This window comes from Salvelinus namaycush, chromosome 33, assembly GCF_016432855.1.
Source record: "Salvelinus namaycush isolate Seneca chromosome 33, SaNama_1.0, whole genome shotgun sequence".
Classification (NCBI taxonomy): domain Eukaryota; kingdom Metazoa; phylum Chordata; class Actinopteri; order Salmoniformes; family Salmonidae; genus Salvelinus; species Salvelinus namaycush.
This window is the reverse complement of record NC_052339.1, coordinates 34,537,719-34,677,426: the sequence shown is the minus strand read 5'-3', so window position 1 is coordinate 34,677,426 and position 139,708 is coordinate 34,537,719. Positions and strand designations below refer to the sequence as shown.

Below are 139,708 nucleotides of genomic sequence, written 5' to 3'. Positions count from 1 at the left end.
GGGTTTTTTTGTTATGGCTTTAGGGCTTGAGTCAATTAGAGGCCGCTTTTGCTAACGTCCGCGTTTGTTTTGACGGGGTCAGGGGTGGAACTGCATTAGCGCTGTCAAATCCACAAGTGGCTCCCGGCTTTATACCTAAAGCGGACATTGCCATTGGCTGCGCGGAGTCGCATTAACAGAAATCCCACGCAGCCTTGTCTATAAATTCAACCACTGGAATATGAGATGTAATCTACACCTCCATTAGGATGATAGAAATCCTCATTATTTAGTTGAATGATTTTTCAATTTGAGCGTAATTATTTCTATATAGCCATCACTTTCTCCTTCTCAACTTCTAACACCAGTGGAAATGGGTGTGGCTTCATGACAATGATCAAGAGCAGCTGCTCACCGATTGGACAGCTCCAACACAGTTCCACCCCTGACACGGCTAAAACATCAGCTATGCGGGTGTCGGCTCTCGCCGGTTAACACTTGATCTGATTGAGTCTAGGCCTTCGTTTGAGTTATTTTTGTTGGTTACCTGCAGTCGTAGACGTGTAGTTTAAAAAAAAAAAAGTGAACTAATACTGATCGTCTTTGACAAGAGTCTTTTTATTTTGGTATCATGAATAAACATCGTAACGATTTTATTCCTTCATAATGAGAAAATTATATCCTAATTTTATTAAATGTACAATATGATTTATTTTTTTAAAGACGGATTATATATTTTGACAACAAAGGGTCTAGTCTATTGAGCATTTTAACTGTTTTAAAAAATCTGCTTCTGTTATTTTATCATACAACAGGAAAGATAAGCATAATCAGAATAGATGGGGCAGGAAGATTAACCGTAGGATTTGAGGAAGGAAGCCACACTGCAGCAAGCCTTATATGACTGAAGGATGAAAAGTCTTATAAATTATGTCTTTTTTTTATCCAAAAGATTAACTATTATTATTATTAGACAATTGTGTATGGGATTTACTTTGATTCTTCTTCTCTGCTTTCAATGTTAAAACCACTTAGCTGTATCGAGGAAGTAAAGCAGTTGGCTGAGTTTAGTCCAATAAAACCCTGTTGTTATTGTGATAGGGGACTAAAGTCCTCTTGCATGTCAGTGAGACTGATGAGAGTGAATGTCCTGAATTGATTCTCAGCACTAGAATTTATTCTATTGATTCTCAGAACTGGAATTGATTCTAGAATTGACTCTGTTGATTCTTATAACTAGAATTGATTCTATTGATTCTCAGAACTAGAATTGATTCTAGAATTGATTCTGTTGATTCTTATAACTAGAATTGATTCTATTGATTCTCAGAACTAGAATTGATTCTGTTGATTCTTATAACTAGAATTGATTCTATTGATTCTCAGAAATAGAATTGATTCTAGAATTGATTCTAGAATTGATTCTGTTGATTCTTATAACTAGAATTGATTCTATTGATTCTCAGAACTGGAATTGATTCTAGAATTGATTCTATTTATTCTAAGAAGAAAGTTGGTTTAGAATTGATTCAGGTTGAATTCAGGGGATAATATGGGTACCTATGGTTATGTGGTTAGGAGTGATGCCTTTAAAAAAGTCATGAACAGTCCTACTGTTTGTTTACCTCAGAAGAAGATGAGGAAGGAAGGGGGGGCCTCGTTAGGAGACGAAGGACGTGTCTTAATTGTGTACAGAGTGACCTGACTGTTGCAATCAAAAGGAGGTGATTTATAAAACGTGCCACTACACTGTAACTGTTAGTCTCTGTTGCAGGAACAGCATTATTTTATTTTAATATAATACAATAAAAAACAAACAAACAAATGGAGTATGTAATATAAATAACATTTGCTGTTATCCATTTCAAAAATGATTTATTTATTTGTTCATCAGACATGTTTTTGTTTTGAATATATTGGTCTTTGTGAAAAAGGGACTGAAAAGTGGCAAGATTGTGTTGTTTTTAGGCAATTTCATTTTTAGGATCCTACTAGTTTGCATGGTCTATTGATGAAACACGTGATACAAGAGCCAGTATGAAGTGCAGTACTCCAAGCCGCTTCTGACATTGACTGGTCTGTGGATTCTGATTGGTCCTACAGTGTTCATGTCAAGTACAATCCACCACAATAGAAGACATTTAAAGCAAAGAAAAGATTAAACATTTTCTAACCGTAAAACAAGGCAACTTTACATTGTGTTGAATCTGTCTCATTCATGTATGAACCACACCAATGTACTGCAGTTTGCTATATACCCACCTGACAATAACAGCCCTTCTCATTGGAGATCCATTTTCTCCCTTTCCTCTGTTTCCACAGAGCAGGGTGAGAGTGGTAATCTACCAGGAGTTAAAACAGGCAGTACTTGGGATATTATTTTTAATGCAACATTGCATATTGGAAAGCTTTATATATAGAATATATACTATTTGTAAAGATTTCTACAGAGTATAATTCAGAAACTGGTATAAATTGGTATTTTTCTAACAATTTGCACACCTGTATTTTTGACAATGGATATAACATGTTTGTAATGGGTAATGTAATGCACATACGGTAACATTTGACAAAAAAATCATTATTTTGAATGGGTTGTAGGAGTTGATGTATTATTTGGAGGATGACGTGAGATGCAGTTTATACTTGTTTTGACTGTTTTTACCAAATAATGAGGAACTGTGTGAGACTTCTCAAAGTATGGTGTCACCCCGCGGATTTGAGCAGTCTTTTTCAGATGTATTTCTGTGTATAACAATAAAGAAGTTATGCCTTGTACACTGTCCCGTCTCTATTTGATTGTGTCTTTGTTGCTTCAGTACTCCTGTACACTGGAATGTGTCTTGGATTAGACATAGGGGGCATTAGAATGTGTCTTGGATTAGACATCGGAGGCATTAGAACGTGTCTTGGATTAGACATCGGAGGCATTAGAACGTGTCTTGGATTAGACATAGGCGCCATTAGAATGTGTCTTGGATTAGACATCGGGGGCATTAGAATATGTCTTGGATTAGACATCGGAGGCATTAGAACGTGTCTTGGATTAGACATAGGGGCCATTAGAATATGTCTTGGATTAGACATAGGGGGCATTAGAATGTGTCTTGGATTAGACATAGGGGGCATTAGAATGTGTCTTGGATTAGACATAGGGGGCATTAGAATGTGTCTTGGATTAGACATAGGGGGCATTAGAATGTGTCTTGGATTAGACATCGGAGGCATTAGAACGTGTCTTGGATTAGACATAGGGGCCATTAGAATGTGTCTTGGATTAGACATAGGGGGCATTAGAATGTGTCTTGGATTAGACATGGGGGCATTAGAATGTCTAGGGGGAATAGGGGGCATTAGAATGTGTCTTGGATTAGACATAGGGGGCATTAGAATGTGTCTTGGATTAGACATAGGGGGCATTAGAACGTGTCTTGGATTAGACATAGGGGGCATTAGAATGTGTCTTGGATTAGACATAGGGGGCATTAGAATGTGTTTTGGATTAGACATAGGGGGCATTAGAACGTGTCTTGGATTAGACATAGGGGGCATTAGAATGGGTCTTGGATTAGACATAGGGGGCATTAGAACGTGTCTTGGATTAGACATAGGGGGCATTAGAATGTGTCTTGGATTAGACATAGGGGGCATTAGAATGTGTCTTGGATTAGACATAGGGGGCATTAGAACGTGTCTTGGATTAGACATAGGGGGCATTAGAACGTGTCTAGGGGGAATAGGGGGCATTAGAATGTGTCTTGGATTAGACATAGGGGGCATTAGAACGTGTCTTGGATTAGACATAGGGGCCATTAGAATGTGTCTTGGATTAGACATAGGGGGCATTAGAATGTGTCTTGGATTAGACATGGGGGCATTAGAATGTCTAGGGGGAATAGGGGGCATTAGAATGTGTCTTGGATTAGACATAGGGGGCATTAGAATGTGTCTTGGATTAGACATAGGGGGCATTAGAACGTGTCTTGGATTAGACATAGGGGGCATTAGAATGTGTCTTGGATTAGACATAGGGGGCATTAGAATGTGTTTTGGATTAGACATAGGGGGCATTAGAACGTGTCTTGGATTAGACATAGGGGGCATTAGAATGGGTCTTGGATTAGACATAGGGGGCATTAGAACGTGTCTTGGATTAGACATAGGGGGCATTAGAATGTGTCTTGGATTAGACATAGGGGGCATTAGAATGTGTCTTGGATTAGACATAGGGGGCATTAGAACGTGTCTTGGATTAGACATAGGGGGCATTAGAATGTGTCTTGGATTAGACATAGGGGGCATTAGAACGTGTCTTGGATTAGACATAGGGGGCATTAGAACGTGTCTTGGATTAGACATAGGGGGCATTAGAACGTGTCTTGGATTAGACATAGGGGACATTAGAACGTGTCTTGGATTAGACATAGGGGCCATTAGAATGTGTCTTGGATTAGACATAGGGGGCATTAGAATGTGTCTTGGATTAGACATAGGGGGCATTAGAACGTGTCTTGGATTAGACATAGGGGGCATTAGAACGTGTCTTAGATTAGACATAGGGGGCATTAGAATGTCTAGGGGGAATAGGGGGCATTAGAATGTCTAGGGGGCATAGGGGGCATTAGAATTGCCTTTAAATTGTTTAATTTGGGTCAAACGTTTCGGGTAGCCTTCTACAAGCTTCCCACAATAAGTTGGGTGAATTTTGTCCCATTCCTCCTGACAGAGCTGGTGTAACTGAGTCAGGTTTGTAGGCCTCCTTGCTCGCACACGCTTTTTCAGTTCTTCCCACAATTTTCTAAGGATTGAGGTCAGGGCTTTGTGATGGCCTCTCCAATACCTTGATTTTGTTGTCCTTAAGCTGTTTTGCCACACCTTTGGAAGTATGCTTGGGGTCATTGTCCATTTGGAAGACCCATTTGCGACCAAGCTTTAACTGCCTGACTGATGTCTTGAGATGTTGCTTCAATATATCCACATAATTTTCCTCCCTCATGATGCCATCTATTTTGTGAAGTGCACCAGTCCCTCCTGCAGCAAAGCACCCCCACAACATGATGCTGCCACCCCCGTGCTTCACGGTTAGGATGGTGATCTTCGGCTTGCAAGCCTCCCCCTTTTACCTCCAAATATAACAATGGTCATTATGGCCAAACAGTTCTATTTTTGTTTCATCAGACCAGAGGACATTTCTCCAAAAAGTACGATCTTTGTTCCCATGTGCAGTTGCAAAACGTAGGCTGGCTTTCTTATGATCACTTAGCCTTTTGGAGCAGTGGCTTCTTCCTTGCTGAGCGGCCTTTTAGGTTATGTCAATATAGGACTTGTTTTACTGTGATATACGGTATATACATATACACTACTGTTCAAAAGTGGGGGTCACTTAGAAATGTCCTTGTTTTTGAAAGAAAATCACATTGTTTGTCCATTAAAATAACATCACATTGATCAGAAATACAGTGTAGACATTTTTAATGTTGTAAATGACTATTGTAGCTGGAAACGGCAGATCTTTCATGGAATATCTACATAGGTGTACAGAGGCCCATTATCAGCAACCATCATGTGTTCCAATGGCACGTTGTGTTAGCTAATCCAAGTTTATCATTTTAAAAGACTAATTGATCATTAGAAAACCCTTTTGCAATTATGTTAGCACAGCTGAAAACATTTGTTCTGTTTAAAGAAGCAATAAAACTTGCCTTCTTTAGACTAGTTGAATGTCTGGAGCATCAGCATTTGTGCGTTCGATTACAGGCTCAAAATGGCCAGAAACAAATAACTTTCTTCTGAAACTCGTCAGTCTATTCTTGTTCTGAGAAATGAAGGCTATTCCATGCGAGAAATTGCCAAGAAACTGAAGATCTCGTACAACGCTGTGTACTACTCTCTTCACAGAACAGTGCAAACTGGCTCTAACCAGAATAGAAAGAGGAGTGGGAGAAACTCCCCATCCTCCCTCCCCCTCTCCCCATCCCCCCTCCCCATCTCCCCATCCTCCCTCCCCATCTCCCCATCCTCCCTCCACATCCTCTTCTCCCCATCCTCCCTCCCCATCTCTCCATCCTCCCTCCCCATCCTCCCTCCTCATCCTCCTCTCAACATCCTCCCTCCTCATCCTCCCTCACCATCTCTCCATCCTCCCTCCCCATCTCCCCATCCTCCCTCCCCATCTCCATATCCTCCCTCCCCATCTCCATATCCTCCCTCCCCATCTCCATATCCTCCTTCCCCATCTCCATATCCTCCGTCCCCATCTCTCCATCCTCCCTCCCCATCTCCCCATCCTCCCTCCCCATCCTCCCCATCCTCCCTCCCCATCCTCCCTCCCCACCTCCCTATCCTCCCTCCCCATCTCCATATCCTCCCTCCCCATCTCCATATCCCCCCTCCCCATCTCCATATCCTCCCTCCCCATCCTCCCTCCCCATCTCCATATCCCCCCTCCCCATCCTCCCTCCCCATCCTCCCTCCCCATCTCCCCATCCTCCCTCCCCATCTCTCCATCCTCCCTCCCCATCTCCATATCCTCCCTCCCCATCTCCATATCCTCCCTCCCCATCTCCATATCCTCCCTCCCCATCTCTCCATAAAGAATATAGCTTATAAATGCCTCGGGAGCAGAGTTCAACTGTCGTAAGAATCTGAGAATAGTTGCATTTCTCCAGCCCCATACCTCAACTGTTTATCAAATCAGTGGCGGGGTGGCCTGTGTTATTGTTTGAAATGCAGATTGTCCCTTTAAGGAGTTATTGACATGTTGACTCACCCCTACTGTATTCCACCCCCTCCTGAGACGGTCCGCAGTCCGGAGCCTCCAGCGACGGTCGGCAGTCCGGAGCATCAAGCGACGGTCGGCAGTCCGGAGCCTCCTGCGACGGTTCCCAGTCCGGAGCCTTCTGCGACAATCTACCGTCCGGAGTCCCCGGCAACGATCCACGGTCCGGAGTCCCCGGCGATGATCCACGGTCCGGTTCCCCAGGCAAAGATCTACGGTCCGGTTCCCCCGGCGACAATCTACGGTCCGGTTCCTCCGGCGACGATCCACGGTCCGGAGCCTCCGGCGACGATCCACGGTCCGGTTCCACGGAGGCGGAACGATCAGCGAGTGGAGCGGGGTCTACGCCCCGAACCGGAGCCGGGACCAAGGCTAGATGCCCACCCGGACCCTCCCTCATAGAGTCAGTTTTTGAGGCCGGAGTCCGCACCTTTGGGTGGGGGGTACTGTCACGCCCTGACCTTAGAGAGCCTTTTTATTTCTCTATTTGGTTAGGTCAGGGTGTGATTTGGGTGGGCAATCTAGTTTTCCTATTTCTTTGTTTGGCCGGGTATGGTTCCCAATCAGAGGCAGCTATCTATCGTTGTCTCTGATTGGGGATCATACTTAGGCAGCCTTTTTTCCCACCTTAGTTTGTTGGATCTTGATTTCGTTAGTTGCTGTATAGCCTGCAGAACTTTACTTTCGTTTTGTATTTTGTTGGTTTTTGGTGTTCATTTTTAAATAAAGTAAGATGTTCGCCTACCACGCTGCACCTTGGTCTCATTCCAACAACGGACGTAACATTGGGTGTGTTTTGGCTGAGGTGTCAGGTGTGTGTGTGTGTGTGTGTGTGTGTGTGTGTGTGTGTGTGTGTGTGTGTGTGTGTGTGTGTGTGTGTGTGTGTGTGTGTGTGTGTGTGTGTGTGTGTGTGTGTGTGTGTGTGTGTGTGTGTGTGTGTAAAGGGAGCTCTGCTACAGGGGCCCACTATGACAGGACCGTCCTAAAATAGAGCGGAGCAGTAGCAGCTGCAGTGGGGGTGTTATCTGAGGACGTTCAAAGTAGCCACCAACACACACACACACACACACACACACACACACACACACACACACACACACACACACACACACACACACACACACACACACACACACACACACACACACACACACACACACACCACCTTCCAATCTCACTCTTCTAATGGTCTAATAGGGCCCCTGGAAGGTCTGATTGTGTGTGTGTGTAGTGGGCAGTAATATTTAACATGTGTATAATATACAGTATATATGATATTAAAAATATCTCACATGTGACTCGTAATGAGACTAAGCAATTAGCCAATTAAAATGTTGATCTGACTCCATAAAGATAATTTAAACATACAGGAAAGCATGAGGCAATGAGTTGGTGTTGACAAGCAAGAATTAGTCTGAGAATTGTCTATATCAAAGGCAGATATTTAATTAACATTGTCGAACGAGTGGATTCACATACAAAAGGCATAAAGCTTAAGTAACAAAGCATTAACAAACCATTACAGAGCATACTTCTAGGCATATAGATCCTGAGGTTAACTTACAGGACAAAGCATGAACATAGAGATGCTTATAAGGCCAGAGACCTTAGAAGTCTAGGAAATGAGAATTGATCATACAACCTTCCTCCGTGCTGGATAAGAGAGAGAGAACAAAGACATTTATTTCCATTTAGAACATCTGAAGGTGTAACCTTTCAACCCAAAACCAACCACCATTGACCAATTAAACAATTTCAAGTTTACAATAACCTAAAAACTCCCAGGCCCAATCTCCACAGAGTGTCACAGCATCTAAAGGCTTGTTTGACGATGGGATGCCACCAGTGTAAACAAGTCAGAATTCCTGAGAGTACAAGAAAACCCCTTTGAGAGCAATTCAGAGTTCACCCTGTACAGATACAAGTTACCACAGAGATCATACATCCATATAGATAGCATCAGAGTTATCCTCAGTGAACAAGTTACCACAGATATCATACATCCATATAGATAGCATCAGAGTTATCCTCAGTGAACAAGTTACCACAGAGATCATACATCCATATAGATAGCATCAGAGTTATCCTCAGAGAACATTAACAACAGAGATCATACATATAGATAGCATCAGAGTTATCCTCAGAGAACATTAACAACAGAGATCATACATATAGATAGCATCAGAGTTATCCTCAGAGAACATTAACAACAGAGATCATCCATATAGATAGCATCAGAGCTATCCTCAGAGAACATTAACAACAGAGATCATACATATAGATAGCATCAGAGTTATCCTCAGAGAACATTAACAACAGAGATCATACATATAGATAGCATCAGAGTTATCCTCAGAGAACATTAACAACAGAGATCATCCATATAGATAGCATCAGAGTTATCCTCAGAGAACATTAACAACAGAGATCATACATATAGATAGCATCAGAGTTATCCCTAGTGAACAGTAACACATAGATACCAGACATGTATTCTACAGCATTATTCTGTCACAATAGTCAGTCCTCTGGATACTGTAGCAGAGATACATGTTGGCCCCTCAGAGGGGGAAGGGCTGACTAGTCCTTGAGAATTGTCCTTTGTTACTGGACTATTTGCTATGCAGCTCCTGGTGACAGAGAACACATGAATTAGGATAGAGCCCTCGTGTGTGTGTGTGTATTTGCGTACGTGCTTGCTTGCGTGCGTGCGTGCTTGTTTGCGTGTGTTCCGTGTGTCCCGTGTGTCCCGTGTATGCCGTGTGTCCCGTGTGTCCCGTGTGTGCCATGAGTGTGTGCATGCTTCTACGTGTGTCTGTGCATGTGTGCGTAGATGTGTAAACATTCTATTTCTGGCCTTCATCACACGGCAGTAGATAGAGACAGAGACCATTCTGTAACAGCAGATAGAGACAGAGACCATTCTGTAACAGCAGATAGAGACAGACAGAGACCATTCTGTAACAGCAGACAGAGACAGACAGAGAGCATTCTGTAACAGCAGATAGAGACAGACAGAGACCATTCTGTAACAGCAGACAGAGACAGACAGAGAGCATTCTGTAACAGCAGATAGAGACAGACAGAGACCATTCTGTAACAGTAGACAAAGACAGAGACCATTCTGTAACAGTAGATAGAGACAGACAGAGACCATTCTGTAACAGTAGATAGAGACAGACAGAGACCATTCTGTAACAGTAGATAGAGACAGAGACCATTCTGTAACAGTAGACAGAGACAGAGACAGAGACCATTCTGTAACAGCAGACAGAGACAGACAGAGAGCATTCTGTAACAGCAGATAGAGACAGACAGAGACCATTCTGTAACAGCAGATAGAGACAGAGACCATTCTGTAACAGTAGACAAAGACAGAGACCATTCTGTAACAGCAGACAGAGACCATTCTGTAACAGTAGATAGAGACAGACAGAGACCATTCTGTAACAGTAGATAGAGACAGAGACCATTCTGTAACAGTAGACAGAGACAGAGACCATTCTGTAACAGTAGATAGAGACAGACAGAGACCATTCTGTAACAGTAGATAGAGACAGACAGAGACCATTCTGTAACAGTAGATAGAGACAGACAGAGACCATTCTGTAACAGTAGATAGAGACAGACAGAGACCATTCTGTAACAGTAGATAGAGACAGACAGAGACCATTCTGTAACAGTAGATAGAGACAGACAGAGACCATTCTGTAACAGTAGACAGAGACAGACAGAGACCATTCTGTAACAGTAGACAGAGACAGGCAGAGACCATTCTGTAACAGTAGATAGAGACAGATAGAGACCATTCTGTAACAGTAGATAGAGACAGGCAGAGACCATTCTGTAACAGTAGATAGAGACAGAGACCATTCTGTAACAGCAGATAGAGACCGACAGAAACAGGCAGAGACCATTCTGTAACAGCAGATAGAGACAGACAGAAACAGGCAGAGACCATTCTGTAACAGTAGATAGAGACAGATAGAGACCATTCTGTAACAGTAGACAGAGACAGAGACCATTCTGTAACAGCAGATAGAGACAGGCAGAGACCATTCTGTAACAGCAGATAGAGACAGAGACCATTCTGTAACAGTAGACAGAGACAGGCAGAGACCATTCTGTAACAGCAGATAGAGACAGACAGAGACCATTCTGTAACAGCAGATAGAGACAGACAGAGACCAATGTGTAACAGCAGATAGAGACAGACAGAGACCATTCTGTAACAGCAGATAGAGACAGGCAGATACCATTCTGTAACAGCAGATAGAGACCGACAGAGACCATTCTGTAACAGTAGATAGAGACAGAGACCATTCTGTAACAGTAGATAGAGACAGACAGAGACCATTCTGTAACAGCAGATAGAGACAGACAGAGACCATTCTGTAACAGTAGATAGAGACAGAGACCATTCTGTAACAGTAGAGACAGAGACCATTCTATAACAGTAGAGACAGAGACCATTCTGTAACAGCAGATAGAGACAGACAGAGACCATTCTGTAACAGCAGATAGAGACAGGCAGAGACCATTCTGTAACAGCAGATAGAGACAGAGACCATTCTGTAACAGTAGATAGAGACAGACAGAGACCATTCTGTAACAGCAGATAGAGACAGACAGAGACCATTCTGTAACAGCAGATATAGACAGACAGAGACCATTCTGTAACAGTAGATCGAGACAGACAGAGACCATTCTGTAACAGTAGATAGAGAGACCATTCTGTAACAGTAGATAGAGACAGAGACCATTCTGTAACAGCAGATAGAGACAGACAGAGACCATTCTGTAACAGTAGATAGAGACAGAGACCATTCTGTAACAGCAGATAGAGACAGGCAGAGACCATTCTGTAACAGCAGATAGACAGGCAGAGACCATTCTGTAACAGCAGATAGAGACAGGCAGAGACCATTCTGTAACAGCAGATAGAGACAGACAGAAACAGGCAGAGACCATTCTGTAACAGTAGATAGAGACAGACAGAGACCATTCTGTAACAGCAGATAGAGACAGACAGAGACCAATCTGTAACAGCAGACAGAGACAGACAGAGACCATTCTGTAACAGCAGATAGAGACAGACAGAGACCATTCTGTAACAGCAAATAGAGACCGAGACCATTCTGTAACAGCAGATAGAGACAGACAGAGACCATTCTGTAACAGCAGATAGAGACAGACAGAGACCATTCTGTAACAGCAGATAGAGACAGACAGAGACCATTCTGTAACAGCAGATAGAGACAGACAGAGACCATTCTGTAACAGCAGATAGAGACAGAGACCATTCTGTAACAGTAGAGACAGAGACCATTCTGTAACAGCAGATAGAGACAGACAGAGACCATTCTGTAACAGTAGATAGAGACAGACAGAGACCATTCTGTAACAGTAGATAGAGACAGACAGAGACCATTCTGTAACAGCAGATAGAGACAGACAGAGACCATTCTGTAACAGTAGAGACAGAGACCATTCTGTAACAGCAGATAGAGACAGACAGAAACAGGCAGAGACCAGGGTTTAACAGTCAGTGACAGCTTAGATAAAGCTACTATGCCGAGGAATGACAAGGTGTCTGAGGATGAAGTATGAACACTTGCCTCCTTACTTAGGTTGGCCCACTGAACGTCCCTAGGTTGGCCCACTGAACGTCCCTAGGTTGGCCCACTGAACGTCCCTAGGTTGGCCCACTGAACGTCCCTAGGTTGGCCCACTGAACGTCCCTAGGTTGGCCCACTGAACGTCCCTAGGTTGGCCCACTGAACGTCCCTAGGTTGGCCCACTGAACGTCCCTAGGTTGGCCCACTGAACGTCCCTAGGTTGGCCCACTGAACGTCCCTAGGTTGGCCCACTGAACGTCCCTCCAGACAACGTTTGTCTCAAATGCACCCTGTTCCCTATAAAGTGCACTACTATAAGTGCACTACTATAAAGTGCACTACTATAAGTGCACTACTATAAAGTGCACTACTATAAAGTGCACTACTATAAAGTGCACTACTATAAAGTGCACTACTATAAAGTGCACTACTATAAGTGCACTACTATAAGTGCACTACTATAAAGTGCACTACTATAAGTGCACTACTATAAAGTGCACTACTATAAGTGCACTACTATAAAGTGCACTACTATAAGTGCACTACTATAAAGTGCACTACTCCTTGGTCAAAAGTAGTGCACTATATATATTTAATTTGATTTATTTAACCTTTATTTAACTAGGCAAGTCAGTTAAGAAAACATTCTTATTTATAATGACGGCCTACTAAAAGGCAAAAGGCCTCCTGCGGGGGCTGGGGGCTGGGATTAAAAATAACCTGAAAACCTGAAAATATGATAAATTCATGACAACATTGAAACATATGTCAATGCAGGTGTTCGTAGCCTACACTTAAATATGATAAATTCATGACAACATTGAAACATATGTCAATGCAGGTGTTCGTAGCCTACACTTAACAAAGTGTTAATGATGTCCATGTAGACATTCCCTGTAACACCCAGAACATCTTTCCCTTTAAACAGACAATCGCTCAGTTATACCATGACTACAATAGGCTCACTGATACACAACACAGATGATAAATCAGCACACAGACAGAGATGACTTAACATGGACATGAAAAACTAATGTTTTCTTCATTTCAAAAACCCTTTGAATCGGCAATGTGTTCCCTCGGTAGGTGTGGATCGAACAGCCCAGGTTTCAGAAACACCCTCTCTCTCTCTCTCTCTCTCTCTCTCTCTCTCTCTCTCTCTCTCTCTCTCTCTCTCTCTCTCTCGCTCTCTCGCTCTCTCACTCTCACTTTCGTTCTCTCTCTCTCTCTCGTTCTCTCTCTCTCTCTCTCTCTCGCTCTCGTTCTCTCTCTCTCTCTCTCTCTCTCTCTCGTTCTCTCTCTCTCTCTCTCTCTCTCTCTCTCTCTCTCTCTCTCTCTCTCTCTCTCGCTCTCGCTCTCCTTTCTCCTCTCTCTCTCTCTCTCTCTCTTCTCTCTCTCTCTCTCTCTCTCATTCTCTCTCTCTCTCTCTCTCTCTCTCTCATGCTCAGTGCTCTCAGAGTCCACATCACGGCTCAGGTGACTTGCCCTCCATTCGCCATCGTCAAATTTCAGCCATCATCACCTTTCTTGTATAAAACAAGTGCTGTCAGGGAAATTCAGCGTCTGAACAGGATACTACTGGCTGTAGGGGGCACCTCCCTCACAGCTTTTGGAATAAATATCGTTGAATAGCACACACATGCCTCTATTACCGAGAGTAGAGTGTCTCTCTGTCTGATTCTTCTGAATACAAAGGCTTGTGTGGTCCCAGGCCATGCTAGTGTTAGGACTACAATGTGTTCAGAGTATAATGTGTTAGTATATTGTGTTAGTAGTATAATGTGTTAGTATAATAATGTGTTAGTAGTATATTGTGATAGTAGTATATTGTGTTAGTAGTATAATGTGTTAGTATATTGTGTTAGTAGTATAATGTGTTAGTATATTGTGTTAGTATAATAATGTGTTAGTAGTATAATGTGTTAGTATATTGTGTTAGTAGTATAATGTGTTAGTATAATGTGTTAGTATAATAATGTGTTAGTAGTATAATGTGTTAGTATATTGTGTTAGTAGTATAATGTGTTAGTATAATAATGTGTTAGTAGTATATTGTGTTAGTAGTATAATGTGTTAGTAGTATATTGTGTTAGTAGTATATTGTGTTAGTAGTATATTGTGTTAGTAGTATAATGTGTTAGTAGTATATTGTGTTAGTAGTATAATGTGTTAGTAGTATATTGTGTTAGTAGTATATTGTGTTAGTAGTATATTGTGTTAGTAGTATATTGTGTTAGTATAATAATGTGTTAGTAGTATAATGTGTTAGTATATTGTGTTAGTAGTATAATGTGTTAGTATAATAATGTGTTAGTAGTATATTGTGTTAGTAGTATAATGTGTTAGTAGTATATTGTGTTAGTAGTATATTGTGTTAGTAGTATATTGTGTTAGTATAATAATGTGTTAGTAGTATAATGTGTTAGTAGTATAATGTGTTTGTAGTATATTGTGTTAGTATAATAATGTGTTAGTAGTATATTGTGTTAGTAGTATATTGTGTTAGTAGTATATTGTGTTAGTAGTATAATGTGTTCGTAGTATATTGTGTTAGTAGTATAATGTGTTTCTAGTATATTGTGTTAGTAGTATAATGTGTTAGTAGTATATTGTGTTAGTAGTATATTGTGTTAGTAGTATAATGTGTTAGTAGTATATTGTGTTAGTAGTATAATGTGTTCGTAGTATATTGTGTTAGTAGTATATTGTGTTAGTAGTATAATGTGTTAGTAGTATATTGTGTTAGTAGTATATTGTGTTAGTAGTATAATGTGTTAGTAGTATATTGTGTTAGTAGTATATTGTGTTAGTAGTATATTGTGTTAGTAGTATAATGTGTTAGTATATTGTGTTAGTATAATAATGTGTTCGTAGTATATTGTGTTAGTAGTATATTGTGTTAGTAGTATAATGTGTTAGTAGTATAATGTGTTAGTAGTATAATGTGTTAGTATAATGTGTTCGTAGTATAATGTGTTAGTAGTATATTGTGTTAGTAGTATATTGTGTTAGTAGTATATTGTGTTAGTAGTATATTGTGTTAGTAGTATATTGTGTTAGTAGTATATTGTGTTAGTATAATAATGTGTTAGTAGTATATTGTGTTAGTAGTATAATGTGTTAGTAGTATAATGTGTTAGTAGTATATTGTGTTAGTAGTATATTGTGTTAGTAGTATATTGTGTTAGTAGTATATTGTGTTAGTAGTATATTGTGTTAGTAGTATATTGTGTTAGTAGTATATTGTGTTAGTAGTATAATGTGTTAGTAGTATAATGTGTTAGTAGTATATTGTGTTAGTAGTATAATGTGTTAGTAGTATATTGTGTTAGTAGTATAATGTGATAGTAGTATAATGTGTTTGTAGTATATTGTGATAGTAGTATATTGTGATAGTAGTATATTGTGTTAGTAGTATATTGTGTTAGTAGTATATTGTGTTAGTAGTATATTGTGTTAGTAGTATATTGTGTTAGTAGTATATTGTGTTAGTAGTATAATGTGTTAGTAGTATATTGTGTTAGTAGTATATTGTGATAGTAGTATAATGTGTTTGTAGTATATTGTGATAGTAGTATATTGTGATAGTAGTATATTGTGTTAGTAGTATAATGTGTTAGTATATTGTGTTAGTATAATAATGTGTTCGTAGTATATTGTGTTAGTAGTATATTGTGTTAGTATAATAATGTGTTAGTAGTATATTGTGTTAGTAGTATAATGTGTTAGTAGTATAATGTGTTAGTAGTATAATGTGTTAGTATAATGTGTTCGTAGTATAATGTGTTAGTAGTATATTGTGTTAGTAGTATATTGTGTTAGTAGTATATTGTGTTAGTAGTATAATGTGATAGTAGTATATTGTGTTAGTAGTATATTGTGTTAGTAGTATAATGTGTTTGTAGTATATTGTGTTAGTATAATAATGTGTTTGTAGTATATTGTGTTAGTAGTATAATGTGTTTGTAGTATATTGTGTTAGTAGTATATTGTGTTAGTAGTATATTGTGTTAGTAGTATATTGTGTTAGTAGTATATTGTGATAGTAGTATATTGTGTTAGTAGTATAATGTGTTAGTAGTATATTGTGTTAGTAGTATATTGTGTTAGTAGTATATTGTGTTAGTATAATAATGTGTTTGTAGTATATTGTGTTAGTAGTATAATGTGATAGTAGTATATTGTGTTAGTAGTATATTGTGTTAGTATAATAATGTGTTTGTAGTATATTGTGTTAGTAGTATATTGTGTTAGTAGTATAATGTGATAGTAGTATATTGTGTTAGTAGTATATTGTGTTAGTAGTATATTGTGTTAGTAGTATATTGTGATAGTAGTATATTGTGTTAGTAGTATAATGTGTTAGTAGTATATTGTGTTAGTAGTATAATGTGATAGTAGTATATTGTGTTAGTAGTATATTGTGTTAGTAGTATATTGTGTTAGTATAATAATGTGTTTGTAGTATATTGTGTTAGTATAATGTGTTGGGAGTATAAGAGAGGTAGTTAGGAAACCAGGCCAAATGCCCCTTAGTGACACCAATACTCCTTAGCCGTCCCACAAGAATGGAATGATCTACCGTATCAAGAGCTTTGTCCAAGTCAATAAAAATAGCAGCACAACATTGCTTAGAATCAAGGGCAATGGTGACATCATAGAGGACCTTTAAGGTTGCAGTGACACGTCCATAACCTGAGCGGAAACCAGATTGCTGTAACGGCTTTCTTCCTGGGATGAAGGAGAGGACCAAAATGCAGCGCAGTTAGTGTTCAACATGTTTAATTACACAATAAACGATGAACATTAACAAATAACAAAATAACAAACGTGAAAGCCGAGACAGTCCTATCTGGTGCAGAACACAAACACAGAGACAGGAAACAACCACCCACAATCCCCAACACAAAACAAGCCACCTATATATGATTCTCAATCAGGGACAACGATTGACAGCTGTCTCTGATTGAGAACCATATTAGGCTGAACACAGAAACAGACGAACTAGACACACAACATAGAATACCCACCCCAACTCACGCCCTGACCAACTAAACACATACAAAACAACAGAAAACAGGTCAGGAACGGTGCGAAGGTGCGAACTCCGGGCGCACCCCTAAAACTCAAGGGGAGGGTCTGGGTGGGCATCTGTCCGCGGTGGCGGCTCCGGCGGTGGACGAGGACACCACTCCACCACTGTCTTTGTCCCCCTCCTTAGCGACCTTTGAGTGGCGACCCTCGCCCCCGACCATGGTCCAGGAACCTTCACCAAGGCCCCTCCTAAATAGGGGAGACAACTCAGGACCGAGAGGTAGCTCAGGACAGAGAGATAGCTCAGGACAGAGAGGTAGCTCAGGACAGAGAGGTAGCTCAGGACAGAGAGGTAGCTCAGGACAGAGGGACAACTCTGGACTAATGGCAGCTCCGGACTGAGTGGCAGCTCCGGACTGGGTGGCAGCTCATGACTGGAGGGCAGCTCATGACTGGAGGGCAGCTCATGACTGGAGGGCAGCTCATGACTGGAGGGCAGCTCATGACTGAAGGGCAGCTCATGACTGAAGGGCAACTCATGACTGAAGGGCAACTCATGACTGGAGGGCAGCTCATGACTGGAGGGCAGCTCATGACTGGAGGGCAGCTCATGACTGTAGGGCAGCTCATGACTGTAGGGCAGCTCATGACTGTAGGGCAGCTCTGGCAGCTCATGACTGGCTGGCGGCTCTAGCAGCTCCTGACTGGCTGGCGGCTCTGGCAGCTCCTGACTGGCTGGCGGCTCTGGCAGCTCCTGACTGGCTGGCGGCTCTGGCAGCTCCTGACTGGGTGGCGGCTCTGGCAGCTCCTGACTGGCTGGCGGCTCTGGCAGCTCCTGACTGGCTGGCGGCTCTGGCAGCTCCTGACTGGCTGGCGGCTCTGGCGGCTCCTGACTGGCTGGCGGCTCTGGCGGCTCCTGACTGGCTGGCGGCTCTGGCGGCTCCTGACTGACGGACGGCTCTAGCGGCTCCTGACTGACGGACGGCTCTAGCGGCTCCTGACTGACGGACGGCTCTAATGGCTCGGGACAGACGGGTGGCTCAGATGGCGCTGGGCAGACAGATGGCTCAGATGGCGCTAGGCAGACAGATGGCTCAGACGGCGCTGGGCAGACGGATGGCTCAGACGGCGCTGGGGAGACGGATGGCTCAGACGGCGCTGGGCAGACGGATGGCTCAGACGGCGCTGGGCAGACGGATGGCTCAGACGGCGCTGGGCAGACGGATGGCTCAGATGGTGCTGGGCAGGCAGGCAGCTCAGACGGCGCTGGGCAGGCAGGCAGTGCAGGCAGCTCAGACGGCGCTGGGCAGGCAGGCAGCTCAGACGGCGCTGGACAGACGAGCAGTGCAGGCGGCGTTGAGCAGACGAGCAGTGCAGGCAGTTCAGACGGCGCTGGGCAGGCAGGCAGCTCAGACGGCGCTGGACAGACGAGCAGTGCAGGCGGCGTTGAGCAGACGAGCAGTGCAGGCGGCGTTGAGCAGACGAGCAGTTTAGGCAGTTCAGATGGCGCTGGGCAGGCAGGCAGCTCAGACGGCGCTGGACAGACGAGCAGTGCAGGCGGCGTTGAGCAGACGAGCAGTGCAGGCGGCGTTGAGCAGACGAGCAGTGCAGGCAGTTCAGACGGCGCTGGGCAGGCAGGCAGCTCAGACGGCGCTGGACAGATGAGCAGTGCAGGCGGCGTTGGGCAGACGGCCGACTCTGACCTGCTGAGGCGCACAGTAGGCCTGGTGCGTGGTGCCGGAACTGGTGGTACCGGACTGGAGACACGCACCTCAAGGCTAGTGCGGGGAGCAGGAACAGGGCACACTGGACTCTCGATGCGCACTATAGGCCTGGTGCGTGGTACCGGCACTGGAGGTACCGGGCTGAGGGCACGCACCTCAGGGCGAATGCGGGGAGAAGGAACAGTGCGTACAGGGCTCTGGAGACGCACAGGAGGCTTGGTGCGTGGTGCCGGAACTGGTGGTACCGGGCTGGAGACACGCACCACAGGGAGAGTGCGTGGAGGAGGAACAGGGCTCTGGAGACGCACTGGAAGCCTGGTGCGTGGTGTTGGCACTGGTGGTACTGGGCTGGGGCGGGAAGGTAGCGCCGGATATACCGGACCGTGCAGGCTTACTGGCTCCCTTGAGCACTGAGCCTGCCCAACCTTACCTGGTTGCATGCTCCCCGTAGCCCGTCCAGTGCGGGGAGGTGGAATAACCCGCACTGGGCTGTGTTGGCGAACCGGGGACACCATGCGTAAGGCTGGTGCCATGTACACCGGCCCGAGGAGACGTACTGGAGGCCAGATATGTAGAGCCGGCTTCATGGCACTTGGCTCAATGCTCACTCTAGCCCGCCCAGTGCGGGGAGGTGGAATAACCCGCACCGGGCTATGCACCCGTACAGGAGACACCGTGCGCTCTTCCGCATAACACGGTGTCTGCCCGTACTCCTGCTCTCCACGGTAAGCATGGGAAGTGGGCGCAGGTCTCCTACCTGCCTTCGCCACACTACCCTTTAGCCCCCCCCCCCCCCCCCAAGAAATTTTTGGGTGAGCCTCTCGGGCTTCCAGCCGCTCTGCCTTGCTAGCGCCTCATAATGCCGCCTCTCCGCTTTAGATGCCTCCAGCTCCGCTTTGGGGCGGCGACACTCCTCTGGCTCTGCCCAGGGTCCTTCTCCGTCCAGAATCTCCTCCCATGTCCATTCCTCCTTGTACCACTGCTGCTGTCGTTGCTGCCCGTTGCCACGCTGCTTGGTCCTTTGTTGGTGGGTGGTTCTGTAACGGCTTTCTTCCTGGGATGAAGGAGAGGACCAAAATGCAGCGCAGTTAGTGTTCAACATGTTTAATTACACAATAAACGATGAACATTAACAAATAACAAAATAACAAACGTGAAAGCCGAGACAGTCCTATCTGGTGCAGAACACAAACACAGAGATAGGAAACAACCACCCACAATCCCCAACACAAAACAAGCCACCTATATATGATTCTCAATCAGGGACAACGATTGACAGCTGTCTCTGATTGAGAACCATATTAGGCTGAACACAGAAACAGACGAACTAGACACACAACATAGAATACCCACCCCAACTCACGCCCTGACCAACTAAACACATACAAAACAACAGAAAACAGGTCAGGAACGTGACAATTGCATACCAGAGAGAATACTATAGACATCAAGAAAGCCAGTCAGTTGATTATTGACAAGTTTTTTGAGAAACAGGGCAAAATAGAAATAAGCCTATAACAGTTAGGATCAGCTTGATCTCTCCCTTTAAATAAATACGAACCGAGGTTGCCTTCCAAGCAATGGGAACCTCCCCAGAGAGGAGAGACAGGTTTAAAAGGTCAGAGATAGGCTTGGTAATAATAGGAGCAGCAACCTTAAAGAAGAAAGAGTCTAAACCATTTGACTCATGGTTTTTGGGGTCAAGATTAAGGAGCTCCTTTAGCACCTCAGACTCAGTGACTGCCTGCAGGGAGAAACTTTGTAGCGGGGCAGGGGGAAAATAGGGAGAAGCATCGGGGCTAGTCGCATTAGAAGGGGTGGGAGATGAGGAAATGGTGGACGGGCAAGGAGGTATGGCTGAGTCAAATAGGAATCCTGACTTAATGAAGTGGTGATTAAAGAGCTCAGCCATGTGCTTCTTGTCAGTAACAACCACATCATCAACATTAAGGGACATGGGCAGCTGTGAGGAGGAGGGTTTATTCTCCAGGTCTTTAATTTGGTTTCTGTAATGACTGCCTCGCCTGGTTCACCAACTACTTCTCTGATAGAGTTCAGCGTGCCAAATTGGAGGGCCTGTTGTCCGGGCCTCTGGCAGTCTCTATGGGGGTGCCACAGGGTTCAATTCTTGGGCCGACTCTCTTCTCTGTATACATCAATGATGTCACTCTTGCTGCTGGTGAGTCTCTGATCCACCTCTACGCAGACGACACCATTCTGTATACTTCTGGCCCTTCTTTGGACACTGTGTTAACAACCCTCCAGATGAGCTTCAATGCCATTCAACTTTCCTTCCGTGGCCTCTAACTGCTCTTAAATACAAGTAAAACTAAATGCATGCTCTTCAACCAATCGCTGCCTGCACCTGCCCGCACGTCCAGCATCCCTACTCTGGACGGTTCTGACTTAGAATATGTGGACATCTACAAATACCTAGGTGTCTGGTTAGACTGTAAACTCTCCTTCCAGACTCACATCAAACATCTCCAATCCAAAGTTAAATCTAGAATTGGCTTCCTATTTCGCAACAAAGCATCCTTCACTCATGCTGCCAAACATACCCTCGTCAAACTGACCATCCTACCAATCCTCGACTTCGGTGATGTCATTTACAAAATTGCCTCCAATACCCTACTCAATAAATTGGATGCAGTCTATCACAGTGCCACCCGTTTTGTCACCAAAGCCCCATATACTACCCACCACTGCGACCTGTACGCTCTCGTTGGCTGGCCCTCGCTTCATACTCGTCGCCAAACCCACTGGCTCCAGGTCATCTACAAGACCCTGCTAAGTAAAGTCCCCCATTATCTCAGCTCACTGGTCACCATAGCAGCACCCACCTGTAGCACGCGCTCCAGCAGGTATATCTCACTGGTCACCCCCAAAGCCAATTCCTCCTTTGGCCGCCTCTCCTTCCAGTTCTCTGCTGCCAATGACTGGAACGAACTTTAAAAATCTCTGAAACTGGAAACACCTATCTCTCTCACTAGCTTTAAGCACTAGCTGTCAAAGCAGCTCACAGATCACTGCATCTGTACATAGCCCATCTATAATTTAGCCCAAACAACTACCTCTTCCCCTACTGTATATATATATTTATTTATTTTGCTCCTTTGCACCCCATTATTTCTATTTCTACTTTACATATTCTTCCACTGCAAATCTACCATTCCAGTGTTTTACTTGCTATATAGATTTATTTTTCTACTGTATTATTGACTGTATGTTTGTTTTACTCCATGTGTAACTCTGTGTTGTTGTATGTGTCGAACTGCTTTGCTTTATCTTGGCCAGGTCGCAATTGTAATTGAGAACTTGTTCTCAACTTGCCTACCTGGTTAAATAAAGGTGAAATTTAAAAAAAATTACGTTTTCCAGAACTTATTGGGGTTAGACCCACAGAGAGAGAACTGCTCCTAAAGTAACTAATGTTGGCCTTCCGGATAGCCTGAGAGCATTTATTTCTAATTTGCCTGAATGAGAGCCAGTCAGCCTGAGTATGCGTATGCCAAACCTTTCGCCAAATGGAATTCTTGAGGTGGAGTAACTCTGCCAGATCACGGTCGAACCAGGGGCTGAACCTGTTTTTAATTCTCATTTTCTTTATGGGAGTGTGTTTGTTAACAATACCACTGAAAATATATAAAAGAACAAGGTCCAAGCGTCTTCGACAGATTCTATACCATTTTACAGAGGCCAGTTCATGAAGGAAGGCTTGCTCATTAAAGTGTTTTATCAAGCGTCTATGACAAAATCAGGATAGGTCAGACTTTGTGGAGACAACCGAGCACTGAAGGTGTTCCTTGGTAAAGATTGCCACTCCACCACCTTCGGAAGATGTGTCTTGCCGAAAAAGATTACAACCAGAAAGGTTAACATCAATGTTCAAAACTCGCTTTATTAACCACGTCTCAGTAATGACCAACATATCTGGATTGGAGCTTTGAACCCACACTTTCAATTGATCCCTTTTAGGTAATAGGCTTCTAGTGTTAACGTGCAGAAAACCCAGGCTTTTACAAGAGCAGAAGTCAGTGAAACAGATATCAGAGCACAAGTCAGAAATGGCCATAGCAACAGTAGATGGGCCAGGGTGCATGCACATTTCCTGATAACATCAGCAGTAATACAATCAGGGCACGGCAGAGGACAGGGAGAGCTCTGCAGTGCTGATTTATGACATCAATGTGCATCAGATGGCAACTAGATCATATTGTACAGCAATTTCATCAGGTTACATGAATACAAAAGCCAACGAGAGGTGGTTAGAATAGGATGGGAGGCCAAGAGTCTGTGTAACCAATAGAGAGTCAGAGTCCCGAGTGTGGGAACAAACATAGTCTGTCCCACGGTTGGGTAAACAAGCAAGTTCATAGTTGATAAAGCATGCAGGAGTCATGAGGCAAATAGCATAAAGCACAAGAAAAAAATATAACGACTTCGGGCTAGCCATTGTAAGTTCAAAGAGTCAGTCGTCCCAACAACATAAGTTGAGAGAGGAACTCTATCAGTCCAGTAGGCTATAAAAGTCTGAGATAAAATAAATAAATTGTGGGCCTATACTAGCTAATTAAAGCCTTTCTGAGTAAGCTCACATAATAAGCTTCACAAGTTAATTAGCCTACCTATAATTCAGATCAGTCCAAAGTCTTCAGTGCGTGTGTAAGTGCGTGTGTGCTGGAGGGGATCGAAAGCTCGGGAGAGAGAGTGGAGTGTGGCAGGGGTACCTGTACCAGACAGTTTGCTGGGATGCTAGCGATCTCCCTCAGCCATCACACATATTGACATTTCAAAATGCTTAATACACACATTCATTCCCCTTCTCTCTCTCTCTCTCTCTCAATTTCAATTCAATTTAAGAGGCTTTATTGGCATGGGAAACATATGTTAACATTGCCAAAGCAAGTGAAGTAGATAAACAAAAGTGAAATAAACAATAAAATATTAACAAACATTACACTCACAAACGTTCCAAAAGAATAAAGGCATTTCAAATGTCATATTATGTATATATACAGTGTTGTAATGCTGTGCAAATAGTTAAAGTACACAATGGAAAATAAATAAACATAAATATGGGTTGTACTTACAATGGTGTTTGTTCTTCACTAGTTACCTTTTTCTTGTGGCAACAGGTCACAAATCTTGCTGCTGTGATGTCACACTGTGGTATTTCACCCAGTAGATTTGGGAGTTTATCAAAATTGGATTTGTTTTAGAATTCTTTGTGGATCTGTGCAATCTGAGGGAAATACGTGTCTCTAATATTGTCATACATTTGGCAGGAGGTTAGAAAGAGCAGCTCAGTTTCCACCTCATTTTGTGGGCAGGGTCCACATAGCCTGTCTTCTCTTGAGAGCCAGGTCTGCCTACGGCGGTCTTTCTCAATAGCAAGGCTATGCTCACTGAGTCTGTACATAGTCAAAGCTTTCCTTAAGTTTGGGTCAGTCACAGTGGTTAGGTATTCTGCCACTGTGTACTCTCTGTTTAGGGACAAATAGCATTCTAGTTTGCTCAGTTTTTTGTTAATTCTTTACAATGTGTCAAGTAATTGTCTTTATGTTTTCTCCTGATTTGGTTGGGTCTAATCGTGTTGTAAAATTTGGTGTTTGTCCCATTTTGTGAATTCTTGGTTGGTGAGCGGACCCCAGACCTCACAACCATAAAGGGCAATGGGTTCTGTAACTAAGTATTTTTAGCCAGATCCTAATTGGTATGCCGAATTGTATGTTCCTTTTGATGGTGTAGAAGGCCCTTCTTGCCTTGTCTCTCAGCTCGCTCACAGCTTTGTGGAAGTTACCTGTGCTGATGTTTAGGCCGAGGTATGTATTGTTTTTTCTCTTTCTCTCTCTCTCTCTCCTCTCTTTCTCGTCCCTCTTCCCTTTCCCCCTCTCTCTATATCCCCTTCTCTTTTTCCCTCTCTCTCATTTGCTCTCCTCTCTGTCTCTGTCTTCCCCTCTATCTCTGTCTCCCTCTCTCTACTTCTCTCCTCTTTCTCTCTCTCAGGGCTAGATTGATAGGGGCTTTGGTTAGGTACGGGGCTGTGGGATCGTGTGTCTGTCCACCAGCAGCTGCTCTCCCCTGTCATGACCTAGGCTGACAGGCCTGGACAGCAGTACTAGTGCTACATTAGCGTGTTAGCGTAGCCAGACCAAGGCTACGTCCCACGTGACACCCTATTCCTTTTACAGTGCACTACTTTTGACCAGGGTCCATAGGGCTTAGTGCCCTATGTAGGGAATAGGGTGTCATTTGGAATGGACACCTAGCCCTCTCGGAGTAGAGCAGCAGCCTAAGGCGCCCCCTGGATAGACGGCAGGATTATCAATCCTACTACTGCACTGCAGCACAGTTTAATTAAATTGTGACATATAGGGGGTACTGAAATGAAACAAACTTGGATAAACCATATTGATGGTCCAATGAAGGACATTTCTTCTAATCATATGGAGACAACTGTTACAGGGAATAACTAGTATACCGGTGTATTACAGTGTTGAAATATTACTTTTGTCCACAAAGAGGCAGTGTTGTCCCATTCTTCATTGCAAAACCATGCAACAGATACTGACTGTATTTTGAAATGAAGTTGAAAAGTGAGACCCTACTTTGTATTGTAATGAAACAGGCAGGGAGCAGGTCTCGAACCCTCGACCTTCTAGTCCGAAGTCCAGCGCGCTATCGACAGTGCCCCAAAACCATGCTCGAGCGGCAAAGTCGATATCCACGCTTATAAACCCAGGGTCGTTACAGTATGTACATCTCTATTAAATATATTTCATAAATTCACCACCAGATTAGGTTTATATCAGCCCTCGACAAAAGTCAGACAGGAACTAATGTAAGCGGAACGTCATTACGTACTGTGTGGTATCCTGCGGAAGGGATTACAAACGGTGCACTGCTGTTTGCCAGAACTGTTTCCTGTGTCAACATATCTTGCTAGCCGGAGCGAAAAGTACCCACATTCAACTATTGTATGGTAATGACAATAAGTATCATTTTATGACACTCTCTCAGTAATATTGTGTATGTCACTATATTGTAAGGTGTATTGGTAATCTGATTATGTAGTGGACTGGATTTTTTTTTTGGTACGTTGATTGTTCGTCAAACTGTAAGGCAACGACTGGTTAGCTAGCTAGCTAACAAGCTATTTTAGTGGACAGCTAGCTAGCTAATAGCTTCCGATAGCTTGGTGCTTCAGCTGTTATTTGTACGGTTAGAGACTTGATGATGGGCGCGTTTCTGATTTCAGGGTTTCAAGTACATGTTAAAGATGTATTATAATGTTTAACGCTGTTCCCAATAACTAGTTAGCTAGCTAGTCACCTGACATTAGACATTTAGAATTGTGGCCGAAGTGATTTGAATAAATGTCGTTTTGTTTCAGGGACAAGAGTTTCGGATTTCAAGACAAAATGGGTGAGTGAATGTTAAGCTGACTTTAAAAATGTCACCAACATAATGGCAAATAATAGGCATAAATTACCAATGAATTGAAACGCAGTTTAACAGTCTCACTTTTTCCTCTTCCCATCATCAGATGGTGAAGAGAAGGCCTATGGTGGCTGTGAAGGCCCAGATGCCATGTATGTGAAGCTGATCTCCTCTGATGGCCATGAGTTTATAGTGAAGAGGGAACACGCCTTGACTTCAGGGACCATCAAAGCCATGTTGAGTGGACCAGGTAAGTAGTGTTTGATATAGCAAAGAATCTACTGGTGTCCAGACGTAGAGCTGCTCCCTGGAGGCAGTGGTTCAATCCCCTGGTCTTCCACTCAATTTCTCTCCTGTAACCCTTTCATCCATCTCATATTCTGTTTGGTTGAGAGGGCCAGGAAAGCAGACATTCAAACTGTTGAGGCAGGGCGGGACAACATGTTTGATTTACATAAAGAATACAAAAGGGTAATGCGATTGAAAAAGCCCATGATTGAATCAGCTTGCTAGTCCAATGAATCACATACTGTATATCCGTTGAACTAGCTGTATATCCGTTGAACTAGCTGTATATCCGTTGAACTAGCTGTACACACATGTTCACTCATGCTCATAATAGGATCCTTTTCCCAACTTGCTCTCAATGCTTGTAGGCAGGAAGTGCCAACGGTTAATCATTTTGAATAAACAGAAATGTTACTTCTGAACCACATCTCAGATCTATAAATCCTCATTCTGTGTATCAAACTAACAACGTTTCTTTCTTTTCTTCCCCCAGGTCAGTTTGCAGAGAATGAAACCAACGAAGTGAACTTCAGAGAGATCCCCTCCCATGTCCTGTCCAAGGTGTGCATGTACTTCACCTACAAGGTCCGCTACACCAACAGTTCCACAGAAATACCAGAGTTCCCCATCGCCCCTGAGATTGCCCTGGAACTACTCATGGCTGCAAACTTCTTGGATTGTTAACTCAAAGAAATGTAGCTACTGAAACTCTTTTTTTTAAATATTTGTTTTGACTATTTAACTTGTTTGCCATGTTGCTTCAGATATAAAACAAAACCGTGAATGATGAGTACTTTGTCAGTATGCTTTTAAGCTTTTGTTTATTTATATATATTTTTTTGCTACAGGCTTTATGTCCACCTTTTTTATTGGTTAGTAACGACTTTCATTTGAATATAATAAACAGATATGGCTGCACCAGTTGCTCCAGAATGCTAGCCCCTGGTAAACAATCGTTCCTTACCTCCCCACCACAATAAAGGATGTTTGAGTATTTTGGTGCTTAATGGGTCCCTTGTGTGATAAGCATTTACAGGTTTATATTCAATTAGAACAGAATAGCTGTTGGAAGAGTTCATCACATCCATTTATCTGTGGGCCTGGTACAACAGTCTTGCCTAATATAACGGTGTTGAATGACAGTTTTGGTCCATTGGGCCAACAACCTTTGTAATTTTTCACCACAGGGAGTTGGGAGTTATCTACTGATGAGATATTCATTAGGTCATACCTGTGAACCTAACTGAATGAACCTACATCAACAGTAAAGTATCATGTCCAATCTCTATTCACAAAGCCTCAGAGTAGAAGTGCTGAGCTGGGAGACTCCAGAGTGGCGTAGGGGTCTAAGGCTGTGTCACAGCAAGCTGCGACCGGGAGACCAATGAGGTGGCGCGCAATTCACCCAGCGTCGTCCGGGTTAGAGGAGGGTTTGGCTGGCCGGGATGTCCTTGTCCCATCGCGCTCAGCGACTCCTTGTGGCGGACCGGGCGCAATGCACGCTGACTTCAGTTGCCAGTAGTACTGTGTTTCCTCAGACACGTCGGTGCGGCTGGCTTTCGGGTTAAGCGTGCAGTGTGTCAGGAAGCAGTGCGGCTTGGCAGGGTCATGTTTCTGAGGACGCATGGCTCTCGACATACGGCTCTCCCGAGTCCGTACGGGCGTTGCAGCGATGGGACAAGACTGTGACTACCAATTGGATACCACGAAATTGAGGAAAAAAGGGTGGTATCTAGAATCAGTTTTGCATTTTAGTTCAAAATGAATGTCTGATAAAACCTGATCATGGAGTCACTCCCCCTTTGCACGCTCCCTCCTTTTTGTTTTAAAACGTGTGGATTTGTTTAGAAAGAAGATGATTGTGGACTACAGGAAAAAGAGGACTGAGCACGCCCCCATTCTCATTGATGGGGCTGTAGTGGAGCAGGTTGAGAGCTTCAAGTTCCTTGGTGTCCACATCACCAACTAACTAACATGGTCCAAGCACACCAAGACAGTCGTGAAGAGAGCATGACAAAACCTATTCCCCCTCAGGAGAAGATTTGGCATCGGTCCTCAGATCCTCAAAAGGTTTTACAGCTGCACCATCGAGAGCATCATGACTGGTTGCATCACTGCCTGGTATGGCAACTGCTCGGCCCCCAACCGCAAAGCACTACAGAAGCTAGTGCGTACGGCCCAGTACATCACCGGGGCCAAGCTTCCTGCCATTCAGGACCTCTATACCAGGCAGTGTCAGAGGAAGGCCCTAAAAAGTGGTACCAGAGCACCAAGTCTAGGTCCAAGAGGCTCCTAAATAGCTTCTACCCCCAAGCCATAAGACTCCCTCTATGCATAGTCACTTTAATAACTCTACCTACATTTACATTTAAGTCATTTAGCAGACGCTCTTATCCAGAGCGACTTACAAATTGTACATATTACATAAATTACCTCGACATCGGTTGCCCCGCACATTAACTGTAACAGTAGCCCCTGTATATAGCCTCCACATTGACTCTGTACCGGTACCCCCTGTATATAGCCTCCACATTGACTCTGTACCGGTACCCCCTGTATATAGTCTCCGCATTGACTCTGTACAGGTACCCCCCTGTATATAGCCTCCACATTGACTCTGTACCGTAACATTCACACCCCTTGTATTCACACCCCTCGACTTCAAATAGAGTGGGGACTTACACTATACAACGCCTTCAGGAAGTATTCACACCCCTCGACTTCAAATAGAGTGGGGACTTACACTATACAACGCCTTCAGGGAGTATTCACACCCCTCCACTTCAAATAGAGTGGGGACTTACACTATACAACGCCTTCAGGGAGTATTCACAACCCTCGACTTCAAATGGAGTGGGGACTTACACTATACAACGCCTTCAAGGAGTATTCACACCCCTCGACTTCAAATAGAGTGGGGACTTACACTATACAACGCCTTCAAGGAGTATTCACACCCCTGGACTTCAAATAGAGTGGGGACTTACACTATACAACGCCTTCAGGGAGTATTCACACCCCTGGACTTCAAATAGAGTGGGGACTTACACTATACAACGCCTTCAAGGAGTATTCACACCCCTCGACTTCAAATAGAGTGGGGACTTACACTATACAACGCCTTCAGGGAGTATTCACACCCCTGGACTTCAAATAGAGTGGGGACTTACACTATACAACGCCTTCAGGGAGTATTCACACCCCTGGACTTCAAATAGAGTGGGGACTTACACTATACAACGCCTTCAGGGAGTATTCACACCCCTGGACTTCAAATAGAGTGGGGACTTACACTATACAACGCCTTCAGGAAGTACTCACACCCCTCGACTTCAAATAGAGTGGGGACTTACACTATACAACGCCTTCAGGGAGTATTCACACCCCTCGACTTCAAATAGAGTGGGGACTTACACTATACAACGCCTTCAGGAAGTATTCACACCCCTGGACTTCAAATAGAGTGGGGACTTACACTATACAACGCCTTCAGGAAGTATTCACACCCCTCGACTTCAAATGGAGTGGGGACTTACACTATACAATGCCTTCAGGAAGTATTCACACCCCTCCACTTCAAATAGAGTGGGGACTTACACTATACAATGCCTTCAGGAAGTATTCACACCCCTCCACTTCAAATAGAGTGGGGACTTACACTATACAACGCCTTCAGGGAGTAGTCCCCCCCCTGACTTCAAATAGAGTGGGGCCTTACACTATACAACGCCTTCAGGGAGTATTCACACACCTGGACTTCAAATAGAGTGGGGACTTACACTATACAACGCCTTCGGGAAGTATTCACACCCCTCGACTTCAAATAGAGTGGGGACTTACACTATACAACGCCTTCAGGGAGTATTCACACCCCTGGACTTCAAATAGAGTGGGGACTTACACTATACAACGCCTTCAGGAAGTATTCACACCCCTGGACTTCAAATAGAGTGGGGACTTACACTATACAACGCCTTCAGGAAGTATTCACACCCCTGGACTTCAAATAGAGTGGGGACTTACACTATACAACGCCTTCAGGAAGTATTCACACCCCTCGACTTCAAATGGAGTGGGGACTTACACTATACAACGCCTTCAGGAAGTATTCACACCCCTCGACTTCAAATAGAGTGGGGACTTACACTATACAACGCCTTCAGGGAGTATTCACACCCCTCGACTTCAAATAGAGTGGGGACTTACACTATACAACGCCTTCAGGGAGTATTCACACCCCTGGACTTCAAATGGAGTGGGGACTTACACTATACAACGCCTTCAGGAAGTATTCAGACCCCTCGACTTCAAATAGAGTGGGGACTTACACTATACAACGCCTTCAGGGAGTATTCAGACCCCTCGACTTCAAATAGAGTGGGGACTTACACTATACAATGCCTTCAGGAAGTATTCACACCCCTCCACTTCAAATAGAGTGGGGACTTACACTATACAACGCCTTCAGGGAGTATTCCCCCCCCTGACTTCAAATAGAGTGGGGCCTTACACTATACAACGCCTTCAGGGAGTATTCACACCCCTGGACTTCAAATAGAGTGGGGACTTACACTATACAACGCCTTCAGGGAGTATTCACACCCCTCGACTTCAAATAGAGTGGGGACTTACACTATACAACGCCTTCAGGGAGTATTCACACCCCTCGACTTCAAATAGAGTGGGGACTTACACTATACAACGCCTTCAGGGAGTATTCACACCCCTCGACTTCAAATAGAGTGGGGACTTACACTATACAACGCCTTCAGGGAGTATTCACACCCCTGGACTTCAAATGGAGTGGGGACTTACACTATACAACGCCTTCTGGAAGTATTCACACCCCTCGACTTCAAATAGAGTGGGGACTTACACTATACAACGCCTTCAGGAAGTATTCACACCCCTCGACTTCAAATGGAGTGGGGACTTACACTATACAACGCCTTCAGGAAGAATTCAGACCCCTCGACTTCAAATAGAGTGGGGACTTACACTATACAACGCCTTCAGGAAGTATTCAGACCCCTCAAATTCAAATAGAGTGGGGACTTACACTATACAACGCCTTCAGGGAGTATTCAGACCCCTCGACTTCAAATAGAGTGGGGACTTACACTATACAATGCCTTCAGGAAGTATTCACACCCCTCCACTTCAAATAGAGTGGGGACTTACACTATACAACGCCTTCAGGGAGTAGTCCCCCCCCTGACTTCAAATAGAGTGGGGCCTTACACTATACAACGCCTTCAGGGAGTATTCACACCCCTGGACTTCAAATAGAGTGGGGACTTACACTATACAACGCCTTCAGGGAGTATTCACACCCCTCGACTTCAAATAGAGTGGGGACTTACACTATACAACGCCTTCAGGGAGTATTCACACCCCTCGACTTCAAATAGAGTGGGGACTTACACTATACAACGCCTTCAGGAAGTATTCACACCCCTCGACTTCAAATAGAGTGGGGACTTACACTATACAACGCCTTCAGGAAGTATTCACACCCCTCGACTTCAAATGGAGTGGGGACTTACACTATACAACGCCTTCAGGAAGAATTCAGACCCCTCGACTTCAAATAGAGTGGGGACTTACACTATACAACGCCTTCAGGGAGTATTCACACCCCTGGACTTCAAATAGAGTGGAGACTTACACTATACAACGCCTTCAGGGAGTATTCACACCCCTCGACTTCAAATAGAGTGGGGACTTACACTATACAACGCCTTCAAGGAGTATTCACACCCCTGGACTTCAAATAGAGTGGGGACTTACACTATACAACGCCTTCAAGGAGTATTCACACCCCTCGACTTCAAATAGAGTGGGGACTTACACTATACAACGCCTTCAGGGAGTATTCACACCCCTGGACTTCAAATAGAGTGGGGACTTACACTATACAACGCCTTCAGGGAGTATTCACACCCCTCGACTTCAAATGGAGTGGGGACTTACACTATACAACGCCTTCAAGGAGTATTCACACCCCTCGACTTCAAATAGAGTGGGGACTTACACTATACAACGCCTTCAAGGAGTATTCACACCCCTCGACTTCAAATAGAGTGGGGACTTACACTATACAACGCCTTCAGGGAGTATTCACACCCCTCGACTTCAAATAGAGTGGGGACTTACACTATACAACGCCTTCAAGGAGTATTCACACCCCTCGACTTCAAATAGAGTGGGGACTTACACTATACAACGCCTTCAAGGAGTATTCACACCCCTCGACTTCAAATAGAGTAGGGGACTTACACTATACAACGCCTTCAGGGAGTATTCACACCCCTCGACTTCAAATAGAGTGGGGACTTACACTATACAACGCCTTCAGGGAGTATTCACACCCCTCGACTTCAAATAGAGTGGGGACTTACACTATACAACGCCTTCAGGGAGTATTCAGACCCCTCGACTTCAAATAGAGTGGGGACTTACACTATACAATGCCTTCAGGAAGTATTCACACCCCTCCACTTCAAATAGAGTGGGGACTTACACTATACAACGCCTTCAGGGAGTATTCACACCCCTCGACTTCAAATAGAGTGGGGACTTACACTATACAACGCCTTCAGGGAGTATTCACACCCCTGGACTTCAAATAGAGTGGGGACTTACACTATACAACGCCTTCAGGGAGTATTCACACCCCTGGACTTCAAATGGAGTGGGGACTTACACTATACAACGCCTTCAGGGAGTATTCACACCCCTCGACTTCAAATAGAGTGGGGACTTACACTATACAACGCCTTCAGGAAGTATTCACACCCCTCGACTTCAAATGGAGTGGGGACTTACACTATACAACGCCTTCAGGAAGAATTCAGACCCCTCGACTTCAAATAGAGTGGGGACTTACACTATACAACGCCTTCAGGGAGTATTCACACCCCTCGACTTCAAATAGAGTGGGGACTTACACTATACAACGCCTTCAGGGAGTATTCACACCCCTCGACTTCAAATAGAGTGGGGACTTACACTATACAACGCCTTCAGGGAGTATTCAGACCCCTCGACTTCAAATAGAGTGGGGACTTACACTATACAACGCCTTCAGGGAGTATTCACACCCCTCGACTTCAAATAGAGTGGGGACTTACACTATACAACGCCTTCAGGAAGAATTCAGACCCCTCGACTTCAAATAGAGTAGGGCCTTACACTATACAACGCCTTCAGGGAGTATTCACACCCCTGGACTTCAAATAGAGTGGGGACTTACACTATACAATGCCTTCAGGGAGTATTCACACCCCTCGACTTCAAATAGAGTGGGGACTTACACTATACAACGCCTTCAGGGAGTATTCACAACCCTCGACTTCAAATAGAGTGGGGACTTACACTATACAACGCCTTCAGGAAGTATTCACACCCCTCGACTTCAAATGGAGTGGGGACTTACACTATACAACGCCTTCAGGAAGAATTCAGACCCCTCGACTTCAAATAGAGTGGGGACTTACACTATACAACGCCTTCAGGGAGTATTCACACCCCTCGACTTCAAATAGAGTGGGGACTTACACTATACAACGCCTTCAGGAAGTATTCACACCCCTCGACTTCAAATGGAGTGGGGACTTACACTATACAACGCCTTCAGGAAGAATTCAGACCCCTCGACTTCAAATAGAGTGGGGACTTACACTATACAACGCCTTCAGGGAGTATTCACAACCCTCGACTTCAAATAGAGTGGGGACTTACACTATACAACGCCTTCAGGGAGTATTCAGACCCCTCGACTTCAAATAGAGTGGGGACTTACACTATACAATGCCTTCAGGAAGTATTCACACCCCTCCACTTCAAATAGAGTGGGGACTTACACTATACAACGCCTTCAGGGAGTATTCCCCCCCCTGACTTCAAATAGAGTAGGGCCTTACACTATACAACGCCTTCAGGGAGTATTCACACCCCTGGACTTCAAATAGAGTGGGGACTTACACTATACAACGCCTTCAGGGAGTATTCACACCCCTCGACTTCAAATAGAGTGGGGACTTACACTATACAACGCCTTCAGGGAGTATTCACACCCCTCGACTTCAAATAGAGTGGGGACTTACACTATACAACGCCTTCAGGGAGTATTCACACCCCTCGACTTCAAATAGAATGGGGACTTACACTATACAACGCCTTCAGGAAGTATTCACACCCCTCGACTTCAAATGGAGTGGGGACTTACACTATACAACGCCTTCAGGAAGAATTCAGACCCCTCGACTTCAAATAGAGTGGGGACTTACACTATACAACGCCTTCAGGGAGTATTCACACCCCTCGACTTCAAATAGAGTGGGGACTTACACTATACAACGCCTTCAGGAAGTATTCACACCCCTCGACTTCAAATGGAGTGGGGACTTACACTATACAACGCCTTCAGGAAGAATTCAGACCCCTCGACTTCAAATAGAGTGGGGACTTACACTATACAACGCCTTCAGGGAGTATTCACACCCCTGGACTTCAAATAGAGTGGAGACTTACACTATACAACGCCTTCAGGGAGTATTCACACCCCTCGACTTCAAATAGAGTGGGGACTTACACTATACAACGCCTTCAGGAAGAATTCAGACCCCTCGACTTCAAATAGAGTGGGGACTTACACTATACAACGCCTTCAGGGAGTATTCACACCCCTCGACTTCAAATAGAGTGGGGACTTACACTATACAACGCCTTCAAGGAGTATTCACACCCCTCGACTTCAAATAGAGTGGGGACTTACACTATACAACGCCTTCAAGGAGTATTCACACCCCTGGACTTCAAATAGAGTGGGGACTTACACTATACAACGCCTTCAGGGAGTATTCACACCCCTGGACTTCAAATAGAGTGGGGACTTACACTATACAACGCCTTCAAGGAGTATTCACACCCCTCGACTTCAAATAGAGTGGGGACTTACACTATACAACGCCTTCAGGGAGTATTCACACCCCTGGACTTCAAATAGAGTGGGGACTTACACTATACAACGCCTTCAGGGAGTATTCACACCCCTCGACTTCAAATGGAGTGGGGACTTACACTATACAACGCCTTCAAGGAGTATTCACACCCCTCGACTTCAAATAGAGTGGGGACTTACACTATACAACGCCTTCAAGGAGTATTCACACCCCTCGACTTCAAATAGAGTGGGGACTTACACTATACAACGCCTTCAGGGAGTATTCACACCCCTCGACTTCAAATAGAGTGGGGACTTACACTATACAACGCCTTCAGGGAGTATTCAGACCCCTCGACTTCAAATAGAGTGGGGACTTACACTATACAATGCCTTCAGGAAGTATTCACACCCCTCCACTTCAAATAGAGTGGGGACTTACACTATACAACGCCTTCAGGGAGTATTCCCCCCCCTGACTTCAAATAGAGTAGGGCCTTACACTATACAACGCCTTCAGGGAGTATTCACACCCCTGGACTTCAAATAGAGTGGGGACTTACACTATACAACGCCTTCAGGGAGTAGTCCCCCCCCTGACTTCAAATAGAGTGGGGCCTTACACTATACAACGCCTTCAGGGAGTATTCACACACCTGGACTTCAAATAGAGTGGGGACTTACACTATACAACGCCTTCGGGAAGTATTCACACCCCTCGACTTCAAATAGAGTGGGGACTTACACTATACAACGCCTTCAGGGAGTATTCACACCCCTGGACTTCAAATAGAGTGGGGACTTACACTATACAACGCCTTCAGGAAGTATTCACACCCCTGGACTTCAAATAGAGTGGGGACTTACACTATACAACGCCTTCAGGAAGTATTCACACCCCTGGACTTCAAATAGAGTGGGGACTTACACTATACAACGCCTTCAGGAAGTATTCACACCCCTCGACTTCAAATGGAGTGGGGACTTACACTATACAACGCCTTCAGGAAGTATTCACACCCCTCGACTTCAAATAGAGTGGGGACTTACACTATACAACGCCTTCAGGGAGTATTCACACCCCTCGACTTCAAATAGAGTGGGGACTTACACTATACAACGCCTTCAGGGAGTATTCACACCCCTGGACTTCAAATGGAGTGGGGACTTACACTATACAACGCCTTCAGGAAGTATTCAGACCCCTCGACTTCAAATAGAGTGGGGACTTACACTATACAACGCCTTCAGGGAGTATTCAGACCCCTCGACTTCAAATAGAGTGGGGACTTACACTATACAATGCCTTCAGGAAGTATTCACACCCCTCCACTTCAAATAGAGTGGGGACTTACACTATACAACGCCTTCAGGGAGTATTCCCCCCCCTGACTTCAAATAGAGTGGGGCCTTACACTATACAACGCCTTCAGGGAGTATTCACACCCCTGGACTTCAAATAGAGTGGGGACTTACACTATACAACGCCTTCAGGGAGTATTCACACCCCTCGACTTCAAATAGAGTGGGGACTTACACTATACAACGCCTTCAGGGAGTATTCACACCCCTCGACTTCAAATAGAGTGGGGACTTACACTATACAACGCCTTCAGGGAGTATTCACACCCCTCGACTTCAAATAGAGTGGGGACTTACACTATACAACGCCTTCAGGGAGTATTCACACCCCTGGACTTCAAATGGAGTGGGGACTTACACTATACAACGCCTTCTGGAAGTATTCACACCCCTCGACTTCAAATAGAGTGGGGACTTACACTATACAACGCCTTCAGGAAGTATTCACACCCCTCGACTTCAAATGGAGTGGGGACTTACACTATACAACGCCTTCAGGAAGAATTCAGACCCCTCGACTTCAAATAGAGTGGGGACTTACACTATACAACGCCTTCAGGAAGTATTCAGACCCCTCGAATTCAAATAGAGTGGGGACTTACACTATACAACGCCTTCAGGGAGTATTCAGACCCCTCGACTTCAAATAGAGTGGGGACTTACACTATACAATGCCTTCAGGAAGTATTCACACCCCTCCACTTCAAATAGAGTGGGGACTTACACTATACAACGCCTTCAGGGAGTAGTCCCCCCCCTGACTTCAAATAGAGTGGGGCCTTACACTATACAACGCCTTCAGGGAGTATTCACACCCCTGGACTTCAAATAGAGTGGGGACTTACACTATACAACGCCTTCAGGGAGTATTCACACCCCTCGACTTCAAATAGAGTGGGGACTTACACTATACAACGCCTTCAGGGAGTATTCACACCCCTCGACTTCAAATAGAGTGGGGACTTACACTATACAACGCCTTCAGGAAGTATTCACACCCCTCGACTTCAAATAGAGTGGGGACTTACACTATACAACGCCTTCAGGAAGTATTCACACCCCTCGACTTCAAATGGAGTGGGGACTTACACTATACAACGCCTTCAGGAAGAATTCAGACCCCTCGACTTCAAATAGAGTGGGGACTTACACTATACAACGCCTTCAGGGAGTATTCACACCCCTGGACTTCAAATAGAGTGGAGACTTACACTATACAACGCCTTCAGGGAGTATTCACACCCCTCGACTTCAAATAGAGTGGGGACTTACACTATACAACGCCTTCAAGGAGTATTCACACCCCTGGACTTCAAATAGAGTGGGGACTTACACTATACAACGCCTTCAAGGAGTATTCACACCCCTCGACTTCAAATAGAGTGGGGACTTACACTATACAACGCCTTCAGGGAGTATTCACACCCCTGGACTTCAAATAGAGTGGGGACTTACACTATACAACGCCTTCAGGGAGTATTCACACCCCTCGACTTCAAATGGAGTGGGGACTTACACTATACAACGCCTTCAAGGAGTATTCACACCCCTCGACTTCAAATAGAGTGGGGACTTACACTATACAACGCCTTCAAGGAGTATTCACACCCCTCGACTTCAAATAGAGTGGGGACTTACACTATACAACGCCTTCAGGGAGTATTCACACCCCTCGACTTCAAATAGAGTGGGGACTTACACTATACAACGCCTTCAAGGAGTATTCACACCCCTCGACTTCAAATAGAGTGGGGACTTACACTATACAACGCCTTCAAGGAGTATTCACACCCCTCGACTTCAAATAGAGTAGGGGACTTACACTATACAACGCCTTCAGGGAGTATTCACACCCCTCGACTTCAAATAGAGTGGGGACTTACACTATACAACGCCTTCAGGGAGTATTCACACCCCTCGACTTCAAATAGAGTGGGGACTTACACTATACAACGCCTTCAGGGAGTATTCAGACCCCTCGACTTCAAATAGAGTGGGGACTTACACTATACAATGCCTTCAGGAAGTATTCACACCCCTCCACTTCAAATAGAGTGGGGACATACACTATACAACGCCTTCAGGGAGTATTCACACCCCTCGACTTCAAATAGAGTGGGGACTTACACTATACAACGCCTTCAGGGAGTATTCACACCCCTGGACTTCAAATAGAGTGGGGACTTACACTATACAACGCCTTCAGGGAGTATTCACACCCCTGGACTTCAAATGGAGTGGGGACTTACACTATACAACGCCTTCAGGGAGTATTCACACCCCTCGACTTCAAATAGAGTGGGGACTTACACTATACAACGCCTTCAGGAAGTATTCACACCCCTCGACTTCAAATGGAGTGGGGACTTACACTATACAACGCCTTCAGGAAGAATTCAGACCCCTCGACTTCAAATAGAGTGGGGACTTACACTATACAACGCCTTCAGGGAGTATTCACACCCCTCGACTTCAAATAGAGTGGGGACTTACACTATACAACGCCTTCAGGGAGTATTCACACCCCTCGACTTCAAATAGAGTGGGGACTTACACTATACAACGCCTTCAGGGAGTATTCAGACCCCTCGACTTCAAATAGAGTGGGGACTTACACTATACAACGCCTTCAGGGAGTATTCACACCCCTCGACTTCAAATAGAGTGGGGACTTACACTATACAACGCCTTCAGGAAGAATTCAGACCCCTCGACTTCAAATAGAGTAGGGCCTTACACTATACAACGCCTTCAGGGAGTATTCACACCCCTGGACTTCAAATAGAGTGGGGACTTACACTATACAATGCCTTCAGGGAGTATTCACACCCCTCGACTTCAAATAGAGTGGGGACTTACACTATACAACGCCTTCAGGGAGTATTCACAACCCTCGACTTCAAATAGAGTGGGGACTTACACTATACAACGCCTTCAGGAAGTATTCACACCCCTCGACTTCAAATGGAGTGGGGACTTACACTATACAACGCCTTCAGGAAGAATTCAGACCCCTCGACTTCAAATAGAGTGGGGACTTACACTATACAACGCCTTCAGGGAGTATTCACACCCCTCGACTTCAAATAGAGTGGGGACTTACACTATACAACGCCTTCAGGAAGTATTCACACCCCTCGACTTCAAATGGAGTGGGGACTTACACTATACAACGCCTTCAGGAAGAATTCAGACCCCTCGACTTCAAATAGAGTGGGGACTTACACTATACAACGCCTTCAGGGAGTATTCACACCCTCGACTTCAAATAGAGTGGGGACTTACACTATACAACGCCTTCAGGGAGTATTCAGACCCCTCGACTTCAAATAGAGTGGGGACTTACACTATACAATGCCTTCAGGAAGTATTCACACCCCTCCGACTTCAAATAGAGTGGGGACTTACACTATACAACGCCTTCAGGGAGTATTCCCACCCCTGACTTCAAATAGAGTAGGGGCCTTACACTATACAACGCCTTCAGGAGTATTCACACCCCTGGACTTCAAATAGAGTGGGGACTTACACTATACAACGCCTTCAAGGGAGTATTCACACCCCTCGACTTCAAATAGAGTGGGGACTTACACTATACAACGCCTTCAGGGAGTATTCACACCCCTCGACTTCAAATAGAGTGGGGACTTACACTATACAACGCCTTCAGGAGTATTCACACCCCTCGACTTCAAATGGAGTGGGGACTTACACTATACAACGCCTTCAAGGAGTATTCACACCCCTCGACTTCAAATAGAGTGGGGACTTACACTATACAACGCCTTCAAGGAGTATTCACACCCCTCGACTTCAAATAGAGTGGGGACTTACACTATACAACGCCTTCAGGGAGTATTCACACCCCTCGACTTCAAATAGAGTGGGGACTTACACTATACAACGCCTTCAAGGAGTATTCACACCCCTCGACTTCAAATAGAGTGGGGACTTACACTATACAACGCCTTCAAGGAGTATTCACACCCCTCGACTTCAAATAGAGTAGGGGACTTACACTATACAACGCCTTCAGGGAGTATTCACACCCCTCGACTTCAAATAGAGTGGGGACTTACACTATACAACGCCTTCAGGGAGTATTCACACCCCTCGACTTCAAATAGAGTGGGGACTTACACTATACAACGCCTTCAGGGAGTATTCAGACCCCTCGACTTCAAATAGAGTGGGGACTTACACTATACAATGCCTTCAGGAAGTATTCACACCCCTCCACTTCAAATAGAGTGGGGACTTACACTATACAACGCCTTCAGGGAGTATTCACACCCCTCGACTTCAAATAGAGTGGGGACTTACACTATACAACGCCTTCAGGGAGTATTCACACCCCTGGACTTCAAATAGAGTGGGGACTTACACTATACAACGCCTTCAGGGAGTATTCACACCCCTGGACTTCAAATGGAGTGGGGACTTACACTATACAACGCCTTCAGGGAGTATTCACACCCCTCGACTTCAAATAGAGTGGGGACTTACACTATACAACGCCTTCAGGAAGTATTCACACCCCTCGACTTCAAATGGAGTGGGGACTTACACTATACAACGCCTTCAGGAAGAATTCAGACCCCTCGACTTCAAATAGAGTGGGGACTTACACTATACAACGCCTTCAGGGAGTATTCACACCCCTCGACTTCAAATAGAGTGGGGACTTACACTATACAACGCCTTCAGGGAGTATTCACACCCCTCGACTTCAAATAGAGTGGGGACTTACACTATACAACGCCTTCAGGGAGTATTCAGACCCCTCGACTTCAAATAGAGTGGGGACTTACACTATACAACGCCTTCAGGGAGTATTCACACCCCTCGACTTCAAATAGAGTGGGGACTTACACTATACAACGCCTTCAGGAAGAATTCAGACCCCTCGACTTCAAATAGAGTAGGGCCTTACACTATACAACGCCTTCAGGGAGTATTCACACCCCTGGACTTCAAATAGAGTGGGGACTTACACTATACAATGCCTTCAGGGAGTATTCACACCCCTCGACTTCAAATAGAGTGGGGACTTACACTATACAACGCCTTCAGGGAGTATTCACAACCCTCGACTTCAAATAGAGTGGGGACTTACACTATACAACGCCTTCAGGAAGTATTCACACCCCTCGACTTCAAATGGAGTGGGGACTTACACTATACAACGCCTTCAGGAAGAATTCAGACCCCTCGACTTCAAATAGAGTGGGGACTTACACTATACAACGCCTTCAGGGAGTATTCACACCCCTCGACTTCAAATAGAGTGGGGACTTACACTATACAACGCCTTCAGGAAGTATTCACACCCCTCGACTTCAAATGGAGTGGGGACTTACACTATACAACGCCTTCAGGAAGAATTCAGACCCCTCGACTTCAAATAGAGTGGGGACTTACACTATACAACGCCTTCAGGGAGTATTCACAACCCTCGACTTCAAATAGAGTGGGGACTTACACTATACAACGCCTTCAGGGAGTATTCAGACCCCTCGACTTCAAATAGAGTGGGGACTTACACTATACAATGCCTTCAGGAAGTATTCACACCCCTCCACTTCAAATAGAGTGGGGACTTACACTATACAACGCCTTCAGGGAGTATTCCCCCCCCTGACTTCAAATAGAGTAGGGCCTTACACTATACAACGCCTTCAGGGAGTATTCACACCCCTGGACTTCAAATAGAGTGGGGACTTACACTATACAACGCCTTCAGGGAGTATTCACACCCCTCGACTTCAAATAGAGTGGGGACTTACACTATACAACGCCTTCAGGGAGTATTCACACCCCTCGACTTCAAATAGAGTGGGGACTTACACTATACAACGCCTTCAGGAAGTATTCACACCCCTCGACTTCAAATGGAGTGGGGACTTACACTATACAACGCCTTCAGGAAGAATTCAGACCCCTCGACTTCAAATAGAGTGGGGACTTACACTATACAACGCCTTCAGGGAGTATTCACACCCCTCGACTTCAAATAGAGTGGGGACTTACACTATACAACGCCTTCAGGGAGTATTCACACCCCTCGACTTCAAATAGAGTGGGGACTTACACTATACAACGCCTTCAGGGAGTATTCAGACCCCTCGACTTCAAATAGAGTGGGGACTTACACTATACAACGCCTTCAGGGAGTATTCACACCCCTCGACTTCAAATAGAGTGGGGACTTACACTATACAACGCCTTCAGGAAGAATTCAGACCCCTCGACTTCAAATAGAGTAGGGCCTTACACTATACAACGCCTTCAGGGAGTATTCACACCCCTGGACTTCAAATAGAGTGGGGACTTACACTATACAATGCCTTCAGGGAGTATTCACACCCCTCGACTTCAAATAGAGTGGGGACTTACACTATACAACGCCTTCAGGGAGTATTCACAACCCTCGACTTCAAATAGAGTGGGGACTTACACTATACAACGCCTTCAGGAAGTATTCACACCCCTCGACTTCAAATGGAGTGGGGACTTACACTATACAACGCCTTCAGGAAGAATTCAGACCCCTCGACTTCAAATAGAGTGGGGACTTACACTATACAACGCCTTCAGGGAGTATTCACACCCCTCGACTTCAAATAGAGTGGGGACTTACACTATACAACGCCTTCAGGAAGTATTCACACCCCTCGACTTCAAATGGAGTGGGGACTTACACTATACAACGCCTTCAGGAAGAATTCAGACCCCTCGACTTCAAATAGAGTGGGGACTTACACTATACAACGCCTTCAGGGAGTATTCACAACCCTCGACTTCAAATAGAGTGGGGACTTACACTATACAACGCCTTCAGGGAGTATTCAGACCCCTCGACTTCAAATAGAGTGGGGACTTACACTATACAATGCCTTCAGGAAGTATTCACACCCCTCCACTTCAAATAGAGTGGGGACTTACACTATACAACGCCTTCAGGGAGTATTCCCCCCCCTGACTTCAAATAGAGTAGGGCCTTACACTATACAACGCCTTCAGGGAGTATTCACACCCCTGGACTTCAAATAGAGTGGGGACTTACACTATACAACGCCTTCAGGGAGTATTCACACCCCTCGACTTCAAATAGAGTGGGGACTTACACTATACAACGCCTTCAGGGAGTATTCACACCCCTCGACTTCAAATAGAGTGGGGACTTACACTATACAACGCCTTCAGGGAGTATTCACACCCCTCGACTTCAAATAGAATGGGGACTTACACTATACAACGCCTTCAGGAAGTATTCACACCCCTCGACTTCAAATGGAGTGGGGACTTACACTATACAACGCCTTCAGGAAGAATTCAGACCCCTCGACTTCAAATAGAGTGGGGACTTACACTATACAACGCCTTCAGGGAGTATTCACACCCCTCGACTTCAAATAGAGTGGGGACTTACACTATACAACGCCTTCAGGAAGTATTCACACCCCTCGACTTCAAATGGAGTGGGGACTTACACTATACAACGCCTTCAGGAAGAATTCAGACCCCTCGACTTCAAATAGAGTGGGGACTTACACTATACAACGCCTTCAGGGAGTATTCACACCCCTGGACTTCAAATAGAGTGGAGACTTACACTATACAACGCCTTCAGGGAGTATTCACACCCCTCGACTTCAAATAGAGTGGGGACTTACACTATACAACGCCTTCAGGAAGAATTCAGACCCCTCGACTTCAAATAGAGTGGGGACTTACACTATACAACGCCTTCAGGGAGTATTCACACCCCTCGACTTCAAATAGAGTGGGGACTTACACTATACAACGCCTTCAAGGAGTATTCACACCCCTCGACTTCAAATAGAGTGGGGACTTACACTATACAACGCCTTCAAGGAGTATTCACACCCCTGGACTTCAAATAGAGTGGGGACTTACACTATACAACGCCTTCAGGGAGTATTCACACCCCTGGACTTCAAATAGAGTGGGGACTTACACTATACAACGCCTTCAAGGAGTATTCACACCCCTCGACTTCAAATAGAGTGGGGACTTACACTATACAACGCCTTCAGGGAGTATTCACACCCCTGGACTTCAAATAGAGTGGGGACTTACACTATACAACGCCTTCAGGGAGTATTCACACCCCTCGACTTCAAATGGAGTGGGGACTTACACTATACAACGCCTTCAAGGAGTATTCACACCCCTCGACTTCAAATAGAGTGGGGACTTACACTATACAACGCCTTCAAGGAGTATTCACACCCCTCGACTTCAAATAGAGTGGGGACTTACACTATACAACGCCTTCAGGGAGTATTCACACCCCTCGACTTCAAATAGAGTGGGGACTTACACTATACAACGCCTTCAGGGAGTATTCAGACCCCTCGACTTCAAATAGAGTGGGGACTTACACTATACAATGCCTTCAGGAAGTATTCACACCCCTCCACTTCAAATAGAGTGGGGACTTACACTATACAACGCCTTCAGGGAGTATTCCCCCCCCTGACTTCAAATAGAGTAGGGCCTTACACTATACAACGCCTTCAGGGAGTATTCACACCCCTGGACTTCAAATAGAGTGGGGACTTACACTATACAACGCCTTCAGGGAGTATTCACACCCCTCGACTTCAAATGGAGTGGGGACTTACACTATACAACGCCTTCAAGGAGTATTCACACCCCTCGACTTCAAATAGAGTGGGGACTTACACTATACAACGCCTTCAAGGAGTATTCACACCCCTCGACTTCAAATAGAGTGGGGACTTACACTATACAACGCCTTCAGGGAGTATTCACACCCCTCGACTTCAAATAGAGTGGGGACTTACACTATACAACGCCTTCAGGGAGTATTCAGACCCCTCGACTTCAAATAGAGTGGGGACTTACACTATACAATGCCTTCAGGAAGTATTCACACCCCTCCACTTCAAATAGAGTGGGGACTTACACTATACAACGCCTTCAGGGAGTATTCCCCCCCCTGACTTCAAATAGAGTAGGGCCTTACACTATACAACGCCTTCAGGGAGTATTCACACCCCTGGACTTCAAATAGAGTGGGGACTTACACTATACAACGCCTTCAGGGAGTATTCACACCCCTCGACTTCAAATAGAGTGGGGACTTACACTATACAACGCCTTCAGGGAGTATTCACACCCCTCGACTTCAAATAGTGGGGACTTACACTATACAACGCCTTCAGGGAGTATTCACACCCCTGGACTTCAAATAGAGTGGGGACTTACACTATACAACGCCTTCAGGGAGTATTCACACCCCTGGACTTCAAATAGAGTGGGGACTTACACTATACAACGCCTTCAGGGAGTATTCAGACCCCTCGACTTCAAATAGAGTGGGGACTTACACTATATAACGCCTTCAGGGAGTATTCCCCCCCCTGACTTCAAATAGAGTAGGGCCTTACACTATACAACGCCTTCAGGGAGTATTCACACCCCTGGACTTCAAATAGAGTGGGGACTTACACTATACAACGCCTTCAGGGAGTATTCACACCCCTCGACTTCAAATAGAGTGGGGACTTACACTATACAACGCCTTCAGGGAGTATTCACACCCCTGGACTTCAAATAGAGTGGGGACTTACACTATACAACGCCTTCAGGGAGTATTCACACCCCTGGACTTCAAATAGAGTGGGGACTTACACTATACAACGCCTTCAGGGAGTATTCACACCCCTGGACTTCAAATAGAGTGGGGACTTACACTATACAACGCCTTCAGGAAGTACTCACACCCCTCGACTTCAAATAGAGTGGGGACTTACACTATACAACGCCTTCAGGGAGTATTCACACCCCTCGACTTCAAATAGAGTGGGGACTTACACTATACAACGCCTTCAGGAAGTATTCACACCCCTGGACTTCAAATAGAGTGGGGACTTACACTATACAACGCCTTCAGGAAGTATTCACACCCCTCGACTTCAAATGGAGTGGGGACTTACACTATACAACGCCTTCGGGAAGTATTCACACCCCTCGACTTCAAATAGAGTGGGGACTTACACTATACAACGCCTTCAGGGAGTATTCACACCCCTCGACTTCAAATAGAGTGGGGACTTACACTATACAACGCCTTCAGGGAGTATTCACACCCCTGGACTTCAAATGGAGTGGGGACTTACACTATACAACGCCTTCAGGAAGTATTCAGACCCCTCGACTTCAAATAGAGTGGGGACTTACACTATACAACGCCTTCAGGGAGTATTCAGACCCCTCGACTTCAAATAGAGTGGGGACTTACACTATACAATGCCTTCAGGAAGTATTCACACCCCTCCACTTCAAATAGAGTGGGGACTTACACTATACAACGCCTTCAGGGAGTATTCCCCCCCCTGACTTCAAATAGAGTGGGGCCTTACACTATACAACGCCTTCAGGGAGTATTCACACCCCTGGACTTCAAATAGAGTGGGGACTTACACTATACAACGCCTTCAGGGAGTATTCACACCCCTCGACTTCAAATAGAGTGGGGACTTACACTATACAACGCCTTCAGGGAGTATTCACACCCCTCGACTTCAAATAGAGTGGGGACTTACACTATACAACGCCTTCAGGGAGTATTCACACCCCTGGACTTCAAATAGAGTGGGGACTTACACTATACAACGCCTTCAGGGAGTATTCACACCCCTGGACTTCAAATAGAGTGGGGACTTACACTATACAACGCCTTCAGGGAGTATTCACACCCCTGGACTTCAAATAGAGTGGAGACTTACACTATACAACGCCTTCAGGGAGTATTCACACCCCTCGACTTCAAATAGAGTGGGGACTTACACTATACAACGCCTTCAGGAAGAATTCAGACCCCTCGACTTCAAATAGAGTGGGGACTTACACTATACAACGCCTTCAGGAAGTATTCAGACCCCTCGACTTCAAATAGAGTGGGGACTTACACTATACAACGCCTTCAGGAAGTATTCACACCCCTCCACTTCAAATAGAGTGGGGACTTACACTATACAACGCCTTCAGGGAGTATTCCCCCCCCTGACTTCAAATAGAGTGGGGCCTTACACTATACAACGCCTTCAGGGAGTATTCACACCCCTCGACTTCAAATAGAGTGGGGACTTACACTATACAACGCCTTCAGGAAGTATTCACACCCCTCGACTTCAAATGGAGTGGGGACTTACACTATACAACGCCTTCAGGAAGAATTCAGACCCCTCGACTTCAAATAGAGTGGGGACTTACACTATACAACGCCTTCAGGGAGTATTCACACCCCTCGACTTCAAATAGAGTGGAGACTTACACTATACAACGCCTTCAGGGAGTATTCACACCCCTCGACTTCAAATAGAGTGGGGACTTACACTATACAACGCCTTCAGGAAGAATTCAGACCCCTCGACATCAAATTGAGTGGGGACTTACACTATACAACGCCTTCAGGGAGTATTCACACCCCTCGACTTCAAATAGAGTGGGGACTTACACTATACAACGCCTTCAGGAAGAATTCAGACCCCTCGACTTCAAATAGAGTGGGGACTTACACTATACAACGCCTTCAAGGAGTATTCACACCCCTCGACTTCAAATAGAGTGGGGACTTACACTATACAACGCCTTCAGGGAGTATTCACACCCCTGGACTTCAAATAGAGTGGGGACTTACACTATACAACGCCTTCAGGGAGTATTCACACCCCTCGACTTCAAATGGAGTGGGGACTTACACTATACAACGCCTTCAAGGAGTATTCACACCCCTCGACTTCAAATAGAGTGGGGACTTACACTATACAATGCCTTCAGGAAGTATTCACACCCCTCCACTTCAAATAGAGTGGGGACTTACACTATACAACGCCTTCAGGGAGTATTCCCCCCCCCTGACTTCAAATAGAGTAGGGCCTTACACTATACAACGCCTTCAGGGAGTATTCACACCCCTGGACTTCAAATAGAGTGGGGACTTACACTATACAACGCCTTCAGGGAGTATTCACACCCCTCGACTTCAAATAGAGTGGGGACTTACACTATACAACGCCTTCAGGGAGTATTCACACCCCTCGACTTCAAATAGAGTGGGGACTTACACTATACAACGCCTTCAGGGAGTATTCACACCCCTGGACTTCAAATAGAGTGGGGACTTACACTATACAACGCCTTCAGGGAGTATTCACACCCCTGGACTTCAAATAGAGTGGGGACTTACACTATACAACGCCTTCAGGAAGTACTCACACCCCTCGACTTCAAATAGAGTGGGGACTTACACTATACAACGCCTTCAGGGAGTATTCACACCCTGAAGGTGTATTAAAAATAGAAAAACAGAAATGCCTTATTTACATAAGTATTCAGACCCTTTTCTATGAGACTCAGAATTGAGCTCAGGTAAATCATTGATTATCCTTGAGATATTTCTACAACTTGATTGGAATCCACCTGTGATAAATTATATTGATTGGACATGATTTGGAAAGGCACACACCTGTCAATATAAGGTCCAACAGTTGACAGACAAGTCATAATGAGCATCATGAAATCATGTCATAATGAGCATCATGAAATCAAGTCGTAATGAGCATCATGAAATCAAGTCGTAATGAGCATCACGAAATCAAGTCGTAATGAGCATCATGAAATCAAGTCGTCATGAGCGTCATGAAATCAACTAAATTGTAATCCTCCTTTGGCTGTCTGCATGTCAAACAAACCCCTAATGCAGGGTTTCCCAACCCTCTCCTCTGTGACCAATAGACCAATATGTGTAAACATGTTCTGGTGGTCCCTGAGGACAGTACTGGAGTAATGTACAATGGACCATTATCTGTAACCAATTGCTAAATAGGGGGAAGTATCCTTGAGAAAATACGTAACCCTCCTGAAGTTGAGGTATTTACGAAGCTCCTTCAGTCACCTTGTGTTGAGGACGATGTCTGTGAGAGCCCTTTGTGATTCATTCCTTGGTGTGGTTGTCCCCCAGGCAGTCATGTTCACAATGTCCCAGTTGTCCATGTGTGTTCATTCCCCACATGGTGAGTAACACCCTTCCACAGGTCCTGACACATACAATCGCAATGCATGCATTCCCCACTTTCCCTATTGCAGAAATTATTTCAGCAACTCAGGGACGAGTGCTAGCTTCACAGCTAAGCATAATACAAGAGTAATAAATAAGACAAGATAAATATGACTGACAATAAATAAATTAACTCCTCGTACAACACCACCACAAGTGGTTGACAACCTCCTTAGTCCACAGCATGACGTCCGCCTTTAATCTGTGGTTGACAACCTCCTTAGTCCACAGCATGACGTCCGCCTTTAATCTGTGGTTGACAACCTCCTTAGTCCACAGCATGACGTCCGCCTTTAATCTGTGGATGACAACCTCCTTAGTCCACAGCATGACGTCCGCCTTTAATCTGTGGTTGACAACCTCCTTAGTCCACAGCATGACGTCCGCCTTTAATCTGTGGATGACAACCTCCTTAGTCCACAGCATGACGTCCGCCTTTAATCTGTGGTTGACAACCTCCTTTGTCCACAGCATGACGTCCGCCTTTAATCTGTGGTTGACAACCTCCTTTGTCCACAGCATGACGTCCGCCTTTAATCTGTGGTTGACAACCTCCTTAGTCCACAGCATGACGTCCGCCTTTAATCTGTGGTTGACAACCTCCTTAGTCCACAGGATGAACCTGGATGTTAAAAAAATACTATTACCAAATTACAGTTTTTTTAAAACAAATAGATTTGTGTAAGCATGCGTACTTTAGTAGATGCCAATCAATGTCTAAATAACATAAGAAGTTCAAAGATACAAGTCTGTGACATCCTTCATTGCATGTAGAGAAATACAACAAACCCATGATAGGATTGGATTAACTCACACATTCAATGATGCTTGCTGTGCCTCTCAAACTGATTTGGACTTCAAAGGGTGGAAGGACATGGCAATCTTTACATGTTCCCCCCGGTTGTGGAACGGGCACTGATCCACAGGCAGCACAAGAAAGCTTGTCAGATGTATTAAAATGTCTTCATAAGTGACAGATGCATGCTTGCCAATGATGTCAGCCTCGCAAATCACTTGAAGTGGGTCTGACGTGTCTGTGGATGGAGGTGCGTCTGTGGATGGAGGCGTGTCTGTGGATGGAGGCGTTGTTGGAGGCATTGTTACCATGCACCTGCAATAAGATAGCAGAAGCAGTGTGTGAGTTATCTCATTGTTACCATGCACCTGCAATAAGATAGCAGAAGCAGTGTGTGAGTTATCTCATTGTTACCAGGCACCTGCAGTAAGATAGCAGAAGCAGTGTGTGAGTTATCTCATTGTTACCAGGCACCTGCAGTAAGATAGCAGAAGCAGTGTGTGAGTTATCTCATTGTTACCAGGCACCTGCAGTAAGATAGCAGAAGCAGTGTGTGAGTTATCTCATTGTTACCAGGCACCTGCAGTAAGATAGCAGAAGCAGTGTGTGAGTTATCTCATTGTTACCAGGCACCTGCAGTAAGATAGCAGAAGCAGTGTGTGAGTTATCTCATTGTTACCAGGCACCTGCAGTAAGATAGCAGAAGCAGTGTGTGAGTTATCTCATTGTTACCAGGCACCTGCAGTAAGATAGCAGAAGCAGTGTGTGAGTTATCTCATTGTTACCAGGCACCTGCAGTAAGATAGCAGAAGCAGTGTGTGAGTTATCTCATTGTTACCATGCACCTGCAGTAAGATAGCAGAAGCAGTGTGTGAGTTATTTCATTGTTACCAGGCACCTGCAGTAAGATAGCAGAAGCAGTGTGTGAGTTATCTCATTGTTACCAGGCACCTGCAGTAAGATAGCAGAAGCAGTGTGTGAGTTATCTCATTGTTACCAGGCACCTGCAGTAAGATAGCAGAAGCAGTGTGTGAGTTATCTCATTGTTACCAGGCACCTGCAGTAAGATAGCAGAAGCAGTGTGTGAGTTATCTCATTGTTACCAGGCACCTGCAGTAAGATAGCAGAAGCAGTGTGTGGGTTATCTCATTGTTACCAGGCACCTGCAGTAAGATAGCAGAAGCAGTGTGTGAGTTATCTCATTGTTACCAGGCACCTGCAGTAAGATAGCAGAAGCAGTGTGTGAGTTATCTCATTGTTACCAGGCACCTGCAGTAAGATAGCAGAAGCAGTGTGTGAGTTATCTCATTGTTACCAGGCACCTGCAGTAAGATAGCAGAAGCAGTGTGTGGGTTATCTCATTACCATGCACCTGCAGTAAGATAGCTCACATGTGCAGGTGCCTTTTTGAATTTATGAGGCAATGGCCAAAATAATATCACGACGACAATGAAAATGTCAAACGGATCCTGATAATTCCTTTTATGTGAGAGGAAGAATATGCTATTCGTCGTTGTAGTGATCGGGGAGTGTTTTATCCCTGCACTAATTTCACTGAAGCCTCTCAGGCATCTAGCCAGCTCTCCTGGCTCCCTCCCAGCAGTGGAGAGGCTGTGTCTATGACCTAAAAAGGTTATTTGGGAGTCAGATTACCAGGCGCTCTGCAATAACCCTGCTGACATGGATCCATTTTGCTCACGGGGACATGAATAGGAGGAATCGTATCTAAACACACGGGTTCATCTAGAAAATAAATCTGTTCAAAATGAAACAATATAATACCTGGTATGTGTGAATGTCAAAAAAAAAAAAATTTCTGATTATCTACAGGAAAATCTGTGGAATTTGAGAAACAGTTTGAAAGGGCCCTTTATCTTGATGCAACTACTAGAGGTCATTGAGCTTTTTTTCAGTACAGTTTCTAGTCCACCAAGTGACATCTCAATTGAATTCACATTTCCGATTAAATGCGCTGCTCAAGGATTCAATACAAGAGTCTTTGGTTCGCTTTTCTGTTGCCCTGCACAGTACATACTGGGAAGGGAAATAATTGTCTCACTACATTTTCACAACGCTTACCGCAATCAGCGCACTTTTGTTTTGTTTTTGTTCCGTCAACACAACGCTTCCCCCATCCCATGTGATACCCTGACGTAGCGTTTCGTTCTGCGTTGCCCTGATGCAGGGGGTTTCCATCATGGCGTCGATGCAGGTAGGAATTCTACAGACAGTGATCACCTTCTATTGTGTTTATCTTTTCTTCTGTTATTTCAACACATTTTTTAAATCAGTATGTGTATATAACTAACATAAGTCTGTTTAAGATGCGAGTTGTCGTTTTAACCGTTATTTTATACTTACCTCGGGTTTCAACGCCTGCATCTAGTTATCATGAACAGCTAGGAAGAACAGAGTTGCTAACGACGTTAGCAAGCTAACGTTAGCTAGTTAGATACTATTCCCCGTTGGACTCTGTTTCACGTTTTAAATAGTTAGCTAGCAAACTTAACTGACAAACATAGCAACCGGTAGTTATGGGTGCAGTGACATGGCGACGAGTAACATAAGCAGCTAGCTAGCATACTAACGTTAGCTAGCTAAAGTTGTTCGCGGTGTCAGGTGGCTTGTCTGAATGTCTGAATTCATGAATTGTCTGAATTCATGAAGTGGATTAGCTAGCTCTGTGTTCTGAGTATCCAGGCAACTGGTTGTCCAAATATTAGCTAGCTGTTATGATAGTAAACACTTCTAAGCTAATAGCTGTGCAACGTTAGTTATATTACTGCTAGTGTAGACACAGAGTTAATGCGAGTATCAAACGCAAGGTTAAGGCGTCGGTATACATACACTATATATTCAAAAGTATATGGACACGTTTTCAAATGAGTGGATTCGGCTATTTCAGCCACAAACGTTGCTGACAAGTATGAAATCGAGCACACCGCCATGCAATCTCCATAGACAAACATTGTCAGTAGAATGGGTCTTACTGAAGCGCTCAGTGACTTTCAATGTGGCACCGTCATAGGATGCCACCTTTCCAACAAGTCAGTTTATCAAATTTCTGCACTGCTAGAGCTGCACCCAGTGTTGTTATTATTGTGAAGTGGAAACATTAACGAGCAACAATGGCGCAGCCACGAAGTGGTAGGCCACACAAGCTCACAGAACGGAACCGCCGAGTGCTGAAGCCCGTAGCACGTAAAAATCGTCTGTCCTCGGTTGCAACACTCACTACCAAGTTCCAAACTGCCTCTGGAAGCAACGTCAGCACAAGAACTGTTCGTTGAGAGCTTCAAGATATGGGTTTCCGTGGCCGAGCAGTGCACACATGCGCAATGCTAAGCCTTGGCTTTGGTGGTGTAAAACTCACCTTTATTGGAGCAGTGGAAACACGTTCTCTGAATCATGCTTCTGGCAGTCCGTCGAACAAATCTGGGTTTGGCGGACGCCAGGAGAACGCTACTGCCCGACTACATAGTGCCAACTGTAAAGTTTGGAGGAGGGGGAATAATGGTCTGGGGCTTTTTTTCATGGTATGGGCTAGGCCCCTTAGTTCCAGTGAAGGGAAATCTTATCGCTACAGCATACAATGACATTCTAGACGATTCTGTGCTTCCAACTTTAAATCAAATGTATTTATAAAGTCCTTTTTACATCAGCCGATGTCACAAAGTGCTGAACAGAAACCCAGCCTAAAACCCCCAAACAGCAAGCAATGCAGATGTAGGAGCACGGTGGCTAGGAAAAACTCCCTAGAAAAGCCAGAACCTAGTGTCATGACGTGGCCCTTTCTGGGTTTAGATCGTGGCTTCTCCCTCTCATTCTCTCCTACACCCAGGTTCTGTTATCTCAGGTTGTAAATTCCTGGCAGAGACTGTTTCCCCCTGGCCATGCAGAAAGAGAGAATATGGAGAGAGAACAAGGGATTTCACTTGGCCGAACTCCTAAATCCCCAAAATGGCCGAACTCCTAAATCCCCAAAATGGCCGAACTCCTAAATCCCCAAAATGGGAGAATGAAACTATATGTCCACTTGTGGGAATGGTCCGTGGACACGTAGGGGATCGCTATGATGAGTGTGTTTCATTTGGTGACCTCATGGAAGACAGGAAACACACACAACTATCTCTGAATGTGTACATTTCTCAATTATGGAGTTTGCATCTAATTCTTTTAGAAAATGAATGAGTAAAGATTAAAGTATTTGTGAAATGTAATGTGATTTTAACCTTTTAGAGTGAGAGAATTGTATTCCCTGTAAAAGTTAAACTAGTCAGCGGCCACTCCCCCGTGAGCACAGACATGATCAGGCGTCATGGAACCGCCCTTTTCTATTGTTACGAATAAAACCCCCCCCCTGAGGAAATCCTCTTCAGACTTAGCAAACCCCCCCCAGTGGTTGCAATGGTTGAGTACCAAGACTAAAAAACCAAACCACGTGGCGCATTGGCTACACGGCTGGAAATGGTTAAGCTCTGAGACTATCGATACCTACAGAATAAGAGCAAATCTTAGATACTAATTACTAGTCTGCAGCTAGAAATATAAACCTGGGATGCGAATACCGACAACTGGCGAAACATCTACTCTAAGAACAATGGACACCTGACGTATGCAATACAACAGACACTGTCAGGAGCCGCCGATAGAGCCACCACCATGAGTAGCCAGAGACTCTCTGATGAACTGAGTCTCCAGCAGACGGACCAACGATTCCAACAGAAGACCACAACGAAAAAATGGGCGTAAATATATTGATTGCAATTATTCCCGAGTGAGCGAGCGTTTATGTTCAAAGGATTAGCATTTCAATGAATATAATTATCCACTGTGTGTAGTGATCCATTTTGTTTTTCCCGCTCATTAATCGGTCCACACCCACTTTTCTTTCTATACCAAGCCGACATATCGGGAGACTAATTGATCAGATATTAAAGTATCTGAAGAGTTATATTCGGAAAATTATATCTTTGTAACCTGAACATTTTCTGTGGTGCCCCGACTTCCTAGTTAATTAAATGTACATGATTAGTTTAATCACGTAATAATAATTACAGAGAATTGATTTGATAAAATAACAGTCTTCACCTTTAATGATACTGAAGATATGACTGATGAAACCTAGAGAGGAACCAGGCTCTGAGGGGTGACCAGTCCTCTACTGGCTGTACTGGGTAGAGAGGAACCAGGCTCTGAGGGGTGACCAGTCCTCTACTGGCTGTACTGGGTAGACCAGAGGAACCAGGCTCTGAGGGGTGGCCAGTCCTCTACTGGCTGTACTGGGTAGACCAGAGGAACCAGGCTCTGAGGGGTGACCAGTCCTCTACTGGCTGTACTGGGTAGAGAGGAACCAGGCTCTGAGGGGTGACCAGTCCTCTACTGGCTGTACTGGGTAGAGAGGAACCAGGCTCTGAGTGGTGACCAGTCCTCTACTGGCTGTACTGGGTAGAGAGGAACAAGGCTCTGAGGGGTGAACAGTCCTCTACTGACTGTACTGGGTAGAGAGGAACCAGGCTCTGAGGGGTGACGGTCTAACGGTCTTCACCTTTTCCTCGGTCACCAGCCAGCCTTAGCCCGGACAACACCTGCCAGTCTGCACAGCGCGATATCAATCCCAGAGCATATCGGACTTCTTCTCTCTACCACATCACCGGATGCCTGCCGCTCTGGATCATTACACCGGATCATCGCAGCTAGCTAGCTGCAAACGAGTGGCTACTGTTAGCTAAAGCCTCTGTCCCGAAGCAAGCACCAGCTAGCCTTGAGCTAGCCTCGAGCTAGGCCCATATAACCAGCTAATTCTAGGGCTACAATACCTCCTTTGCCAATTGGCCTGGACCCTTTATTGTCGACACAGAGTCCCGCCGATCCATCACGACTGGTCTGCCGACGTGATCGCCCGATGTGGTCTCAACAGGCTATTCTGTTACAATGTCGCCAAAGAACCATCTACTAGCCCCGGCCTGCTAGCTTTTCTGAACGCTGTCCCCTGCTCGCCTAGCGCAGTAGTGACTACCGAACGGCACCCTGACTCACCTATTGCTGCTCTTCTGACCCTATGATCACTCTGCTACACAGCTGATGCCCCCTGTACTGTTTCAATAACACGGTACTTCATTTTGTTTACCTGTCGGCCCCAGCCTCGTACTCAGGTCCTGTCATTTACCCGTTGTTGTCTTAGCTCTCCTGATCAACACCTGTGATTGCTTTATGCCTCTCTCTAATGTCAATATGCCTTGTCTACTGCTGTCTTGGCTAGTTCTTAATGTTTTATTTCACTGTAGAGCCCTCAGTCCCGCTCAAAATGCCTTCGATAGATAGCTCTTTCGTCCCACTCCACACACATGCAGAGACCTCACCTGGCTTAACTGGTGCCTCCAGAGACAAAACCTCTCATCACTCAACGCCTAGGTTTACCTCCACTGTACTCACATCCTACCATACCCTTGTCTGTACATTATAAATCTATTCTACCACGCCCAGAAATCTGCTCCTTTCATTCTCTGTCCCCAACGCACTAGACGACCAGTTCTTATAGCCTTTAGCCGTACCCTTATCCTGCTCCTCCTCTGTTTCTCTGATGTAGAGGTTAACCCAGGCCCTGTAGCCCCTAATTCCACTCCTATTACCCAGGTGCTCTCATTTGTTGACTTTGGTAACTGTAAAAGCCTTGGTTTCATATATGTTAACATCAGAAGCTTCCTCCCTAAGTTTGTTTTATTCACACCTTTAGCACACTCTGCCAACCCTGATATCCTAGCCTTGTCTGAATCCTGGCTTAGGAAGGCCACCAAAATTTTGGAAATTGTCCACCAAGATAGAACTGCAAAAGCGGGTTGAGTTGCAATCTACTGCAGAGATATCCTGCAGAGTTCTGTCATACTATCCAGGTCTGTACCCAAACAGTTCGAGCATCTATTTTTAAAAATCCACCTTTCCAGAAATAAGTCTCTCACTGTTGCCGCTTGTTATAGACCCCCCTCAGCTCCCAGCTGTGCCCTGGACACCATATGTGAATTAATTGCCCCCATTTATCTTCAAAGTTTGTACTGTTAGGGGACCTAAACTGGGATATGCTTAACATCCCGGCCATCCTACAATCTAAGTTAGATGCCCTCAATCTCACATAAATTATCAAGGAACCTACCAGGTACAACCCTTAATCCATAAACACGGGCACCTTCATATCATGCTGATCAACCTCCCCTCTAAATACACCTCTGCTGTCTTCAACCAGGATCTCAATGATCACTGCCTGTGTCCGCAATGGATCCGCGGTCAAACGACCACCCCTCATCACTGTCAAACGCACCCTAAAACACTTCAGCGAGCAGGCCTTTACTAATCAACCTGGCCCGGGTATCCTGGAAGGATTTTGACCTCATTCCGTCAGTAGAGGATGCCTGGTTATTCTTTTAAAAGTGCTTTCCTCACCATCTTAACTTTCGAGAAATGTAGAACTAAGGAAAAACAAACGCCAACAAAACAGAAACAGGAACGCCACAAAATGTCGTCATATGAACTGGGAAGCTACAGGCTTTTATTTAGCACCCACTCTCCAAGCTAGAGGATATTACGACACATCCAGCTGGCTTGATTTGTATCTAGTCTATGAGCACTGACAGGTCTTTGGAGATTTGTTACATCAGTTTAGCTACACGTTTCATGTTTACAGTTTAATTTTTTAATGATCTGAAATTGGACCTCCCAATATTATAATCTGGCTACAGTTTAAACATGTTCTTTCTTCTCTTACAGAAAAGGCTACAAAAGGAACTAATGGCTTTGCAAAATGATCCGCCCCCTGGAATGACGCTCAATGAGAAAAGTGTACAGAACACAATCACACAGTGAGTGTACATCAGCTTGCTGACTCTTATGTGTCCTAGTGTGGATATGCATGTCTTGCTTTTTTGCACAGATCTGTAACATTTCCCACTGGCTCATTTCATTGTGAAGAAGATGAACACACACCAAGTACCTGCTCAGTACTCAGGGGCGTCGGTATGGATCCATCATGTATAGAAGATAACACAGTACACAAATCCCAGGTACAGGTGGTTAGATACATTTTAAAAAGCTATTTAACAAGGGAGGACAGTTAAGCACAAATTCTTATTTACATTGACGGCCTACCAAAAGGCAAAAGGCCTCCTGCGGGGACGGGGGCTGGGATTAAAAATACAATTAAAAATAGGTCAAAACAGACATCACGACAAGAGAGACAACACAACACTACATAAAGAGAGACCTAAGACGACAACACAGCATGGTAGCAACACAACATGGTAGCAGCGCAAAACATGGTACAAACATTATTGGGCACAGACAACAGCACAAAGGGCAAGAAGGTAGAGACAACAATTGTTATTTTTTATTTAACTAGGCAAGTCAGTTAAATAAAGGATGCACTGTGGCTGCCTTCCAAGCAATGGGAACCTCCCCAGAGAGGAGAGACAGGTTATAAAGGTCAGAGATAGGCTTAGTGATGATAGGGGCAGCAACCTTAAAGAAGAAAGGGTCTAAACCATCTGACCTAGATGGTTTTTTGGGGTCAAGTTTAAGGAGCTCCTTTAGCACCTCGGACTCAGTGACCGCCTGCAGGGAGAAACTTTGTAGCAGGGCAGGGGGAAAATAGGGAGAAGCATCGGGGATAGTCGCATTAGAAGGGGTGGGAGATGAGGAAATGGTGGACGGGCAAGGAGGCATGGCTGAGTCAAATAGGAATCCTGACTTAATGAAGTGGTGATTAAAGAGCTCAGCCATGTGCTTCTAGTCAGTAACAACCACATCATCATTAAGGGACATGGGCAGCTGTGAGGAGGAGGGTTTATTCTCCAGGTCTTTAACCGTTTTCCAGAACTTCTCGGGGTTAGACCCACAGAGAGAGAGATCTGCTCCTTAAAGTAACTAACTAACTTTAGCCTTCCGGATAGCCTGACTGCACGAGCCAGTCAGCCTGAGTATGCGTATGCCGAGCCTTTTGCCAAATGCAATTCTTGAGGTGGAGTAACTCTGCCAGATCACGGTCGAACCAGGGGCTGAACCTGTTTTTAATTCTCATTTTCTTTATGGGGGCGTGTTTGTTAACAATACCACTGAAAATATAAAAAAAACAAGGTCCAAGCGTCTTCGACAGAGGGGATCAAGCTGATTCTATACCAATTTACAGAGGCCAGGTCATGAAGGAAGGCTTGCTCATTAAAGTTGTTTTTTAATAGTGACAAAGTCTAACGTCTTCTTCAGATACACCCAGAGATAAGGAAGCTGACTGCCTCTCTAGCCACGGCCATGCTGCTGGGCTGTGGATCAAACAAGGTCATCCCAGACCCACTGACTGGTACACTAGCTATTGTCGCATTCACATGCTAGTCGGAACTAGGAAACTCGGACATGTCAGACTTGCTTACTGGTTGTAGTTATACACGTACCGCGTTCAACCAGTTAGCAAGTTGGACATTTCCTAGTTCCGACTAGCACATGAACACGACATAAAGCACATAAAGGGTAGATTAACAGTGTAGTGTCAGGGTTGTGTAACGGTGTAGTGTGACGGTGTAGTGTCAGGGTAGATTAACAGTGTAGTGTGAGGGTAGTGTGTCAGGGTAGATTAACAGTGTAGTGTGAGGGTAGTGTGTCAGGGTAGATTAACAGTGTAGTGTCAGGGTAGTGTAACGGTGTAGTGTAACAGTGTAGTGAGGGTAGTGTAACAGTGTAGTGAGGGTAGTGTAACAGTGTAGTGAGGGTAGTGTAACAGGGTAGGGTAACAGTGTGTCATGGTAGGGTAGTGTGTCAGGGTAGGATAATGGTGTGGGTAGTGTAACAGTGTAGTGAGGGTAGTGTGTCAGGGTAGATTAACAGTGTAGTGTGAGGGTAGTGTGTCAGGGTAGATTAACAGTGTAGTGTGAGGGTAGTGTGTCAGGGTAGATTAACAGTGTAGTGTCAGGGTAGTGTAACGGTGTAGTGTAACAGTGTAGTGAGGGTAGTGTAACAGTGTAGTGAGGGTAGTGTAACAGTGTAGTGAGGGTAGTGTAACAGGGTAGGGTAACAGTGTGTCATGGTAGGGTAGTGTGTCAGGGTAGGATAATGGTGTGGGTAGTGTAACAGTGTAGTGAGGGTAGTATAGTGAGGGTAGTGTAACAGTGTAGTGAGGGTAGTGTAACAGTGTAGTGAGGGTAGTGTAACAGTGTAGTGAGGGTAGTGTAACAGGGTAGGGTAACAGTGTGTCATGGTAGGGTAGTGTGTCAGGGTAGGATAATGGTGTGGGTAGTGTAACAGTGTAGTGAGGGTAGTATAGTGAGGGTAGTGTAACAGTGTAGTGAGGGTAGTGTAACAGTGTAGTGAGGGTAGTGTAACAGTGTGATGTGAGGGTAGTGTAACAGGGTAGGGTAAGTGTGTCATGGTAGGGTAGCACATGAACACGACATAAAGCACATAAAGGGTAGATTAACAGTGTAGTGTCAGGGTAGTGTAACGGTGTAGTGTCAGGGTAGTGTAACGGTGTAGTGTGAGGGTAGTGTAACAGTGTAGTGAGGGTAGTGTAACAGTGTAGTGAGGGTAGTGTAACAGTGTAGTGAGGGTAGTGTAACAGTGTAGTGAGGGTAGTGTAACAGGGTAGGGTAGTGTGTCAGGGTAGGATAATGGTGTGGGTAGTGTAACAGTGTAGTGAGGGTAGTGTAACAGTATAGTGAGGGTAGTGTAACGGTGTAGTGTGAGGGTAGTGTAACAGTGTAGTGAGGGTAGTGTAACAGTGTAGTGAGGGTAGTGTAACAGTGTAGTGTGGGTAGTGTGACAGTGTGATGTGAGGGTAGTGTAACAGTGTAGTGAGGGTAGTGTAACAGGATAGGGTAACAGTGTGTCATGGTAGGGTAGTGTGTCAGGGTAGGATAATGGTGTGGGTAGTGTAACAGTGTAGTGAGGGTAGTGTAACAGGGTAGTGTGGGTAGTGTAACAGTGTAGTGTGGGTAGTGTGACAGTGTGATGTGAGGGTAGTGTAACAGTGTAGTGAGGGTAGTGTAACAGGATAGGGTAACAGTGTGTCATGGTAGGGTAGTTTGTCAGGGTAGGATAACAGTGTGGTGAGGGTAGTGTAACAGTGTAGTGTGGGTAGTGTAACAGTGTAGTGTGGGTAGTGTAACAGTATAGTGAGGGTAGTGTAACAGTGTAGTGAGGGTAGTGTAACAGTGTAGTGAGGGTAGTGTAACAGGATAGGGTAACAGTGTGTCATGGTAGGGTAGTGTAGTGAGGGTAGTGTAACAGTGTAGTGAGGGTAGTGTAACAGTGTAACAGGGTAGTGTAACAGTGTAGTGAGGGCAGTGTGTCAGGGTAGATTAACAGTGTAGTGAGGGTAGTGTAACAGTGTGATGTGAGGGTAGTGTAACAGTGTGATGTGAGGGTAGTGTAACCGTGTGAGGGTAGTGTGTCAGGGTAGATTAACAGTGTGAGGGTAGTGTGTCAGGGTAGATTAACAGTGTGGTGTCAGGGTAGATTAACAGTGTAGTGAGGGTAGTGTAACAGTATAGTGAGGGTAGTGTAACAGTGTAGTGAGGGTAGTGTGACAGTGTAACAGGGTAGTGTAACAGTGTAGTGAGGGTAGTGTAACAGGGTAGGGTAAGTGTGTCATGGTAGGGTAGTTTGTCAGGGTAGGATAACAGTGTAGTGAGGGTAGTGTAACAGTATAGTGAGGGTAGTGTAACAGTGTAGTGAGGGTAGTGTGACAGTGTAACAGGGTAGTGTAACAGTGTAGTGAGGGTAGTGTAACAGGGTAGGGTAAGTGTGTCATGGTAGGGTAGTTTGTCAGGGTAGGATAACAGTGTGGTGTGGGTAGTGTAACAGTGTAGTGTGACGGTGTGGTGTCAGGGTAGATTAACAGTGTGGTGTCAGGGTAGATTAACAGTGTGGTGTCAGGGTAGTGTGTCAGGGTAGTGTAGAGAGGGTAGTGTAACAGTGTAGTGAGGGTAGTGTAACAGTGTAGTGAGGGTAGTGTGACAGTGTAGTGAGGGTAGTGTGACAGTGTAGTGAGGGTAGTGTGACAGTGTAGTGAGGGTAGTGTGACAGGGTAGTGTAACATTGTAGTGAGGGTAGTGTGACAGGGTAGTGTAACATTGTAGTGAGGGTAGTGTACCAGTGTAGTGAGGGTAGTGTGTCAGGGTAGATTAACAGTGTGGTGTGAGTGTAGATTAACAGTTTGGTGCGAGGGTAGTGTAACGCTGTAGTGACGGTGTAATGCAGACATGCGGTGACGGTGTAAGGCGGACATGCGGTGACGGTGTAATGCAGACATGCGGTGACGGTGTAAGGCAGACATGCGGTGACGGTGTAAGGCGGACATGCGGTGACGGTGTAAGGCGGACATGCGGTGACGGTGTAAGGCGGACATGCGGTGACGGTGTAAGGCGGACATGCGGTGACGGTGTAAGGCGGACATGCGGTGACGGTGTAAGGCGGACATGCGGTGACGGTGTAAGGCGGACATGCGGTGACGGTGTAAGGCGGACATGCGGTGACGGTGTAAGGCGGACATGCGGTGACGGTGTAAGGCGGACATGCGGTGACGGTGTAAGGCGGACATGCGGTGACGGTGTAAGGCGGACATGCGGTGACGGTGTAAGGCGGACATGCGGTGACGGTGTAAGGCGGACATGCGGTGACGGTGTAAGGCGGACATGCGGTGACGGTGTAAGGCGGACATGCGGTGACGGTGTAAGGCGGACATGCGGTGACGGTGTAAGGCGGACATGCGGTGACGGTGTAAGGCGGACATGCGGTGACGGTGTAAGGCGGACATGCGGTGACGGTGTAAGGCGGACATGCGGTGACGGTGTAAGGCGGACATGCGGTGACGGTGTAAGGCGGACATGCGGTGACGGTGTAAGGCGGACTTGCGGTGACGGTGTAAGGCGGACTTGCGGTGACGGTGTAAGGCGGACGTGCGGTGACGGTGTAAGGCGGACGTGCGGTGACGGTGTAAGGCGGACGTGCGGTGACGGTGTAAGGCGGACGTGCGGTGACGGTGTAAGGCGGACGTGCGGTGACGGTGTAAGGCGGACGTGCGGTGACGGTGTAAGGCGGACGTGCGGTGACGGTGTAAGGCGGACGTGCGGTGACGGTGTAATGCGGACGTGCGGTGTCGGTGTAATGCGGACGTGCGGTGTCGGTGTAAGGCGGACGTGCGGTGTCGGTGTAAGGCGGACGTGCGGTGACGGTGTAAGGCGGACGTGCGGTGACGGTGTAAGGCGGACGTGCGGTGACGGTGTAAGGCGGACGTGCGGTGACGGTGTAAGGCGGACGTGCGGTGACGGTGTAAGGCGGACGTGCGGTGACGGTGTAAGGCGGACGTGCGGTGACGGTGTAAGGCGGACGTGCGGTGACGGTGTAAGGCGGACGCGCGGTGACGGTGTAAGGCGGACGCGCGGTGACGGTGTAAGGCGGACGCGCGGTGACGGTGTAAGGCGGACGCGCGGTGACGGTGTAAGGCGGACGCGCGGTGACGGTGTAAGGCGGACGCGCGGTGACGGTGTAAGGCGGACGCGCGGTGACGGTGTAAGGCGGACGCGCGGTGACGGTGTAAGGCGGACGCGCGGTGACGGTGTAAGGCGGACGCGCGGTGACGGTGTAAGGCGGACGCGCGGTGACGGTGTAAGGCGGACGCGCGGTGACGGTGTAAGGCGGACGCGCGGTGACGGTGTAAGGCGGACGCGCGGTGACGGTGTAAGGCGGACGCGCGGTGACGGTGTAAGGCGGACGCGCGGTGACGGTGTAAGGCGGACGCGCGGTGACGGTGTAAGGCGGACGCGCGGTGACGGTGTAAGGCGGACGCGCGGTGACGGTGTAAGGCGGACGCGCGGTGACGGTGTAAGGCGGACGCGCGGTGACGGTGTAAGGCGGACGCGCGGTGACGGTGTAAGGCGGACGCGCGGTGACGGTGTAAGGCGACGCGCGGTGACGGTGTAAGGCGGACGCGCGGTGACGGTGTAAGGCGGACGCGCGGTGACGGTGTAAGGCGGACGCGCGGTGACGGTGTAAGGCGGACGTGCGGTGACGGTGTAAGGCAGACATGCGGTGACGGTGTAAGGCGGACGTGACGGTGTAAGGCAGACATGCGGTGACGGTGTAAGGGAGACGTGACGGTGTAAGGCGGACATGCGGTGACGGTGTAAGGCGGACGTGACGGTGTAAGGCGGACATGCGGTGACGGTGTAAGGCGGACATGCGGTGACGGTGTAAGGCAGACGTGACGGTGTAAGGCAGACATGCGGTGACGGTGTAAGGCAGACATGCGGTGACGGTGTAAGGCGGACATGCGGTGACGGTGTAAGGCAGACATGCGGTGACGGTGTAAGGGAGACGTGACGGTGTAAGGCAGACATGCGGTGACGGTGTAAGGCGGACGTGACGGTGTAAGGCAGACATGCGGTGACGGTGTAAGGGAGACGTGACGGTGTAAGGCAGACATGCGGTGACGGTGTAAGGCGGACGTGACGGTGTAAGGCGGACATGCGTGACGGTGTAAGGCGGACATGCGTGACGGTGTAAGGCGGACATGCGGTGACGGTGTAAGGCAGACGTGACGGTGTAAGGCAGACATGCGGTGACGGTGTAAGGCAGACATGCGGTGACGGTGTAAGGCAGACGTGACGGTGTAAGGCAGACATGCGGTGACGGTGTTTCCTCGTGCAGTCTGGTGATTTAGCCGTACAAGGGCTTGAATAGGCATTATCCCTCTACTCTTGATTGTGGCCGTCGTCCCGATTTCATTCAAGTGTGAGAAATATTGTAGCCTAACCAAATGTGGTGTTATGTTATTGTGTTTATAAAGCGATGGTGTGTACTGAGGAAATTAGGTTGACGATATCCAGGTTAGGACAACCTAATAATTCCATGGGGAAGCTTTAGGAAAATATAACAGATTCATTGGATTAGCGCCGTTGCTAACTTGCATCACTCGTCATGTAGTTTAGACTTATTTTCTAGTTTAAGCAGAGTTTTGGGATATTAGAATTCTCTTTTCTGAAACTAGCGAGGAATGAGGATGTGAACTGAACAGTTGTGGGTTCGATTCCCATGGGGGACTAGTAAGAAAATGTATGACTCATTACTGTAGTGCCTCTGGATAAGAGAGTCTGTTAAATGACTCACTGCTGTAGTGGCTCTGGATAAGAAAGTCTGCTAAATGATTCACTACTGTAGTATCTCCGAATCAGAGAGTCTGTTAAATGACTCCCTACTGTAGAGTGTCTGGATAAGAGAGTCTGCTAAATGACTCACTACTGTAGTGGCTCTGGATAAGAGAGTCTGCTAAATGACTCACTACTGTAGTGGCTCTGGATAAGAGTCTGCTAAATGACTCACTACTGTAGTGGCTCTGGATAAGAGAGTCTGCTAAATGACTCACTACTGTAGTGGCTCTGGATAAGAGAGTCTGCTAAATGACTCACTACTGTAGTGGCTCTGGATAAGAGAGTCTGCTAAATGACTCACTACTGTAGTGGCTCTGGATAAGAGAGTCTGCTAAATGACTCACTACTGTAGTGGCTCTGGATAAGATAGTCTGCTAAATGACTCACTACTGTAGTGTCTCTGGATCAGAGAGTCTATTAAATGACTCACTACTATAGTGGCTCTGGATAAGAGTCTGCTTAATGACACATGCAGAAGTGGATAGACTGAATGCTGCTGAGCAGAATGAGCTCAGTAGTAGTTTCAGCTGTTCTTCCTTGCATAAGGAAACACGCTCTCCTCTCCTCTCCTACATACCTGAATTTATCCAATAGAAACTCTTTATTTTCATTGCAAAACGTTTTGCTACGATGTGCATTGCAACAATGAATACACCCCAGATCTCTGTCTGTCAGGAATGGCATGAGTCACTGGAATGAGAACCTTCCAGAACATGTTGAGTTGGATCTTATCCTTGATGTTAGGGCGGTACGGCCCGGGGTGTGGCTTTGCTAGTAGAGCTTCAGCTTGACAATACTCTGCGTGCCTGGCGGAATGTTTTTCTCTGTTGTGTAATGGTTACTATGACGATTTAATTTTGATTTATTCACAGACTTGACTGAAAGACACAAGCAGCATACTGTTTGGTTTTGTTCCATATGATGTCATTTTTGGGGGGGGGGGGGGGGGGGGGGTTGTGTAACAGCCGTTCTTGTCTGATACGGAGATTATAACATTTTGAGTGTTTCTCAATAAACAACAGCATCAAAACCAAATCAATGCATTTCCATGTGACAGAGTGAAATATCAGGCCCATGTCCAGTCATACTCGGCATCTCAGCGTGCGTGTTAGCGTTTAGTATCTGTTGTTGATGGAAGAGCAGTCATTTCGTAACTATTTTGCTCCTTAATAACAACCAATACAATGATAAGCAGTTCTTGTGTTAACAATATTTTAAGTCGTCATTTTCTGCTTATTCATTTTTTATCTTTATTACTCTGCCATTGTTAGAAACCTTAATATCACAAAGAGAACTGGAGTTATAACCAGTTTTATGATTTTCCCTACTAGGGCCTGCTCTGCTCAGTCTCCTGACACTAGGGCCTGATCAGTCTCCTGACACTAGGGCCTGCTCTGCTCAGTCTCCCGACACTAGGGCCTGATCAGTCTCCTGACACTAGGGCCTGCTCTGCTCAGTCTCCCGACACTAGGGCCTGCTCTGATCAGTCTCCTGACACTAGGGCCTGCTCTGATCAGTCTCCTGACACTAGGGCCTGCTCTGATCAGTCTCCTGACACTAGGGCCTGCTCTGATCAGTCTCCTGACACTAGGGCCTGCTCTGATCAGTCTCCTGACACTAGGGCCTGCTCTGATCAGTCTCCTGACACTAGGGCCTGCTCTGATCAGTCTCCCGACACTAGGGCCTGCTCTGCTCAGTCTGCCGACACTAGGGCCTGCTCTGCTCAGTCTGCCGACACTAGGGCCTGCTCTGCTCAGTCTGCCGACACTAGGGCCTGCTCTGCTCAGTCTGCCGACACTAGGGCCTGCTCTGCTCAGTCTCCCGACACTAGGGCCTGCTCTGCTCAGTCTCCCGACACTAGGGCCTGCTCTGCTCAGTCTGCCGACACTAGGGCCTGCTCTGCTCAGTCTGCCGACACTAGGGCCTGCTCTGCTCAGTCTGCCGACACTAGGGCCTGCTCTGCTCAGTCTGCCGACACTAGGGCCTGCTCTGCTCAGTCTGCCGACACTAGGGCCTGCTCTGCTCAGTCTGCCGACACTAGGGCCTGCTCTGCTCAGTCTCCCGACAGTGGAATATGCGGTGCCCAGTCGATAATTGCCTCAAAACTGAACCTAAACTATTTCTAAACTAATTTCACACATTTAACAACAGATTAAGTAATGTATACTATATATACAAAGTTATGTGGACACCCCTTCAGCATGTTGCGTGTAATAATTCTGTCCTTGGTTGCAACACTCACTACCGAGTTCCAAACTGCCTCTGGAAGCAACGTCAGCACAATAATTGTTCGTCGGGAGCTTCATGATATGGGTTTCCATGGCTGAGCAGCTGCACACAAGCCTAATATCACCATGCGCAATGCCAAGTGTCGGCTGGAGTGGTGGAAAGCTTGCCACCATTGGACCACCATTGGACTCTTGGAAACGCGTTTTAGGTTATTGTCCTGCTGAAAGGTGAATTAATCTCTGTGTCTGGTGGAAAGCAGACAACCAGGTTTCACTCTACGATTTTGCCTGTGGTCCATTTATTTTTTATCCTGAAAAACTCCCCAGTCCTTAGCGAATACAAGCATACCCATAACATGATGCAGACGCCACTATGCTGAGAAAGTGGTACTCAGTAATGTGTTGTGTTGGATTTGCACTTTGTATTCAGGTGAATTGCTTTGCCACATTTTTTGCAGAATTATTACTTTAGTGCTTTGTTGTAAACAGGATGCATGTTTTGGAATATTTTCATTCTGTGCAAGCTTCTTACTTTTCACTCTGTTAATTATGTTAGTATTGTGGAGTAACTACAGAGTTGTTGATCCATCCTCAGTTTTCTCCTGTCACAGCCATTAAACTCGGTAACTGTTTTAAAGTCACCATTGGCCATGGTCATGGTGAAATCCCTGAGCCAGTTTCCTTCCTCATCCTCCAACTGAGTTATGAAGGACGCCTGTATCTTTGTAGTGACTAACTTCACCGTGCTCAAAGGGATATTCAATGTCTGCTTTTTTTTATTTTAGTTTTACCCATCTACCAATTGGTTCCCTTTTTTACGAGGCATTGAAAAACCTCCCTGGTCTTTGGTTGAATCGGTGTTTTGAAATTCACTACTCGACTGAGGGACCTTACAGATAATTGCATGTGTGGGGTACAGAGATTTATTTTGATTATTTATTTAACCTTTATTTAACCAGGCAAGTCAGTTAAGAACAAATTCTTATTTACAATGACGGCCTAGGAACTGCATTCATTGAACGACAGATGTTTACCTTGTCAGCTCAGGGATTCGATCTAGCAACCTTTTGGTTACTGGCCCAACGCTCTAACCACTAGGCTACCTGCCACCGCTACACTCTAACCACTAGGCTACCTGCCACCGCTACACTCTAACCACTAGGCTACCTGCCGCCCCTAATGAGGTAGTCATTTAAAAATATATATGTTATTAAACACTTATTGCACACAGAGTTCATGCAACTTATTATGTGACTTGTTAAGCACATTTTTACCCCTGAGCTTCTTTAGGCCATAACAAAGAGGTTGAGTACTTATTGATTCAAGACATTTCAGCCTTTCATTTTTTATTAATTATTACAAATTTTGAAAAACAGATGTTCGGTTCATTTTTCATCCCAACTCTATGATGAACCAAGTCGTCTTTTAAGTTATGCCCTTTGAAAATGTATTGATTCAGAGTTCACACTGAAAATAGTGTTTTACACCCATCCAGACTTGACACTGACATACACACAGGAGTTGGGGGAGGGGAAGCAGCTAGACAATGTCCACTCACTGTTTGCTGCCTAGTGCCTGCCCTGGTCCCACAAATCATCTGGTTTGACTGGGGAGGACCGCTAAGGACTGTGGGAGTTCAAAACCCCTGTTTCTGTCTGAGTGTGTGTCTCTCTCTCCTGTGGGAGAGGCAACAAACGGTGAGGAGGGGACAGACGTGACCTGATCCTCAGAGGTCATCTGAACGATCTGCTGTACTGGACAGACGTGACCTGATGCTCAGAGGTCATCTGAACGATCTGCTGTACTGGACAGACGTGGCCTGATCCTCAGAGGTCATCTGAACGATCTGCTGTACTGGACAGACGTGACCTGATCCTCAGAGGTCATCTGAACGATCTGCTGTACTGGACAGACGTGACCTGATCCTCAGAGGTCATCTGAACGATCTGCTGTACTGGACAGACGTGGCCTGATCCTCAGAGGTCATCTGAACGATCTGCTGTACTGGACTGGTCGGGTGTCTAACTCCTACTGGGTCTTCTATAAGGACGCATCATGACAGGGCTTTATCGTTGGGACTTCTATAAGGACGCATCATGACAGGGCTTTATCGTTGGGTCTTCTATAAGGACGCATCATGACAGGGCTTTATCGTTGGGTCTTCTATAAGGACGCATCATGACAGGGCTTTATCGTTGGGTCTTCTATAAGGACGCATCATGACAGGGCTTTATCGTTGGGTCTTCTATAAGGACGCATCATGACAGGGCTTTATCGTTGGGTCTTCTATAAGGACGCATCATGACAGGGCTTTATCGTTGGGTCTTCTATAAGGACGCATCATGACAGGGCTTTATCGTTGGGTCTTCTATAAGGACGCATCATGACAGGGCTTTATCGTTGGGTCTTCTATAAGGACGCATCATGACAGGGCTTTATCGTTGGGTCTTCTATAAGGACGCATCATGACAGGGCTTTATCGTTGGGTCTTCTATAAGGACGCATCATGACAGGGCTTTATCGTTGGGTCTTCTATAAGGACGCATCATGACAGGGCTTTATCGTTGGGTCTTCTATAAGGACGCATCATGACAGGGCTTTATCGTTGGGTCTTCTATAAGGACGCATCATGACAGGGCTTTATCGTTGGGTCTTCTATAAGGACGCATCATGACAGGGCTTTATCGTTGGGTCTTCTATAAGGACGCATCATGACAGGGCTTTATCGTTGGGTCTTCTATAAGGACGCATCATGACAGGGCTTTATCGTTGGGTCTTCTATAAGGACGCATCATGACAGGGCTTTATCGTTGGGTCTTCTATAAGGACGCATCATGACAGGGCTTTATCGTTGGGTCTTCTATAAGGACGCATCATGACAGGGCTTTATCGTTGGGTCTTTCTGTCAGAATGAGAAATAAGTGAATGCATTATCCTCAGGCATGTTGATAAGGCCAGGGACCAATCCTCTCCATCTCTGATTGACCTACGACCCAGACCATACATGAACACACACACACTTGTTTGTTTATATTGGAGAATCAAATATACAGTAATATATAATCATTTAATATGGTATTTGTTGTGTCTTGTCTTCCAGATGGATTGTAGATATGGAAGGAGCCACGGGCACGCTCTATGAAGGAGAGAAATTTCAGTTGCTTTTCAAATTCAGTGGTCGGTATCCTTTCGATTCACCTCAGGTAAGTAGCTAGCATAGCGCCTCTTCATTGAGTACTGTAGCTACTAGCTCGCTAGCTAGCTTAGCACCTCCTCGTTGTTGAGTACTGTTGCTACTAGCTAGCCTTGCGCCACCTCGTTGATGAGTACTGTAGCTACTAGCTAGCCTAGCGCTACCTCATTGATGAGTCCTGGTGCTACGAGCTAGTCTCGCGCCTCCTCATTTAGTACTATAGCTACTAGCTAGCCTAGCGCCTCCTCATTGAGTCCTGGTGCTACGAGCTAGCCTAGCGCCTCCTCATTGAGTCCTGGTGCTACGAGCTAGCCTAGCGCCTCCTCATTGATGAGTCCCGGTGCTACGAGCTAGCCTAGCGCCTCCTCATTGATGAGTCCTGGTGCTACGAGCTAGTCTAGCGCCTCCTCATTGACTACTATAGCTACTAGCTAGCCTAGCGCCTCCTCATTGAGTCCTGGTGCTACGAGCTAGCCTAGCGCCTCCTCATTGACTACTATAGCTACTAGCTAGCCTAGCGGCTCCTCATTGATGAATAGTACTGTATAGCTTAGTAACTATTGAATCAGCAAGCTAGGACACTGTCAAGATCCATCCATGCTCTGTGAGTACGCTGAGTGGGCATGTTGCTTAGTAACAGGTCATTTATCAAACTAAACGAAGAGGGTGGATATCATTCTGTAAGGTAGAGAGGGTTCCAGTCTACTGGTCTGATGAAGAGGGTGGATATCATTCTGTAAGTAGAGGGTTCCAGTCTACTGGTCTGATGAAGAGGGTGGATATCATTCTGTAAGGTAGAGAGGGTTCCAGTCTACTGGTCTGATGAAGAGGGTGGATATCATTCTGTAAGGTAGAGAGGGTTCCAGTCTACTGGTCTGATGAAGAGGGTGGATATCATTCTGTAAGGTAGAGAGGGTTCCAGTCTACTGGTCTGATGAAGAGGGTGGATATCATTCTATAAGGTAGAGGGTTCCAGTCTACTGGTCTGATGAAGAGGGTGGATATCATTCTGTAAGTAGAGGGTTCCAGTCTACTGGTCTGATGAAGAGGGTGGATATCATTCTGTAAGGTAGAGAGGGTTCCAGTCTACTGGTCTGATGAAGAGGGTGGATATCATTCTGTACGGTAGAGAGGGTTCCAGTCTACTGGTCTGATGAAGAGGGTGGATATCATTCTGTAAGTTAGAGAGGGTTCCAGTCTACTGGTCTGATGAAGAGGGTGGATATCATTCTGTAAGGTAGAGAGGGTTCCAGTCTACTGGTCTGATGAAGAGGGTAGATATCATTCTATAAGGTAGAGGGTTCCAGTCTACTGGTCTGATGAAGAGGGTGGATATCATTCTGTAAGGTAGAGAGGGTTCCAGTCTACTGGTCTGATGAAGAGGGTGGATATCATTCTGTACGGTAGAGAGGGTTCCAGTCTACTGGTCTGATGAAGAGGGCGGATATCATTCTGTTAAGTAGAGGGTTCCAGTCTACTGGTCTGATGAAGAGGGCGGATATCATTCTGTTAAGTAGAGGGTTCCAGTCTACTGGTCTGATGAAGAGGGTGGATATTATTCTGTAAGTAGAGGGTTCCAGTCTACTGGTCTGATGAAGAGGGCGGATATCATTCTGTTAAGTAGAGGGTTCCAGTCTACTGGTCTGATGAAGAGGGTGGATATTATTCTGTAAGTAGAGGGTTCCAGTCTACTGGTCTGATGAAGAGGGTGGATATCATTCTGTAAGGTAGAGAGGGTTCCAGTCTACTGGTCTGATGAAGAGGGTGGATATCATTCTGTAAGGTAGAGAGGGTTCCAGTCTACTGGTCTGATGAAGAGGGTGGATATCATTCTGTAAGGTAGAGAGGGTTCCAGTCTACTGGTCTGATGAAGAGGGTGGATATCATTCTGTAAGGTAGAGAGGGTTCCAGTCTACTGGTCTGATGAAGAGGGTGGATATCATTCTGTAAGGTAGAGAGGGTTCCAGTCTACTGGTCTGATGAAGAGGGTGGATATCATTCTGTAAGGTAGAGAGGGTTCCAGTCTACTGGTCTGATGAAGAGGGTGGATATCATTCTGTAAGGTAGAGAGGGTTCCAGTCTACTGGTCTGATGAAGAGGGTGGATATCATTCTGTAAGGTAGAGAGGGTTCCAGTCTACTGGTCTGATGAAGAGGGTGGATATCATTCTGTAAGGTAGAGAGGGTTCCAGTCTACTGGTCTGATGAAGAGGGTGGATATCATTCTGTAAGGTAGAGAGGGTTCCAGTCTACTGGTCTGATGAAGAGGGTGGATATCATTCTGTACGGTAGAGAGGGTTCCAGTCTACTGGTCTGATGAAGAGGGTGGATATCATTCTATAAGGTAGAGGGTTCCAGTCTACTGGTCTGATGAAGAGGGTGGATATCATTCTGTAAGGTAGAGAGGGTTCCAGTCTACTGGTCTGATGAAGAGGGTGGATATCATTCTGTAAGGTAGAGAGGGTTCCAGTCTACTGGTCTGATGAAGAGGGTGGATATCATTCTATAAGGTAGAGGGTTCCAGTCTACTGGTCTGATGAAGAGGGTGGATATCATTCCTTGGATCTATTGGGGCGGTATGCAAACTGAACTGGGTATAGAGTGTCAGGTAAGGTAGAGGTGATATGATCCTTGACTAGTCTCTCAAAGCACTTCATGATGACAGAAGTGAGTGCTACGGGGCGACAGTCATTTAGTTCAGTTACCTTTGCTTTCTTGGGAACAGGAACAATGGTGGACATCTTGAAGCAAGTGGGGACAGCAGACCGGGATCGGTGACACTGTGTTATCCTCAAAGCCGGCAAAGGAGGGGTTTTAGCTTGTCACTTTTGTAGTCCGTGATTGTCTGTAGACCCTGCCACAAACGTCTCATCTCTGAGCCGTTGAATTGCGACTGTCTGATTTGCCTTACGGAGGGAATAACTACACTGTTTGTATTCTGTCATATTCTCAGTCACCGTGCCATGGTTAAATGTGGTGGTTCGAGCTTTCAGTTTTCTGCGAATGCTGCCGTCTATCCACGGGTTTCTGGTTTGGGTTGGTTTTACTAGTCACAGTGGGAACAACATCTCCTCTACACTTCCTGATGAACTCTGTCACCGTATCATTGTATTCGGCGATGTTATTCTCAGAGGCTACCCGGATTAAACACCACATTCTGATGAGATTGGATGAATCAATACCATACTATTCAACCTCTCCCGCCCTGCTTAATGCTGATGCCATGATCCCATCTGTACCTGGATGCCAACACAGTATGGCCGACACATTGGCTTTGTGGCTCCTAATGCCATCATGGATTGCCTAGGACACAGTGGAGACGGACAGCTCTCCCTCTCTCTCTCTTTTCTCTTTTATCTAGCAGAGTATGGGAGCTGGAGTGGAGCTGGAGCAGAGTGAGGAGTGGAGCTTGCCCTATTTAACTGGAGCATGGAGCGAGATTCCCAAAGGCTGGAGCGTCGGCCCTTTGGCCCGCTGTAATTTCGCTCCAGTAACGCTCTCTTCACCAGCTCAGGTCATGCCCGGCCCAGCATGCATTTGTAGTGTGCTGCTAATAGCCTCTTGATTTAGATACTGTCATGGCGTTTGTTTAATATTTTCATAAAGAAACTGATAAATCACACAGGTGACTTACAAAGATAAGGACCAAGAGCAGGAGAGGGAGTGTGGTGATGTAGTGTCTACTACTAAAGAAGAGAGGGAGTGTGGTGATGTAGTGTCCACAACTAAAGAAGAGAGGGAGTGTGGTGATGTAGTGTCCACTACTAAAGAAGAGAGGGAGTGCGGTGATGTAGTGTCCACAACTAAAGAAGAGAGGGAGTGTGGTGATGTAGTGTCCACTACTAAAGAAGAGAGGGAGTGTGGTGATGTAGTGTCCACTACTAAAGAAAAGGGAGTACGGTGATGTAGTGTCCACTACTAAAGAAGAGAGGGAGTGTGGTGATGTAGTGTCCACTACTAAAGAAGAGAGTGTGGTGATGTAGTGTCCACTACTAAAGAAGAGAGTGTGGTGATGTAGTGTCCACTACTAAAGAAGAGAGTGTGGTGATGTAGTGTCCACTACTAAAGAAGAGAGTGTGGTGATGTAGTGTCCACTACTAAAGAGGAGAGGGAGTACGGTGATGTAGTGTCCACTACTAAAGAAGAGAGGGAGTGTGGTGATGTAGTGTCCACTACTAAAGAAGAGAGGGAGTGTGGTGATGTAGTGTCCACTACTAAAGAAGAGAGGGAGTGTGGTGATGTAGTGTCCACTACTAAAGAAGAGAGGGAGTGTGGTGATGTAGTGTCCACTACTAAAGAAGAGAGGGAGTGTGGTGAAGTAGTGTCCACAACTAAAGAAGAGAGGGAGTGTGGTGATGTAGTGTCCACTACTAAAGAAGAGAGGGAGTGTGGTGATGTAGTGTCCACTACTAAAGAAGAGAGGGAGTGTAATGTCCACTACTAAAGAAGAGAGGGAGTGTGGTGATGTAGTGTCCACTACTAAAGAAGAGAGGGAGTGTAATGTCCACTACTAAAGAAGAGAGGGAGTGTGGTGATGTAGTGTCCACTACTAAAGAAGAGAGGGAGTGTGGTGAAGTAGTGTCCACAACTAAAGAAGAGAGGGAGTGTGGTGATGTAGTGTCCACTACTAAAGAAGAGAGGGAGTGTGGTGATGTAGTGTCCACTACTAAAGAAAAGGGAGTACGGTGATGTAGTGTCCACTACTAAAGAAGAGAGGGAGTGTGGTGATGTAGTGTCCACTACTAAAGAAGAGAGTGTGGTGATGTAGTGTCCACTACTAAAGAAGAGAGTGTGGTGATGTAGTGTCCACTACTAAAGAAGAGAGTGTGGTGATGTAGTGTCCACTACTAAAGAAGAGAGTGTGGTGATGTAGTGTCCACTACTAAAGAGGAGAGGGAGTACGGTGATGTAGTGTCCACTACTAAAGAAGAGAGGGAGTGTGGTGATGTAGTGTCCACTACTAAAGAAGAGAGGGAGTGTGGTGATGTAGTGTCCACTACTAAAGAAGAGAGGGAGTGTGGTGATGTAGTGTCCACTACTAAAGAAGAGAGGGAGTGTGGTGATGTAGTGTCCACTACTAAAGAAGAGAGGGAGTGTGGTGAAGTAGTGTCCACAACTAAAGAAGAGAGGGAGTGTGGTGATGTAGTGTCCACTACTAAAGAAGAGAGGGAGTGTGGTGATGTAGTGTCCACTACTAAAGAAGAGAGGGAGTGTAATGTCCACTACTAAAGAAGAGAGGGAGTGTGGTGATGTAGTGTCCACTACTAAAGAAGAGAGGGAGTGTAATGTCCACTACTAAAGAAGAGAGGGAGTGTGGTGATGTAGTGTCCACTACTAAAGAAGAGAGGGAGTGTGGTGAAGTAGTGTCCACAACTAAAGAAGAGAGGGAGTGTGGTGATGTAGTGTCCACAACTAAAGAAGAGAGGGAGTGTGTCCACAACTAAAGAAGAGAGGGAGTACGGTGATGTAGTGTCCACTACTAAAGGAGAGGGAGTGTGGTGATGTAGTGTCCACTACTAAAGAAGAGAGGGAGTGTGGTGATGTAGTGTCCACTACTAAAGAAGAGAGGGAGTGTGGTGAAGTAGTGTCCACAACTAAAGAAGAGAGGGAGTGTGGTGATGTAGTGTCCACTACTAAAGAAGAGAGGGAGTGTGGTGATGTAGTGTCCACTACTAAAGAAGAGAGGGAGTGTAATGTCCACTACTAAAGAAGAGAGGGAGTGTGGTGATGTAGTGTCCACTACTAAAGAAGAGAGGGAGTGTAATGTCCACTACTAAAGAAGAGAGGGAGTGTGGTGATGTAGTGTCCACTACTAAAGAAGAGAGGGAGTGTGGTGAAGTAGTGTCCACAACTAAAGAAGAGAGGGAGTGTGGTGATGTAGTGTCCACAACTAAAGAAGAGAGGGAGTGTGTCCACAACTAAAGAAGAGAGGGAGTACGGTGATGTAGTGTCCACTACTAAAGAAGAGAGGGAGTGTGGTGATGTAGTGTCCACTACTAAAGAAGAGAGGGAGTGTGGTGATGTAGTGTCCACTACTAAAGAAGAGAGGGAGTGTGGTGATGTAGTGTCCACAACTAAAGAAGAGAGGGAGTGTGGTGATGTAGTGTCCACTACTAAAGAAGAGAGGGAGTGTGGTGATGTAGTGTCCACTACTAAAGAAGAGAGGGAGTGTGGTGATGTAGTGTCCACTACTAAAGAAGAGAGGGAGTGTGGTGATGTAGTGTCCACCACTAAAGAAGAGAGGGAGTGTGGTGATGTAGTGTCCACTACTAAAGAAGAGAGGGAGTGTGGTGATGTAGTGTCCACTACTAAAGAAGAGAGGGAGTGTGGTGAAGTAGTGTCCACAACTAAAGAAGAGAGGGAGTGTGGTGAAGTAGTGTCCACAACTAAAGAAGAGAGGGAGTGTGGTGATGTAGTGTCCACTACTAAAGAAGAGAGGGAGTGTGGTGATGTAGTGTCCACTACTAAAGAAGAGAGGGAGTGTGGTGATGTAGTGTCCACTACTAAAGAAGAGAGGGAGTGTGGTGATGTAGTGTCCACTACTAAAGAAGAGAGGGAGTGTGGTGATGTAGTGTCCACTACTAAAGAAGAGAGGGAGTGTGGTGATGTAGTGTCCACTACTAAAGAAGAGAGGGAGTGTGGTGATGTAGTGTCCACTACTAAAGAAGAGAGGGAGTGTGGTGATGTAGTGTCCACCACTAAAGAAGAGAGGGAGTGTGGTGATGTAGTGTCCACCACTAAAGAAGAGAGGGAGTGTGGTGATGTAGTGTCCACTACTAAAGAAGAGAGGGAGTGTGGTGATGTAGTGTCCACTACTAAAGAAGAGAGGGAGTGTGGTGATGTAGTGTCCACCACTAAAGAAGAGAGGGAGTGTGGTGATGTAGTGTCCACTACTAAAGAAGAGAGGGAGTGTGGTGATGTAGTGTCCACTACTAAAGAAGAGAGGGAGTGTGGTGAAGTAGTGTCCACAACTAAAGAAGAGAGGGAGTGTGGTGAAGTAGTGTCCACAACTAAAGAAGAGAGGGAGTGTGGTGATGTAGTGTCCACTACTAAAGAAGAGAGGGAGTGTGGTGATGTAGTGTCCACTACTAAAGAAGAGAGGGAGTGTGGTGATGTAGTGTCCACTACTAAAGAAGAGAGGGAGTGTGGTGATGTAGTGTCCACTACTAAAGAAGAGAGGGAGTGTGGTGAAGTAGTGTCCACAACTAAAGAAGAGAGGGAGTGTGGTGAAGTAGTGTCCACTACTAAAGAAGAGAGGGAGTGTGGTGATGTAGTGTCCACTACTAAAGAAGAGAGGGAGTACGGTGATGTAGTGTCCACTACTAAAGAAGAGAGGGAGTGTGGTGATGTAGTGTCCACTACTAAAGAAGAGAGGGAGTGTGGTGATGTAGTGTCCACTACTAAAGAAGAGAGGGAGTGTGGTGATGTAGTGTCCACCACTAAAGAAGAGAGGGAGTGTGGTGATGTAGTGTCCACTACTAAAGAAGAGAGGGAGTGTGGTGATGTAGTGTCCACTACTAAAGAAGAGAGGGAGTGTGGTGATGTAGTGTCCACTACTAAAGAAGAGAGGGAGTGTGGTGATGTAGTGTCCACTACTAAAGAAGAGAGGGAGTACGGTGATGTAGTGTCCACTACTAAAGAAGAGAGGGAGTGTGGTGATGTAGTGTCCACTACTAAAGAAGAGAGGGAGTGTGGTGATGTAGTGTCCACTACTAAAGAAGAGAGGGAGTGTGGTGATGTAGTGTCCACCACTAAAGAAGAGAGGGAGTGTGGTGATGTAGTGTCCACTACTAAAGAAGAGAGGGAGTGTGGTGATGTAGTGTCCACTACTAAAGAAGAGAGGGAGTGTGGTGATGTAGTGTCCACTACTAAAGAAGAGAGGGAGTGTCCTAGGGGTGATGTAGTGTCCACTACTAAAGAAGAGAGGGAGTGTGGTGATGTAGTGTCCACTACTAAAGAAGAGAGGGAGTGTGGTGATGTAGTGTCCACTACTAAAGAAGAGAGGGAGTGTGGTGATGTAGTGTCCACTACTAAAGAAGAGAGGGAGTGTGGTGATGTAGTGTCCACAACTAAAGAAGAGAGGGAGTGTGTCCACAACTAAAGAAGAGAGGGAGTGTGGTGATGTAGTGTCCACTACTAAAGAAGAGAGGGAGTGTGTCCACAACTAAAGAAGAGAGGGAGTGTGGTGATGTAGTGTCCACAACTAAAGAAGAGAGGGAGTGTGGTGATGTAGTGTCCACTACTAAAGAAGAGAGGGAGTGTGGTGAAGTAGTGTCCACAACTAAAGAAGAGAGGGAGTGTGGTGAAGTAGTGTCCACTACTAAAGAAGAGAGGGAGTGTGGTGATGTAGTGTCCACTACTAAAGAAGAGAGGGAGTACGGTGATGTAGTGTCCACTACTAAAGAAGAGAGGGAGTGTGGTGATGTAGTGTCCACTACTAAAGAAGAGAGGGAGTGTGGTGATGTAGTGTCCACTACTAAAGAAGAGAGGGAGTGTGGTGATGTAGTGTCCACTACTAAAGAAGAGAGGGAGTGTGGTGATGTAGTGTCCACTACTAAAGAAGAGAGGGAGTGTGGTGATGTAGTGTCCACTACTAAAGAAGAGAGGGAGTGTGGTGATGTAGTGTCCACAACTAAAGAAGAGAGGGAGTGTGTCCACAACTAAAGAAGAGAGGGAGTGTGGTGATGTAGTGTCCACTACTAAAGAAGAGAGGGAGTGTGTCCACAACTAAAGAAGAGAGGGAGTGTGGTGATGTAGTGTCCACAACTAAAGAAGAGAGGGAGTGTGGTGATGTAGTGTCCACTACTAAAGAAGAGAGGGAGTGTGGTGAAGTAGTGTCCACAACTAAAGAAGAGAGGGAGTGTGGTGAAGTAGTGTCCACTACTAAAGAAGAGAGGGAGTGTGGTGATGTAGTGTCCACTACTAAAGAAGAGAGGGAGTACGGTGATGTAGTGTCCACTACTAAAGAAGAGAGGGAGTGTGGTGATGTAGTGTCCACTACTAAAGAAGAGAGGGAGTGTGGTGATGTAGTGTCCACTACTAAAGAAGAGAGGGAGTGTGGTGATGTAGTGTCCACCACTAAAGAAGAGAGGGAGTGTGGTGATGTAGTGTCCACTACTAAAGAAGAGAGGGAGTGTGGTGATGTAGTGTCCACTACTAAAGAAGAGAGGGAGTGTGGTGATGTAGTGTCCACTACTAAAGAAGAGAGGGAGTGTGGTGATGTAGTGTCCACTACTAAAGAAGAGAGGGAGTGTGGTGATGTAGTGTCCACTACTAAAGAAGAGAGGGAGTGTGGTGATGTAGTGTCCACTACTAAAGAAGAGAGGGAGTGTGGTGATGTAGTGTCCACAACTAAAGAAGAGAGGGAGTGTGGTGATGTAGTGTCCACAACTAAAGAAGAGAGGGAGTGTAGTGTCCACAACTAAAGAAGAGAGGGAGTGTGGTGATGTAGTGTCCACTACTAAAGAAGAGAGGGAGTGTGTCCACAACTAAAGAAGAGAGGGAGTGTGGTGATGTAGTGTCCACAACTAAAGAAGAGAGGGAGTGTGGTGATGTAGTGTCCACTACTAAAGAAGAGAGGGAGTGTGGTGATGTAGTGTCCACAACTAAAGAAGAGAGGGAGTGTGGTGATGTAGTGTCCACTACTAAAGAAGAGAGGGAGTGTGGTGATGTAGTGTCCACTACTAAAGAAGAGAGGGAGTGTGGTGATGTAGTGTCCACTACTAAAGAAGAGAGGGAGTGTGGTGATGTAGTGTCCACTACTAAAGAAGAGAGGGAGTGCGGTGATGTAGTGTCCACAACTAAAGAAGAGAGGGAGTGTGGTGATGTAGTGTCCACTACTAAAGAAGAGAGGGAGTGTGGTGATGTAGTGTCCACTACTAAAGAAGAGAGGGAGTGTGGTGATGTAGTGTCCACTACTAAAGAAGAGAGGGAGTGTGGTGATGTAGTGTCCACCACTAAAGAAGAGAGGGAGTGTGGTGATGTAGTGTCCACCACTAAAGAAGAGAGGGAGTGTGGTGATGTAGTGTCCACTACTAAAGAAGAGAGGGAGTGTGGTGATGTAGTGTCCACTACTAAAGAAGAGAGGGAGTGTGGTGATGTAGTGTCCACCACTAAAGAAGAGAGGGAGTGTGGTGATGTAGTGTCCACAACTAAAGAAGAGAGGGAGTGCGGTGATGTAGTGTCCACTACTAAAGAAGAGAGGGAGTGTGGTGATGTAGTGTCCACTACTAAAGAAGAGAGGGAGTGTGGTGATGTAGTGTCCACTACTAAAGAAAAGGGAGTGTGGTGATGTAGTGTCCACTACTAAAGAATCTGAAAAGTTACGTATTTATTTTTATTTAACCTTTATTTAACTAGGCAAGTCAGTTAAGAACGAATTCTTATTTACAATGACGGCCTTGGAACAGTGGGTGAACTGCCTTAGAACGACAGATTTTTACCTTGTCAGCTCGGGGATTCAATCTAGCTACCTTTCGGTTACTGGCCCAACGCTCTAACCACTAGGCTTCCTGCTGCTACGTATACCGAAAGCATGGTATACTTACTACGTGGACATGCTAAAAGAAAGGAACGAGGTGGGTAGATAACTGTGCCATTGTAGCAAAATATTTATAAACTAAAAATCAGATCTCTTAAAGGTTTCGTTCATTTTTGTTCCTTTTATCTATACAACGGGCCATTAATTGATTTTTGTCCCAATAAGCCTGGCATATTCCCACGTTCAAGAAGCTTTCATTTTGTTCGGGTTATTTGCTTGGCAAGAGTGGCCAAAAGGGTGTTTCTCATGCCCAGTGGCTCTGCCAGTGTGGAGAGGATGTTCTCTGCTGTGTCATCGCATGACCCGGAAGTCACACAGGGTGGACACGCGTTTCTGAAAAATAAATGCTAAAAATGAATTCAAAGGCACTAATACGTCAATTTGTTTAATTTGTAGTTAATTCTAAGTAAGTCACCGCCTATATGCGCAATTTATAGACTATACTGATTTAATATAGCGAGATGTTATTTTTAAAGGTTTAGCGCTTTATGTTCCTACCAGCCTAGTGTGTCACTTGCAAATGCTTCACAATGTATTTCTTTTGTAGGCTATAGCCTTGAAATAATTCAAAAGTATAGCCTAAATCATTCATTTTCATTCCTTTTTAGACTCCCTGTCTGGCTCCTATTTAGTGTTTATATGCTGTTTAATATGACATGTAGCCTATTTGAAATAATGAGCGCTTCTTAGTCACCTTTTTTCATGTTTATTCAAATACTTTTCAATCAAATCCATATGGTTTGGTTTCAATACTTCAAAACCAAACGTATGTCCAGGTAGTCACAAAAATAGATGGGTGTTGGGTAATTGGCGGTTTTAGGTGGGTGTTGGGTAATTGGCGGTTTTAGGTGGGTGTTGGGTACAAATGGCGGTTTTAGGTGGGTGTTGGGTACAAATGGCGGTTTTAGGTGGGTGTTGGGTAAATGGCGGTTTTAGGTGGGTGTTGGGTAATTGGCGGTTTTAGGTGGGTGTTGGGTAATTGGCGGTTTTAGGTGGGTGTTGGGTAAATGGCGGTTTTAGGTGGGTGTTGGGTACAAATGGCGGTTTTAGGTGGGTGTTGGGTAAATGGCGGTTTTACCTGGGTGTTGGGTACAAATGGCGGTTTTAGGTGGGTGTTAGGTACAAATGGCGGTTTTAGGTGGGTGTTGGGTAAATGGCGGTTTTAGGTGGGTGTTGGGTACAAATGGCGGTTTTAGGTGGGTGTTGGGTACAAATGGCGGTTTTAGGTGGGTGTTGGGTACAAATGGCGGTTTTAGGTGGGTGTTGGGTAAATGGCGGTTTTAGGTGGGTGTTGGGTACAAATGGCGGTTTTAGGTGGGTGTTGGGTACAAATGGCGGTTTTAGGTGGGTGTTGGGTACAAATGGCGGTTTTAGGTGGGTGTTGGGTAATTGGTGATTATAATGAATGGAGTGAATGTGGAGCAGCAGTAATTTTTTGTGGGGGGGTTGGAAAGGACATGGAGCTCTCAACTCACACTATCTAGAGCTCCCTCTTCTCTCTCTAGCTGTCTCTCCCGATCTGTCTCTCTCTCTCTAGCTGTCTCTCTCTCTCTCTCTCTAGCTGTCTCTCTGTCTCTCTCTCTCTAGCGGTCTCTCTCTCTCTCTAGCGGTCTCTCTCTCTCTCTCTAGCTGTCTCTCCCGATCTCTCTCTCTAGCTGTCTTTCTCTCTCTCTAGCTGTCTCTCTGTCTCTCTGTCTCTCTCTCTCTCTCTCTCTCTAGCGGTCTCTCTCTCTCTAGCGGTCTGTCTCTCTCTCTCTCTAGCTGTCTCTCTCTCTCTAGCTGTCTGTCTCTCTCTCTCTCTAGCTGTCTCTCTCTCTCTAGCTGTCTCTCTCTCTCTAGCTGTCTCTCCCGATCTGTCTCTCTCTCTCTAGCTGTCTCTCTCTATCTGTCTCTCTCTCTATCTGTCTCTGTCTCTCTTTACGCTAGCGTATTAAAGCCCATGGGCCAGGTTTGAGGGGATTAGTTTATGGTGACAATCTTGTCAGCAGCAGCCCTGCCTATAAATAGGAGGTTGGTTGGTGGTACAGAGAGAATATTAGATAAACAGTCAGGCGGCTCCTACCAGCACGTACCCCATCACCGCAGATAACTACCAGCACAGCAACACAACACAGACCTGATAGGAACGCTTGTCATGATAGGTGTCTGTGGCCACAGGAATGACAGGAACCCGCTGGCACCCGGGGGCTACCCAACTGCTTCTAACTAGAAGTTCAGTAGAACTATAAGAAATCGAAGATGTGTCAAATAAACGATGTCCAGCTCAGAGCTCCAGCTTTGCATTTGGTTGGCTAACTTGCTCGCTAAGTGGCTAGATGTCAAGATCAAGCTTGATGGTGACAGCTGAGATATTCTAGTCTGAGTAACCAGTCTCTTAAACTAACATTCTCCTTGTCATTGGCAAAGAGACTGGCCTTTCTGCCATCTTCAAATATGAACATTCTATCATATTATTGAGCTCGAGGCTCCGTCTAGACCGCCGGCTCCGTCTAGACCGCCTCCACTCGCCTGCTCCGTCTAGACCGCCTCCACTCGCCTGCTCCGTCTAGACCGCCTCCACTCGCCTGCTCCGTCTAGACCGCCTCCACTCGCCTGCTCCGTCTAGACCGCCTCCACTCGCCTGCTCCGTCTAGACCGCCTCCACTCGCCGGCTCCGTCTAGACCGCCTCCACTCGCCGGCTCCGTCTAGACCGCCTCCACTCGCCGGCTCCGTCTAGACCGCCTCCACTCGCCGGCTCCGTCTAGACCGCCTCCACTCGCCGGCTCCGTCTAGACCGCCTCCACTCGCCGGCTCCGTCTAGACCGCCTCCACTCGCCGGCTCCGTCTAGACCGCCTCCACTCGCCGGCTCCGTCTAGACCGCCTCCACTCGCCGGCTCCGTCTAGACCGCCTCCACTCGCCGGCTCCGTCTAGACCGCCTCCACTCGCCGGCTCCGTCTAGACCGCCTCCACTCGCCGGCTCCGTCTAGACCGCCTCCACTCGCCGGCTCCGTCTAGACCGCCTCCACTCGCCGGCTCCGTCTAGACCGCCTCCACTCGCCGGCTCCGTCTAGACCGCCTCCACTCGCCGGCTCCGTCTAGACCGCCTCCACTCGCCGGCTCCGTCTAGACCGCCTCCACTCGCCGGCTCCGTCTAGACTGCCTCAGTAATTACTGTTGTCACATTCTGTTGCATATAATTCAACAACTGTATCAATAGCCGGATCCACTCAGATTACAAATCAACAGTTTGGCTCTAGATTACACCTCTATACATATTCTACGTTGTTTAGATTACACATAATATCACTATAATCCATGTTCATTTTCGGGAAGTTGCTTTCATTTCATTTGTAAACATTTCAACTGTATTAAATTATAACTTTTTTCAATTCTACAATAAAATGAACACCCATCAAAATACTTATGTTTCTTGTGACGTGTCGAGGCGGTGCGTTAAATCCCAGACAAAACTTTAGTCTTCTTATCGATGCTAAGTAAAGAAAACGTATTCCATAGAGACCATTTCAGACATTACCTGGGTGTGTTTGACGGGTCATTACAAACATTTCCGTGGTTGTAACCTTTTAATGGGAAAAAAATCGACAGGCACAAGCAAGAGTGTGAAAGAATCGCATGAGTAAAAACAATCCACCCAGCGAGATTTAAGTGACGTGATTTGTTACCCCTCAAACACAGGAAACAGAACGACAGACCCTCGGGGGCAGAGAATGTGCGTTGCTATAAAAACTTTCAACAAATGTCAATGCAGATATTAGGTGCTGACTGTCTGGTTAAATGTGTGGCTGGGTGGTTAAATGTGTGGCTGGGTGGTTGGCTGTGTGGTTGGCTGTGTGGCTGGGTGGTTAAATGTGTGGCTGGGTGGTTGGCTGTGTGGTTGGCTGGGTGGTTAAATGTGTGGCTGGGTGGTTGGCTGGGTGGTTAAATGTGTGGCTGGGTGGTTGGCTGGGTGGTTAAATGTGTGGCTGGGTGGTTGGCTGGGTGGTTAAATGTGTGGCTGGGTGGTTAAATGTGTGGCTGGGTGGTTGGCTGCGTGGTTGGCTGTGTGGCTGGGTGGTTAAATGTGTGGCTGGGTGGTTAAATGTGTGGCTGGGTGGTTGGCTGTGTGGTTGGCTGTGTGGCTGGGTGGTTAAATGTGTGGCTGGGTGGTTGGCTGTGTGGTTGGCTGGGTGGTTAAATGTGTGGCTGGGTGGTTGGCTGGGTGGTTAAATGTGTGGCTGGGTGGTTGGCTGGGTGGTTAAATGTGTGGCTGGGTGGTTGGCTGGGTGGTTAAATGTGTGGCTGGGTGGTTAAATGTGTGGCTGGGTGGTTGGCTGCGTGGTTGGCTGTGTGGCTGGGTGGTTAAATGTGTGGCTGGGTGGTTGGCTGTGTGGTTGGCTGGGTGGTTAAATGTGTGGCTGGCTGGGTGGTTAAATGTGTGGCTGGCTGGGTGGTTAAATGTGTGGTTGGCTGGGTGGTTAAATGTGTGGCTGGCTGGGTGGTTAAATGTGTGGCTGGCTGGGTGGTTAAATGTGTGGCTGGCTGGGTGGTTAAATGTGTGGCTGGCTGGGTGGTTAAATGTGTGGCTGGCTGGGTGGTTAAATGTGTGGCTGGCTGGGTGGTTAAATGTGTGGCTGGCTGGGTGGTTAAATGTGTGGCTGGCTGGGTGGTTAAATGTGTGGCTGGCTGGGTGGTTAAATGTGTGGCTGGCTGGGTGGTTAAATGTGTGGCTGGCTGGGTGGTTAAATGTGTGGCTGGCTGGGTGGTTAAATGTGTGGCTGGCTGGGTGGTTAAATGTGTGGCTGGCTGGGTGGTTAAATGTGTGGCTGGCTGGGTGGTTAAATGTGTGGTTGGCTGGGTGGTTAAATGTGTGGTTGGCTGGGTGGTTAAATGTGTGGCTGGCTGGGTGGTTAAATGTGTGGCTAAATGTGTGGCTGGGTGGCTAAATGTGTGGCTGGGTGGCTAAATGTGTGGCTGGGTGGCTAAATGTGTGGCTGGGTGGTTAAATGTGTGGCTGGGTGGTTAAATGTGTGGTTGGCTGTGTGGCTGGGTGGTTGGCTGTGTGGTTGGCTGTGTGGCTGGGTGGTTAAATGTGTGGCTGGGTGGTTGGCTGGGTGGTTAAATGTGTGGCTGGGTGGTTGGCTGTGTGGCTGGGTGGTTAAATGTGTGGTTGGCTGGGTGGTTGGCTGTGTGGCTGGGTGGTTAAATGTGTGGCTGGTTGGCTGGTTAAATGTGTGGTTGTCTGGGTGGTTAAATGTGTGGCTGGCTGGGTGGTTAAATGTGTGGCTGGGTGGTTAAATGTGTAGTTGGCTGGGTGGTTAAATGTGTGGCTGGGTGGTTAAATGTGTGGCTGGCTGGGTGGTTAAATGTGTGGCTGGGTGGTTGGCTGTGTGGCTAAATGTGTGGCTGGGTGGTTAAATGTGTGGCTGGGTGGTTAAATGTGTGGCTGGGTGGTTAAATGTGTGGCTGGGTGGTTAAATGTGTGGTTAAATGTGTGGCTGGGTGGTTAAATGTGTGGCTGGGTGGTTAAATGTGTGGCTGGGTGGTTAAATGTGTGGCTGGGTGGTTAAATGTGTGGCTGGGTGGTTAAATGTGTGGCTGGGTGGTTAAATGTGTGGCTGGGTGGTTGGCTGTGTGTCTGGGTGGTTAAATGTGTGGCTGGGTGGTTAAATGTGTGGCTGGGTGGTTGGCTGTGTGGCTGGGTGGTTAAATGTGTGGCTGGGTGGTTAAATGTGTGGCTGGGTGTGTGTGTGTGTTGAGATATTACAGTTTTGATTGTCCCGTTGGTAGTTTAATGTTCAGCTGTAGGTCATCGATTTTATTCTCCAAAGATTGCACGTTTGCTAGCAGAATGGAAGGAAGTGGGGGGTTTATTCAATCGCCTACAAATTCTCAGAAGGCAGCCCGCCCTCTGACCCCTTCTTCTCTGCCTCCTCTTCACGGGGATCTGGGCCTGTTCCCGAGAAAGCAGTATATCTTTCACGTCGGGCTCGTCAGACTCGTTTTTGGAATTTTCAATTCTCACTGTCTTACCTTTTTATTTTTATGATTGTTAGTTCTCAATGCGTTTTTCCATCCCAAAAAATGAATAATAAGAAATCCAAGAATTTCAATGTCAGAAAAATCTTGTACTTAATGCACCCTATGTACATACAGCATCACTGTAGAGCCCTCCTCTCTCTGGTGGCTGCTGAGTTTAGAGAGAGAGCTGTGACATCACGTGCTCCTCCTCCTCCCCTCTCTTCTTCCTGCTCCTTCTCCTCCCTTCTATGTACTCCTCCTCTTTCTCCCCCTTTCCTGGCACCCCTCTCCTAATCTGCCACCTCATATGTAAAACGCAGGAAAATTGTATTTTAACCGAATCGGAGTCCAAATTTAAAGGGCAATTCCACCACTTTCCAACCTAATTTTCCATTATCTCTAGAACAATACCAGTGTCTACATATGTGACAATTGCACATTTCTACATTTTATATAAAGTTCTACCCGATGACATCATCAAAAGAAAAAAGGTGACGTGGGGAACAACAAAATCCCCTCCCTCGGGCTAGAAAGTCGTTCAAGGTTTGGAAAATTGCTTCTTCTTTTTTTAAATATAGATATATTTTAATCTTACTCTGTGATGTCACAGAGAATTTATTTTTTAGGACCTAATCTTTTTAACCACAGATCAAGAAACGCACTGTTTTCACATTTTTAGACACTGGCATGGTGGCTGGAGAAAATGAGCATGCGGGTGAAAAGTGACGGAGATGCCCTTTAACAGGCCGTAAGCCAGATACAGTGCATTCGGAAAGCATTTAGACCCCTTGACTTTTTCCACATTTTGTTACATTACAGCCTTCGTCTAAAAATGGATTACATTGTGTGTAGATTGATGAGGGGAAAATAACAATGGCCCATAATGACAAAGCAAAAACAGGTTTTTAGAAATTTTTGCAAATGTGTAACAGTTTTTTTTTTACTATCACATTTGCATAAGTATTCAGACCCTTTACTCGGTATTTTGTTGAAGAAACTTTGGCCGCGAATACAACCTTGAGTCTTCTTGGGTATGACACTACAAGCTTGACACACCTGTATTTGGGGAGTTTCTCCCATTCGTCTCTGCAGATCCTCTCAAGCTCTGTCAGGTTTGATGGGGAGTGTCGTTACACAGCTATTTTCAGGTCTCTCCAGAGATGTTCGATCGGGTTCATGTCTGGCTGGGCCACTCAAGGACATTCAGAGACTTGTCCTGAAGCCACTCCTGCGTTGTCTTGTCTGTGTGCTTAGGGTTGTTGTCCTATTGGAAGGTGAACCTTCACCCCAGTCTGAGGTCCTGAGAGCTCTGGAGCTGGTTTTCATCAAGGATCTCTCTGTACTTTGCTCTGTTCAATGGCAAAGATTTGCATTATGGGGTATTGTGTGTAGGTTGATGAGGATTTTTATTTATTTAATCCATTTTAGAATAAGGTTTTAACGTAACAAAATGTGGAAAATGCACTGTATATAGTAGATGGAACTCAAACGAGGAAAATTGATTCGATTTAAGTAATTATTGAGAAATGTGTCTGATCACGTTGTTGGTTTTCCATTTCAGGTAATGTTCATGGGAGAGAATATACCTGTCCATCCTCACGTTTATAGCAACGGTCACATCTGTCTTTCAATACTAACAGAAGACTGGTCGCCAGCCCTCTCAGTGCAGTCAGTCTGTCTCAGCATTATCAGCATGCTGTCCAGCTGCAAAGAAAAGGTAAGGGGGTGACGACGGACACTTGGGGAACGCCAAAAAGTATAAAATGATAAAAGCCTGGCATAATGTTACTGTTACAGGGGTTAGTTCATTATACACTGAACAAAAATATAAACACAACATGTAAAAAGTGTTGGTCCCATTTTTTTCATGACCTGAAAAAATATCTGAGAAATATTCCATACGCACAAAAAAGCTTATTTCTCAATGTTTTTAGCAATTGAGTTTACATCCCTGTTAGTGAGCATTTCTCCTTTGCCAAGATAATCCATCCACCTGACAGGTGTGGCATATCAAGAAGCTGATTTAACAACATGATCATTACACAGGTGCACCTTGTGCTGGGGACAATAAAAGGCCACTCTAAAAAGTTTTGTTACAACACAATGTTACAGATGCTTCAAGTTTTGAGGGAGCGTGTAATTGGCATGCTTACTGCAGGAATGTCCACCAGAGCTGTTGCCATAGAATTGAATGTTAATTTCTCTACCATAAGCCGCCTCCAACATCGTTTTAGAGATTTTGGCAGTACGTCCAACCGGCCTCACCACCGCAAACCTGACGTAAACGCCATGCCTCATGGTGGCGGTGGGGTTATGGTATCGGCAAGCATAAGCTACGGACAACGAACACAATTGCATTTTATCGATGGCAATTTGAATGCACAGAGGTACGTGAGGAGATCCTGAGGTCCATTGTCGTGCCATTCATCTGCCGCCATCACCTCATGTTTCAGCATGATAATGCACAGCCCCATGTCGCAAGGATCTGTACACTATTTCTGGAAGCTGAAAATGTCCCAGTTCTAACATGACCTGCATACCCACCAGACATGTCACCCATTGAGCATGTTTAGATGCTCTGGATCGACGTGTACGACAGTGTGTTCCAGTTCCCGGCAATATCCAGCGACTTCACACAGCGATTGGTTGAGGAGTGGAACAACATTCCACAGGCCACAATCAACATCCTGATCAACTCTATGTGAAGGAGATGTGTCGCGCTGCATGAGGCAAATGGTGGTCACACCAGATACTGACTGGTTTTCTGATCCACACCCCTACCTTTTTGTTTTAAGGTATCTGTGACCAACGGATGCATATCTGTATTCCCAGTCATGTGAAATCCAGAGATGAGGACCTCATGAATTTATTTCAGTTGACTGATTTCCTTATGAACTGTAACTCAGTAAAATCTTTGTAATTGTTGCATGTTGCGTTTTATATTTTTGTTCAGTAGACATCATTTTAAACACGCCCCATTAATACAGAAGGGCTGTCACTGTCACGCCATGGAGGACCCAGTGTCTGCTGGTTTTAGACTTCTCCTTTCAATCTGTGCCTTATTAAGACCTTAAGAACCAGGCGAGGGGAGGTCCTAACTACTCAATGACCTTTAGAACCAGGCGAGGGGAGGTCCTAACTACTCAATGACCTTTAGAACCAGGCGAGGGGAGGTCCTACCTACTCAGTGACCTTTAGAACCAGGCGAGGGGAGGTCGTAACTACTCAATGACCTTTAGAACCAGGCGAGGGGAGGTCCTACCTACTCAGTGACCTTTAGAACCAGGCGAGGGGAGGTCCTAACTACTCAATGACCTTTAGAACCAGGCGAGGGGAGGTCCTAACTACTCAATGACCTTTAGAACCAGGCGAGGGGAGGTCCTACCTACTCAGTGACCTTTAGAACCAGGCGAGGGGAGGTCCTAACTACTCAATGACCTTTAGAACCAGGCGAGGGGAGGTCCTAACTACTCAATGACCTTTAGAACCAGGCGAGGGGAGGTCCTAACTACTCAATGACCTTTAGAACCAGGCGAGGGGAGGTCCTAACTACTCAATGACCTTTAGAACCAGGCGAGGGGAGGTCCTAACTACTCAAGGACCTTTAGTTCATCAATCATGTTCAAGGGATGAGAAAAAAACCTGCAGACACACGGCCCTCTGGAATGAGTTTGACACGTGAGGTAGAAGAGGAATAAGAATAAATCTCTGCACTTTTGAACCTCAATCTAAATGACTGTCTAGAGGCAACTTCACCCTACTCTGAATGAGGTTGCCTCTACACTATTGAACCTCAATCTAGAGGCAACTTCACCCTACTCTGAATGAGGTTGCCTCTACACTATTGAACCTCAATAGTGAGGCAACTTCACCCTACTCTGAATGAGGTTGCCTCTACACTATTGAACCTCAATCTAGAGGCAACTTCACCCTACTCTGAATGAGGTTGCCTCTACACTATTGAACCTCAATCTAGAGGCAACTTCACCCTACTCTGAATGAGGTTGCCTCTACACTATTGAACCTCAATCTAGAGGCAACTTCACCCTACTCTGAATGAGGTTGCCTCTACATGTGTATACCAGCACTTCTCTGATGATGACGGTTGTATCTCTCTGCAGAGACGGCCCCCCGATAACTCCTTTTACGTAAAAACATGTAACAAAAACCCAAAGAAGACAAAATGGTGGTATCACGGTGAGTAGTTACGTCCTCTGTGGCCAGGTATAAGATAACAATGTTAATACGTAAAGGGTTAAACCGTTCCATCCTCACACAGATGTTATGTTTACCTACTAGAATGGTTATCCGCTCTAGTTAATGGGAATGTACAGAAATCCAACACTTGACTACAGATTATATTAGGAAGAATCAATATTTAAGCACGTTAAAATATTTAATAGTGAAATTGTATATATGTGTGTGTATGCGCTCACTTACGTGCTTGTGTTTTCTTTCCCAGATGATACATGCTAATTAACTTTCTAATAGTCCTACTGTCCCACATAAAGCACTTTTGAATCATACAGTCACTGAACTCTGACCTTTTGACTGGAACAATGGACACCGTGATGCGCTGGAGACTCTTTTTTTTTTAAACTGCATTTCCCAGAGGGCAGTTGGGTGCATGTTTTAGCCGGTTGTAATATACAAAATGAGAAAATAAAGTTATATGTCCCAACAATGGATTGTTTTGGCCAAAAGGTCGTTATGCAGCCAGCAAAATAAATGGTTTTGAAGTGAGATTATTATATTATTATTGTTTTAAGATGATTCTTGTTTCCTTTTGTGTTTGTTTGAGTACATTTAAAAGGTTGTCATCATGTGTGATAATAATAATAATAACAGCAACGGTGGATGCATACTTGGGCATACAAAGAGACTTCAATAGGTTATACCAGGAAGAGGATCTGAGCATCTTATACCAGGAAGAGGATCTGAGCACCTTATACCAGGAAGAGGATCTGAGCATCTTATACCAGGAAGAGGATCTGAGCATCTTATACCAGGAAGAGGATCAGAACATCTTATACCAGGAAGAGGATCTGAGCATCTTATACCAGGAAGAGGATCTGAGCATCTTATACCAGGAAGAGGATCTGAGCACCTTATACCAGGAAGAGGATCTGAGCATCTTATACCAGGAAGAGGATCTGAGCATCTTATACCAGGAAGAGGATCTGAGCATCTTATACCAGGAAGAGGATCTGAGCATCTTATACCAGGAAGAGGATCTGAGCACCTTATACCAGGAAGAGGATCTGAGCATCTTATACCAGGAAGAGGATCTGAGCATCTTATACCAGGAAGAGGATCTGAGCATCTTATACCAGGAAGAGGATCTGAACATCTTATACCAGGAAGAGGATCTGAGCATCTTATACCAGGAAGAGGATCTGAGCATCTTATACCAGGAAGAGGATCTGAGCATCTTATACCAGGAAGAGGATCTGAGCATCTTATACCAGGAAGAGGATCTGAGCATCTTATACCAGGAAGAGGATCTGAGCATCTTATACCAGGAAGAGGATCTGAGCATCTTATACCAGGAAGAGGATCTGAGCACCTTATACCAGGAAGAGGATCTGAGCACCTTATACCAGGAAGAGGATCTGAGCACCTTATACCAGGAAGAGGATCTGAGCACCTTATACCAGGAAGAGGATCTGAGCATCTTATACCAGGAAGAGGATCTGAGCATCTTATACCAGGAAGAGGATCTGAGCATCTTATACCAGGAAGAGGATCTGAGCACCTTATACCAGGAAGAGGATCTGAGCATCTTGTACCAGGAAGAGGATCTGAGCACCTTAAAAACAAAAATATTTTTGTTTTTACTGAAATTCAATGCACTGTGAAAAAAACTAAAAATCTAGGTACAACTAACTCAATGTCGGTTATTCCAGACATGCAGTTAACTTCTACTGTAAAACCACAAACATCACCACTTCCTGTTTTCAGGCGATAATCGGGTTTTAAATGGCTTTACTTTTAACCCTTTAATCAAGAGCAGTACTTCCCCTCTGCCTTCCATCTTCCAAGGACTTGATTTCAGAAGTTGTGAATTTGTCTGGTCTATGTGTTGGCTACAATGTTGGTACTGACCAGGTTGAGACAAGAACGACGGTTAGAACTCTTTAATTCGCTGAGACTGTTACGTACCTCTCTAGAATAATACGGGCTCAACTCATATAATGGTGTTTGCTAGTCCATTCGGCAAAGCCCAGCGGTGTGTGAAAACATCCCCTCCGTGTAAAGCCCAGAGGTGTCTATCTGTTGTTGTGATCCATTTGTATGAGACGTTGGTTTGGTTTGTTTTTGATGAGATGAATGCTTTAATCTCCTAAAAACATCATCTGATTTGATGATGTTTGTCTTTGTTGTTTTTTTGTACTGTTTTTCAGCTAGCTGAAAGGGGGAGTTAAAGGGGGAGTTGTGTATTTAATGAACATCTCTATGTCGATCTCCTGAGTGGTAGTAACAGGGAAAGGAATCGGTTCAGAACTGTTGTTAGTGACTCGGCTAGACTTGATTCCCTGGTCAGAGATTGGCTAAGGTACTTTTTTTTTTTTCAATACGAGCTCACCTTGGAAAAAGACATCCTGTCAGATATTTAGCATTTAACTATATTTTCACCAAAAAAAAGAGACTTTTATGTTGTGAAATTACAGCGTATGAAACTATTCTATATAAATCTTTAATTTTTTTTTCGAAATTACGGAAGTTAGAAATGAGTGTGTTCATATTTCTTTTTACTAATTAGAGTGATTTTAATATGAGTGTTTTATTACTTTGAGTTTCTCTGCAATGTTTCTTGTCAATAGGATGTGTACAGCTACTTAGTTGTCATCAACACACAACTACTGTTGGTCTTACGAGGTTGGTCTGCTTGCTGAGTTTGTATGGACTTTTTGTGCCATTTTAAATATCAAGCGAAAATAATGAAGTCTAAAACAGATGTCTTAGTTTTGCAAACAAAAATTATATTGCAAAAAAAAAAAAATATTGAGAGAAAAAAACATGTATTGCAAGGAAATCAATTTGAAGTGTGTGAACAAATTAATTCAGAATTATTCTTTTTTTGTGAAACATTTTCCATTATAACTATTGTGATTAAATGCCTACTGCATTATATTTTGTTTGTGCAAGTTTTGGCACCTTCATTCCAGCAACATAGCATCCTGCATCCCACTGCTGGTTTGCCTCTGAAGCTAAGCAGGGTCGGTCCTGGTTAGTCCCTGGATGGGAGACCGGCTGGAAGTGGTGATGGAGGGTTAGTAGGCAAAGAGGGAGGCGTTTGAACACAATCAAGTTATCATTGAAAGTGTTTCACTGAAAACTATATATTTTTTAATTCATTTGTTCACGCATTTCAAAATTATTTCCTTGCTATATATAGATATATTGCACTCAATACTTGTGGGTTTATTTTGCTTTCCATTTTGTTCTCCGACTTAAGAAGTTTTGCTTGATATTAATGGCACAAAATTAACTCTGTCAATTTAAACGTGTTATTTCTGTATCTACACCTTTACTATGGGATTGAATCAGCAGCCCTCAACTGTGACTAAGAGGCTGTCGGGTTTACGTTCCAAATGGCATCTTATTCCCTATATAGAGCACCACTTTTGACCAGAGGCCCTATGTACGGTGGTCAAAAGCAGGGCACCGTAAAGAGAACATTAGGGATCCATTTTGGGACGCGCCCAGCCGATGTGTTGCGGCAGCTCTCACTCCATTCCTATAGTTGTGTCCTGTCGCCGTCCATTCAGAAATAATTATTCCCGTCATTGGGTTGATTTTTTGTATTGTATCTGGTTGTCTTTTTTTTTTTTTTTGGCTCCACAGAGAAGTTTATTTCTGTCACAATATGAAACCGCTTGACTCAGTGAATGTGTTTGTTATAGATATGACCGTGGCACACTGGTGTCTAGGAACCGTATTTATGACTATATATAAAGGAGTCTTATCTATTTAAAACAAAATGCTTTTGTATGACACTGTAGAAGGGTTATCTGGTGTTGACAAAACCCTATCTTCTTACATAGTGCACTACTTTAGACCAGAGTATGGACCCTGGTCAAAAGTAGTGCACTACTTAGGGAATAGGGTTCCATTTGGGAAAGTATGTCACAGTATGACATTTAGTGCAGGGACAAAAAGCCTTCATTCACAGACCAGCAGACATGTTAAAACCAGGAGTGGATCTGTCAACAGGATTTGGATCTCTCTCTTTTTGATTTCTACTTTTATTTTCCTGATTTTTATTTAGTTCTATATTTTTTCCTTTTTAATGTGGTTTGGATTCTTGGCCTGCAGATTGTTGTGATTGATCACCATGGGGATGGTAATATCATTATATTTGTAATATATTTTGAGATGTACAAGCTCCATGTCAGAGATGCCTGTTCATTTTAATAATCAATAATAAAAAGCAGCGGTTCACTTTTAATTCATCCTTGTCTCTCTCTCTCTCACGTTGATGATCTGATTCCTTTAGGGAATAAGGTGAGACAAACTTTTGTTATTATGGCACAGAATGCTGTGGTAGCCATGCTGGCCACATTTTGTGAGCTACTATCATAGACTTTTACAGTTTATACAATGCCTTCAGCAAGTATTCACACCCTTTTACTTTCCCCACATAGTGGGATTAAAATGGGTTATATTGTCATTTTTTTTTGTCAACAATCTACACAAAATACTCTGTCAAAGTGGAAGAAAAATTAAAACATTTGTAAATAAATACAAATAATATATTGATTAGATTAGTATTCAGCCCCCTGAGTCAATACATGTTAGAATCACCTTTGGCAGCGATTACAGCTGTGGGTCTTTCTGGATAAGTCTCTAAGAGCTTTCCACACCTGGATTGTACAATATTTGCTAATTACTCTTTTAAAAATTCTTCAAGCTCTCAAGTTGGTTGTTGATCATTGCTAGACAGCCCATTTTTCAAGTCTTGACATAGATTTTCAAGCCGATTTAAGTCAAAACTTTTACTAGGCCACTTGGTAAGCAACTCCAGTGTAGATTTGGCCTTGTGATTTAGGTTATTGTCCTGCTGAAAGGTGAATTTATCCCAGTGTCTGGTGGAAAGCAGACTGAACCAGGTTTACCTCTAGGATTTTGCCTGTGTGTAACAGTGCTCTTCTTGCATTGTGTACAGTCATGGACACGAACTCCAACGTCACCAGTCAAGGACACGAACTCCAACGTCACCAGTCAAGGACACGAACTCCAACGTCACCAGTCATGGAGATTTACTCGGATAAAAACGGCACCAAATTGCACGTCATACAACGCACGGCGCACCATCCAACTCTGGCACTCGCGCACACTGGTTTGGTCCCTGGGACGATTCTAACTGACACATCCTCCCTGCATAAAACAAGCCACGCAAACCAGCCAATAAGATGCCCTGTTGAGTAGGTGAAGGCAAGACCAAACTAAAACCAAAAACCCATTGGCTTAACAAAGTGGCAAGGGGAATATTCCTCTTGCCACTTTATTGTTAAGGCATTGGGTTTTTAGTTTGGTCTTGCCTTCACCTACTCAACATGGCATTTTATTGGCTGGTTTACGTGGCTTGTATAACCCTGTTACACTCCCCCCTACTGAATTCCACTTGCAAACAAAAGAAAATGACAAATACAAAACTGCACCGTACAAACATACAGGTACTCAACATATGTACAGAATAATCCAGAGCAAAAAAACGATATATTTAGTCTAACTAATAGAGAAAACTAAAAGGTAACTAAAAGGTAAATCTGTGAATGTCAAGGATGCAGAGCCTTGTTTAAAACAGTCACTAAATATTCCAGTCATTAGACTATTCTCCTTGAGAATTAGAGTGAAAAGCGGTTGATCAATCCCCTTAGCCCTCATAGGTAAACATGCCTGTTACATCTTAAATACACTCAGTGACTTTAAAACATCCCAGTAATAAAATAAACTACCATAAGAGAGTTGATCATATCCATCACATTACCATCCTGCATCCTCTAATCACGGTCACAATGATGTCAAAACAAAACAAATAAAAGATGTCAATACCATTGATCCTCTATTCACATATTAACCTTCAACTTTCTGCTGGTTCATCATCTCAATCAGTCTAGACACTGGTTTAAATAGTCTTCCTGTCCTTGACCTAATACGACCCAAAAATACCTTCAACTGCATAAGGAGTGACAGTGTTGTGTACTGTTGCAATAGTGGGTCTGTCAACACAGTCAGTGCGTAACCGATCAGGTAAGGAATGGTCCGAGTTTTGTAGGTCAGTACGGATATTGTAAGCAGACTGGTCAATTAGCTCACTCACTACACTGTTACGGTCTCGGTCAGATTCTTGAAGACTCTCTGATCGAGGCAGACCTTCCAGCTGCAGTATATCTTCCACAGAATCCAAAGGTGGAATATCCTGAACATCCAAGGATCGCACATCACCCTCCAGGCTTGTGTCACCTGTTCCTTCAGAAGGCAACTCCGACACCCACAATTTTGTTCTGTACTCTGCATCATCATCCACTGCAGTGTCCATGGCAGCTGAGACCACAAGGCCGTCACTCATGCCCTCAGACTCTGTTAATCCAGACGTGTCTGTTCCCTCATCAATGACAGCATGGGGAAGAGGAAGAAAGTTGACTGGCGTTATCAGGTTGCGAAGGTACCGTCTTCTCCCGTCCAGTGGAGCTGTTCTGAATCTTAAAAGTGTGACTGTCAGCATTCAATCCAGTGACAAGGTAGACAGTATCCTCCCAACAGTCAGCGAGCTTCCGCTTTCCCCGCTCCCCCTTGTTAGCCAGCAACACTCGATCCCCAATCTCCACTGGTGCTCCTCTGACTCTTCAGTCATACAGGTCAGCATGCCTCTTCAACTGCTTCGCTGCAGATGCCTGTGCTGCATTCATGGCTTCTTTCAGATCTCTCCTCAAAGACTGAACAAACTGGTCATAGTCGACAACTTCTGGGTTCTCTATGACAGAGCCAAAGACTACGTCAACAGGCAGTCTTGGCGTCCTCCACAAAACATTAGCAGGAAAGGGGTAAACGCCTGTGGTCTCGTGAATTGTACGCAAACGTGAGGGGACTTCAGCGCCTGAGGCCATCTGTGCTTTGCGCTTGTCGGCAGGGCCCGGATCATGTTTCCCAAAGTCCTATTCATTCTTTCGCAGGACCCGTTCCCCATTGGATGGTATGGCGTGGTGTGAGTCTTCTGAACCCCTGCAACACTCAACAGTTCGGCTATGAGAGCGCTCTCAAAGTTTGCTCCCTGATATGAGTGTCCCGTAGACACAGAAATAGTTGTTCCACAACTGATGAGCTACTGACTTAGCAGACTGGTTCGGACACAAGAAGGCATGAGCCAATTTGGTAAAGTGGTCAGTAACAACGAGCACATCCAGGGACTTGTTTGTAGAATCTTCTGCAGACCAAAAGTCTATGCACACTCGTTCAAGAGACTCGGTTGTTATTATGCTCTCAAGAGGAGCTCTTGCTTCCGGATCAGGAGTCTTGCTCACGACGCATCTCCTGCAGTACTTCACATATTCCTTTACCTCTCTCTCCAGGCCATGCCAGAAGAACCTCTGTCTTGTCAGGTAGACTGTTCTCTGTTGGCCCTGGTGGCCAGCTTCATCATTGGACACCCTTCAACACCATTGCTTTCATGGAGGCTGGAACCACATACAGATACGTTTTCCTCTTTTGTAACCACATTCTTTGAAACACGATACGGTACACCCATCTTCATGGTCAACTTGTCCCAACTTCTGAGAAGACACAACCTCCAACACTCTCGTGGACACGCTCTCTCCGGGATGGTCTTTTCCCCCTCCACAAAGAAGATCACTCTGCTGATCACGTTGTCATCACGCTGCTAACTCATCAGTAGGTCGTGTGGCAGAACATCGACATCGGTCTGCTCTGATGGCATAACAGCCTGTGGAAGCTGTGGCAACAGCAGTTCATGTGAGCCCACTTCACCCACCCAGCACCTGTATGAATGCAGAACAGCTGCAACTTCCATGTCTTGATAAAGCACCAGATGGGGGGTCAACAGTAGCCTGACAGCTAATGACCACTTCGTTGGAGTCAGAGGCTTTGTCAAAGGAGTGGCTGGACCAGCAAAACACATCTTGCACTCTGTCTGTGCGCACAGCGTTATCTTCAGCTAGTAAGGTCTCGTACGGGACCCTTGTCAGGCGATGGAGGGCTCTCTACTCAAAACATCTGCAACAAAAACATTTGGCCCCGGGGAAGTACTTGATGTCAAACTCGTACGGTGTCAGCTTGGCGACCCATCTCTGTTCACAAGCATCGAGATTTGCTTTGGTCAGGATGTATGTCAAGGGATTATTATCTGTCCATACCGTGGCCCCGTAAACAGTGGTGGACCTTGTCACATCCCATTTCATTGCAAAGAACTCGAGCCTGTGCACAGGATACCTCGACTGCCCATAACTGAGGGACTTGCTCGCGAAGGCTGTAGGTCTCGCTGTAGCACCCCGTTCCTGTACCTGGGACAGCACAGCACCTAAACCGTTACTGAACGCGTCCACCGAGAGTAGAAAAGGTTTGTCGAAATTGGGGTGGGCCAACAAAACCTGGTCCAGTAAGGCTTGCTTTAGCTGGAATAAGGCCTGTCTGCATTCTGCTGTCCAGTCGGCAGCCGTCAACTTCCTGACAGGTGAGCGTCGCTTCTTTTTCCAGCGTGGAGCCTTGTGTCCAGTAGTCAATCCAAAGGCTTTACGATGGTCGAGCAACCTTCAATGAACTGTTGGTAATCCACCACCATCCCAAGGAATGATCTCAATTTCTTCTGAGATGGAACGTCAGTGCCATCTTCCATCAGATCAGCTTCTGTTACTCCTGTAATGGCCCTCACCTTCTCAGGGTCTGTAGCTACACCATCCGCACTAATGATATGCCCCAGAAACTTCAGAGACCTCTGCAGAAAGTGACACTTTTTTGGCGGCAACTTCAGGTTGGGAGCCTTGAGACGCTCAAAATCCATTTCCAGGCGCTGTATAGCCAGATCTTCAGTGGGCGCATAGACCAAGACGTCGTCAAGGTAACACAGCAGGCTAAGAAAGTTCTGATCCCCAAAGATGTTTAGCATCATCCTCATAAAGGTTGCAGGACTATTACATAACCCCTGTGGCATACGATTGTATTCGTACAATCCAAATGGCGACGTAAAAACTGAGAATCTCCCGTCCTCCTCATGCACTTCCACATTGTAGTAGCCAGAGGTAAGGTCCATTGTCGAGGAAAAGGCATTTCCACCTAAAGCAGCCAGCGCGTCAGCCTGGTGAGGGAGTGGGTGGGCGTCTTTGATGGTGCGAGCATTGAGCAAACGAAAATCAGTACAGAGTCTCAGGTCTCCAGACTTCTTCCGGTTAAGGACAAGGGGTGAGGCGAATTCACCACTAGACTTTCTTATGATTTCACGTTCTTCCATCTCATTCAACGCTTGCTTGAGCTTCTCATAATGATTTGGTGAAAGGCGTCGGTAGGGCATCCGAAAGGGTTTCTCATCAGTTGAATGCGATGAAGACATCCGGTAGCTTTTCCACAATCCACAATTGTGCCTGGAAAAAAATAGACTGGTACTCAGCTATGAGCTGGATGAGTTTCTTCTTACCAGCAGGAGACGCTTGACAGGAGTCAATATCAGTCAAACCTGAGTCACGTAAGACCTCAGGACTGCTTGAACTGTCAGGTCCGTCAGTATTGCGAAGTCGGATGGAACCGTCATCAGTCGTCATCTTGGCAGTCAGTGAGTATATCAGCCGTTCTCTGCACTCGCTGCTGCAAAGCTGCTGATGAACCATCATTCACACACAAACAGTCAAAGTCCTCTAGAGCCATGCAAGAAAAGACATCGGCTAGAGTGGCGTTTCGTCTCCATGTCACTGAGAAGGGTTTATCACTCTAACAGGGAGCCACCCATCCCCCCCGCAACAGAGCCACTGATCTCCCTACCTGGATTGACCTTAGTGTTGACGTTGAACTGCTGGGCTCAATGAGAACAGCACTGCCCGCTGATAGATTCTGAGTGTTTCGTAGTCTGCCCCAGACTAAGTGCTCCTGCATAGGCTCTAGAGTCACAGCCCCCTTTCAGTCTCACAGTTCCAACTTTGTCAGGTATTTCACTGTCTCTCCATCTCTCCACATTAGCCATCATGTTGATTTTAGCTTGCTCTCCTCACCCTCGTCACACACAGGAGTATAAACCCTCTTCCAGAGATCTCCATTAGTCTTCAGGTGGCGAATCAAATGCTTTAGGATATTTCTGCCCAAGATGAGGTCATCACTCTGGCCCTCAACCAGCTGTGCTCAGAGCTGCGGCCCAGGTCATCACTCTGGCCCTCAACCGCCACTGTAGGCATGGCAACTCAACATCCGTACACCTCCAGCTCACATACTCCCAGGCCTCGTCTTCAACCAACCAAGACTACCTCCTGTAGGACTCAATGATGGACTTTTCAACGCTCCTGCATGCAACAGTTCAGGTAAGACCCTAGAGCTCAAGGGTACAAGCCATGGATCCACTGTCAAGCATAGCTCTCACTTCCACTTCTCCTCCTATTAACACCTTGGCATAGAATAAATCATCATGTGGGGAAAGTCTCTGTGTGTTCTACATCATGATACTCTTCTCAGTCTCCATTTCATCACAAACACTTTTATATACAGACTCCAAATCAACAGCTCTCACCGATAGGGACTCTACAAAAGGCCCCAACACTCTTCCCTTCTACATGCAGGCCTAGTAGTTTTCCGGGAGCTGAGCAGTGATTACTGTAGGGTCTCCCACCAGCTGTGCTCAGAGCTGCGGCCTTGGGGCACTGAGAGCGTGCGTGGCCAGCTACATGACAAAGAAAGCAGAGGTGATTGGCCCTGCAGTGAAAGTAAGTATCATGTCCAGCATCCCCGCACACGTTACATGGCCCATTAGACCTCCATTAGCTCCTATTCCCTTTATGGAACGGACGGTCAGACTGTAGTGGCCTCTGCTCCAGCACACGCTCCAGCATTGCAAGGATACGTTCCGTCGGCTCAGCTGAGCCCTGAGTAGTCTGTGCTGGAGAAGGCAACGTATTAGGTGATTCCATGTGAGGCCTCACAGCAGGCATGGTGAGTGGCGTGGCAGCACCAACTTCCTGCTTCATTGTTGCGATTGGCCGGGGTGAGAATACCTCCGCCGCCTCCTGTATTCGTCCAATCGTGAACATCTGCAGCGATCCACTGCTGTAACGGCTTGCACTTAAAAGATAAGCGACAGTTCAGCGTTAGGTCTGATGAACATGACTGTGAGCTCACGAGAGAGTCTTCAACACTTTTTTTTCTGTCTCTTTTTAGACAATGTTCAGCAACCTCCATGTTTTAGTCTGAGCCGATAGTCGAACGGTTGTTCATCCGTCGGAGATAATGTGGCATAAAAGTCAACGAGGGGCTTGAGAAAAGCAGTGTCACTAAAATGTTTGTTTCAGTATGTCGAAGATGGGACTCGGGCCTAATTTAGATAAATCAACGGAGGGATTTCTGCGTATGCCCACTTTAACAACATCGCAGGCCCTTCCCATAAGCCTACCCATAACCTCAACTGCTTGGTCCATCACAGATACATGTAAACCATGACCATATTCTCCCACTCATGCACTGTCAAAGCCAATCCCCCCTAATGTACACCGGCTCCCTGATATCAGACTTCAATACCAGGTTCAGGCCCGACACATCCATACCCCATAGAGCTGCATGCATTCCACATAACATTGTCCCCAACATGTCCAACAATTGCCTTTGATTCCAATCAGGAGGCAATGTTCTCCCCAATGGGAATGACCAATCTGCTGTACTATGTCTGCTATGAAATCCATGGAGACCTCCCCACTTCCAGTATTTGGCAAACCTCTTTCATTCACATCCTTGGGTGTTTCCATGGGTAAACTATTGTCAAAACCCTTCAGTTTAGGTATAGGTGTAGAAGCAACAGGAATTTTGGCTGAACCTCTACCAACAGATGGTGACAGATTAAATGAATTCTGGCTGAACCCCTACCAACAGATGGTGACAGATTAAATGAATTCTGGCTGAACCCCTACCAACAGATGGTGACAGATTAAATGAATTCTGGCTGAACCCCTACCAACAGATGGTGACAGATTAAATGAATTCTGGCTGAACCCCTACCAACAGATGGTGACAGATTAAATTAATTCTGGCTGAACCCCTACCAACAGATGGTGACAGATTAAATTAATTCTGGCTGAACCCCTACCAACAGATGGAGACAGATTAAATTAATTCTGGCTGAAACCCTACCAACAGATGGATACAGATTAAACGTCAGGAAACCCCTACCTCTCCCATCTTAATAATGGGAAATCAACACACTAAAACAAAAATGCAAATAGCAGAAAATATATATATATATGTATAACTCAGCAAAAAAATAAATGTCCCCTTTTCAGGACCCTGTCTTTCAAAGATAATTTGTAAAAATCCAAATAACTTCACATATCTTCATTGTAGAGGGTTTAAACACTGTTTCCCATGCTTGTTCAATGAACCATAAACAATTAATGAACATGCACCTGTGGAACGGTCGTTAAGACACTAACAGCTTACAGACGGTAGGCAATTAAGGTCACAGTTATGAAAATTTAGGACACTAAAGAGGCCTTTCAAATGACTCTGAAAAACATCCAAAAGAAAGATGCCCAGGGTCCCTGCTCATCTGTGTGAACGTGCTTTAGGCATGTTGCAAGGAGGCATGAGGACTGCAGATGTGGCCAGGGCAATATATTGCAATGTCCGTACTGTGAGACGCCTAAGACAGTGCTACAGGGAGACAGGACGGACAGCTGATCGTCCATGCAGTGGCAGACCACGTGTAACAACACCTGGACAGGGTCGGTACATCTGAACATCACACCTGTAGGACAGGTACAGGATGGCAACAACAACTGCCCGAGTTACACCAGGAACGCACAATCTCTGCATCAGTGCTCAGACTGTCCGCAATAGGCTCATGTCCGCAAAATGCACATTTGTGGCCTGCTGGAGGTCATTTTGCAGGGCTCTGGCAGTGCTCCTCCTGCTCAAAGGCGGAGGTAGCGGTCCTGCTGCTGGGTTGTTGCCCTCCTACGGCCTCCTCCACATCTCCTGATGTACTGGCCTGTCTCCTGGTAGCGCCTCCATGCTCTGGACACTACGCTGACAGACACAGCAAACCTTCTTGCCACAGCTCGCATCGATGTGCCATCCTGGATGAGCTGCACTACCTGAGCCACTTGTGTGGGTTGTAGACTCCGTCTCATGTTACCACTAGAGTGAGAGCACCGCCAGCATTCAAAAGTGACCAAAACATCAGCCAGGAAGCATAGGAACTGAGAAGTGGTCTGTGGTCACCACCTGCAGAATCACTCCTTTATTGGGGGTGTCTTGCTAATTGCCTATAATTTCCACCTTTTGTCTATTCCATTTGCACAACAGCATGTGAAATTTATTGTCAATCAGTGTTGCTTCCTAAGTGGACAGTTTGATTTCACAGAAGTGTGATTGACTTGGAGTTACATTGTGTTGTTTAAGTGTTCCCTTTATTTTTTTGAGCAGTGTATATTAAAAAAAAAAAAAAAAAAAACTCACATCAAAATGTAACCTTTACACTGGTAAAACTCACCCTAGTTATCAGATATACGTTACAATTGCAAATAAACAAGTAACACAAAAGTTAGATTGTTTATCCATGAAGAGAAAGTCTCAATCAGAGAAATCAAAAAATTCACTGCTGGGTTTATTTAGTCAGTTAAGTTAGTTATTTAGCCATAACAAAGGGGTTGAATACTTATTGACTCAAGACAGTTCAGTTTAAATTTTTGTAATTCATTTGTAAAATTTTGAAAAACATAATTCTACTTTGACATTATGGAGTATTGTGTAGCCAGTGACACAAACTCTCAATTTAATCCATTTAAAATTCAGGCTGTAACAATGTTTAGTGGTGTAAACATACTTCTCTGAAGGCGCTATAGACCCAATGAGGGAAACGCTATATTTTGGCACCATCTGCTGGTCATGTCTAGAAAGTCCCAGGGTTCAGACCAACCAATCAGATCATTATCATGACAGTATTGCTGATGTTTTTGATCCATTTTTTCACCTATCAGTCCAGTATGAGATACATGCCTTTTTTAATTCAAACAGTTTGTTTGAATAAAATACTTTTTTGATCCATTTTCCTAGAAACGTACTCTACCGGTCAAACGTTTTAGAACACCTACTCATTCAAGGGTTTTTCTTTATTTTTACTATTTTCTACATTGTAGAATAATAGTGAAGACATCAAAAGTATGAAATAACACATATGGAATCATGTAGTAAACAAAAAAGTGTTAAACAAATCAAAATATATTATATAAATGAATATTATATAATATATTTGAGATTTGAGATTCTTCAAAGTAGCCACCCCTTGCCTTGATAACAGCTTTGCACACTCTTGGCATTCTCTCAACCAGCTTCATGAGGTAGTCACCTGGAATGCATTTCAATTAACAGGTGTGCCTTGTTAAAAGTTAATTTGTAGAATTTATTTCTTTCCTAATACGTTTGAGTCAATTAGTTGTATTGTGACAAGGTATGGCTGGTATACAGAAGATATCCCTATTTGGTAAAATACCAAGTCCATATTATGGCAAGAACAGCTCAAATAACCAAAGAGAAACGACAGTCCATCATTACTTTAAGACATGACAATACGGAAAATTTCAAGAACTTTGAAAGTTTCTACAAATGCAGTCGCTAAAACCATCAAGCGCTATGATGAAACTGTCTCTCATGAGGACCGCCACAGGAAAGGAAGACCCAGAGTTACCTCTGCTACAGAGGATACGTTCATTAGTGTTTCCAACCTCAGATTGCAGCCCAAATAAATGCTTCACAGAGTTCAAGTAACAGACACATCTCAACATAAACTGTTCAGAGGAGACTGTGTGAATCAGGCCTTTGTGGTCAAATTGCTGCAAAGAAACCACTACTAAAGGACACCAATAAGAAGAAGAGACTTGCTTGGGCCAAGAAACACGAGCAATGGACATTAGACCGGTGGAAATCTGTCCATTAGTCTGATGGGTCCAAATTTGAGATTTTTGGTTCGAACCGCCATGTCTTTGTGAGATGCAGAGTAGGTGAACAGATGATCTTTGCATGTGTGGTTCCCACCGTGAAGCATGGAGGAGGAGGTGTGATGGTATGGGGGTGCTTTGCTGTCATCAAGGCAAAGGGTGACTACTTTGAAGAATTGCAAATAAACAAATCAAAATATATTTTATAACACTTTTTTGGTTACTACATGATTACATATGTGTTATTTCATAGTTTTGATGTCTACACTATTCTATCATGTGGAAAATAGTAAAAATAAAGAAAAACCCTTGAATGAGTAGGTGTGTCCAAACTTTTAACTGATACTGTATAAAAAACACGTTTCTTTAAATACGCTACATGACCAAAAGTATGTGGACACCTGCTCGTTGAACATCTCATTCCAAAATCATGGGCATTAATATGGAGTTGCTCCTTCTGCTGCTATAACATGAGCCTCCACTCTCTGGGAAGACTTCCCACTAGATGTTGAAACATTGCTGCAGGAATTTGCTTCCATTCAGCCACAAGAGCATTAATGAGGTCGAGCACTGATGTTGGGCCATTAGCCCTGGCTCTCAGTCAGCGTTCCAATTCATCCCAAAGGTGTAAGATGTGGTTGAGATCAGGGCTCTGTGCATGCCAGTCAAGTTCTTCCACACCGATCTCGACAAACCATTTCTGTATGATCCTCGCTTTGTGCATGGGAGTATTGTCATGCTGAAACAGGAAAGGGCCTTCCTCAAACTGTTGCCACAAAGTTGGAAGCACAGAATCGTCTAGAATGTCATTGTATGCTGTAGCTTTTAAGATTTCCCTTCACTGGAACTAAGGGGCCCGAACCATGAAAAACAGCCCCAGACCATTATTCCTCCTCCACCAAACTTTACAGTTGACACTATGAATTGGGGCAGGTAGCGTTCTCCTGGCATCTGCCAAACCCAGATTCTACTTTCGTACTGCCAGATGGTGAAGCGTGATTCATCACTCCAGAGAACGTATTTCCACTGCTCCAGAGTCCAATGGCGGTGAGCTTTACACCACTCCAGCTGACGCTTGGCATTGCGCATGGTGATATTAGGCTTGTGTGTGGTTGCTCGTCCATGGAAACCCATTTCATGAAGCTCCCGACAAACAGTTCTTGTGCTGACGTTGATTCCAGAGGCAGTTTGGAACTCGGTAGTAAGTGTTGCAACCAAAGACCGATGCGCTTTACCACTCGGCAGTCCTGTTCTGGGAGATTGTGTGGCCTACCACTTAGTGGCTAAGCCGTTGTTGCTCTTAGACGTTTCCACTTCACAATAACAGCACTTACAGTTGAGTGGGGCAGCTCAAGCAGGGCAGAAATGTGAAGAACTGACTTGTTGGAAAGGTGGCATCCTATGACTGAGCTCTTCAGTAAGGCCATTCTACTGCCAATGTTTGTCTATGGAGATTGCATGTCGGTGTGCTCGTTTTTATACACCTGTCAGCAACGGGTGTTACTGAAATAGCAGAATCCTCAAATCTGTGTATATATATATATATTTATGTATTCTACTTCTACTACTAAAATTTGATTTGATTTGTAAAATGGTCAACGGACCAGCACAGGCTCCAATGAAGAGTTGCTCTTCTCTTACAGTCTTCAATTTCCAAGGAGGAAGCTTATCCCATTTCTTAGTAATCCTTATGCACAACAACAGACTGCATTAAGTTCTTGTGACATATTCCAAATGGCCGAATTCAAGTATTCTTTCTATTAGGCATATAAAGTTTCATGAAAACGAAACATTGCATTCGTGCTAAATCACGAGTCACTCAAAGTTGAAAATGTCTAACTAAAAATGAATAACATTTGGCCAATCATTAATAAATCTCAATTCAATATTAGAATCATTCAGCTGACATTGCTATAAATATGATAATTCCATAACATGCACGGCTAAATGAACTTGATGACTACATTGATTGTGGTGGTCTCAGCTCGGCTGTGTTCCCCTCTGGAAGCAAGACTGAACCATTCTCACCGGAGAAACGGGTGTCATCAAAAATATCACAACACTTCTATCAGTGCCTATGTAGCCCGTACGACCTAATGCAATGGCGACAACTTAACTTGCAATATGCAGGTGTACTTACTGTGTGCATAAATCACATTTTCGGTGTCGAATATAATAATTTTTCCTGGAATTGTGACGTGGTCTGTTCCTAGATCCATCAGTTCTCTTTAGTGTTTGCCAATGTTGGAGGTGTAACTGGGGTCTGGCCCTGGACAAAGGTAAAGAATAGCCTATTTATTAGCGATGTATTCACGTTCAGATAACCCTTAGGTTTTTGTTCGACCTGTGTCACCTCTGAATATGTGTTGTCTTGGTGAATTATACTGGGCTGGTCTTGCAGCAGGGGCGAATGCGTTGTGGGGATGCAAACTAAAGGGGTGTTCGCTGTTCGGCCATGATGCCGACCGCACTGGAAGAGTTCAGAACCGGTTAGCTAGCTTGCTAGCTAGCTAATTATCTAATCGAATGCAGAATAAATATGCATGCATTTAACCTATGTATGGTTACATCTGCAACATGTCTGTATATAGATAAACGCTTACGGCACGTTTTGTATCCATTTTCATGGAATGGTTATTGCTGTCAATTGACATAGTTGGTGGCAGTCCGTGTCAATTGAGGCGACTTTGTAGTTAGCGAACGAACCGTTAGCACAGCAGAAGCAGCTACAGTTTGCTTAGCTAGCTAGCATGGATGTTCATGTAATAATATCAGAGTATATTGTTAGAGTATAATTCTCGATGATTTTAGGCAGGTAGCAAGCTAGCTAGTGGTTGTTGGCAGCTAGCTCTGTTATTATAGCTAGGTAGTTAGCGTGCTAGTTAGGTAAATTGGCTAATAATAACACATATGCTAACTTACTAACGTTAGTTATATATTTTGCTTCTTGTCAGGACAGCTAACTACTAGCCATACATGGACAAAAAAAAAGTTGTATTGAAATTGTAATGTGACATGTTATGCTCAATATAGGCCAGCCAAAATAAACCATATGTTCAGATAAACTAATCACTGGATCATATGCTAGGCGTAACTACTGATGCGTGGGTTATTCTGTGTATTATAACTCACTTTGAAAACGTGTTATTCCATCCAACGATTATCTGACGCTTTCAACCCAGATCATTAAATAAAGGGTTTCATTTGCACATAAGGTCATAGCATCAAACACACATAGAAGTACTGTAATATAGATTCACAAAGCTGATTCTACTGCAAAGACTATGTGGCCCTCAGGGACCTCCAGGGCCTCCTCCTGTAGGCGACACAAGGATAAGGGCCACTATATTGGGTAATCAAATACATTTTTATTTGTCACATGCGCTGACTACAACAGGTGAAATGCTTACTTACTACAAGCCCTTAACCAACAATGCAGTTCAAGAAATAGAGTTTAAGAAAATATTTACTAAATAAAGTAAAACATTTAATAAAAAGTAACAATTAATAAAATAACATTAACGAGGCTAAATACATGGGGTATCAGTGCAGAGTCAGCGTGCGGGGATACAGGTTAGTCGAGATAATTTGTACATGTAGGTAGTGGTAAAGTGACTATGCATAGATAATAAACAGCGATGAGCTGCATTGTAAAACAGCAAACCGGGGGGGTCAGTGTAAATAGTCCAGGTGGCCATTTTGATTAATTGTTCAGCAGTCTTATGGCTTGGGGGGTAGAAGCAGTTAAGGATACTTTTGGTCCTAGACTTGGCGTTCCGTTTCCGCTTGCCGTGCGGTCGCAGAGAGAACAGTCTTATGACTAGGGTGACTGGAGTCTTTGACAATTTGTTTTGGGGGGGGGTGGCCTTCCTGCAGTTACAGGACCATCACAGCTAGCACAATTACTACCTATTCCATAAATGTTCAAACCTATTGGGAGAGACCATAAGTACTATGTTTTGCTAGTTAACATGTCCCCCACCGGCCCTGCGTTGAACGTCCCTGCGTTGTCTCTCTCTGGCAGCAATGACTCTGTGTGCCTCGAAAATGGCATCCAATGCAGTGCTATATAATATGGAATAGGGTAGCATTTGTTCCCTCGCTCCCTCGACGTTGAGCTTAGCAGCAGGGACACGAGCATAAAGGGTCATTGTGTGGTCGCATTAACTAACCACCAATGGATCAGAATGTGAGCTAGGCTACTCCATTTGGGTTCTGGTGATGTCATTTCCTGGCCGACTTACCTCAGTCAGTGCTGTCATAGGCTGTAAGGTTGCGTCCCAAATGGCTCCTCCCTATTCCTCATGTAGTGCACTTCTCTTGACCAGGGCTCTTAGGACTCTGGTGAAAAGTAGTGCACTACATGTTGGGGAATAGGGTGTCGTTTGGGATGTGAAGAAGGTCACTGGACAAACAATGAACAGGGCTTTCATAACAGACTTCTGTACTATGCTTATATGCATACTCTTGTTATATATGCATACTCTTGTTATATAGCCATACTCTTGTTATATATGCATACTCTTGTTATATATGCATACTCTTGTTATATAGCCATACTCTTGTTATATATGCATACTCTTGCTATATAGCCATACTCTTGTTATATAGCCATACTCTTGTTATATATGCATACTCTTGTTATATATGCATACTCTTGTTATATAGCCATACTCTTGTTATATATGCATACTCTTGTTATATAGCCATACTCTTGTTATATATGCATACTCTTGTTATATATGCATACTCTTGTTATATAGCCATACTCTTGTTATATAGCCATACTCTTGTTATATACGCATACTCTTGTTATATAGCCATACTCTTGTTATATATGCATACTTTTGTTATATAGCCATACTCTTGTTATATATGCATACTCTTGTTATATAGCCATACATTATTTGGCTAGATGATACATGCTACTGTGTCACAAGCTCACACATGTCATTTAGTTTTGTGTGTTTAATATATATTTGCTCCTCTGCCAGGTATAGAGCATGGCTCAAGTGAAAGTGCAGACCTCAACGCCCCTGGCTGGCCCTGGCTTCTCCCCCCTCGGGGCCATGCCCAGTCCAGGACCCTTGGGTCTACAGCCCTCAGTCAATGGCCCTGGACCCACCCCCGGCTGCCCTGCTCCCTCAGCCGGGTATGGACCCACCCCCGGCTGCCCCGCTCCCTCAGCCGGGTATGGACCTGACACCCCTGTGTCTGCCAACTCACCAGGTAGGTCAAATTCAAATCTGGACCTCTAAGTCATCTCCACTGCTTTTTTTCATTCATCAGGGACTGTTTTAGACCTGGGACACCAGGTGGGTGATTCCCCTCTAATCATGGACTGATTTAGACCTGGGTTACCAGGTGGATGATTCCCCCTCTAATCAGGGACTGATTTAGACCTGGGATACCAGGTGGGTGATTCCCCTCTAATCAGGGACTGATTTATACCTGGGACACCAGGTGGATGATTCCCCCTCTAATCAGGGACTGATTTAGACCTGGGTTACCAGGTGGGTGCAATTACAGATCAGGTAGAACAATACCAGCAGCACTCATGATCCAGTAGGGTCAGATTAGAATACCCCTGGTCTATAGGCTAGTACTAGTTACTACCCCTGTGTCTGCCTATATAGGCCTATACAATACTTGTTGTATTGGTCCATTTGCATGGAGTAATCCTTTCTGTTGTTGTTGTCACAGTACCTAACCTGGTACACGGTATGTCATTATATTTGACATTTGAGTCATTTTGTCAGCTGTTCTTGTCCAGAACGACATAGTGCATTCATCCTAAGATAGCTAGATGAGACGACTACACGTCACAGTCGTATTGAGTAAATCTTCTCTCAACAAAGTAGCTATCAAGGAAAGTCAGTGTTAGTGGGGAAAAGAGAATTGACTTTTTGTTCTTCTACGGTATAGCTTAGTACTAGTTACTAGCATCGTGGTTTCTCCAGCCACTATAAGTACGGTTCTTCCAGACAGACCGCTTGGGTCTCTAGGACCAGGAGTGAAAAAAGACAGACATCTCATCTCAGCCCAAAATCTGTTTTCATATCGTCAATGACAATAATGACTAATAGATGATTTATGGTTATTAACATGTTATTGTTTTTCTTCTTCTCCCCATAACAATGTAATAACACATCTGGTCCAGGCCCACCCCAGGAGAACATGGCAAACCCTAAAGAGAAAACTCCTATGTGTCTGGTGAATGAGTTAGCCCGTTTCAACAGGATCCAACCGCAGTACAAGCTGCTCAACGAGAGAGGCCCTGCACACGCTAAGGTACCCAGCCTTATGAAGCATGACTTCCCTGCTCAAAGTGACACGTCTAATGGTTTACACCATCACTGGTTTACACCATCACTGGTTTACACCAACACCGATTTACACCATCGCTGGTTTACTCCATCACCGGTTTACACCATCACTGGTTTACACCATCACTGGTTTACACCATCACTGGTTTACACCATCACTGGTTTACACCAACACCGATTTACACCATCACTGGTTTACACCATCACTGGTTTACACCATCACTGGTTTACACTATCACTGGTTTACACTATCACTGGTTTACACCAACACTGATTTACACCATCACTGATTTACACCATCACTGGTTTACTCCAACACTGGTTTACACCAACACTGGTTTACACCATCACCGGTTTACACCAACACCGGTTTACACCATCGCCGGTTTACACCAACACCGGTTTACACCATCGCCGGTTTACACCATCGCCGGTTTACACCATCGCTGGTTTACACCATCACCGGTTTACACCATCACCGGTTTACACCATCACCGGTTTACACCATCACGTGCAGTAGATCACCTGCTTGGTGTCGATGAACAACGGCGGTTCAACATGTTGGATCGTCGGGAAATGAACAGAAAATAACCAGCTGCAGACAGCCGACTCTGTGTTGGTCTGTCTTCTCCTAAAAACACACTCAGTGTTGGTCTGTCTTCTCCTAAAAACACACTCTGTGTTGGTCTGTCTTCTCCTAAAAACACAGCCAACCCAATGTCTTTCGCTGACGGCTATGTGTTGACGGAAGACACGTGTGATTGCAAATTTAGATTTTCTATGCAATGGATCCCTATTACAGTTAAATGTCTGGCTTAGTGTCTGCTCAGCTAAATGACTTGATGTCATGTTACATGTGTTCTCCCTCCTGTCCACTGGGTGGTGCTGTGGGCAGATCTTTACAGTGCAGCTGTGTCTTGGGGAGCAGGTGTGGGAGGCGGAGGGCACCAGCATCAAGAAGGCCCAGCACTCCACCGCCTCTCTTGCCCTCACTGAGAGCCTTCTGCCCAGGCCCGCTCCTCGCTCTCCTACAGTGGACATCAGCAGCAACCCAGGTAATTTAGATGTCTTATTTATGATGCGTTTTTAGAGGGACAATGTACAAAAAACACCTAGTGTTGTACTGAGAAATTCACCAGATTTAGCTTCCAGTTTATCTGTAGACGGAACACTCCTAGGTATTCAGGTTCTCAACACCAGGGTCCTGTTCAATGGGCACACATGAGAGAGAACATTTTGAGACAGAAAACTAAAACGAAAGTATAATAACTGTATTCCAAAACATTTTACAGTACAATCACTCTCTACATTTTACAGTACAATCACTCTCTACATTTTACAGTACAATCACTCTCTACATTTTACAGTGCAATCGCTCTCTACATTTTACAGTACAATCGCTCTCTACATTTTACAGTACAATCGCTCTCTACATTTTACAGTACAATCACTCTCTACATTTTACAGTACAATCGCTCTCTACATTTTACAGTATAATCGCTCTCTACATTTTACAGTATAATCACTCTCTACATTTTACAGTACAATCACTCTCTATATTTTACAGTACAATCGCTCTCTATATTTTACAGTACAACCGCTCTCTGTATTTTACAGTACAACCACTCTCTGTGTTTTACAGTACAATCGCTCTCTATATTTTACAGTACAATCACTCTTTATTTTACAGTACAATCACGCTCTACATTTTACAGTACAATCACGCTCTACATTTTACAGTACAATCACTCTCTACGTTTTACAGTACAATCACCCTCTACGTTTTACCGTACAATCACTCTCTACGTTTTACAGTACAATCACCCTCTACGTTTTACCGTACAATCACTCTCTACATTTTACCATACAATCACTCTCTACATTTTACAGTACAATCACTCTCTACATTTTACAGTACAATCACTCTACATTTTACAGTACAATCACTCTCTACATTTTACAGTACAATCACTCTCTATATTTTACAGTACAATCGCTCTCTATATTTTACAGTACAATCGCTCTCTATATTTTACAGTACAATCGCTCTCTATATTTTACAGTACAATCACTCTCTATATTTTAGAGGACCATCACGCTCTACATTTTACATTACATTTAAGTCATTTAGCAGACGCTCTTATCCAGAGCGACTTACAAATTGGAAAGTTCATACATACAAGTTCATACATATTCATCCTGGTCCCCCCGTGGGAAATGAACCCACAACCCTGGCGTTGCAAGCGCCATGCTCTACCAACTGAGCCACACGGGACTACAGTACAGTACAATCACTCTCTATATTTTACAGTATAACCACTCTCTGTATTTTACAGTACAATTTCTCTCTATTTTACAGTACAATCACTCTCTATATTTTACAGTACAATCACTCTCTATATTTTACAGTACAATCACTCTATATTTTACAGTACAATCACTCTCTATATTTTACAGTATAATCACTCTCTACATTTTACAGTACAATCAGAGAGAGTTGCCTCAGCCCATCCAGACAGTACCAGGGTCAGTACCAGGGACAGTACCAGGGTTAGAGGAGGACAGCCGTAGGCCTCGGCCCATCCAGACAGTACCAAGGACAGTACCAGGGTTAGAGGAGGACAGCCGTAGGCCTCGGCCCATCCAGACAGTACCAAGGACAGTACCAGGGTTAGAGGAGGACAGCCGTAGGCCTCGGCCCATCCAGACAGTACCAGGGACAGTACCAGGGTTAGAGGAGGACAGCCGTAGGCCTCGGCCCATCCAGACAGTACCAGGGACAGTACCAGGGTTAGAGGAGGACAGCCGTAGGCCTCGGCCCATCCAGACAGTACCAGGGACAGTACCAGGGTTAGAGGAGGACAGCCGTGGGCCTCGGCCCATCCAGACAGTACCAGGGTTAGAGGAGGACAGCCGTGGGCCTCAGCCCATCCAGACAGTACCAGGGACAGTACCAGGGTTAGAGGAGGACAGCCGTTGGCCTCGGCCCATCCAGACAGTACCAGGGACAGTACCAGGGTTAGAGGAGGACAGCCGTAGGCCTCGGCCCATCCAGACAGTACCAGGGACAGTACCAGGGTTAGAGGAGGACAGCCGTGGGCCTCGGCCCATCCAGACAGTACCAGGGACAGTACCAGGGTTAGAGGAGGACAGCCGTGGGCCTCAGCCCATCCAGACAGTACCAGGGACAGTACCAGGGTTAGAGGAGGACAGCCGTGGGCCTCAGCCCATCCAGACAGTACCAGGGACAGTACCAGGGACAGTACCAGGGACAGTACCAGGGACAGTACCAGGGTTAGAGGAGGACAGCCGTAGGCCTCGGCCCATCCAGACAGTACCAGGGACAGTACCAGGGTTAGAGGAGGACAGCCGTGGGCCTCGGCCCATCCAGACAGTACCAGGGACAGTACCAGGGTTAGAGGAGGACAGCCGTGGGCCTCAGCCCATCCAGACAGTACCAGGGACAGTACCAGGGTTAGAGGAGGACAGCCGTTGGCCTCGGCCCATCCAGACAGTACCAGGGACAGTACCAGGGTTAGAGGAGGACAGCCGTAGGCCTCGGCCCATCCAGACAGTACCAGGGACAGTACCAGGGTTAGAGGAGGACAGCCGTGGGCCTCGGCCCATCCAGACAGTACCAGGGTTAGAGGAGGACAGCCGTGGGCCTCAGCCCATCCAGACAGTACCAGGGACAGTACCAGGGTTAGAGGAGGAAAGCCGTGGGCCTCAGCCCATCCAGACAGTACCAGGGACAGTACCAGGGACAGTACCAGGGTTAGAGGAGGACAGTTGATGACTGAAGGACATCATAACCCTCATGTACAGTATGTCCATAGCAAGTCCTCTTGTTATTTTCATGCTGTGCGTCCCTAATTACACCCTATTCCCTATGTAGTCACTACTTTAGACCAGAGTCCTATTGGAATAAGGGCACCACTTGGGAAGGAGCCCCATGTTGATGTTGTCAGTGGAAACAGTAATAATGGTAGTAGATTGATCTGAATGAATTCCAGGGCCGTCTGAAGTTCCTTATAGAATGGTCTGATGTTCCTATTCAGAGTCTGTTGTTAACCGTAGTGACGACACATTTTAACTGGTTAATTACTGGTGAATAACCAGATTATTGTCTTTACCACAACTCACTCTCTCTACCTCGCTCTCTCTCTCTCTCTACCACTCTCTACCTCTCTCTCTACCCCTCTCTACCTCTCTCTCTCTACCCCTCTCTACCTCTCTCTCTCTACCCCTCTCTACCTCTCTCTCTCTACCCCTCTCTACCCCTCTCTACCTCTCTCTCTCTACCCCTCTCTACCTCTCTCTACCCCTCTCTACCTCTCTCTCTCTACCCCTCTCTACCTCTCTCTCTCTCTACCCCTCTCTACCCCTCTCTACCTCTCTCTACCCCTCTCTACCTCTCTCTACCCCTCTCTACCTCTCTCTCTCTACCCCTCTCTACCTCTCTCTCTCTCTACCCCTCTCTACCTCTCTCTCTCTACCCCTCTCTACCTCTCTCTCTATCTACCTCTCTCTACCCCTCTCTACCTCTCTCTCTCTACCCCTCTCTACCTCTCTCTCTCGATCTCCTCTGCTGACCCTCTGTCTTTTCCTTCCTTCCCCTCATCTTGTCTTTATTTCTGCCTCCCTCTCATCCCCCCTCATCTCTCTCACCTCTCTTTCTCTTCCCCCAACTCTCCCTCTCTCCCTCCATCCCTCCTCTCTCTCCCTCTCTCCCTCCCTCCATCCCTTTCTCCCTCCCTCCATCCCTTTCTCTCTCCCTCCATCCCTTTCTCTCTCTCCCTCTATCCCTCTCTCTCTCTCCCTCATCCCTCTCTCCCTCCACCCCTCTCTCTCCCTCCACCCCTCTCTCTCCCTCCACCCCTCTCTCTCCCTCCATCCCTCTCTCCCTCCCTCCACCCCTCTCCCTCCCTCCATCCCTCTCTCCACCCCTCTCTCTCCCTCCACCCCTCTCTCTCCCTCCACCCCTCTCTCTCCCTCCATCCCTCTCTCTCCCTCCCTCCATCTCTCCCTTCACCCCTCTCTCTCCCTCCATTCCTCCTCTCTCTCTCTCCTCCTGTAGGTAGTATCACCCCTACGGTGGAGCTGAATGGTCTGGCTATGAAGAGAGGTGAGCCAGCCATCTACCGTCCGCTGGACCCCAAGCCCATGCCCAACTACAGAGCCAACTACAACTTCAGAGGCATGTGCAACCAAAGGTGAGACCGACCACCTCGCAGATGCTCTCATCCAGAGCCATTTACCGTTAGTGCATTCGTCTTAAGATAGCTAGATGAGGCGACGGTATGTCACAGTAAGTACATTTGACCTTAAAGTAGCTATCGGCAAAGTCAGAGTTGGTAGGAAAAGACAAGTGCCATTTTACATATTTTTCTTAATTAATTTTTTATGTTTGTTATTTCATTCACTAAAAGCAACAGATAAACACATTGACCAACTCTCTGGTCAGACTCCATTTCAAAGTTGAAATATTGGCAGATGCCTCAATAGATGGCAATAAAATAACCCATACATTGACCACAGCCCTGTGATTTAGACGGGGGTTCTCATTCTGAATGAAGGAACGAACGAGGGGTCTCTTGTCCAATGTGCCGACCTGTCTTCAGAAATGAATGTAACTCATGGATAACCTGTCCCACAAAGAAGAGCTCGCCATCAATCAATCAAATGTATTTATATAGCCCTTCTTATATCAGCTGATATCTCAAAGTGCTGTACAGAAACCCAGCCTAAAACCCCAAACAGCAAGCAATGCAGGTGTAGAAGCACGGTGGCTAGGAAAAACTCCCTAGAAAGGCCCAAACCTAGGAAGAAACCTAGAGATGAACCAGGCTATGAGGGGTGGCCAGTCCTCTTCTGGCTGTGCCGGGTGGAGATTATAACAGAACATGGCCAAGATGTTCAAATGTTCATAAATGACCAGCATGGTCAAATAATAAATCAGGAATAAATGTCAGTTGGCTTTTCATAGCCGATCATTAAGAGTATCTCTACCGCTTCTGCGGTCTCTAGAGAGTTGAAAACAGCAGGTCTGGGACAGGTAGCACGTCCGGTGAACAGGTCAGGGTTCCATAGCCGCAGGCAGAACAGTTGAAACTGGAGCAGCAGCACGACAAGGTGGACTGGGGACAGCTAGGAGTCATCAGGCCCGGTAGTCCTGAGGCATGGTCCTAGGGCTCAGGTCCTCCGAGAGAGAGAATTAGAGAGAGCATACTTGAATTCACACAGGACACCGGATAAGACAGGAGAAGTACTCCAGATATAACAGACTGACCCTAGCCCCCCGACACATAAACTACTGCAGCATAAATACTGGAGGCTGAGACTCCAATAGGTAGAAAAACATTCAAAGGCCATTTTCTCAAAGCAGAATTACTTTCCCATTGTTCCTCAACTGTAGTGTATGACATACCATTTATCTAGCTCTGAGTCTCTACTTTATCCAATGTAGAAAACACAATTTCAAATTTTGCTACATAAAACTGAATCAAGGAGGGTCGGTCACATATGCATTGTTCCTACGAAGGCCAAACACACCGCATGGTGTGGAGTTTGAGTTTCAGTGCCTGGAGTTTGATAAACGGTGGTCAGATCACACCACACTAGTGGTGGGTTTGGCCTTCGAAGGAACAATGCAGAACATCCCTACTGTCAAATATGGTGCTGAATCCTTCATGTTGTTCGGAGGGGATTATTTTATTTTCTTCCACTCCTCCAACAAGTGCAAGCGTGTAACTGTAGTGGCTGTGTTCATGGCCCGTGTTGCTGTGTGTTTTGATGGGTAAACCAGGATCCTCCTTTTGATCCTGGTGACCCAGATGTGTTTCAGTCCGGGGTATTCTTATCGGACTTTAGCGGGTGTTTTCTAAACAGATGAAAGCTTGGCCCTGCTCTCTGTCTCTTGTCAACTCCCCTTCTCCTTCAGCAGAGTCATCTCCAGTATTTCCAAACCACCATAAAAGCGCCAGAGGTTCTGGATTAATGATCCCCCTCCCCGTGCTGGAATGCAGAGAGGGTAGAGAGGCCATCTTACCTTATTTAGTTCAGACACAGAGGATATTCTGCTGCTCCTCTCCCCTTGTCACTTCCAGGTAGATAGCACTCTCTCTGTCCTGTCTGTCTGTCTCTCTCTGTCTGTCTCTCTCTCTGTCCTGTCTGTCCTGTCTTTGTCTGTCTGTCTGTGTCTGTCTCTCCGTCTGTCTCTCTCTGTCTGCCTCTCTCTGTCTGTCTATGCCTCTCTCTCTCTGTCTCTCAGTCTGTCTCTGCCTCTGTCTCCCCCTGCCTCTCTCTCTCTGTCTCTCTCTGTGTCTGTCTGTCTCTGTCTCTGCCTCTCTCTCTCTCTCTCTCTCTCTGTGTCTGTCTCTGTCTCTGGAGGTCTGTCTGTTTTTATCGTTCCTCTTGTATTTTCTCGTCTTTTCTGAGTGGAGGAAGCGTGGGAGGAATGTGATACGAGGATGAAATCCTCTTCTGACATGTTGAAGCGATCATCTTAATGAGAATCAAGAGTCATATTGACGTCTTCTTCAGTATTTCTGAGTCATATTGAAGTCTTCTTCAGTATTTCTGAGTCATATTGAAGTCTTCTTCAGTATTTCTGAGTCATATTGAAGTCTTTTTCAGTATTTCTGAGTCATATTGAAGTATTTTTCAGTATTTCTGAGTCATATTGAAGTATTTTTCAGTATTTCTGAGTCATATTGAAGTATTTTTCAGTATTTCTGAGTCCTATTGAAGTATTTTTCAGTATTTCTGAGTCATATTGAAGTATTTTTCAGTATTTCTGAGTCATATTGAAGTCTTATTCGGTATTTCTGAGTCATATTGAAGTCTTCAGTATTTCTGAGTTATATTTGTTAATTGTTTTAAAAGTAACGTATCTAATCATCATTGTTGTTGAGAAGTTCTCGTCACCCCGTGTATTGTTTCCCTGAAATAATAATGTTTCCACTAGATGGCAGTGCTGCCTAATGTAAAACCATTCATCATGCTTGTGTAAGGAAGGGGATTGAGCGACCATTTTGTAATGAATAGTGATACAGGTGGTAGGCTACAGAGTGTCTTCTGTTTGACTGCGTGTAGTAAAGTATTGGTCCTTACAGGGATACATGGTCCATAGAAAAGCTCTGCAGCCACTGAAAGTAACTAACTCGCAACAGAAACAACCACTGAAAGTAACTAACTTATCCTGGTTATCCTGGTTATACTGCTTATCCTGCTTATCCTGCTTATCCTGCTTATCCTGGTTATCCTGCTTATCCTGGTTATACTGGTTATCCTGGTTATCCTGGTTATCCTGCTACTGCTGATCCTGGTTATACTGGTTATCCTGGTTATCCTGGTTATCCTGGTTATCCTGCTTATCCTAGTTATCCTGGTTATCCTGCTACTGCTGATCCTGGTTATACTGGTTATCCTGGTTATACTGGTTATCCTGCTTATCCTGGTTATACTGGTTATCCTGCTTATCCTGGTTATCCTGGTTATACTGCTACTGCTGATCCTGGTTATACTGGTTATCCTGGTTATACTGGTTATCCTGCTACTGCTGATCCTGGTTATACTGGTTATCCTGGTTATACTGGTTATCCTGCTTATCCTGGTTATCCTGGTTATCCTGCTACTGCTTATCCTGGTTATACTGGTTATCCTGGTTATACTGGTTATCCTGCTGATCCTGGTTATACTGGTTATCCTGGTTATCCTGGTTATACTGGTTATCCTGGTTATCCTGCTGATCCTGGTTATACTGGTTATCCTGGTTATACTGCTGATCCTGGTTATACTGGTTATCCTGGTTATACTGGTTATCCTGGTTATACTGCTGATCCTGGTTATACTGGTTATCCTGGTTATCCTGGTTATCCTGGTTATACTGCTGATCCTGGTTATACTGGTTATCCTGGTTATCCTGCTGATCCTGGTTATCCTGGTTATCCTGGTTATACTGCTTATCCTGCTTATCCTGGTTATCCTGCTTATCCTGGTTATCCTGCTTATCCTGGTTATCCTGGTTATACTGCTGATCCTGGTTATCCTGGTTATCCTGGTTATACTGCTTTAGAGGGAGATGAGAGGAGCAAGCTGTCTGACTTCTATCTCACATACGAGAGCGAGAGAATTTGTGTCTAAAGAAGAGTAACCAGTGTTTCCCCCGTCTGTCTGTGCCATCAGTCTTGGTTTAGAGCAGCTTAGAGGGTGGACGACTGCAAGGAGCCCTAGCGTCCCAGCTTCTGTTATTTTTTTAACATAATTTTGGTGCAGAGACCCACTGTCTTGGGAGAGGAGAGATAGGGGGAGAGAAGGAGAGGGGATACAGAGAGAGAGAGAGGAGGAGAGAGAGAGGAGGAGAGGGGGCTATAGGGAGATTGTTTCACTTTTGTTTATTATCCATTTCACTTGCTTTGGCAACATGTGTTATATATTATATATATTATTTAATATGTTATATGTTTCCCATGCCAATAAAGCGCGTTGAATTGAATAGAGAGAGAGACCAGGAGAGGGCGCTATAGGGAAGAAGAGAGAGAAAATGAGACAGGGGAGATAGAGAGGAAGCCAAGCTGTGCCAGATATACTGTGATATTATAGAATAGTAATGATTCTATATTACCTGAAGATCAGTGTTTTCTATATTAGGTTTCTGATTCTGGGTCCCAAATGGGACATGAGAAGAAGCGGGGGATGGTAAGAGAGGACAGGGGGATGATTACCTCAATCCACAAAAGTGGAGACAAATTTGACCCCAATAACTAGCGTGGGATACGCGTCGGGATATGCGTCAACAGTAACCTTGGGAAAATCCTCTGCATTATCATTAACAGCAGACTCGTACATTTCCTCAGTGAAAACAATGTACTGAGCAAATGTCAAGTTGTCTTTTTACCAATTTATCGTACGACAGACCACGTATTCACCCTGCACACCCTAATTGACAAACAAACAAACCAAAACAAAGGCAAAGTCCTCTCATGCTTTGTTGATTTCAAAAAAGCTTTTGATTCAATTTGGCATGAAGGCCTGCTGTATAAACTGATGGAAAGTGGTGTTGTGGGAAAAACATACAACATTATAAAATCCATGTACACAAACAACAAGTGTGCGGTTAAAATTGGCAAAGAACACACACATTTCTTTCCACAGGGCCGTGGGGTGAGACAGGGATGCAGCTTAAGCCCCACCCTCTTCAGCATATATATTAACGAATTGGCGAGGGCACTAGAACAGTCTGCAGCACCCGGCCTCACAATACTAGAATCTGAAGTCAAATGTCTACTGTTTGCTGATGATCTGGTGCTTCTGTCACCAACCAAGGAGGGCCTACAGCAGCACCTAGATCTTCTGCACATATTCTGCCGGACCTGGGCCTGGGCCCTGACAGTAAATGGTGTTCCGTTAAATTCTACATCCTCTAGAACCTGGAGAAGAGTCCCCAAAGCATGCTGGTCCTGGGGCTCTGTTCACAAACAGACCCCACAGAGCCCCAGGACAGCAGCACAATTAGACCCAACCAAATCATTAGAAAACAAAAAGATAATTACTTGACACATTGGAAATAATTAATAAAAAAACTGCGCAAACTAGAATGCTATTTGGCCCTAAACAGAGAGTACACAGTGGCAGAATACCTGACAACTGTGACTGACCCAAAATTAAGGAAAGCTTTGACTATGTACAGACTCAGTGAGCAAAGCCGTGCTATTGAGAAAGGCCGCCGTAGGCAGACCCGGCTCTCAAGAGAAGACAGGCTATGTGGACCCTGCCCACAAAATGAGATGGAAACTGAGCTGCACTTCTTAACCTCCTGCCCAATGTATGACCATATTAGAGAGACATATTTCCCTCAGATTACACAGACCCACAATTTTTTTTGTCAATTTTGATAAAGTCCCATATCTACTGGGTGAAATACCACAGTGTGACATTACAGCAGCAAGATTTGTGACCTGTTACCACAAGAAAAGGGCAACCAGTGAAGAACAAACACCATTGTAAATACAACCCATATTTATGTTTTATACTTTAACTATTTGCACATTTTTATAGTAATTTTTAAAATGTAACCTTTAATATGACATTTGACATTTGTAATGTCTTTATTATTTTGGAGTGTAATGTTTACTGTTCATTTTTATTGTTTATTTCACTTTTGTATATTATCTACTTCACTTGCTTTGGCAATGTTAACACATGTTTCCCATGCCAATCAATTGAATTGAGAGAGAGAGAGAGAGAGAAGGAGAGGGGGACGATTAGAGAGAGACGGAGAGAGAGAGAGACCCCCACTGAATCACTTAGTGTGTCGTCCATTAAAGGGAACTAACGTGACGGTCAGATGCATCACAGGTCACTGATGCAGACAGGGGGGATGATGTTCCATAAATCCTACAGTCATATTCTAATGTGATGGGTGAGAACCGCGTCGGCGGAGGGTTAGGGCCGCATCGGCGGAGGGTAAGGGCCGCGTCGGAGGAGGGTGAGGGCCGCGTCGGAGGAGGGTAAGGGCCGCGTCGGCGGAGGGTAAGGGCCGCGTCGGAGGAGGGTAAGGGCCGCGTCGGCGGAGGGTAAGGGCCGCGTCGGAGGAGGGTAAGGGCCGCGTCGGCGGAGGGTAAGGGCCGCGTCGGAGGAGGGTGAGGGCCGCGTCGGAGGAGGGTGAGGGCCGCGTCGGAGGAGGGTGAGGGCCGCGTCGGAGGAGGGTTAGGGCCGCGTCGGAGGAGGGTGAGGGCCGCGTCGGAGGAGGGTGAGGGCCGCGTCGGAGGAGGGTTAGGGCCGCGTCGGAGGAGGGTGAGGGCCGCGTCGGAGGAGGGTGAGGGCCGCGTCGGAGGAGGGTGAGGGCCGCGTCGGAGGAGGGTGAGGGCCGCGTCGGAGGAGGGTGAGGGCCGCGTCGGAGGAGGGTGAGGGCCGCGTCGGCGGAGGGTGAGGGGCGCGTCGGCGGAGGGTGAGGGCCGCGTCGGAGGAGGGTGAGGGCCGCGTCGGAGGAGGGTGAGGGCCGCGTCGGCGGAGGGTCAGGGCCGCGTCGGAGGAGGGTGAGGGCCGCGTCGGCGGAGGGTGAGGGCCGCGTCGGCGGAGGGTGAGGGCCGCGTCGGAGGAGGGTGAGGGCCGCGTCGGAGGAGGGTGAGGGCCGCGTCGGAGGAGGGTGAGGGCCGCGTCGGAGGAGGGTGAGGGCCGCGTCGGAGGAGGGTGAGGGCCGCGTCGGCGGAGGGTGAGGGCCGCGTCGGCGGAGGGTGAGGGCCGCGTCGGCGGGGGTTGAGGGCCGCGTCGGCGGGGGTTGAGGGCCGCGTCGGCGGAGGGTGAGGGCCGCGTCGGAGGAGGGTTAGGGCCGCGTCGGAGGAGGGTGAGGGCCGCGTCGGAGGAGGGTGAGGGCCGCGTCGGAGGAGGGTGAGGGCCGCGTCGGAGGAGGGTGAGGGCCGCGTCGGAGGAGGGTGAGGGCCGCGTCGGCGGAGGGTGAGGGCCGCGTCGGAGGAGGGTGAGGGCCGCGTCGGCGGAGGGTGAGGGCCGCGTCGGCGGAGGGTGAGGGCCGCGTCGGCGGAGGGTGAGGGCCGCGTCGGCGGGGGTTGAGGGCCGCGTCGGCGGAGGGTTAGGGCCGCGTCGGAGGAGGGTGAGGGCCGCGTCGGAGGAGGGTGAGGGCCGCGTCGGAGGAGGGTGAGGGCCGCGTCGGCGGAGGGTGAGGGCCGCGTCGGCGGAGGGTGAGGGGTGAGGGGCGCGTCGGCGGGGGGTGAGAGCATGTTGATGGAACACGGTATCATTAAGAGACCAGTCATACCCATGATCCATCATGTTTATCAACACCATAGAGAACAGTATTGATTAATACAGAAAGGACCCTGATGGGGGGGGAATGCTAATTAAGTGAAGCTGCTAATTCACAGTGGTCGTAATGAATCTTCTATATGCTTAATGTATCTCTGAATGGGCATCATTTATCATATGCTATTTTCGCCCTCTGAATCAACGGGTCAAGTCCTAACACTCAGAGAGAATATTCATGGTTCCCAAGAGTATCGAGACCAGATGCAGAAACATGATTTATTAATATAATAGGAATTGTTGGACAAAGAGAAACGTGGTGTGATCCACGTGGGAAGTGATCACGTTAATTCAGAAGGTTTTCCTCTTAAGTTGTCAACAGTAGTAGGCTGGGTATTTAATAACTCTCTATTGCAGCCGCCTGCATTGACGTCATAAAGAAACATTGTTTTATTATTGTACTGTAGTGTCATTCCATCCTGGTGTCTCCTCTGTCAACTGATTCTGATGAGTCATTCCGGAGGTTCCACAGCGCCCCCCCCCCCCCCCCCCCCCCCCACCAGCGTCCCCTCCGGTGTTCCCAGCATTCCTCCCCCCCCCTGGGAGCCACGCCTGCTTCCTGCATTCCATCTGGGTCAGAATTTGGATCTTTTCCCTGGTGGAACACAGTAGAGTGGAGCAAATCCATCCCTCCATCCCTCCAAGCTGATTTGGGTATGACCATAACATTATGTCAGCTGGACTAACATCCTGTGTAATCGTCCTACAGGTGCTCTCTCCAGTCCCATGACACTTCCTGTTCATATCTGATCCCTCTAAATACAAACTGAGGCTGATCCTTCTAAATACCAACTGAGGCTGATCCTTCTGAATACAAACTGAGGCTGATCCTTCTAAATACAAACTGAGGCTGATCCTTCTAAATACAAACTGAGGCTGATCCTTCTAAATACAAACTGAGGCTGATCCTTCTAAATACAAACTGAGGCTGATCCTTCTGATACAAACGGAGGCTGATCCTTCTGATACAAACTGAGGCTGATCCTTCTAAATACAAACTGAGGCTGATCCTTCTAAATACAAACTGAGGCTGATCCTTCTAAATACAAACTGAGGCTGATCCTTCTAAATACAAACTGAGGCTGATCCTTCTAAATACAAACTGAGGCTGATCCTTCTAAATACAAACGGAGGCTGATCCTTCTAAATACAAACGGAGGCTGATCCTTCTAAATACAAACGGAGGCTGATCCTTCTGATACAAACGGAGGCTGATCCTTCTAAATACAAACGGAGGCTGATCCTTGTGATACAAACGGAGGCTGATCCTTCTGATACAAACTGAGGCTGATCCTTCTGATACAAACTGAGGCGGATCCTGTTAAATACAAACTTGGGCTGCTTCCAAATTGACACCCTGTTCCCTATGGACTCTGGTGAAAAGTAGTGCACTGTATAGGGAATAGGGTGCCAATTTGGGACGTAGATTGTCGTTGTGGCGCACAGGTATTCCGTCTTTTCCCATTCGGTGAAAAACGGAGCGTTAACGGTGGAGGATTGGGATAGCCTCCTCTACGGACCCGAGGATCCATGACGCCGTCCGCATCGGCAGGCGGATCTGGGAACGCGTTGCGTCATCAGATCGTAGTGATTGTAGTGGAACTGAGGAGAGCGCTCATTCACGGGCCAGATCGTGAGATCTAAATGGCCCGGTCTCACAGAGAGTTCCGTTATTGTATTCCCGCTATTCATCATGTGGGATGTTTATTTTAATGTTGCTGACCTTTCCACGTTCCACGTGGCGCAGCCGTTACAGATAACAGACATGTAGAATCGAATGTAAATAATCTCTTGTGTTGTTTTTTGATTCTGTGGCAGGTAGAATGATCACGATATTGTAGTCTTTGTGCCTGGAGATGGTTATTGATATGAAAGCCATAAAAGCAGTGTCCAGCCACCTGGCTGTTCTAGTTCCCTTCTGATGCTTCAACTTTAGACTCGACATCCACGGTATTTTCTTTCTATAAATCTTTCGCTCTGCCGTTCGACTTTATAACGTCAGAGATCGCCAGAAATGATTCCTAGTCCCTCTGTAATGAAGTTTACCCAGCAGGGTTATATAAGCACACGAAATGACCAGTGAAGCCCTTCTCTAAGGGATGATTAGGAAAAGCCCTTGCAGATGAAGCCTTCATAAAAGTTTATACTTTTATAAAGCTTGCATTGTGTTATGGGTTATCATCTCATCTTGACCAATGAGAAGAGAATCAGAGTCCCCTGATTGTATCATCATGGATATTAGATAGTAGTTTCCTCTACTCTCTGTGTGTTTTCCTCAGTTTCCTCTACTCTCTGTGTGTTTCCCTCCGTTTCCTCTACTCTGTGTGTTTTCCTCAGTTTCCTCTACTCTGTGTGTTTCCCTCCGTTTCCTCTACTCTGTGTGTTTCCCTCAGTTTCCTCTACTCTCTGTGTTTTCCCTCAGTTTCCTCTACTCTCTGTGTGTTTTCCCTCCGTTTCCTCTACTCTCTGTGTTTCCCTCCGTTTCCTCTACTCTGTGTGTTTTCCCTCCGTTTCCTCTACTCTCTGTGTGTTTCCCTCCGTTTCCTCTACTCTCTGTGTGTTTTCCCTCCGTTTCCTCTACTCTGTGTGTTTTCCCTCCGTTTCCTCTACTCTCTGTGTGTTTTCCCTCAGTTTCCTCTACTCTCTGTGTGTTTCATCAGTTTCCTCTACTCTCTCTGTTTCATCAGTTTCCTCTACACTCTGTGTGTTTCATCAGTTTCCTCTACTCTGTGTGTTTCCCTCCGTTTCCTCTACTCTCTGTGTGTTTTCCCTCAGTTTCCTCTACTCTCTGTGTGTTTCTCTCAGTTTCCTCTACTCTCTGTGTGTTTCATCAGTTTCCTCTACTCTCCCCGTGTTTCCCCTCAGTTTCCTCTACTCTCTGTGTGGTTTCCCTCAGTTTCCTCTACTCTCTGTGTGGTTTCCCTCAGTTTCCTCTACTCTCTGTGTGGTTTCCCTCAGTTTCCTCTACTCTGTGTGTTTCATCAGTTTCCTCTACTCTCTGTGTGTTTTCCCTCAGTTTCCTCTACTCTCTCTGTGTTTCATCAGTTTCCTCTACTCTGTGTGTTTCATCAGTTTCCTCTACTCTGTGTGTTTCCCTCCGTTTCCTCTACTCTCTGTGTGTTTTCCCTCCGTTTCCTCTACTCTCTGTGTGTTTCCCTCCGTTTCCTCTACTCTCTGTGTGTTTTCCCTCCGTTTCCTCTACTCTGTGTGTTTTCCCTCCGTTTCCTCTACTCTCTGTGTTTCCCTCCGTTTCCTCTACTCTCTGTGTGTTTTCCCTCAGTTTCCTCTACTCTCTGTGTGTTTCATCAGTTTCCTCTACTCTCTCTGTTTCATCAGTTTCCTCTACACTCTGTGTGTTTCATCAGTTTCCTCTACTCTGTGTGTTTCCCTCCGTTTCCTCTACTCTCTGTGTGTTTTCCCTCAGTTTCCTCTACTCTCTGTGTGTTTCTCTCAGTTTCCTCTACTCTCTGTGTGTTTCATCAGTTTCCTCTACTCTCCCCGTGTTTCCCCTCAGTTTCCTCTACTCTCTGTGTGGTTTCCCTCAGTTTCCTCTACTCTGTGTGGTTTCCCTCAGTTTCCTCTACTCTCTGTGTGGTTTCCCTCAGTTTCCTCTACTCTCTGTGTGGTTTCCCTCAGTTTCCTCTACTCTCTGTGTGTTTCATCAGTTTCCTCTACTCTCTGTGTGTTTTCCCTCAGTTTCCTCTACTCTCTCTGTGTTTCATCAGTTTCCTCTACTCTTTGTGTGTTTCATCAGTTTCCTCTACTCTGTGTGTTTCCCTCCGTTTCCTCTACTCTCTGTGTGTTTTCCCTCAGTTTCCTCTACTCTCTGTGTGTTTCATCAGTTTCCTCTACTCTCTCTGTGTGTTTTCCCTCAGTTTCCTCTACTCTCTCTGTGTGTTTCCCTCAGTTTCCTCTACTCTCTCTGTGTGTTCCCACACTATGCTACCATAGCTGGTCTATAGAAACACACCGACCAGAAGTAGGTACAGTTAATTATGGTCATTGTAGTTAATTACCACATTTTCTGCGGTAAACTATGTTGAATATTGGTCTGTTGGAAACTACAACTCCCTACTACATCACACAGTTCAGGCTGGATCTGATTTATCTCTACAGAAACTACAACGGTCTAGGTATAGTGTAGCCAACAGGAGGAGGGTCTAGGTATAGTGTAGCCAACAGGAGGAGGGTCTAGGTATAGTGTAGCCAACAGGAGGAGGGTCTAGGTATAGTGTAGCCAACAGGAGGAGGGTCTAGGTATAGTGTAGCCAACAGGAGGAGGGTCTAGGTATAGTGTAGCCAACAGGAGGAGGGTCTAGGTATAGTGTAGCCAATAGGAGGATGGTCTAGGTATAGTGTAACCAATAGGAGGAGGGTCTAGGTATAGTGTAGCCAACAGGAGGAGGGTCTAGGTATAGTGTAGCCAATAGGAGGAGGGTCTAGGTATAGTGTAGCCAATAGGAGGAGGGTCTAGGTATAGTGTAACCAATAGGAGGAGGGTCTAGGTATAGTATAACCAACAGGAGGAGGGTCTAGGTATAGTGTAGCCAACAGGAGGAGGGTCTAGGTATAGTGTAGCCAACAGGAGGAGGGTCTAGGTATAGTGTAGCCAACAGGAGGAGGGTCTAGGTATAGTGTAGCCAACAGGAGGAGGGTCTAGGTATAGTGTAGCCAACAGGAGGAGGGTCTAGGTATAGTGTAGCCAATAGGAGGAGGGTCTAGGTATAGTATAACCAATAGGAGGAGGGTCTAGGTATAGTGTAGCCAACAGGAGGAGGGTCTAGGTATAGTGTAGCCAATAGGAGGAGGGTCTATGTATAGTGTAGCCAATAGGAGGGTCTAGTTATAGTCACTACTTTAGAGCAGGGCCAATGGGGGTTATTTGGGAATGGTTAACGAACAGTGAAAGAGATACATTTTCAATCATACCACATCTTGGCCTATCGTGTGTGTCTGTGAGTAGGTGTTTGTGTGTCCGGCTGTCTCTATAATGTCCTTGGAGCAGTCTTTGTCAGAGTCAGAGCAACTCATTTCTCTTAAAATACCATTTCCTGTTCAAAGCTTCACGCGTCAAATGATTAGTCTGCTAGCCCTCCCGTTGGTCTACAGTAAGACGTCACAGAAGTGGAATTCATTTTAGACGCCTCTCCACTTTTCCGTGTCAGTGTGGACTGTAAAAAAAAAAAGAAGATTTATCGTTAACTTCGTCATCAGTCAGTGGGTCAGTGTGGGAGAGCGTATTTTGATAGTTAGCTTCCCTCACAGATTCATAAGATGAGTCTCTTTTCCTCTCTTCTGTCCTCCCTCTACACACACACACCTCCGTGTTATCGTCCACTTCAGAGTTGAATCAGAAGAGACTCATAAGACTCATAAGGGCAGGAATAGTGAGGTTTTACCAGAAATCAATTTTTATTTATCTAATGACTAGCCCCTTTTTTTTTTTTTTTTGATTTCTCAACTTTCTTGGAAAAGTGACGTTCACAGTGAAGTCAACATGTATCTCCCAATCACCGGGCTGTCACGCTGACCACACCGCGCGCGTCAACAAGCGTCTGCGTAGCCAGGCGCTAAAATAGAACTTGGTTCTATTTGTGAAGCGTGACGTGCTGCAAGTCCCGCCTCTCCCATCTCCTCATTGGTTGTTAGGAGCATATACCCACGTGGGTGATTGAAAGATGAACTGAGGTTCATACTCCAGGCCAGTTGGTGGTGGTAATGCACCTTAAAGTTGGTTGCCAACCGCCATATAAAATCCACAGAAGAAGAAGAGGAAGAAGAAACCTGAAGGAGGAGAGATTACCAGAAACTAACTCGGTTTACCATTTTATCTGTGGATTAATTGTCAGAGTAGAGGACCTTGTGAATTTCAGGTAAAATAACAACCCAATGTTTATATCCCAGGATAAATTAGCTAGAAACAGCTAGCTAGCTGAATAGCCGTGAATGTTGAATGCTTTTCTGTGTTCCAATCGCACGTTGTGTTAGCTTATCCAAGTTTATCATTTTAAAAGGCTTATTGATCATTAGAAAACCCTTTTGCAATTATGTTAGCACAGCTGAAAACTGTAGTTCTGATTAAAGAAGCAATAAAACTGGCCTTTAGACTAGTTGAGTATCTGGAGCATCAGCATTTGTGGGTTCGATTACAGGCCAGGCCAGAAACAAATAACTTTCTTCTGAAACTCGTTAGTCTATTATTGTTCTGAGAAAAAAAGGCTATTCCATGAGCGAAATTGCCAAGAAACTGAAGATCTCGTACAACGTTGTGTACTACTCTCTTCACAGAACAGCGCAAACTGGCTCTAACCAGAATAGAAAGAGGAGTGGGAGGCCCCGGTGCACAACTGACCAAGAGGACAAGTACATTAGAGTGTCTAGTTTGAGAAACAGATGCCTCACAAGCCCTCAACTGGCAGCTTTATTAAATAGTACCCTGCAAAACATCAGTCTCAACATCAACAGTGAAGAGGTGACTCAGGGATGCTGGCCTTCTAGGCAGAGTTGCAAAGAAAAAGCCATAACTCAGACTGGCCAATAAAAAGAAGAGATTAAGATGGGCAAAAGAACACAGACACTGGACAGAGGAACTCTGCCTAGAAGGCCAGCATCCCGAAATCACCTCGTGGGCCCTGGTCTATAGTAGTGCACTATACAGGGCCCTGGTCTAAAGTAGTGCACTATATAGGGCCCTGGTCTAAAGTAGTGCACTATACAGGGCCCTGGTCTAAAGTAGTGCACTATACAGGGCCCTGGTCTAAAGTAGTGCACTATACAGGGCCCTGGTCTAAAGTAGTGCACTATATAGGGCCCTGGTCTAAAGTAGTGCACTATACAGGGCCCTGGTCTAAAGTAGTGCACTATACAGGGCCCTGGTCTAAAGTAGTGCACTATACAGGGCCCTGGTCTAAAGTAGTGCACTATACAGGGCCCTGGTCTAAAGTAGTGCACTATACAGGGCCCTGGTCTAAAGTAGTGCACTATACAGGGAATAGGGTGCCATTTGAGATGTAGACCCATTGTTTGTAGGTCAATAGAAAATATCTGGGATCTTTTATTTCAGCTCATGAAACATGGGACCAACACTTTTACATGTTGTGTTTCTATGTGTGTTCAGTGTAACCCCTGTTATCCTCTACTTCTAGATTATCAGAGAATAACAGTCTAATACTGGTGCTCTGTCTGGCTGCGGCCAGGCTACGACCAGGCTGCGGCCAGGCTACGACCAGGCTGCGACCAGGCTACGGCCAGGCTGCGGCCAGGCTGCGACCAGGCTGCGGCCAGGCTGCGACCAGGCTGTGGAGAGCCATACCATTATGAAAGGCTTTGTTGTGGTTTATCCTTGCTGACTGCAGCTAGAAAGGGCTTTGACCTTCACTGCACTTTAATATCCACGGTTACTGTTTAACAAAACAGTCCAGACTCAAGATGTCTGGTGTCCGCCTGTCTGTTCCCGGGTTACTAACCAGTTTCCAATAAATGCCTTTTGTAATTAGTAGAAAGTATTTTCCCAACCAAGCAGGTTGCCCCGTAGTCTTAGTGAAAACAAAAAATAGCACTGCCTTTATAAACCTTATACGTCCCAAATGACACCATATTCCCTACGTAGTGCACTACCTTTGACCAGAGCCCTATTGGACCCTATTCCCTACGTAGTGCACTACTTTTCTCCAGAGCCCTATAGAACCCTATTCCCTACATAGTGCACTACTTTAGACCAGAGCTTTATGGGACCTGCTCAGGAGTAGTGCACTATATAAGGAATAGGGGGTAATTTGAGACGCATGCGCTGATGTCACTGAGGATTTGGGCTCGGCTCTAGAGATTGACACAGCCCTCTGGTACTGCTTTAATGGGCATCACGGCAACCCCCCCCCCCCATGGGATCCATTTTGTGCCCTCCGTTCGTTATACTGTGTGCACTTGCCAAATCTTCATGTGGAAGTGGAGTTTATTGCCCTTTGGGCGCCATTACGTGCCCTCTGGTGTATTACATGATGCACCCCTGCCAAGACACGGCTGACTGGTGCTGTTGTAATGTAATAGTTAGTGCAACAGATTGCCCAGGGGCGCCATTTTGTGCCCTTTGGTCCTCCTACACTAGTGTTCCTTAATCCTGGTCCAGGGGACCTAAATGGGTGCACGTTTTAGTTTTTGGCCTTCCACTACACACCTGATTTAACTTATCAACTCCTCATCGAGACTTTGATGTGAATCAGGTCTGTTAGTGCTCGGGCCAAAACAAAACATGTGTAACGCTTTAGGTCCCGAGGACCGGGATTAAGAAACACTAGTGTAGAGGACCAAAGGGCACAAAATGGCCTCCGTTACATTATAACAGCACCAGACAGAATTAAGAAACACTGCTTTACACATTCAAATTCCAGCTTTCTTTAATTATATGGTGAAGAGGGTCAGTGCCACTAGACTGCCCGTGGGGGCCATTCCGTGCCCTATGGTAAACTGCTCACTGACTCAGACAACTCTCATCTTACTGGTCCAGTGGATGTACAGTAGTCTAGATTGGTGTGCTGAGATTGGCAATATAGCTCACCTGGTGCCATTGTGTGTCCTCAGTTTCCCAGCCTATGGGTTGTAATACTGTAAAGCCAATTAGAAGGCAATGGGTTGTGGAAACTGAGCTCCACAGAGAGAGATACTGTGGAAACAGAGAGAGAGAGAGAGACTGTGGAAACAGAGAGAGAGAGAGAGACTGTGGAAACGGAGAGAGAGAGAGAGACTGTGGAAACAGAGAGAGAGAGAGAGAGAGAGACTGTGGAAACGGAGAGAGAGAGAGACTGTGGAAACAGAGAGAGAGAGAGAGAGACTGTGGAAACAGAGAGAGAGAGAGAGAGACTGTGGAAACAGAGAGAGAGAGAGAGACTGTGGAAACGGAGAGAGAGAGACTGTGGAAACAGAGAGGAATCTAAACTCCACAGAGAGAGATACTGTACCTTCATGACTCTGTAAGGAGCCAAAGGAGGAGCGGGTTGGGTTGGGCCGGGCCGAGGGTCGGGTTAGTTCGGGTCAGGTCGGGTTGAGCTCGCTTGGCCCTGGCTGGGTGCACACACACACACACACTTAACGTTGGGCAGCTGCCGGGTTCTCTGAAGCCATAAAAGGGGGATGATTTAAAATGGCAGGTAGTAGAAGAAGTAATACAACGTAGGTAGGCAGGGTTGTAATCATGTTTGGATTGAAACCATAAACATTTAATTAAATGTTCTGAAGCCTGAGGTTCTGTCTGCTGTGTCAGCAGAGAGAGAGAATGTAGATATTACGTTGTCTGTAAAGACCATGACGATATCTGGTCCGGACGAAACTCCAGCTGAATGCAGTTGTCCCAAATGGCACCCTGTTCCCTACAGTGTGCACTACTTTTGACCAGAGCCTTATGGGCTACTCTAATGTAGTGCACTATATAAATAATAGTGTGCCATTTGGGACACAGCTATACACCCGCCTGCTGCTTGCAAACATAAGATACTCTCTCCTGTGTTTCCGTTTAAAGACCAAGGTGGGGGAGAGCACTGGTTCTGGCCGCCTACAGATCTGCCTTTCATCTAAGACGGGGCAGCAAAATCCCCTTGAAGTAAATTTCTGGACTGATATGATATGACTGAAATGCTGAATTGACTGAGATAACGTGTGGAATACTTTTGGAGGTCGAGGAACAAAGAAGAGGCTTCTTCCTGACTGTGTTTCTCCTGCTAGACCTGAGAATGTTGTCGTTTTAGTATGTTTAGAACTAGGGTTGTAAAGAGTCGGAAACTTTACGGACATTTTCCAATGGATTTTAATTTGGGGAATTTGGGGAATTTTGCTTAAATTCATTAAAAAAAAGTTTGTTTATAACAGTGAACCTTTTTTGTGGGATAACACATAAGGCAATTCTAGGTCTTGCGGCATATTTTGGTTAAACTATTCTCAATTCAATGGAATTGCAACTCTCTGCATGCACAGTGCATTCTTCCATCACATGTACAGCTGATTCTCAACATCTTGCACACTAATGAGATGCTATTGAGCCCACACTACTACACAGTCTGAGCCAAGGACTACATGCTTTCTGGTAAGTTATGATTACAATACTGGGTGGGGTGAATATATCTTATATGACATGATTTCTTTGTTAACTAGTAAATAGTAGCCTACAGAAAAGTGTGTTTAAATTATTTCTAACTCGTTAACAATTTCTGCTAGTTAGTTTTTGCTACCATGTGGGTTTTAGCTTGCTTGAGCCTGCTATCTGAGGAGTGTTAATTCACCTGTTTCCATACATGTTTAATTTTTAAACATTTATCTTACAAAGGAGTTGTTTAATCTAACTGCTTAACTATTTATCTGCACATGGAATTGTATATTCGTTTTTTTTTACTCCTATTTTTCTAATCTTTACAGGAAAATGTCACGGGCACTATCTGATGTGTGGAGACATTTCACTACATTTGCAAATACTGTGCCAAATCATATGTGAAGAATGCAACAAAGAAACATTTGGCCAAGTGCATAAAGTTCCCTCAGCGCTCACACCAAGTAACCTCTGACAAAAGTCCCTCTACTTCTATTCGAGGTGAAAATGAAGAATCAGACACCTTATCGATAGCAACAGCTCATGGTCCTCCTGGAATCAGAAGTTTTTTTTTTTACTCAATGGAGGAACGTAGTCAGAGAAATGCTGATGAATGTCTTGATCGAGCTGTGTATGCAACTGGTTCACCTCTGATGCTCACAGGCAATGTGTATTGGAAGAGATTTCTGAATGTTCTTCGCCCAGCATACACCCCTCCAACCAGACATGCTTTATCTACTCATTTGCTGGATTCAGAGTTCAACAGAGTTCAAGTGAAGGTCAAGCAAATCATGGAGAAAGCAGACTGTATTGCAATCATCTCTGATGGGTCGTCGAATGTTCGTGGGCAAGGAATAATTAACTACATCATCTCCACCCCTCAACCAGTATTCTACAAGAGCACAGACACATTGGTCTCTACATCGCAGATGAGCTGAAGGCAGTCATCAATGACCTTGGACCACAGAAGGTATTTGCACTGGTGACAGACAATGCTGCGAACATGAAAGCTGCTTGGTCTAAAGTGGAGGAGTCCTACCCTCACATCACACCCATTGGCTGTGCTGCTCATGCGTTGAATCTGCTCCTCAAGGACATCATGGCACTGAAAACAATGGATACACTCTACAAGAGAGCCAAGGAAATGGTTAGGTATGTGAAGGATCATCAAGTTATAGCAGCAATCTACCTCACCAAGCAGTGTGAGAAGAATAAGAGCACCACATTGAAGCAGCCCAGCAACACCCGTTGGGGTGGTGTTGTCATCATGTTTGACAGTCTCCTGGAGGGGAAGGAGTCTCTCCAAGAAATGGCCATATCACAGTCTGCTGATATGGACAGCCCCATCAAGAGGATCCTCCTGGATGATGTGTTTTGGGAGAGAGTGGTAAGCAGCCTGAAACTCCTGAAACCTATAGCAGTAGCCATTGCACGGATTGAGGGAGACAATGCCACCCTGTCTGATGTTCAGACTCTGCTTGCAGATGTAAGAGAAGAAATCCGTACTGTCCTGCCCACTTCACTGTTGCTCCAATCAGAGGAAACTGCAGTTCTGAAAGTTATCAAAAAGCGTGAAGACTTCTGCCTGAAGCCCATACACGCCGCAGCGTACATGTTGGACCCCAAGTATGCTGTCAAGAGCATCCTGTCTGGTGCAGAGATCAACAAGGCCTATGGTGTCATCACTACCGTGTCTCGCCACCTTGGCTTGGATGAGGGCAAGGTTCTTGGCAGTCTGGCCAAGTACACTTCCAAGCAAGGACTTTGGGATGGAGATGCAATATGGCAGTCGTGCCAACACAACTCATCAGCCACCTGGTGGAAGGGACTTTGTGGATCTGAGGCTCTTTCCTCTGTGGCCTCCATCATCCTCCAAATCCCACCAACATCAGCCGCCTCAGAGCGCAACTGGTCCTTGTTTGGGAACACACACCAAAGCACACAACAGGCTGACCAATACAAGGGTTGAAGAATTGTCTATCCGGGGAAATTTGCGGCTTTTTGAGCCTGACAACGAGCCATCCTCAACAAGGTTGGAAAGTGACAGTGAAGATGAGGCCTCAGAGTCTGATGTTCAAGAGGTGGACATTGAGGAGGTCCAGGGAGAAGACATGGAAGCCTGAGAGGAAGACAACCAAAGCTTTAGTTTTTAGACTATAATTTTACAGATGTATGTTGAAAACGTTTTTATGAGATGGATCATTGGGGATCATTCAATATTCCCTTTCTTTTGTTGTTCAGTGAAATCGTCCCATGTGAAGAGTCAACTCATTTAATTAAAGTTCAATTCGTAATTAAATAGTAAAAAAAAATTCTGTGTGAAGGATTTAATCATTTGCAATTATGTCTACTTATGATAAGGTAAAAGGTTTATGTTTCTGTCTCCATATGATATGGTAAATATATCCAATTCAAAAAACATCTACATTTAAATGGTATTAATATTAATTTGCATATATTTCTGTTAATTCCCATATATTCCCGTTAATTCCCACGGAAAGTTTCCACCTCTGAATATTCCCCAAAATGTGCAACCCTATTTACAACACTGAATAACATCATTGAAGATACATTATCATGGAACATAGAGTTGGAATGTTGCATAATGGAATTAGAAGTCTGGTTCTGATTCTATAAAGGAGGAGGTGAACTGATGAAACATCCGGGGTTCATTTCTCCAGGGCCATCATTTATAACCAAAAGGTGTTCTAATGTTCTGTTCTGTTGTTCTATGTTGTTCTAGACCCCAAAAGGTGTTATAATGTTCTGTTCTGTTGTTCTATGTTGTTCTAGAGCCCAAAGGCATCATTTATAACCGTTGTGTACATTTCACACTACATTTCTGAACAGTCTACGCACGTACAACAATATTGATGTTGATTAACTTGGCTCACGCCATACCTACTCATGTTTTCCATTATAAATCAGACCTGTCCTAAACCTGTGTGTGAACAGCATTAAAACTCCTCCTGGAAAACACCTTCACCCTTTAATGTGACAGTAACGCCCTTCATTTGTGTTATCATTTGGAACTATTGGCATTTGGCCACGGCATGCAAAAGTCTAATTGTTTTTAATATTTAGTTTATCAATACATTATTGGGGTTCTATGTCCTGCCTTGGTATT

At 45.6% G+C, this 139,708-nt stretch overlaps 3 protein-coding genes across 3 annotated transcripts; all 3 read left to right on the top strand.

Moving 5' to 3' along the window:
- Positions 1–26,018: 26,018 nt before the first annotated feature.
- Positions 26,019–27,858, top strand: LOC120027815 (elongin-C-like). Its single transcript, XM_038972862.1, has 4 exons — positions 26,019–26,118; positions 26,530–26,561; positions 26,683–26,826; positions 27,358–27,858. Exons 2-4 carry the CDS (start codon positions 26,558–26,560, stop codon positions 27,546–27,548), a joined length of 339 nt encoding a protein of 112 aa, XP_038828790.1. The 5' UTR covers positions 26,019–26,118; positions 26,530–26,557; the 3' UTR covers positions 27,549–27,858.
- Positions 27,859–53,213: 25,355 nt separating this feature from the next.
- Positions 53,214–96,677, top strand: flj11011l (probable ubiquitin-conjugating enzyme E2 W-B). Its single transcript, XM_038972612.1, has 6 exons — positions 53,214–53,295; positions 58,845–58,936; positions 71,594–71,696; positions 89,787–89,942; positions 92,347–92,422; positions 92,688–96,677. Exons 1-6 carry the CDS (start codon positions 53,263–53,265, stop codon positions 92,699–92,701), a joined length of 474 nt encoding a protein of 157 aa, XP_038828540.1. The 5' UTR covers positions 53,214–53,262; the 3' UTR covers positions 92,702–96,677.
- Positions 96,678–109,565: 12,888 nt separating this feature from the next.
- Positions 109,566–118,929, top strand: LOC120028168 (double-stranded RNA-binding protein Staufen homolog 2-like). The gene is made up of 5 exons (XM_038973373.1): positions 109,566–109,643; positions 112,359–112,593; positions 113,525–113,655; positions 114,586–114,745; positions 118,768–118,929. Exons 2-5 carry the CDS (start codon positions 112,368–112,370, stop codon positions 118,905–118,907), a joined length of 657 nt encoding a protein of 218 aa, XP_038829301.1. The 5' UTR covers positions 109,566–109,643; positions 112,359–112,367; the 3' UTR covers positions 118,908–118,929.
- The last annotated feature ends 20,779 nt before the right edge of the window (positions 118,930–139,708 follow it).

Bases quoted from the DNA above. Each gene is read 5' to 3' on its own strand.
- LOC120027815 (XM_038972862.1), top strand. The intron at 26,827-27,357 runs GTAAGTAGTGTT...TTCTTCCCCCAG, and splicing joins AGCCATGTTGAGTGGACCAG to GTCAGTTTGCAGAGAATGAA.
- flj11011l (XM_038972612.1), top strand. From the start codon at position 53,263: ATGCAGGGGGTTTCCATCATGGCGTCGATGCAG. The intron at 53,296-58,844 runs GTAGGAATTCTA...CTTCTCTTACAG, and splicing joins CCATCATGGCGTCGATGCAG to AAAAGGCTACAAAAGGAACT. The intron at 58,937-71,593 runs GTGAGTGTACAT...CTTGTCTTCCAG, and splicing joins GTACAGAACACAATCACACA to ATGGATTGTAGATATGGAAG.
- LOC120028168 (XM_038973373.1), top strand. From the start codon at position 112,368: ATGGCTCAAGTGAAAGTGCAGACCTCAACGCCCCTGGCTGGCCCTGGC. The intron at 113,656-114,585 runs GTACCCAGCCTT...TGCTGTGGGCAG, and splicing joins GAGGCCCTGCACACGCTAAG to ATCTTTACAGTGCAGCTGTG. The intron at 114,746-118,767 runs GTAATTTAGATG...CTCCTCCTGTAG, and splicing joins GGACATCAGCAGCAACCCAG to GTAGTATCACCCCTACGGTG.